This window comes from Pleurodeles waltl, chromosome 4_1, assembly GCF_031143425.1.
Source record: "Pleurodeles waltl isolate 20211129_DDA chromosome 4_1, aPleWal1.hap1.20221129, whole genome shotgun sequence".
Lineage (NCBI taxonomy): Eukaryota > Metazoa > Chordata > Amphibia > Caudata > Salamandridae > Pleurodeles > Pleurodeles waltl.
Genome location: NC_090442.1, coordinates 44,258,631 through 44,402,809, shown reverse-complemented (window position 1 = coordinate 44,402,809; position 144,179 = coordinate 44,258,631).

The following is a 144,179-nucleotide window of genomic DNA, read 5'->3' as shown; positions in this document are numbered from 1 at the left end:
CGTGCCATTGCCAAGGAAGTCCGGGCCCTGGGGGTCCACGTCAGACGGGGCACCCACTGCCGCAAGAGGTGGGAGGACATCCGCCGCGGGACCAGGAAGACCGCTGAGTCACTGCTGGGGATGGCCTCCCAACCTAGGAGGGGTGCCAGTCGTACCCTGACCCCCCTGATGTCCCGGATCCTGGCGGTGGCCTACCCTGATTTGGATGGGCGCTTGAGGACATCACAGCAGACACAAGGGGGTGAGTATCAGCACATTCTGCTATCTCTCTGCGCAGTGGAGGCATCTGGGTGGGGGAGGAGGGTTGTGGGTGACATTAGGCCAGGGCGCTTTCTTTAGTGTAGTCCTCTCCTTTAGGCATGGCCCTGTGCTCCCGGCCCCCACCTCTGTAGGGTGACAAGTACAGCTATCGATGGTCCAGCATCACACATGTGCGCGTTTGTCGTCTCTAGACCTGTTGTCCTAGTCAGAAGTACTGAGTAGTGTACCCCGAATGCGCGGCTTAGTGCATGAGGCTCCTGTGTCTGTCCTCTCCGCCAACGGTGTTGACATTGCATGCACTCAACCTGGTCTTCGTTTTTCTCCCCCCACCCTTCTTCTTCATCTTCTTGTGCATGTGTGCATTAGCATCATCAGGCGGAGGAGAATTGGCATCGGAGCACGAGGGAGCTGCAAGTCACAAGGCCCCGGTGGGCCCAGGAACAGACACCGAGGGCACCAGTGATCCGGAGGGCGAGGGGAGCACCACAACGGGGACCGGTGGTGACACCAGCGACACCGACACGTCCTCGGATGGGAGCTCCCTAGCGGTGGCGGCAACATCCGGGCCCCCCGCCTCTACAGGTACAGCCGCCACCCAGCGCACCAGCCCCGCCCTCCCAGCAGCCCCTCAGCCTACGCTCCGTGCCCGCTCGTCCAGGAAGGCGGGCGTCTCCTTCGCCCCAGGCACCTCAGCCCCTGCCCCTGTCACCCCTGCTGCCCTCAGTGAGGAGGTCATTGACCTCCTTCAGACCATCATTGTTGGGCAGACTACCCTTTTGAATGCCATCCAGGGGGTAGAAAGGGAGGTGCATCGGAGCAATGCCTACCTGGAGGGCATTCATTCGGGTCAGGCTGCCCATCAACGATCGTTCAATGCTCTGGCCTCAGCACTGACGGCAGCCATTGTCCCTGTTTCCAGCCTCCCTCTTCTGACTGCCTCCACCCTGTCTCTGTCTCCTGTTCCTCAGCCTATCCCATCCACACCATCAGACCAGCCTGCACACACCTCAACACCCAAGGGCAGCTCATCCAGACACAAGCACCACAGAACCCACAAGCATTCACGCAAGCAACACCCAGATGCAGACATTCCAACAGTCACTACCACCTCTGTGTCCCCCTCCTCCTCGTCTCCCTCCTCCCTCCCTGTGACGTCTACACTCACACCTGCATGCACACCACCATCAGCCAGTGCTTCCATCACCAGCACACCCTCCAGTACAGTCCGCACACGTGCAGTCACCACCCCACTACCATTTACACGTCCCCTGTGTCCTCTCCCACTGTGTCTGTCACCCCCTCTTCCAAGACACACAAACGCAGGCAGACACCCACCCAACAGCCATCCACCTCACGACAGCCTCCAGCACAAGCACCTGCACCCAAAGACAGCACACCTGACTCTCCTACAACCACATCCTCTTCCTCCACTCCCATCACCAATTCTCCTACCCTTTACCTTGGTCCTAAAAAACTTTTCCTCGCTAATCTTAACCTCTTTCCCTCCCCTGACCCACCCCCTCCATCTGCAAAGAGTCCCAAGAGCACCTCAGCCACCACCAGCCCAGCTTCGAGTGTCACTGTGGTGCATGGGTTCTGGAGTCCACCCTTTGCCAGCAGTGACACTTCAATCAGCAGCAAGGGGACAGCCAGCCCCCCCCAGGCAAGAGGACCAGGAAACTAAAGGGCCGCCGTGAGAGGACTGACACGGCTGCCCCCAAGGAGCAAAGTTCGCCCACTTCACCAGCCACAACATCTAGGGGAGGCAAGGGCCCGAGAGCCCCATCTAAGGAGCGAAAGGGCAGCAGGGCGGAGAAGTCAGCCAGCAGGAGCGCGGAGCAGGAGGGGCCCACAAGCCCCATCCCGGGTGTTAGGGAGGACACCAAAGGGCCCAGGACTCCGTCACCGAAGGGTCCAGCAACAGCACGGTCGGAGGGCGACTGAGCAGGGAGTCCAGGCCAGGTCTGGCTCCCTTGACTTACTGGACGAGCACCGCTGAAGAGGGCCCCGCCGTGCAGAAGAGCCCCGCTGAAGAGGGCCCCGCCGTGCAGAAGAGCACCGCTGAAGAGGGCCCCGCCGTGCAGAAGAGCACCGCTGAAGAGGGCCCGCCGTGCAGAAGAGCACAGCTGAAGAGGGCCCCGCCGTGCAGAAGAGCACCGCTGAACAGGGCCCCGCCGTGCAGAAGAGCACCGCTGAAGAGGGCCCCGCCGTGCAGAAGAGCACCGCTAAACAGGGCCCCGCCGTGCAGAAGAGCACCGCTGAAGAGGGCCCCGCCGTGCAGAAGAGCACCGCTGAAGAGGGCCCCGCCGTGCAGAAGAGCACCGCTGAACAGGGCCCCGCCGTGCAGAAGAGCACCGCTGAAGAGGGCCCCGCCGTGAAGAAGAGCACCGCTGAAGAGGGCCCCGCCGTGCAGAAGAGCACCGCTGAAGAGGGCCCCGCCGTGCAGAAGAGCATCGCTGAACAGGGGCCCTTCCTGTCAAGCACCGCTCCGCTGGGCCCCGCCGTCTCAAGCACCGCTCCGCTGGGCCCTTCCTGTCAAGCACCGCTCCGCTGGGCCCTTCCTGTCAAGCACCGCTCCGCTGGACCCTTCCTGTCAAGCACCGCTCCGCTGGGCCCCGCCGTCTCAGGCACCGCCCCCGCTGGGCCCTTCTTGTCAAGCACCGCTCCGCTGGGCCCTTCCTGTCAAGCACCGCTCCGCTGAGCCCCGCCGTCTCAGGCACCGCTCCGCTGGGCCCCACCGTCTCAAGCACCGCTCCGCTGGGCCCCGCAGTCTCAAGCACCGCTCCGCTGGGCCCTTCCTGTCAAGCACTGCTCCGCTGGGCACCGCCGTCTCAAGCACCGCTCCGCTGGGCCCTTCCTGCATGCACTGTTAACGGTTCACTGTGCCCACCATGCCTCCTCCTTGACCAGTGGAGACTGTAATCCACCTGATGGACTGTGGCTTTGCACTCCCCAGGATGGAACAGTGGGCAACCCACCTACTGTATAGACTTGAGAGACTGTGGCTTTGCACTCCCCAGGATGGCACAGTGGGCAACCCACCAACTGTAGAGACTTGAGAGACTGTGGCTTTGCACTCCCCAGGATGGTACAGTGGGCAAACCAACCACTGTAGAGACTTGAGAGACTGTGGCTTTGCACTCCCCAGGATGGAACAGTGGGCAACCCACCTACTGTTGAGACTTGAGAGACTGTGGCTTTGCACTCCCCAGGATGGCACAGTAGGCATGGTGGCCCCTTCGTGGATCTGGCGTCGTGGACTCATGTGGCTGTGGTGCCCCCCCCTTCCCTTCCCCCTGAGGTGCCTGTAGTTTTTTCATCAGATGCCCCTGCAGTGTTCTCTCCAAAGGACTCAGGTCTCCTGTGTGGGCTTTGCCCTTGTGTTGTTACACTTTGGCCACAGGACACTTCGATTTTCTTTTGATGTGCAGGACTAATTGCCTCGGTTATCCATTGCACTGTATATAGAATTATTTTGATATTGATTTTTTGGCTAGTTGACCAATACTTTTCAGAGCCTATTTTGTACATAAATTTTTAGTCACAATTTAATTATGTCTTTGCATTTTTCAGGGGGGTTTGGGTGGTGTCACTGTGACTTGTTGCTCTGCATTGGTGTGTACATAGTTTGGGGGGGTGGGGGTCGCATATGTGTGTGCCGTAAGCTTTCCTCCTCCCCCCTCCCGTGTGTCGTAGGTGCAGTACTCACCGTTGTCGTCTGCGCCGGCGTTCGTACTCATGGTAGATGAGCAGGTAGACGAGAGCAGGTAGGATGTTTAATTCGGGTTCCATGCTGTCCTCCTTCCTCGTGGAGTGCATAGAGCTGAGCGTTTTCCCGTTCGTAGTCTGTTTCTGCCGTGTTTTTATCGGCGGGGCTCCCGCCCCGGAAAAGGTGGCGGATTGGTGAGTTATGATACTGTGGGCGGTACATTGTCTGCCGCCTGTCTGTTGGCGGTGACCGCCGCGCTGTTTGTCTGTACCGCCGTGGCGGGCGGAGTGTTAATGTGGCGGGCTGTGTTGGCGGTTCCCGCCAGGGTCAGAATTCAATTTTTTGGACCGCCAGCCTGTTGGCGGGTTGGCCGCCGCTTTATCACCGACCGCCAGGGTTAGAATCACCCCCTGTATCTAGAAAAGCATCTGGGAATGTTGAGTTGTTAGGTGGAGGTCTGTAAAGGAGGACAAAGTTACAGGAGGAAGTTGGAGTAGGGTGGCATCTAGTGAGGAGGGCTTCACAACCTTGAATGGAGATGTTGTCTGTTTTACTGAGGTTCATTGCCTGTTTGAATATAATAGCTAGTCCACCTCCTCTCTTGCCTATGCGGTTTTGTGTGATGGTTTGATAGCCCGGAGGAATGGCTTCGTGCAACACTGGGGCCATGTCATCTCCTAACCAGGATTCAATTATGAATAGTAAGTCAGGTTGTGTGCCTGTGAGCAGGTCATAGATGTGGTGCTTGTTTTTTGAGAGTGATCGAGCATTTATGAGCTGGCAGTTTAAAAAAGGTGTGTTAGTGGTAGTGTTGTTTTGTTTAGGAGAAGGGTAAGTAGTATAATATGAGCTTGAAGCAGGAGTATTGCTAGTTGTGATAACTGTTTGAGGCTCACAATAGTCTTGCTTTTCAATATAGTGTTCCTCTTCCAGCAGGTTAAGGAGGCATTTTGTTGGGTCTGTGTGTGTGGGTGGTGGACTTGGTGGCTGAGAGAGACATGAAGAGTGTACTGTTTTTTGTAGGGTAGTCTTATTATGTTATAGACAAGGGGATGCGAGGTTGCTAAGAGTGGCATGTTGTTTATTTTGTTTGTGTCTGTTTAGTGTGGATGGAGTATGGGTTAGGGTTGGTGGAGGAGCATGTGGATCATGATGTAAGACTCTAAATTGTGCAATGGAGGAGAGGCGAGTGAATGAAAGTTGCTGGGTTGTGGTGCTTGTGGTAGGTGTTTGTGAAGAGTGAGAAAGTAGGGGTAAAGATAGGATGGGATTTGTATTCTTTGTTTAGTCCTGAGGGTGGGAGTGGGTGTGACGATAAGTGTAATGAAAGTTTGTGTTGCTTTGATGTGCTGATGTGTGTGGTATGTATTGTTTTTGTGGAATAGTTAGGAGGGATATTGGTGTAGTTGTTTTTGGTGAGGGATTTGTATGTGAGATAGTGCTGGTGAGGGAAATTAGAGTGTTAGATGGGGTGTTGATGTGTTTTGGAGATGAATGCACGAAGTGTGTAAGAGGTGATGGATGTGTGTCAGGGGAGTTAGTGTTAGTTGTGATGACTGGAAGAGGTAATATGTGTGGTGGAGTGAAGTGTGGGGATTGTATGGTTGTGTGTAATTGGTGAAGAGAGGGGAAGGGTGTTTGTAGATGGTGTGTTGGAAGGCTGGGTTTTGGCATTGTTATGATGAAAGGTGGTCTGTGCGGAGCTAACAGTGAATAGTGTTGTTGGTTAGTATGAGCAGAGAGTGTGTATCTGGAAGGCTGAGACTGAGAGAAATGTATACTGTAGTTTTGTGTCGTGTGGGTGATGGTAGGTTATGTTAGTGGGAGTGGACAGAGTAGTCGTTGCTGTGAGAATGAAGGTGTTTGACTGTTGTAGTTGTGGAGGATTTGTGTATATGTGTTGTATAAAGGGGTATTGTGTTGGGTGATGGGGCATTGCAATCTGTCGGCGGTCAGTTTGTGTTGCATGAGTTGGATGTCTTTGCAGATAATGTGTTCGCATTTTGACGGATGTGTAGGGACTGAAAGCATACATGGTTAATTGAGAATTGGGCAGCATTTCTGGCCCTAGTCCCTACCTGTCCCGAACAGGCCAAAACAGGCAACTGCCCTTGTCCTCTCCAAACAGGCAACTGCACTTGTCCTCTCCAAACAGGCAACTGCCCTTGTCCTCTCCAAACAGGCAACTGCCCTTGTCCTCTCTGCCCTTTGCCTCGACGCCCGGGCTGAGTGCCCTGAATCCTAGGCTTAAATAGCCCTACTGGCCAATAGGAACCTGGTCCGAACCCTAACCAATCCAATTTTTAACCCTAATTCAGACAACGAATGGGAGACCCAGCCCAAATCACCAATCATACCCATAATCCTGACCACCAATCACATCCCCAGCCCTAGACCAAGCAACCAATCAGAAACCCAGCCCTATCCACCAATCACAGCCCTTGAAGCAACAGCCAATCAGAATCCCAGCCCTATCCACCAATCACAGCCCTTGAAACAACAGCCAATCAGAATCCCAGCCCTATCCACCAATCACAGCCCTTGAAACAACAGCCAATCAGAATCCCAGCCCTATCCACCAATCAGAGTCCTAGAAACAACAGCCAATCAGAATCCCAGCCCTATCCACCAATCACATCCCTAGAAACAACAGCCAATCAGAATCCCAGCCCTATCCACCAATCACAGCCCTAGAAACAACAGCCAATCAGACATAGCCCTATAACCAACAGCCAATCAGATTCTCAGCCCTATCCACCAGTCATAACCCCAGGCCTGGAGCCAGCAACCAATGGAAAGACCAGCTCCCAACAAACTATCACAACATCATATGCAACAACCAATAGGAACTTATATAAGGAACAAGTTAACTGAAGTTCAGTCCCTGTGGGCAGGGAGGAGGCAGCTGCTGTTCTATTCAGAAACTGCTTGGATACAGACAGGCTGAATACACACTTCCAAGCTAGCAGAGTCTACTTTCCAGGTGAGAGAGAGATAGTTTAAAAAACAAACACTGGAATACTGCTGGTCGTGCACGCTGAAATGTGGCATTTTTAAAGGCAAAAAACAGGGGGCAGACAGTTTCTAAACACAATTTAAATCACAGAAACAGATTAAAACAGTCTCCTAAAAACACACTGTAAGATGTATGTAGCCTTTTTACTTAGAAAAAAGGGGGGGGGAATTGGGGGGTTTATGAAGTCATGTGCCACAAACTAGCAAGGTAATTCACACAGTCACAGCTAAAATGAATTTTAAGAAAAACACCACTTTAAAAAGGCCAGGCTGCCTGAAACACAGAGAGTCCACAGTAAAACAGACACAGTTAGCTGAAATAAACACTTTTGAACAAATAATACTATTTACCCAGAAAATTCTGGGGGCTCCTTACCTTCCTTATGCTTCAACTTATCTGATCGCCCCAAGGCCTTGGAATGGGGGGGACGATGTTGCAGTCTGCAACCAGTCCCGGGGCATTCCTCTTGAACAGGATCTCAAAATGCACAGAGTTGAGCGCCAAGCCACCCTTTCAGCTTTAGGGACCTCCCTCAAAGCCTTCGGCTGCATGGCCCGACACTCGGAGCACAACTTTGGGTGTGGTCGCAAAGACACACGAGAAGAGGATCCGTCACGGCCATCGCCCAATGACATGATCCATAGGGCTTGAACCCCGTCATTCTATGAGACATCCTCGACACAACAGGAGGTAAAACTCGAAAAAGACTTGACAAAAGGTTGAAAAAAACAGGCAAAAATTGACTGAAGGGTAGCTCTGTTCGGATCAGCACTTTACTGGCGCGGAAAGAAAAGAACTGACATCGGCGTGCCTAGGCGGCGGCCATACAGGACCTGTGACATATCCGGCGCAGACAAAGCCAACGGATGCGGAGCCGGTAAACGCCACCTATTGGCACACAGAGGTACTGCTCACGAAAATCCTCAGGATCCAATCTGTAGGAGGCTGGACTGGCTTGTAGTGAGTACCAAGGGGTACTTGCACCTTGCACCAGGCCCAGTTATCCCTTATTAGTGTATAGGGTGTCTAGCAGCTTAGGCTGATAGATAATGGTAGCTTAGCAGAGCAGCTTAGGCTGAACTAGGAGACGTGTGAAGCTACTACAGTACCACTTAGTGTCATATGCACAATATCATAAGAAAACACAATACACAGTTATACTAAAAATAAAGATACTTTATTTTTATGACAATATGCCAAAGTATCTTAGAGTGTACCCTCAGTGAGAGGATAGGAAATATACACAAGATATATATACACAATAGCAAAAATATGCAGTATAGTCTTAGAAAACAGTGCAAACAATGTATAGTTACAATAGGATGCAATGGGGAAACATAGGGATAGGGGCAACACAAACCATATACTCCAGAAGTGGAATGCGAACCACGAATGGACCCCAAACCTATGTGACCTTGTAGAGGGTCGCTGGGACTATTAGAAAATAGTGAGAGTTAGAAAAATAACCCTCCCCAAGACCCTGAAAAGTGAGTGCAAAGTGCACCAAAGTTCCCCTAAGGACAAAATAGTCGTGTTAGAGGGAGAATGCAAGGAAAACACAAATCAGCAATGCAACAACGATGGATTCCTGTCTGAAGGTACCTGTGGAGCAAGGGGACCAAGTCCAAAAGGCACAAGCAGCTCGGAGATGGGCAGATGCCCAAGAAATGCCAGCGGTTGGTGCAAAGAAGCTCTTACTAGGCTGAAGAACTGTGAATACTGCAGGAACGACAAGGGATAGAGACTTCCCCTTTGGAGGATGGATCCCACACGCCTTGGAGAGTCGTGCAGAAGTGTTTTCCCGCCGGATGGACGCCAACAAGCCTTGCTACACGCAAATCGTGCGTTTGGCGTTTTTGGACGCTGCTGGGGCCCAGGAGGGACCAGAAGGTCTCAAATTGGACCTGCAGAGAGAGGGGACGTCGAGCAAGACAAAGAGCCCTCACTGAAGCAGGTAGCACCCGGAGAAGTGCCAGAAACAGGCACTACGGGGATGCGTGAAACGGTGCTCGCCGAAGTTGCACAAAGGAGTCCCACGTCGCCGGAGACCAACTTAGAAAGTCGTGCAATGCAGGTTAGAGTGCCGTGGACCCAGGCTTGGCTGTGCACACAGGATTTCCGCCGGAAGTGCACAGGGGCCGGAGAAGCTTGCAAAGTCGCGGTTCCCAGCAATGCAGCCCAGCGAGGTGAGGCAAGGACTTACCTCCACCAAACTTGGGCTGAAGAGTCACTGGACTGTGGGGGTCACTTGGACGGTGTCGCTGGATTCGAGGGACCTCGCTCGTCGTGCTGAGAGGAGACCCAAGGGACCGGAGATGCAGCTTTTTGGTGCCTGCGGTTGCAGGGGGACGATTCCGTCGACCCACGGGAGATTTCTTCGGAGCTTCTGGTGCAGAGAGGAGGCAGGCTACCCCCACAGCATGCACAAGCAGGAAAACAGTCGAGAAGGCGGCAGGATCAGCGTTACAGAGTTGCAGTAGTCGTCTTTGCTACTATGTTGCAGGTTTGCAGGCTTCCAGCGCGGTCAGCGGTCGATTCCTTATCAGAAGATGAAGAGGGAGATGCAGAGGAACTCGGCTGAGCTCATGCATTCGTTATCTAAAGTTTCCCCAGAGACAGAGACCCTAAATAGCCAGAAAAGAGGGTTTGGCTACCTAGGAGAGAGGAAAGGCTACTAACACCTGAAGGAGCCTATCAGCAGGAGTCTCTGACGTCACCTGGTGGCACTGGCCACTCAGAGCAGTCCAGTGTGCCAGCAGCACCTCTGTTTCCAAGATGGCAGAGGTCTGGAGCACACTGGAGGAGCTCTGGACACCTCCCAGGGGAGGTGCAGGTCAGGGGAGTGGTCACTCCCCTTTCCTTTGTCCAGTTTCGCGCCAGAGCAGGGGCTAAGGGGTCCCTGAACCGGTGTAGACTGGCTTATGCAGAATTGGGCACACCTGTGCCCAACAAAGCATTTCCAGAGGCTGGGGGAGGCTACTCCTCCCCTGCCTTCACACCATTTTCCAAAGGGAGAGGGTGTCACACCCTCTCTCAGAGGAAGTTCTTTGTTCTGCCATCCTGGGCCAGGCCTGGCTGGACCCCAGGAGGGCAGCTGCCTGTCTGAGGGGTTGGCAGCAGCAGCAGCTGCAGAGAAACCCCAGGAAGGGCAGTCTGGCAGTACCAGGGTCTGTGCTACAGACCACTGGGATCATGGAATTGTACCAACAATGCCAGGATGGCATAGAGGGGGCAATTCCATGATCATAGACATGTTACATGGCCATATTCGGAGTTACCATGGTGAAGCTACATATAGGTAGTGACCTATGTGTAGTGCACGCGTGTAATGGTGTCCCCGCACTCACAAAGTTCAGTGAATTGGCTCTGAACAATGTGGGGGCACCTTGGCTAGTGCCAGGGTGCCCTCACACTAAGTAACTTTGCACCTAACCTTTACCAGGTAAAGGTTAGACATATAGGTGACTTATAAGTTACTTAAGTGCAGTGTAAAATGGCTGTGAAATAACGTGGACGTTATTTCACTCAGGCTGCAGTGGCAGGCCTGTGTAAGAATTGTCAGAGCTCCCTATGGGTGGCAAAAGAAATGCTGCAGCCCATAGGGATCTCCTGGAACCCCAATACCCTGGGTACCTCAGTACCATATACTAGGGGATTATAAGGGTGTTCCAGTAAGCCAATGTAAATTGGTAAAAATGGTCACTAGCCTGTCAGTGACAATTTGGAAAGCAATGAGAGAGCATAACCACTGAGGTTCTGATTAGCAGAGCCTCAGTGAGACAGTTAGTCACTACACAGGTAACACATACAGGCACACTTATGAGCACTGGGGCCCTGGGTTACCAGGGTCCCAGTGACACATACAACTAAAACAACATATATACAGTGAAAAATGGGGGTAACATGCCAGGCAAGATGGTACTTTCCTACACAATCCGACGCCCGGGGAGAACTCAAAAGCAAAGAATCTGCAGCTAGAAGTCTCTATCAGATAATATTCATAAGAAGAGTCATACTATTTGAGATATGTTATCAGGGCAGTGATCTCCTGGCACACCCACTATGAAAAGCTGGCAGAAAGACAAGTGGGGTATCTGTTAATCACAAATTAACAATAGTAACATTTTAGATTTCTATTATTTTTATTACAAATTTCACATCGCATAATAATTGTATTCACATTTTTACAGAAACTATAAACCTATCATTACCTACACTACAATAATAGTATTTGCATATAGGCAGTGACTAATGTTAATAGCTCCATTGTTTTCAAAGTAATCTCAAATTGAGATAAATTGATCGACCTTGCAACAAATGCCAATGTTATCTGTCACAATTAGCAGCACAGTACACTGTCATGCTTAAGTTTGATATTTTCATCTCATCAAATTGTAACAAGATTCTCTGGCACTATATTATCAATCTAGGACTGTGGACTCAAATATGGATTATGATCTCCACTCCCTAAGTGTATAACCTACATAAATAATCTTCTCGCTGAACTTCCATGTTCAGGTGCCTTCAGTTTCCTGAGTTATGATAAGCTAAGTTTACATTGCAAGAACATATTGAATTCATCAGGGATGGTATATTTTATATTAATAGTGTGGTTTACCTCAAAGTTATATAGGTTAAATAATTTGACACAATTTATTTTTGACAACATAACAGTATCATGGCCCATGCCAAGGTAATTACTGCTGTCTTAGCCTCCATTGTTTTAAAGCAGGTTTTGAGGAATAGTCCTTTCACAGTATGTTTGCTGAAGCAAATAGTTTTCAATCATCCCTCACACATCCTACAATAATTGCTCACAGGGGAATTGTTGGCCCTAATACTATACCAGTAGCAGCCTTTTCTTAGTGCTGAAAAAAGTATCTAAGGTAGCATAGGACAGATAATAAAAGTGAAATGGGGAGTGGCAGGTGTTAGAAATTGAGTTTCTGGTTGGCTAGGGTATGCACCTAAGCCAGGTAGACCCCACCACTAGTCAGGGCAAGTAAGCTGCACACAAAAGATAACCTGTGCTCACTTTGGAAGCGCAGCACAGAGCAATCAGACTTATCCCCAGAGGCAATGTGTAAAGCATTTGTGTAACACACTCAGACCAGTGACACAATAAATACACCACATAAGAGACTTCACACAAGGTTATATGCAAATATAGTATATTGTATATAGCATAGACCAAAACGACAATGTTCATAAGTTGGAGCAGTACCTTTTGTTGGGCTGGGCACACCCATGCTGCTGCCGCCAGCGACCTCTGGGCCAGGCTTAGAGAGTGACCTCCTTGGCTCGACCTGGCCACTTCAGGAGCCCCGCTTTCAGAGAAGAGCCTCCATCACAGCCGCACAGCTTGCCATGGTGGGGCCCCCTAGGGGAATGCCTGAGGGCTGTGCGGCGCTAATGGAGGCACGAGAAGGGGGCCAAATACCACTGTCAATCTAGGTCGGGTTGCCCATCGATATTCCCTTGCCAGGAACTGCACTGTAGATTAACACGAAGGTTCCTGGCAAATACAGATCAGAGCGGACTGCTCAATCTGGGCTGCAGCACCTGCACTTCATGGGTAGGCTGGGCAGAAGTGATTCATCTGCGCTGAATTCAGCAAGAAGTAGAAGATGAAGAGCTCACCATGTGCTAGCCTTGACAAATGGGGCAGCTGACCACAGTTCCTCAAGTAGCCTGCTGCTGCCGGGCTCCCAAGTGGTAGAGTCCCACGGCAGAGGGGCTCCATTAGGTACCACTAACAATACGCCTCCAATCAATTCTGACCTAGCCTTACATAAACAGATAACAATGAAACAGCATAATTTTCAGCCAACAGTGTGGATTTGTGTACTTTCAATATAGGATGCCAGAGGGAAGGTGCAAACTGTGTAGTTCATTCCAAGCCTAAAGGATCTACACAGCTGCTCTCTTTACCAAGCCTGATATTTTTGCAGAGTGGTACCACTGTGTACCCTCTGTAGGTAGCCATTTAGGGCCAGATGTATCAAACATTTTTGCGATCGCAAACGGCCCAATGGCTGCATATCAAGTCCAATGTGCAATTCGGCAACTTGTTACCGAATCGCAAATTGGATCTGTGACTACAAACCAATTCAGAACTAGGAAGGGGCGTGTCAAGGGTGTCCCTTCCCAATACCGAATCGCAGAGGTATATATGAATGCCTTGTGCCCCGAATGTGGTTGCAAAACATTCACATTTTACCGCCCATTGAAAGTAGGTGGTAACTCATTTGCAGAGGAACCCCTTGCCCCTTTGTGAATGCATGCAAAAACATTTTCAAGAGCAGGCAGTGGTCCCACGGACCATTGCCTACTCTTACAAAATGAAAAGAAAACTTTTCATTTTTAAACGAATCCCGCTTTCCTTTAAGGAATACAGGTTGCATTTATATAAAAAAAAAAAGATTGCTTTATTTAAAAGCAATTACAGACATGGTGGACTGCTGAGCCGAGCAGGCCACCATCCACCCTTGTGATTGTTGCCATTCGCAATGGGTAGCAAATTGCAACCTACCTCATGAATATTAATGAGGTAGGTCCACTTGCGATCCCTTTCGCATCGCTATATGAAACTCCCAGAGTTTCATCCATTCAAATAGCAATTACTCAATTGTGATTCGCAAAAAATCACAATTTGGTAATCACTATTGGTAATAATGATACATCTTGTCCCTAGTGTCTTAAACCTGTGAGAGATCTTGGCAAGTTTTCCCCCATTTAGCAATAGGTTCCAACATGGAAAATAATCTAGATGCTCAACAGTATGGAATCTTGCTGTTTACGCTTTGAAGGAGCAAAATTATTTGTTTATATTGAAAAACATTATGTTTGGCGCATTGTTACTTATTAAGACTCATTCTTACCTATTAATTTTTTAAGAACTCAATCAATCGGTGAACCTATGCACTGCATTCAGTAACCTTTGAAGACTCTACCTTAAAATGGTCCAATCAAATAGGGTTGTTAGCAACTAATATTACAGGAATATGCTACCCTCCCAACATAAGCAGGCAGCCCTTCAACTTTTGTGTTCTCAGAGGCACATTTACAATACAAACGTAAAAAACACATGTACAAGATTATACTGTGAACATCCTCCAGAAGGCAGAAGAGGTTAACTAAGGGAAATGAGCCACTTCCCAATCGGTTGCACAGTGATCATAACATGGCTCTGTGAAAGAGGTAAAGCTTGCCCCCGTCTAACTCCTACACAACTAGGAGGAAGCAGGGAGGAGTTTAGTTGGTTTGCCCACCTCTTCTCTTTAATCCCAGATTGATGAAATAGGCTATAGTTTGCCAATAACAGGCAAAACATATAGGATGTTAGACCAGGTCCATTAGTGTATTAAGACAAAAGTTACATAGATACTGGACATGGGAGTTGGTGAGCGCTAGGTTCTGAGAAAAGACCATTGCTTCACTGACACTGCTGTTCGAAATATCTCATGCAAATGTACAGTTTCATTTAAATGACCATTACCTCATGTTCACGGGTACAGGGGAGATTTCTCCTTAGCAAGGAAAGTTGCATTTTATGAGTACATATAGGTACTATATCATAAGAAACACAATACTCAGGGTTGCTAAAAAATAAAGGTAGTTTATTTTAGTGACAATGTGCCAAAAATATCTCAGAGGATATACTTCCTTAGGAGGTAAATAAAATACACAAAGTATACACACAAACCAAAATCAGGTAAGTAAAACAGTCAGAAAGTAGAGCAAACACTGTAGAACACAATAGGATGCAATAGACCTAGGGGCAACACAAACCATATACTAAGAAAGTGGAATGCGAACCACCAATGGCCCCCTAGGCTAGTGTAGTGAGTAGAGGGTCTCTGGGAGTGCAAGAAAACACTAAGGGTGTCCAAGATGCCCCCCCAAGACCCTGAAAAGTAGGAGTAAAGTGTTACTACTTCCCCAGAAACACACTAAATTTGTGATAGAGGATTCTGCATAGACCACAACAGACTGCAAAGCATGAAGACGGATTCCTGGACCTGAGGACCTGCAAAGGAAGGGGACCAAGCCCAAGAGTCGCAAAAGTGTCCAAGGGGGGCAGGAGCCCACTAAATCCCGGATGAAGGTGCAAAATGGCTGCCTCTGGATGGAAGAAGCTGAAGATTCTGCAACTACAAAAGATTCTAGGAACTTCTCCTTTGTGCAGAAGATGTCCCACGGAGTGCTGGAGGATGCAGAGTTGTTTCCTTGGAGAAAGACCGCAAACCAGCCTTGCTAGCTGCAAAGGTTGCGAGTGAAGAAAAAGGGTGCTGCCTGGGCCCAGGAAGGACCAGAATGTCGCCACTTGGGAGAGGAAACCGAGTGGGCCATCAGCAACACAGAGAGCCCAGACACAAGAAGGCAGCACCCGCAGAAGTCCTTGAACACGGGTTCAAGAAGACTGAGCATGGCGGTCATCTCAACACTACAAAAGATGGTCTCACAAAGCCGGAGGTCAACTCAGCGAGTTGAGCAATACAGGACAGAGTGCTCTGGGACCTGGGATAGGCCGTGCATGAAGGATTCCTTGCAAAAGTGCACAGAAGCCCTAGCAGCTGCAGTTCATGCGGTGCACAGGATTACTGTCTGGAGAGAGGAGGCAAGGAATTACCTCCTCCAAATTTGGACAGTTGGACCACTGGACAGTCTGTGTCACTTGGGACCACCACCTGTGTTCCAGGGGCCATGCTCGACAGGATGAGAGGGGTCCCAGAGTACCGGTGACGCTGAGGTTTGGTGCCTGCTGGAGCAGGGGGAAGATTCTGTCGACCCACCGGAGATTTCTTTGTGGCTTCCAGTGCAGGATGGAGGCAGGCAGCCCCCAAAGCATGCAACACCAGGAAACAGTCGAGAAAACCGGCAGGATTAGGCGCTACAGTGTTGCTGGTAGTCTTCTTGCTACTTTGTTGCAGTTTTGCAGGCGTCCTGGAGCAGTCAGCGGTCAATCCTTGGCAGAAGTCGAAGAGAGAGGTGCAGAGGAACTATGGTGAATTCTTGCAAGTCGTTATCTGTGGAAACCCCCACAGGAGAGACCCTAAATAGCCCTCAGAGGAGGATTGGCCACCTAGTCAGGTAAGCACCTATCAGGAGGGGTCTCTGACGTCACCTGCTGGCACTGGCCACTCAGAGGCCTCCATTGTGCCCTCACACCTCTGTATTCAAGATGGCAGAGGTCTGGGACACACTGGAGGAGCTCAGGGCACCACCCCTGTGGTGGTGATGGACAGAGGAGTGGTCACTTCCCTTTCCTTGGTCCAGTTTCACGCCAGAGCAAGGACTGGGGGTTCCCTGAACCGGTGTAGGCTGGCTTATGCAAGGATGGCACCATCTGTGCCCTTCAAAGCATTTCCAGAGGCTGGGGGAGGCTACTCCTCCCCAGCCTTAATACCTATTTCCAAAGGGAGAGGGTGTAGCACACTCTCGCAGAGGAAATCCTTTGTTCTACATTCCTGGAACTGGGCTGCCCAGACCCCAGGATGGCAGAACCCTGTCTGTGGGGTGGCAGCACCGGTAGCTGCAGAGAAAACCCCAGAGAGCTGTTTGGCAGTACCAGGGGTCCATAGTGGAGCCCTGGGGATGCATGGGATTGGTACCCCAATACCAGCTTTGGCATGGGGGGACAATTCCATGATCTTAGACATGTTACATGGCCATATTCTGAGTTACCATTGTGAATCTACATATAGGTATTGACCTATATGTAGTGCACGCGTGTAATGGTGTCCCCACACTCACAAAGTCCAGGGAAATTGCGCTGAACTATGTGGGGGCATCTTGGCTAGTGCCAGGGTGCCCTCACACTAAGTAACTTTGCACCTAACCTTCACTAAGTGAAGGTTAGACATATAGGTGACTTATAAGTTACTGAAGTGCAGTGTAAAATGGCTGTGAAATAACGTGTGCGTTATTTCACTCAGGCTGCAGTGGCAGTCCTGTGTAAGATTTGTCTGAGTTCCCTATGGGTGGCAAAAGAAATGCTGCAGCCCATAGGAATCTCCTGGAACCCCAATACCCTGGGTACCTAGGTACTATATACTAGGGAATTATAAGGGTGTTCCAGTGTGCCAATTAGAAATGGTAAAAAATGGTCACTAGCCGTTAGTGACAATTTTAAAGTCAAAGAGAGAGCATAAGCACTGAAGTTCTGATTAGAAGAGCCTCAGGGACACAGTTAGGCACTACACAGGTACACACATTCAGGCCACAAACTATGAGCACTGGGGTCCTGGCTAGCAGGATCCCAGTAAGACATATAAAACACACTGACAAATAGGGTTTTCACTATGAGCACTGGGGTCCTGGCTAGCAGGATCCCAGTGACAGTAAAAACACGCTGACATATACTCACAAACAGGCTAAAAGTGGGGGTAACAATGCTAGAAAGAGGCTACCTTCTCACAGCCATGTCTGCCAGCACCCCTGCAATAGTGACCAGGGTGATGTAGATGTCCTTCAGGTCCTCCCTGATCCCCAGGTACTGTCCCTCCTGCAGCCGCTGGGTCTCCTGCAATTTGTCCAGTATCTGGCCCATCGTCCCCTGGGAATGGTGGTATGCTTACAGAATGTTGGTGAGTGCCTCCTGGAGAGTTGGTTCCCTGGATATGTCCTACCCCTGTCATACAGCAGTCCTCCCAGCTTCCCTGTTGTCCTGTGCCTCTGTCCCCTGAACTGTGTGCCTACTGCCACTGACCCCAGGTCCCTGATCGTCCTGTGTTTGTGGGGTGGCCTTGTTCCCTGTACTGGTGGACACACTGCTGATTGTGTCCTGGGGACAGAGGTATGGGCCCGCTGAGTGGGTACTGTGGAGGTGTTTCCTGAGGGGGGAGGCTCTGTGGTGGTATGGGACTGTGCCTGGGTAACCGACTCTCCGGAGATCCCTGATGGGCCACGTTGGTCATCCAGATCCAGGCGTCCAGAGCTGCTGTCATAACTGTGGGCCTCTTCTGTGGGGGGCGACTGGATGTTGCTGGCACCTCCTTTCCAGTGACATTGTGTGGGGGACTGATGGGGATGTAAATGCAGTGTTATTGTTTCTGCATTTGACATCTTGTGCATGGGTGTGTTGCACTGTATGGTTGTGATTGCCCTGTCAGCTTTGCCTTGTGTGAGTAGTGATTTTGTGTGCTAGGTGATTCTCTCTAATGTGCATGCTTTAGTGATGGGTGTCCATGCAGGGCTGTGAGTAATGTCCATGCATTGGTGTTGCATGCATGGCTTGGTATTGGGATGGGTGGTTGTGATGGTGGCGTTTATGTGAGGTGGTGGGGTGATGTGGGTGAGGGTAGGGGTGGACGGGGGTATGCGATGCAATGCAGGTAGGAGGGTGATAGTAATAGAGATTTGACTTACCAGAGTCCAGTCCTCCTGCTACTTCTGCCAGGCCCTCAGGATGCAGTATTTCCAAGACTTGCTCCTCCCATGTTGTTAGTTGTGGGGGAGGAGGTGGGGTCCACCACCAGTCCTCTGTACAGCTATGTTGCAACCACGGAACTTACCTTCCCCCGTAGGTCGTTCCACCTCTTCTTGATGTCATCCCTTGTTCTTGGCTGCTATCTCACAGCATTGACCCTGTCCACGATTCTCCGCCATAGCTCCATCTTCCTAGCAATGGATGTCTGCTGCACCTGTGATCTGAATAGCTGTGGCACTACCCGGATGATTTCCTCCACCATGACCCGTAGCTCCTCCTCTGAGAACCTGGGGTGTCTTTTTGGTGCCATGAGTGTAGTGTGTGTGGTGTGTGTGCAGGTGTGTGGGGTGATGTGTTGTGGTGTGTGCTGTAAGGTGCGTGGATGGTATATGGGTGATGGTGTTATGTGGCTCTGGTTTAGTGGGTGCTCTTGGTGTCTCTCTCTCTCTCTCTTGTCAATTTATTTGAGTCGTAAAGGGATGTGGGTAGAGTGTGTGTGTGTTTTATAGTGTTGAGGGTGTGTGGGTGTGGTGTGTGTATGTGTGTCAGGTGTGTAGTTTGAATTGTCCAATGTGGTGTTGTTTTGTTTGAGTGTGTGTATTTTGAGCACAGCGGTTTACCGTGGTTGAATGTCTGCCACAGTGATTCGTGGGTCATAATGCTGTGGGCGTAGTTCTGGTGGCGTAACGTGTGGATTTTGCTACCGCCAGATTATCACCGACCTTTGGGCTGGCCGACTTGTGCGTGCGGCTGTATAGTTACGGATTGCTATGTGTGTTCATAATATGGGTAGGGGTAAACCGCTGCGGTATGTTGGCGGCAGTCAGCATGGCAGTAGGCGGGACTTACCGCCAATGTCATAATGAAGGCCTAATTTACTTCACCTCCTTGTAATACAGAATAACCTGCAATGGCTCCTCTGAGCTCCTCTCACCTACACTCACACATCAGGCCTCCTTGCTACCCTATACTACAGGCATTGATTAACTACACCTCCTTCTAATACAGAATAACCCGCACTAGTCTCCTCTGAGGTCCTCTCACCTGCACTCATACATCAGGCCTCCTTGTTACTCTGTATTAGAGGCAGCCATTTACTTCCCCTCCTTGTAACACAGAATAACCCACACTGGCCCCCTCTGAGCTCTTCTCACCTATACTCATACATCAGGCCTTCTTGTTACCCCGTTATAACAGGATGTAATTTACTTCACCTTCTTGTAATACAGAATAACCTGCAGTAGGTCCTCTGAGCTCCTCTCACCTACAATCATACATTAGACGGACCCCTGTAATCCTGTATTACTGGCAGAAATTTACTCTACCTCCTTGTAATACAGAATAACCAACACTGGCCTCTCTGAGCTCCTCTCACCTACATTCATACATCAAGCCTACTTCTTACCCCGTATTACAGGCAATAATTTACTTCTCCTCCTTCCAATACAGAATAAGCCACACTAGCCCCCTCTGAGCTCCTTTCACCTACACTCATACATCAGGCCTCCTTGTTACCCTGTTAGACAGGCAGTTATTTACTTCTCCTTTTTGTATTAAAAAACAACCCGTAATAGCCCCTCTGAGCTCCTCTCACCTACACTCATATATCAGAAGGCCTTTGCCTCCTTATTACCTCATATTACAGACAGTAATTTACTTCACCTCCTTGTAATACAGAAAAATCCCCACTTGCTCCTCTGAGCTTCTCTTACCTACACTCATACATAAGGCCTCCTTATTCCTCTGTATTACAGGCAGCAATTTACTCCACCCCCTTGTAATACAGAATAACCCGCACTGGCTCCTCTGAGCTCCTCTCACCTACACTCATATATTAGGCCTCCTTGTTACCCCGTAATAAAGGCAGTAATTTACTCCACCACCTTGTAATACAGAATAACCCACAGTAGCTCCTGTAACCTCCTCTGACCTACACTTATACATCAGAAAGCCTCCTTGTTACCCCGTATTACAGGCAGTAATTTACTTCTCCTGTTTGTAATACAGAACAACCCACAATATCTCCTCTGAACTCCTCCCACCTACACACATACCAGAAGGCCACGTCCTCCTTTTTATCCTGCTTTACAGGCAGTAATTTATTTCACCTCCTTGTAATACAGAATAGCTCCTCTGAGCTCCTCACACATCAGACCTCCATGTTACACTGTATTCCAGGCAATCATTTACTCCACCTCCTTGTGATACAGAATAACCTGCACTAGCTCCTTTGAACTCCTCTCACCTACACTCATACATCAGAAGGCCTTAGGCCTCTATGTTACCCCATATTACAGGCAGTAATTTACTTTACCTCTTTGTAATACATAACAATTTGCACTGCCTCTTCTGAGTTCCCCTACACTCATATATCAGGCCTCTTTGTTACCCTGTATTACAGGCACTAAGGGCCATATTTATACTCCATTTGCGCCGAAATTGCGTCGTTTTTTTTGACGCAATTTCGACGCAAAACTAACGCCAACTAACGCCATATTTATACTATGGCGTTAGAGGCGAATAGCGCCAAAGTTCCCGGAATGTGCGTCATTTTTTAGCGTGAACCCCTTCCTTGCGTTAATGATATGCAAGGGAGGCGTTCCCGTCTAAAAAATGACTCCCAGGCCTTTACGTGGTATTTATACTCCCGGGCAAAAGAGACGCCCGGGAGTTGGCGTGGCAAAAAACGGCGCATTTGCGCCACTTTTTAACGCCTGCTCAGGGCAGGCGTTAAGGGGCCTGTGGGCTCAAAATGAGCCCACAGGTGCCCTCCCATGCCCCCAGGGACCCCCCCTGCCACCCTTGCCCACCCCAGGAGGACACCCAAGGCTGGAGGGACCCACCCCAGGGACATTCAGGTAAGTTCAGGTAAGTTTTTTTTTTTTTTTTTTTAATAATATTTTGTGGCATAGGGGGGCCTGATTTGTGCCCCCCTACATGCCACTATGCCCAATGACCATGCCCAGGGGACAGAAGTCCCCTGGGCATGGCCATTGGGCAAGGGGGCATGACTCCTATCTTTACAATGATAGGAGTCATGTTGATGGGGGATGGGCGTCGAAAATAAATGGCGCAAGTCGGGTTAAGACGATTTTTTCGACGTAACCTGACTTGCCCCATTTTAAGACGCCCATGCGCCATCTTCCCCCTACGCCGGCGCTGTCTGGTCTACGTGGTTTTTTCCCACGCAAACCAGGCAGCGCCGGTCTGATTGCGCCGTCTAACGCCATTCCATAAATACGGCGCCCGCATGGCGCTTCAGAATGGCGTTAGACGGCGCAAAACTTTTTGACGCTAAACTGCGTTAGCGCAGTTTAGCGTCAAAAAGTATAAATATGGGCCTAATTTTCTTCACCTCAATGTAAAACAGAATAACCCGCCTCAGAAACTTTTATTAAGTGCTTGAAGTAGGCAATACATAGGTTTTTAAAAGAGTGGTACCTCTTCCCTTAGGAAGGCAGTGCACTTCCACTTTGTTTGAATTATACTTTTACATTCCAGTTGGTTACATATTAAAGAAGTAAAAAAGGGGTTTGATTTCTTGGGGCCATCTGAGGAGTTCAGTGGGAAAGAGAGGATCAGGGTTTACAGTTCTTCCTTTCAGCCCATACAGCAGGGAGTAATGAATAATGCTTGGGTATGGGATGTGGGTTTCATTTCTTGACTCTGGGCTAAACTGTAGGCCTAAAATAAATAGCAAACAGTTCGCTCTGCAGGGACACTGTGAATGTGGGAACAGGCCCCTGCTGGGCACAAATGACCAAACAGGTTGTCCCCCTTTCACAGCCATCCATGCAACGTCTTTGTGTCTGAGTTTCAGCCTCAGTGAACAACAGAAATATGTACAGAAGCACTTTCAGTTTTAAAGAAATATCTGCTTCTCCCATGGTCATGAGCCGGAAGTGTCCACTGCAGTGGCTTCTGGGTATGTAGATCCCTGTTTGCATCACCATGCGTCAACAGTACACTAGCTGCGGTGACAAGGGAATGGACCTAATGACATCTCCCTGCAGCAGGTTATGCCCCTTCCGGAAGGAGGAGAGGGGGTGTGGCTAGTCTCCTCAGGCCGCAGAGGGTCCGAGCTCTGTGCTTCTCTCACCAGGCGGACACAGCAATGAAAACTGAACCAGCAATGAAAAGTGAACCTCCCATTTCCTTTGTTCGTAATGTTTATAACTTGCTCTCTTTGCCCATTCACAAGTCTTTACTGTTGAAAACTCTCCAAAAATCATGAAATTGTTTCTGTTTATCATCGTCATACGGAGTGCAAATGAACTACAGCAATTCACTCTATTTCCAGTACCGTGAGCATCTGTTCTCAAGCTGATAAAAATATACAAAACCCACCAATTTGGGGGAAACTTTTAAGCGTCTGCATTTAGGGGCATATTTATACTGTTTGCCATGAAATAGCATCTTTTTTTTTTTTTTTTACACTTTTCAGGTCAAACTTAACTCCATATTTATAATTTGACGCTAGACCCATCTAGCGTAAAAATATTGGCGTTAAAGTCATTTTTTGTCTGCGGAAAACTACCTTGCGTCAATTAGATGCAATGTAGGCGTTCCCAGGCAAAAAATTACTCTATGGCCGAGGCGCCTTATTTATCCTCCCGTGCAAAAATGGCGCACAGGAGGGAGGCTGGCCTAAATAATGGTGCTAAGCTTGCTTAGTGCTGTTATTTAACGCCTGGGTAGGGCAGGAGCTAAGGGACCTGTGGGCCTATTTCCATGGTGGACACCATGGAATAAGTCCACAGGTGCCCTCCCCAGGCCCCAAGGACACCCCCACGCACACCAGAGGGACAGTGGAAGATGGGGAAGCCCACCCAGGTAAGTAGAGGTAAGTATTTTGGGATTTTTTTTTAAAAGTGCCATTGGGGGCCCTGGAATGGGTCCCTATACATGGCACTGGGTGCAGTGGCCATGCCCAGGGGACCCAGTTCCCCTGTGCTGGCCATTAGGGTGGTGGGCATGACTCCTGTCTTTTATAAGACATGAGTCATGTGGTATGCATGGTTTTGTCTCAAGAAATGCTAGGCTGGTTACAGTCAATTTTTTTACTCTAACTTGCCTAACATCATTTTTTGGTGCAAAACACCCATCCCTACCCCGCCACCCCAGCGGGCTAGTTAAGTTTTTTTTTTATGCTAGCCCACCCTTTGTGCCAGATTGCACCATTCCATTAATATTGCGCCCGGCTGGCGTCTGGCACTATACTGTTTGATGCAAAACTTCATTAGCACAGTTTTGCGTCAAAAAGTATAAATATTGGGCCTTGGTTCAATATTACAACTGTCTTTGAATGCATAACTACTATTACTTCTTTCAGTATTAAATAAATGTCTGTTTACCCATAGGTCATGAAATGGAAGTGCTTATCGCAGTGGGTTCTGGGTATGCAAATATCTCTTTGCTGCAGCACGCGCTCACAGAACACGGATACATTGAAGAAACAAGCATTTGCAATGCAATGGGTCTCGCGTTTGCTCATGTTAGAGCTGATAGCGTTGTAAACTCCTAACCCGACTTTTCACCTATGGCAAAAGTGCATTTATGTACGTAACCGAAAAAGTGCAATTAACTGTGTAAAGCGCTCGACTTCTGCCAAGCAAAATCGCGCTAGTAAAATAGAGAAAAAGTAGTCCACGAGCCGGACAGAAAACAGCACAGCGCCTCGCATGTTTTCTGTACTTGGTCGATGCGCTCGAGGAGGGCTAGCCACCGGAAAAGGCATGACATGACGTATGCATGCCTTCGACTAATGAAAGCAAGCGGGTTTTAATAGGCAAGCCCATGAACCAATAAAAAACACTGAGGTGATGTCGACAAGGCTAATGCAACGCAGGCTCCATCCTAAAAAGAGTACCCCCTTCTTTCTGAAAACATTTTTCTTCATTGTTAATCTCAACTAAAATCATAATTTATTTTTCACAGATTTATGAGTCTTATTACGACAGACACTCTCCATAAATTGGATTAACTCGATCAACTGATCAACAGCACACGTAGTGCAGATGAACTGACGGACCAATTTTACAAAAATACATCTAAAAGGGTTCTCTGTTCTAAGCATGGGAAAAATTATATAACTCACTTATACTAGGACAGCTTTGAAATTTGGACTTTTAAGTCAATATTATGAATAATTTGGACTACATAACCATAGTTACTCCTTTTGGTATTCAACAAATGCCTGTTGCACCCACGGTCATGAAACTGAAATGTTTATCGCAGAGGCTTCTGGGTATGCAGATATCTTTAGAGCCACGCCCCGACATTCCACCTGCTGCGGTGCCTCGTGCCTCCGGTACTGCACCCTTGGGCCTGTATTTATACTTTTTGACGCTAAACTGCGCTAACGCAGTTTAGCGTCAAAAAGTTTAGCGCCGGCTAACGCCATTCTGAAGCGCCATGCGGTCGCCGTATTTATTGAATGGCGTTAGCCGGCGCTAGCAGACCGGCGCTGCCTGGTGTGCGTGGAAAAAAACCACGTACACCAGGCAGCGCCGGCGTTGGGGAAAATGGCGTTAGGGCGTCTTAAAAATGGTGCAAGTCAGGTTGACGCAAAAAAATCGCCTCCACCCGATTTGCGCCATTTTTAACGACGCCCAGACGCCATTTACATGACTCCTGTCTTAGTAAAGACAGGAGTCATGCCCCCTTGCCCAATGGCCATGCCCAGGGGACTTATGTCCCCTGGGCATGGTCATTGGGCATTGAGGCATGTAGGGGGGCACAAATCAGGCCCCCCTATGGCAAAAAAAATATATAAAAAAAATAAAAATGTATACTTACCTGAACTTACCTGAATGTCCCTGGGATGGGTCCCTCCATCCTTGTGTGTCCTCCTGGGGTGGGCAAGGGTGGCAGGGGTGGTCCCTGGGGGCATGGGAGGGCAGCTGTGGGCTCATTTTGAGCCCACAGGTCCCTTAACGCCTGCCCTGACCCAGGTGTTAAAAAGAGGCGCAAATGCAGGGTTTTTTGCCCCGCCTACTCCCGGGCGTGATTTTTGCCCGGGAGTATAAATACGACGCATTTGTGTCGCAGTCATTTTTTTGGACGGGAACGCCTACCTTGCATCTCATTAACGCAAGGAAGGCGTTCACGCAAAAAAATGACGCTTTTTCCTCATACTTTGGCGCTAGACGCGTCTAACGCCAAAGTATAAATATGGCGTTAGTTTTGCGCCGAATTTGCGTAAAAAAAAACGACGCTAATTCGGCGCAAACGGAGTATAAATATGCCCCTTGGGGTCTTCTGAGCGTGCCGCAGGGGGACGTCACTAGGGGCTTTGCCCCACGGTTGGTGTACTGTGGGCATGTGCCGCTGCAAATATCTGCATACCCAGAAGCCACCGCGATCAACACTTCCGTTTCATGACCAAGGATGAAACAGACATTTATTTAACACTGAAAGAAGTATCTATAGTTATTTATTCAAGAGCATTCATAATATAGAGTTAAACGCAGATATATCAAAGTTGCCCTAGCATTAGTGAATTTGTTTTATCACCAGTAAACAGACAGACTTTCCATTTTCCCCGAAATGTTTTTTTTTTGTTGTTGTTACCGTAGTTGGGTTGTGCTATGATTTTGTTTATGTTCATTTTCATGGGATTTATGTTATATGTTTGTAGATTGCTACTGTTATAAATAGGTGTTTGTTAAATAAGCACTGACCAAAACAAATGATCTGGACGTATTCCCAAATAGGTCACTTTTCTAGTTTTTCTTCTTAGGGGTATAAATTATGTATACTCTCAAGGTATACTTTCCTAATTTGTTAATCACAATTTCAGCTCTACTAGGATTTGTTTAATTTCACAACATAATATTTTTGTTTTTAAATTAGATGGCAACACCTCTAGTTTTGTTTTCCCAGCAGATGAAGGTGGGGCCGTTCTTTCCCATAACATTGATAATTAATCTTGCATTTGGGGTTTGTTACATTCCTGCAAACATATTCCCTCTGCATTAGCCCTCTTGCATTATTCAAAGATGAAAGCTCTGTTCACTGTTTGTTAAACCCTCTAACATTTAGGGCTGCACTTGTGACGGACATTTCTACCATTATTATAAACATTAAAAGTTTGTACTTATTTACCATTTTTGTCTTCTGATTCATACAAATCCTGCGCGTCTTGTGGTTGCATATTTATGTCTATTTCTCTCATTCTGCCCAGAACGGGGGATAACACAAAGAGAATTTCTTCTGCCTGATATTCAGGGAGGAAGTTATTTTTGTTTTTTTGTTTTCATCCTTCAGGGATAGAGTTTCCATCTCTGACAGGTCAGACAGAGGGTCAAAGCGGTGTTTGTTGTTGGTTGGACTTGGGCCCAGATTTATACTTTTTGACGCAAAACTGCATTTGCGCAGTTTTGCATCAAAAAGTATAGCACTGGCTTACGCCATTCCAGGACACCAGCCGGGTGCCAAATTCATGGAATGGCGCAATCCGGCACAAAGGGTGGGCTAGCGTAAAAAAAATGACATTAGCTGGGTGGGGGTGGCGGTATGGGAGAAGGGAGTTTTGCATCAAAAAATGACAGGCTGGTTAGAGAAAAAAAAGATGACTCTAACCAGCCTAGGGTCATTTTTTGACGCAAAACCGTCCATACCACATGACTCCTGTCTTATAAAAGACAGGAAACATGCCCACCACCCCAATGGCCAGCACAGGGGACAAGGGTCTCCTGGGCATGGCCAATGCACCTTGTGCCATGTAGGGGGCCCCATTTCAGGGCTTCCAATGGCACTTAAAAAAAAAGATAAATACTTACCTCTACTTACCTGGGGTGGGATCCCCCATCCTGTGGTGTCTCTCTGGTGTGGGTGTTCCTGGGGCTTGAGGAGGGCACCTGTCGGCTCTTCCCATGGTGATGTACCATGGAAATGGGTCCACAGGTCCCCGAACGCCTGCCCAGACCCAGGCGTTAAATAACGGTGCTAAGCAGGCTTAGCGCCATTATTTAGGCCCGCCTCCCTCCCGTGCACCATTTTTGCACGGGAGGATAAATAAAGCGCTAGGGCCTTAGAGTCATTTTTTAGATGGGAACGCCCACCCTGGTTCTCATTGACACAATGAACTCAAAAAATTACTTAAACTCCAATATTTTGACGATAGATTAGTCTAGCGTCAAAATATAAATATGGAGTTGAGTTTGCACTGAATTAGCGTAAAAATAAATGATGCTAATTCAGCGCAAACAGCAAATATGGGCCTTGATTTCTTCTAGGTTTTGGTGTGTTATGCACCAAAAAGGCAGGAAGGGTTCCAGCTCATGGTATAAATGGATAAATCCTCCACAACAGGCTTAAATAGCAGAAAACCTACATTTCATAGACCTGTATGGGGAAAACAACCCCAAAGGGTCAGGTCTGACATGGAAATTGAATAAAGGTGACACTTCCTCAAGAATAGGTTTCATTTTCGCATTCAAATCCATCTCCTATAGAAGCTCTTGTAGAGAAAAAAACTCACTATCAGAGCACTACCCACTAATAATAGAATGTGTCCTAGACACAGAAAATATCAGAGGTCCAGGTACGTGGAAATAAAGGCCCATATTTAAAAAAAGTTAGCGCCGCCTTTGCACCATTTTTTTTAACACAAAAGCGGTGCTGACCTGGTGCCATATTTATATTTTGTCGATAGACCCGTCTAGCGACAACATTTCTGAGTTAGCGTCCTCTTTTCAGAGCGCCAACGCACCTTGCATCATTATGCAACAATGAAATGCAAGGTAGGAGTTCCCTTCCAAAAAAGTACGCTAGCCGCCCACCGCCATATTTACTGCCTGACGCAAAAACAACACACATGAAAGAACCAGTCCCAAAAAATGATGCAAAGTCCTATTAGCGTCAAATAATAATGCCTGATCAGGCCAGACGTTAAAATGAGGCCCACACACTACTACTTACAGAAAACACACAGAAGGAGCATTGGCAACCTCCTGGACAACATGGAACTGTTAATGCTCAAGCTTGGCACACGCTGCAGACGACAGCGACAACAACAGGTCCGTCCAGCACCAATGCAGCAATCCCAAACACCATCACAACATCCACAAAGGCAGCGCAGAAGGCAGGAGAGAATATTCAGACAGCGCACAACCATCCTTGGACTCAGGGAACAAGATGTCATCAGAACCTACCGTCTGAAGCGGGAGTCAATTGTACGCCTACTGCACCACTTTGCGCCAGACATCACTGCAAGGGTGGAAACTCCAACAACTATTACATCCATGACCAATCTGCTGGCTGTCCTCCATATGCTGGCGTTAGGATCATTCCAGACAATGGGCGCACATGTGGCTGGTATCTCCCAGCAATCCTTCTCGACCTTTCTACCAAACGTTCTGGATGCAATCATCTGCCTCACCCCCACCAAATCTGCTAGCCCAACACCCAGCAACTGCAGCAGGAGACCAGGCAAGGTTTCTACCAAATTGCTGGGTTCCCACATGTGCTGGGTGCAGTGGACTGCACCCATGTCCAACTTGTGCCACCTGCTGCAACGGAACATCTCTACAGGACCTGCAGACACACCCATTCTATAAATGTGAAGGCCATTGTGGACCACCGTGGGCTTATCACAAACATCCTAGCCAAATATCCCGGCAGTGTCCATGATGCCTACATATTCCGTCACTCCACCATCAACAAGCGGTCCCAGGATGGGTATATGGCAATGGGCTACTCGTAGGTAAGCCACCATACCAGTCATTACACAAACAACACACCAACCTTGTAGGACAAATAGTATATACACCACAATAAACACACATGGACAGGCAAACACAGTTGTACAGACAACACATATGCTGTAGGAGGCTGGTCCTCTATGTAGTGTGCAAAGCTAGGAACACTGTGCAGGGGGTCCAGGCAGCCACATCATGTAACTCACATATTCAAAGGAATAACTCGAGATTAATTTATAAAAATACTTCAGATATTTATATAATTTTTAAGACCAAGATTATCAAAATTGGTTAAGTACTTTTTAGAGATATAGATTTTTGAAGTTTAATAAAATCTTTTTGTGCGCAATTATGCACCTAGGAATCAATGGAAAGTCACCTTTAAAAATACATATAAAATTGTACAGTTGAGTTACCAAGTTCTTCTTTTGCAGGTTGGTCGAGGTCATCGGTGGGCTCACTCTGCCAGCTGGAGAAGTTTGGGTGGCTCCCTGTTCTGGCAGGAGCAGCGATGCAAAGTCTCTGGAGCTGGTGAAGGACCACTGCAAGGGACCACTTGGAAAAGCACTGCACCTTTAAGTTTAGAGGTGGTTCCTTGGGGTCCCCGTGGAGTGTTGAGGTCTCAAGGAGTGAGGGACCTTTAGGGCACAGCAGGTTCTTTGTTGCAGGGCACAGGGCGGCTGGTTTCAGAGCGAATCAGTGAATCAGGAGCTATGCGTAAAGATGCCCTTGGATCTGGAGGTAAGTCACTTTAAGGGTTGCTTGCAGGACAACAGGAGCACTCTGGTGGGAGGTCGAGGGTGTTCCTGAAGTCCCATGACTGGGGTTTTCTCCTGGTTCTTTTTCAGCCCTGGGCAGGTTAGTTTTTTTGGTGTCTTATGTCAGCTGACCAGTAGCCAGAGTATTGGTACAGTTCGGCCACTGGCGGGTACGGTGCCACCAAACTTGGCACACTTGCAGAGTTTGTCCTGATCATCATTTGTGTTTCATCAGGTCTGGCTGCAACTTCCAGTTCAGGAGTTAGTGGCCGTTCAGTGAAGTGACCCTCACTGGTTTGCTGGATTCTTTTTTGTTGCAGAGTGGTACTTCTACTCTTGAGAGAGTTTGTGGGTGATTGGTGAAGCCTGGAGGTCCTCTGGTTTCTTGTGCTCAGTCCAGTTGTCCAGCAGCTCCTCAGAGGCGATTGTCGGGTCCTGGGTACAGCAGGCAGGGTTTGGCGCCTTTTCTTTGTGCAGCAGGTCCACAGTTCTAGTGCCTTGGATCTTCTTTGTGCTGGTCTTCTTTGTGTCCTTCGAATCTGCCTACCTGGTCTAGGTTTGCACACTAAATACTATATTTAATGGGTGTTTTAGGGGGAACCTGGTAGTGTCCAACGGAAAACTAACCTTTGGGTGGCTACACCCACTATAGTGACCACTTCCCATGGGAACGGTCACTTCCCTATCCCTGATTGGCTACTTTCCTTATACCAATGATGGAGGAAAATGAAATGGAGTGTCCACCTCGCAGGCAACATGCCAGGGTTGGTGCATGCCAGGTGGGGCTACTCCCCCTACTCTTTGTATGATTTCCCACCTTTGTGCCTGCCAAAAGTAGGGGTTTGCAAAAGGGTTGACCATCTGCTGCTAGCAGCAGGCCTAGCAGCAGGCCTGGGGGTCACGTTTCAAAGGCGGTAAGCCATTTGAAGTTTGCCTCCAAGGCTGTGCATTTTCCTGAGGGAGGGGATGTTACCAACTCCACCCAGGAAGGGCATTGTTCTACAAACCAGAGATACAGGGCTCTCCCCCAAGGTTTGTAGATTGGGTGTCTAGAGGTGGTAGTTTGGATGGAACCAGTCAGCAACTATACCAGGGTAGTTAGCTTTTGCAGGGGGTACCTCTACGGTGACCCCTGGGTACATTTAGGGATAAATCCAATACTGGCACCAATTTGGATTTATTATTCTGAGTTGTTTGATACCAAAGAACCCAGAACTCAGGGGCCTACCCATAATATCCCATTGTGAGAAAGTAGCCTCTTTCTAGCCTTGTTACCCCCACTTTGGGCCTGTTTGTGAGTGTATGTCAGGGTGTTTTCACTGTCTCACTGGTATCCTGCTTGCCAGGGCCCAGTGCTCATAGTGAAGACCCTATGTTTTCAGTATGTTTGTTATGTGTCACTGGGACCCTGATAGTCAGGACCCCAGTGCTCATAAGTTTGTGACCTATAGGTATGTGTTCCCTGTGTGATGCCTAACTGTCTCACTGAGGCTCTGCTAACCAGAACCTCAGTGGTTATGCTCTCTCTTTACAAATTGTCACTAACAGGCTAGTGACCAATTTTACCAATTTACATTGGCTTACTGGAACACCCTTATAATTCCCTAGTATATGGTACTGAGGTACCCAGGGTATTGGGGTTCCAGGAGATCCCTATGGGCTGCAGCATTTCTTTTGCCACCCATAGGGAGCTCTGGCAATTCTTACACAGGCCTGCCACTGCAGCCTGAGTGAAATAACGTCCACGTTATTTCACAGCCATTTTACACTGCACTTAAGTAACTTATAAGTCACCTATATGTCTAACCTTTACCTGGTAAAGGTTGGGTGCTAAGTTACTTAGTGTTAGGGCACCCTGGCACTAGCCAAGGTGCCCCCACATTATTCAGGGCAAATTCCCCGGACTTTGTGAGTGCGGGGACACCATTACACGCGTGCACTACATATAGGTCACTACTTATATGTAGCTTCACAATGGTAACTCCGAATATGGCCATGTAATATGTCTATGATCATGGAATTGCCCCCTCTATGCCATCCTGGCATAGTTGGCACAATCCCATGATCCCAGTGGTCTGTAGCACAGACCCTGGTACTGCCAAACTGCCTTTCCCGGGGTTTCACTGCAGCTGCTGCTGCTGCCAACCCCTCAGACAGGCATCTGCCCTCCTGGGGTCCAGCCAGGCCTGGCCCAGGATGGCAGAACAAAGGACTTCCTCTGAGAGAGGGTGTTACACCCTCTCTCTTTGGAAAATGGTGTGAAGGCAGGGGAGGAGTAGCCTCCCCCAGCCTCTGGAAATGCTTTCATGGGCACACATGGTGCCCATTTCTGCATAAGCCAGTCTACACCGGTTCAGGGACCCCTTAGCCCTGCTCTGGCGCGAAACTGGACAAAGGGAAGGGGAGTGACCACTCTCCTGACCTGTACCTCCCCTGGGAAGTGCCCAGAGCTCCTCCAGTGTGCTCCAGACCTCTGCCATCTTAGAAACAGAGGTGCTGCTGGCACACTGGACTGCTCTGAGTGGCCAGTGCCATCAGGTGACGTCAGAGACTCCTTCTGATAGGCTCCTTCAGGTGTTGCTAGCCTATCCTCTCTCCTAGGTAGCCAAACCCTCTTTTCTGGCTATTTATGGTCTCTGTCTCTTGGGATTCCTTAGATAACGAATGCAAGAGCTCATCCGAGTTCCTCTGCATCTCTCACTTCACCTTCTGCCAAGGAATCGACTGCTGACCGTGCTGGAAGCCTGCAAAACTGCAACATAGTAGCAAAGACGACTACTGCAACTCTGTAACGCTGATCCTGCCGCCTTCTCGACTGTTTTCCTGGTGGTGCATGCTGTGGGGGTAGTCTGCCTCCTCTCTGCACTAGAAGCTCCAAAGAAATCTCCCGTGGGTCGACGGAATCGTCCCCCTGCAACCGCAGGCACCAAAGAACTGCATCACCGGTACCTTGGGTCTCCTCTCAGCACGACGAGCGAGGTCCCTTGAATCCAGCAACTCTGTCCAAGTGACTCCCACAGTCCAGTGACTCTTCAGTCCAAGTTTGGTGGAGGTAAGTTCTTGCCTCCCCACGCCAGACTGCATTGCTGGGAACCGCGACTTTTGCAGCTACTTCGGCCTCCGTGCACTTCCGGCGGAAATCCTTTGTGCACAGTCCAGCCTGGGTCCACGGCACTCTAACCTGCATTGCACGACCTCCTAAGTTGTTCTCCGGCGACGTGGGACTCCTTTGTGCGACTTCGGGTGAGCACCGTTTCACGCATCCTCGTAGTGCCTGTTTTTGGCACTTCTGCGGGTGCAGCCTGCTGCTGAGAGGGCTCCTTGTCTTGCTTGACGCCCCCTCTGTGCCCTGACGCAATTGGCGACATCCTGGTCCCTCCTGGGCCACAGCAGCATCCAAAAACACTAACCGCATGATTTGCAGCTAGCAAGGCTTCTTGGCAGTCTTTCGGCGGGAAAACACTTTTGCACGACTCTCCACGGCGTGAGGGATCCGTCCCCCAAAGGGGAAGTCTCTAGCCCTTGTCGTTCTTGCAGAAACCTACACTTCTACTGTCCAGTAGCAGCATCTTTGCACCCACAGCTGGCATTTCCTGGGCATCTGCCCATCTCCGACTTGCTTGTGACTTTTGGACTTGGTCCCCTTGTTCCACAGGTACCCTCGACTGGAAATCCATCGTTGTTGCATTGCTGGTTTGTGTCTTTCCTGCAGAATTCCCCTATCACGACTTCTATGTCCTTTGGGGAACTTTAGTGCACTTTGCACTCACTTTTCAGGGTCTTGGGGTGGGCTATTTTTCTAACCCTTACTATTTTCTAATAGTCCCAGCGACCCTCTACAAGGTCACATAGGTTTGGGGTCCATTTGTGGTTCGCATTCCACTTTTGGAGTATATGGTTTGTGTTGCCCCTATCCCTATGTGTCTCCATTGCATCCTATTGTAACTATACATTGTTTGCACTGTTTTCTAATACTATTACTGCATATTTTGGTATTGTGTACATATATCTTGTGTATATTTGCTATCCTCATACTGAGGGTACTCACTGAGATACTTTTGGCATATTGTCATAAAAATAAAGGCCCATATTTATACTTTTTGACGCAAAACTGCGCTAACGCAGTTTTACGTCAAAAAAATTAGCGCCGGCTAACGCCATTCTGAAGCACCATGCGGGCGCCGTATTTATTGAATGACGTTAGCCGGCGTTAGCCGCCGACGCCGTCTGGTGTGCGTTAAAAAAAACGACGTACACCAGGCAGCGCCGGCGTAGGGGGATATGGGGCTTGGGCGTCAAGAAATGGGGCACGTCAGGTTGAGGCAATTTTTTAGCCTCAACCCGATTTGCGCCATTTTTTTTCACTCCCAACCCCATAGAAATGACTCCTGTCTTAGCAAAGACAGGAGTCATGCCCCCTTGCCCAATGGCCATGCCCAGGGGACTTCTGTCCCCTGGGCATGGTCATTGGGCATAGTGGCATGTAGGGGGGCACAAATCAGGCCCCCCTGTGCCACAAAAAAAAAAAAAAAAAAAACACTTACCTGAACTTACCTTAATGTCCCTGGGATGGGTCCCTCCAGCCTTGGGTGTCCTCCTGGGGTGGGCATGGGTGACAGGGGGTGTCCCTGGGGGCATGGGGGGGCACCTCTGGGCTCCTTCAGAGCCCACAGGTCCCTTAACGCCTGCCTTTTGCAGGCGCTAAAAAACGGCGCAAAAGCGGCCGTACGTCATTTTTTTTGACCCGCCCACTCCCGGGCGTGAATTTTGCCCGGGAGTATAAATCCGACGCATATGCCTCGGAGTCGTTTTTTTAGACGGGAATGCCTACCTTGCATATAATTAACGCAAAGTAGGTGTCCACGCTAAAAAATGACGTTAACTCCATGGACTTTGGTGCTAGACGCGTCTAACGCCAAAGTATAAATATGGAGTTAGTTTTGCGTCGAAATTGCGTTAAAAAAAAACGACGCAATTCCGGCGCAAACGGAGTATAAATATGCCCCAAAGTACCTTTATTTTTAGTATATCTGTGTATTGTGTTTTCTTATGATATTGTGCATATGACACTAAGTGGTACTGTAGGAGCTTCGCTCGTCTCCTAGTTCAGCCTAAGCTGCTCTGCTAAGCTACCATTATCTATCAGCCTATGCTGCTAGACACCCTATACACTAATAAGGGATAACTGGGCCTGGTGCAAGGTGCAAGTACCCCTAGGTACTCACCACAAGCCAGTCCAGCCTCCTACACCCATGTCCTGGGTATCTAAGTACCCTTTTATTACGGACTGATAGTGGTAATTTTAGAGTATATCCAATTGTGCCAATGCATCACAACAGTTTTAGGGAAAGAGCTCTGGCTCAGGGAACCTGGTTAGCAGGGGCCCTGGACATTACACTGTCTAGGCTACATCACACCTCAGGCAAAAAGTGGGGGCTAACCATGTCAAAAAGAGGCCTTTTCTCACATATGCCACATGCCACACTACACCACATTGATTGCACATCACACACAGATACCCCCTTATTTACATAATAGAGCCACAAACTGACTGGCACACCACGTGAAGGACAGGTGGAGGGTGCAGAAGCTGGGCCCAAACCGCTAAAAGTGTCCACTGGTTGACAACTAAACACAGATCCCACACACATAACACCTAACAATGAATAGCTCAGCTATGTGAATTAATTGCCCATGTCAATGTAAAGAAAGTCACATATAGGCACAGCCCCACATTTGTCATGGTGTCAAAGCCTCCGGCTGCACCAATATCAAATTCCATCCAAGTGTTGCCACCAACTACATATCACCTAAACATACCAGACATCCCCATTGTGTGCATTTTCACCTGTTTGGTGCATTGTGCCGTACATATAGGAATACAGCCATGAAAGACCATGGGGCAGATATATGAAAAGTGGTGCTGCACCTAGTCCAGCGCCACTCTTCTTGCGTCCCTTAGTGGCCCCCTAACGCCACCATGTGTGCGCCAAGTTCAATAAACGGTGCACTCATGGTACAGAGTAGGTGCAGTAGTGTCAAGATCATGGATGGCATAGTAGGACTCTGTAGGAGTATTGTGAACATACCTGACCATTTCATACACAGTACATAGGGACCAATTCACAACTATGGTGTACCCGCCTGCTCTGTGCATGTGTTGAAAGTGTCTGTGATAAATCATGTCTAGGAACCTTGGAGATTCCTCTGCAACAATTTTGCTACTCCTCCTATTGTGTGAATCTCACCATTGTACACATAATGGCTAGCACAGGCATAATCTGCCACAAAGGATCACTAAGTGTCGCACTGCATGCGTACTGCCACATGGTAACATGGAGGCCTGAGTTAGGCCTTGTAGGGCTTTCATAGTGTCAATACAAATGACACTAATGTGGTGCAAGGAGGTGGCAGGTCCCACTAACAATGCCTCAAACAGCCTCAAATATGGACAACACAACACATATTTTGCATGGTTGAACTGCTAGTCCAGATTTAATTTGAGAATCACCAGGTCCCTGAGTCACAATCCATAATAGTATTGTCTACCACCACACACCAATGCAACCAATCAACAAAACACAAACACAAACAATACCAGAAGCATGTCTGAGTCACCACTTCATGTAAAAATAACATCTGCCATGGCACATACAAAACCACTAAAATGCATGACCGACACATGTTCTCTCATTCTTTTGCAGCTGACCAAGGTTACGACATACAGCCATGGGTGAATACTCCTTTTGGCAACCCGACAACGGTGGAAGAGCGGGCATACAATGAAGGGCACAGAAGGACACTAAGGGGGTGATTCTCACCCTGGCGGGCGGCGGAGGCCGCCCGCCAGAGTTCCCCCCTCCAAAATACCGCTCCGCGGTCGAAAGACCGCTGAGGGTATTTTGGGTTTTGCACTGGGCTGGCGGGCGACCGCCAAAAGGCCGCCCGCCAGCCCAGTGCAAAACACCTTCCCACGAGGACGCCGGCTCAGAATTGATGGGAAGGTGCGACGGGTGCAGTGGCACCCGTCACGTATTTCAGTGTCTGCAAAGCAGACACTGAAATACAAAGTGGGGCCCTCTTACGGGGGCCCCTGCAGTGCCCATGCCATTGGCATGGGCACTGCAGGGGCCCCCAGGGGCCCCACGACAACCCATACCGCCATCCTGTTCCTGGCGGGCGAACTGCCAGGAACAGGATGGCGGTATGGGCTGTCAGAATCCCCATGGCGGCGCAGCGAGCTGCGCCGCCATGGAGGATTCTTAAGGGCAGCGGAAAACCGGCGGGAGACCTTCTTGATTTTAATTCTTAAATGAATAACAGATTACTTGTGTGCTGCCATTTTTTGACATTTGTCTGGTGGTTTGCAAATAGGGAGGACGCGCAATTTATTCCATAAAGATTTGACTTCGTTATTACATTGTTGTTCATTGCGCGCTGATATTTCTTGACATTTACATGATGTTTTACGAGTTGGCAAGACGTGCAACTCGTTTCATGAGCATTTAACTTTGTTGTTCATTGCGCTCTACCATTTTCTGGCATTTACATGGTGGCATTCGAATCGGCAACACGCGCGATTCTTTCCTTGAGTGTTTTTTCATGTTATTCATTGTGCGCTACCATTTCTTGGCATTTGCATGGCGGCATTTGAATCGGCAAGACGCGCAATTCTTTCCCTGAGTGCTTTTCATGTTGTTCATTGTGCGCTACCATTTCTTGGCATTTGTATGGTGGCATTTGAATCGGCAAGACGCGCAATTCTTTCCTCGTGTATAAATAATGTAAATCACTGTGCGCTACTATTCTAAGACATTTTCTTGGTAGCATTTCAAGTTGACACCTTGCGTGATTTATTCCTTGAATCTACGTTGTGTGATTTCATGGTGCACAATCCTTTATGGTGTTTAATACTCATATAAAAATCTGCAATGTGCGCAATTCACTTCCCAATGTTTTTTCTGAGATGAACACAACAATACCAGAGTTCTAGATGTAATGCTTTGTGTTCCTGATATATATTCTTAAAAGGAGATTCATATGGTTGTTTAGAAATTGCTCAGAGTGTTTCCTGATTCTCATGCTAAAGAAAGTACTCGAATCTGAAAGTCCTATTTAACTTTTCCTGTTTCATCCTCAGGCATTCGGTCATCTAAAGCCTAGTCAGTTTTAGGACTATTCTAGGGTTGTTCATGTTTTTTGGAAAAGACGAAGCTTAGAGTTGTAGCATGGTACTGATTTCATGAGATGTAATTTTGATGTTGTGTTTTAACCTTTTGCTTCCTACAGGTCTCCTTCCCAGCTGTTCCCGTCCTAATCCCCTTTTCCCCACTTGGACTCTCTTAGACTCTGTGATAAATCTAATCAGAGTATTGGAGCTGTCTTGTGGTGGAAGTGTTGGGAACGTGCACAGACCCCGAGGATCTGGTGACTCTGACAAATACTGACCGTGCAACACAACAGTGCTATTATGTGAGCACCCTACATATGTTCACAGAGGATGTCTAGGACAGTACATAACCCATTCATGTTTGCAACAACAATGTAGTTGCCCATCGCTTACTATTGAGACAGAAGGCAGTGACAGATGACATCATCTGTTCCCTGGGTCAGAAAACATAAACAAGGTACACTAGCCCTAACCAAGCTTCATATGGAAAATACAAACAATGCATAACCACGTGTCAGACCATGCCAAATGATGAGATATGTCCTACACGAACAAGCAGCCAGATCCCTGTACATGGTAGGGCAAGCCTGACACCAAGTAGATCCAAAGGAATCTGAAAATCCCAGGCCATGGGATAACATTTGTGCAAGTGTCTGTCTGCAGAGGACTGTGCATTGCGCTGCTGAAGAGCTATCATGATGAGGGTACATCCCACGCAACATCCCCTAACTCCCATGCTGAGGCTACATTTACTCTGGGCACAGTCAGAGGCCTGATGCATGTGCACAGTGGATTGAGCTGAGTGGAGCACCGCCAACCTGTGTCAAAACAAGCAACCATGGCTCTGTGTGGGCACACAAAGTCCCACAGGAGTAATAATGACTAGGGTGCCATCATTTCCTGACTGCAACCCTGCTGCGCAATTGTATGCCATTGTATGGAACAGTCATATCAAACATGTTCTGGTCGATTGCATGTATCTAGTTTGTGCCTTGCACACATAAGTCTGATTTCCCTGCACACATGTACCACTTCAATGGTACAGGCCTGGTATTGTGTATTGGAGTATGCACAAAAGTCTACTTTCCACTCATGAAAATGTATTTGTATCACATGATCATACGTAGACTTAAATGACCTTCAGATGTGTAACACATACGAAAACATAGGTGGCACTGACATGACTACACAGCCATCATGCAATGTCCAACATGTATACATGCAGGAAGATGGATTTGTGGGGTTTCATATCCCATTAACACACCGCTTTGGCATTCTTTACATATTTTACACAACACGTCTTTCCACGCACACATCACATACCAACCTTCATTGACACACGTGAGTACACCATCTCCTGCATCATAGATGTACGGAGAACCAACTGTTACACATGTAACATAGCATCATTAACCCTAAACCATACAACACACCATAGTGTGCACACACACATGCACTCACATAGCCATGGGTCACATGAAATCGACCCAGCCGTAGTCCACTGCATCCTCTAAGTACAAATTGTCAAGGGTATCACATGCATGAACATGTATTGGACATATCCCTTCATATCTAATGTGTTGTTGTCAAAAGTACATCTGGAAATCAGACATGACAATGTGGTAGACACATGTGTGTTACATCACATATGTATACTCCCAGTACACATGTGTTAATATGTATATGGAGAAAGTCTACCAACACATGCACATATGCAAACGATATCAGTCACTTCATGCATCACACGCACATACAAACATATGGTAACATATTCCGATGTCACCGTTACAATATGAATGCACATGCAGCCATACTATACTGACTAGATACATACATAGCCCTTGTGACATGGTATGTGAATATGGGTGTACTGTCAGCCTATCCAACAAAATCCACGTATTACCGGTATGCGTCAAATTTTTTTACTCAAACTGCAATACTCCATACCATGCTATTCCAAAAAATGAAGCCTGGCCCCTGCACATCAATCGCAAGTCAACAGGCCTTGTCAGCCTTAATGGGAAAAAAGCCATGCATGACCATTGTACGTCAATAAAACTATGCATATCAGAAAACATGACGCACACGCCCAGGAAGCGATGAAACAGGACGTCCTTGCTACATACATGGTGCAGTGATTTCACTTTCACTTTCACTTTTACTTTACAAACTTTTTGTTGTGATTGTGAGAGGGTGTGTGGGGCGGTGCTGGTCGAGGAGTGGTAGTTATTGAGAGTTTTGTACTGTGTCCTGTGCATTTTGTAATTTTACTGAGTCTTGCATAGTGTATTTGTCCTCTTATTGTTGTTGCACTGTGGGGTGTTTGTTTTGGGGTAGCATAGTCTGTTGGGGCATTTGGGATTAGGTGGGGTAGTTTAATATTTTATTTGGGGACTTTTTGATGTGCAGTGAGGGGAAACTATAAAATGTCTGGTAAAGGGTGAGCCCGGAGGATGAGTGCTGATGAACCAGAAGGGTTCATCTGGCAGGTGAGACATTACCTCCCCATGATGTTAACTTTGGGTGGCTGGGTCATACAGGGCTACCCACCAGAGTCATGGAAGCTGCGGTGGGGCAAGGGGCTCCATGGTGTGCTGTATTGTAATTACAGTGCACACATGGTGGCAGTAGGGGGGCGTTAAGGGACACTAGGTGCTTCGCCACTTTTCTTACATCTACCCCTTTGTGTCTTAAGCAAACAGCATTCAAGTGAGCTTAGCTATGCTCCAGGTGCAGACTACTTGCAAATTCCTCTTTCTGTACATTGTGTGTCACAATACACCACCAATTTCAGACACACATGTGCTGAATTAGTAACATAGGGCTGCCCCGTATTACCAAGAGTACGGGGCAGGCCTGTGTCTGTGCCTGCACCGGCACATAACTCAGCAGCCTGCGTCTACGCAGGCATACTTAGACCACAGTGCAAGTGTGTCTGTGTTGAGGGGAGTGTGTATGTACAGATTGGTATCCCTTCCAGGACTTAAATAGTCTACAATGGCTTCCCACATATTAGTGCCAAGACACCTGGTATGTAATTTTGTTAATGTGCAGGAAGGGACACCTACGTGTACGTAAGCAAACATCCTTGACATTTTAGCTCCAATGTGTGTGCCTTCGAGTGGTGCACACGTGTAAGAAGCAAGAAAGCATCAATGCATTTGTCAACACTTTTCTATGCTTACACCACCCCTGGGCAGTTGCTAGTCTTTTGGTGCTGATAATAAGTAAGATGCCTTCAACATCTGGGACAGAGCCAAAATCAATGGGTGTTACAATGGGAGGGCCACTGCAACAACCATTGCATGCCCCTCTGATACAGAATACTTTGTCATGATGCGCCATATGTACATGGAGGTGTAACGCTACAAAAAGCTGCATGACAAAGCCTTGTACATATGGTGCAGTGAAAGACACCACTGGAGCACGAGGGAAAGTGACGCTTTGGTGGTGCCAGGGCCTCTATTATCTGGCCCTTTGTCTTACTGACAGATTTGCAATGTTGGGCAGTTGTTCAGTCCTACCACAAAATTGACTTGCTTACTCAGCTTAAAAAAATGAGGCCCATATTTATACTTTTTGACGCAAAACTGCGCTAACGCAGTTTTGCGCCAAAAAAATTAGCGACGGCTAACGCCATTCTGAAGCGCCATGCGGGCGCCGTATTTATTGAATGACGTTAGCCGGCGTTAGCCGCCGGCGCCGTCTGGCGTGCGTTAAAAAAAACGACGTACACCAGGCAGCGCCGGCGTAGGGAAAAATGGAGCTTGGGCGTCAAGAAATGGGGCAAGTCAGGTTGAGGCAATTTTTTCGCCTCAACCCGATTTGCGCCATTTTTTACGACTCCCAACCCCCATAGAAATGACTCCTGTCTTAGCAAAGACAGGAGTCATGCCCCCTTGCCCAATGGCCATGCCCAGGGGACTTATGTCCCCTGGGCATGGTCATTGGGCATAGTGGCATGTAGGGGGCACAAATCAGCCCCCCCTTTGCCACAAAAAATTTTTTTTAAAAATACTTACCTGAACTTACCTTAATGTCCCTGGGATGGATCCCTCCAGCCTTGGGTGTCCTCCTGGGGTGGGCAAGGGTGACAGGGGGGGTTCCTGGGGGCATGGGAGGGCAACTCTGGGCTCCTTCAGAGCCCCAGGTCCCTTAACGCCTTCCTTTTGCAGGCGCTAAAAAACGGCGCAAAAGCGGCCGTACGTCATTTTTTTTGACCCTCCCACGCCCGGGAGTTTAAATCCGACGCACATGCCTCGGAGTCGATTTTTTAGACGGGAACGCCTACCTTGCATATAATTAACGCAAAGTAGGTGTCCACGCTAAAAAAATGACGCAAACTCCATGGACTTTGGCACTAGACGCGTCTAACGCCAAAGTATAAATATGGAGTTAGTTTTGCGTTGGAATCGCGTCAAAAAAAATGACGCAATTCCGGCGCAAACTGAGTATAAATATGCCCCTGAATGTGTAACAGTTGTCCATGCACATAAATGTTAAAAAATCACTAAGCTAAGGGGCATATTTATACTCTGTTTGCTTGGAGTTTGCGTCATTTTTTTGCGTGGACACCTACCTTGCGTTAATGATATGCAAGGTAGGCATTCCCTTCTAAAAAATGACTCTAAGGCATGTGCGCCTTATTTAAACTCCTGTGCAAAAATGACGCACGGGAGTGGGCGGGCCTTAAAAAATGACGCCCAGCCACTTTTGCGTAATTTTTTAACGCCTGGTCAGGGCAGGCGTTAAGGGACCTGTGGGCTCGGAAGGAGCCCAGAGGTGCCCTCCCATGCCCCAGGGACACCCCCTGCCACCCTTGCCCACCCCAGGAGGACGCCCAAGGATGGAGGGACCCATCCCAGGGAACTTAAGGTAAGTTCAGGTAAGTATTTTTTTCGTTATATTTTTGTGGCATAGGGGGGCCTGATTTGTGGCCCCCTACATGCCACTGTGCCTAATGACCATGCCCAGGGGACAGAAGTCCCCTGGGCATGGTCATTGGGCAAGGGGGCATGACTCCTGTCTGTGCTAAGACAGGAGTCATTTCAATGGGGGTTGGGTGTCAAAAAATATGGCGCAAATTGGGTTGAGGCCAAAATTTTGCCTCAGATCTGACTTGCCCCATTTTTTGACGCCCAAGCTCCATTTTCCCCTACGCCGGCGCTGCCTGGTGTGAGTCATTTTTTTTGACGCACACCAGTCAGCTGCGCCGGCTAACGTCATTCAATAAATAAGGCGCCCGCATGGCGCTTTGGAATGGCATTAGCCGGCGTTAAAATTTTTGACGCACAACTGCGTTGGCGCAGTTGTGCGTCAAAAAGTATAAATATGGCCCTAAGTGTTTCTGTCATGCCTTGCAGGTGGACCTCCACCCTACACAATTGGAGAGGTGTCCCACTTTTGAAGACCCCGATGCAGCCTGTATGTTTCACCTTGTGCGTCACATGTGTCATTCCAGGGTCTTGTATGAGAGGGTGAGAGGGTATGATGGGCCGTATTTATACTCCGTTTGCGCCGAATTTGCGTCGTTTTTTTCGACGCAAATTCGACGCTAAACTAACGCCAACTAACGCCATATTTATACTATGGCGTTAGAGGCGTATAGCGCCAAAGTTCCCGGAATGTGCGTCATTTTTTAGCGTGAACCCCTTCCTTGCGTTAATGATATGCAAGGGAGGCGTTCCCGTCTAAAAAATGACTCCCAGGCCTTTACGTGGTATTTATACTCCCGGGCAAAAGAGACGCCCGGGAGTGGGCGTGGCTAAAAACGGCGCATTTGCGCCGCTTTTTAACGCCTGGGTCAGGCATGGCGTTAAGGGACAAGTGGGCTCAAAATGAGCCCAGAGTGCCCTCCCCTGCCCCCAGGGACCCCCCCTGCCACCCTTGCCCACCCCAGGAGGACACCCAAGGCTGGAGGGACCCACCCCAGGGACATTCAGGTAAGTTCAGGTAAGTATTATTTTTATTTTTTTTAATAATTTTTTTTGGCATAGGGGGGCCTGATTTGTGCCCCCCTACATGCCACTATGCCCAATGACCATGCCCAGGGGACAGAAGTCCCCTGGGCATGGCCATTGGGCAAGGGGGCATGACTCCTATCTTTACAATGATAGGAGTCATGTTGATGGGGGATGGGCGTCGTTAAAAAATGGCGCAAGTCGGGTTAAGACGATTTTTTTGGCTCAACCTGACTTGCCCCATTTTAAGACGCCCTAACGTCATTTTTGCCCAACGCCGGCGCTGCCTGGTCTACGTGGTTTTTTTCCACGCACACCAGGCAGCGCCGGTCTGCTTGCGCCGGCTAACGCCATTCCATAAATACGGCGCCCGCATGGCGCTTCAGAATGGCGTTAGACGGCGCAAAATTTTTTGACGCTAAACTGCGTTAGCGCAATTTAGCGTCAAAAAGTATAAATATGGGCCGATGTGTGCAATGCAATGTTGAAATGTAATGTGTGACCAATGAGATGACATCATCTGAGTTCGGATGTGGACATCATGTCTGATGCAATGTTGAGAATGGAGAATACGTTGATTGTTTCACCAGTGCCAACGTGTGCTGCTATGGAATTGTGGGTGTTACGAAAAGGAAAGCATGGCCACATACACAGTGATGTCAGTCAAGATATGTGTCAGAGGTGCTGTTTATCTGAGCAGCATGCCTGTTTCCAGTATATTTGTCACAGCACTTTTTACAGCACTGTGTGCCACACGTAGCTTTCAGTTACTCACAAAATGGTACAGATGATGTACATGTGTTCAGGTCTCTAGGGGGCTTATGTAGGAGACACTTGCTCCACCAGTGCCTCACTACTCTTCAGATTTTAAGGCCCACATCTATACTCGGTTTGCAATGAATTACCATTATTTTTTTTTACGCTTATTCAGCGCAAACCTGAACTCTGCCCATCTAAGGCGTCTCCACGTGCCATCAGGAAGCCGACATGGCTTTCGTCTTCTGACCTCAGGGTGTTTCTCACGCAGTGACATACAAAGGTTTCCCTCAGGATGGTGGCGATGTCCGGCACTCCTTTGCCTCCCTTGTCGTGGGTTTTGAACATCACCTCCCTCTTCACTCTATCTTGGAGTTCCAGATGAAGTAGAAGATCATTCTTGTGATGGCCATGGCTGTTCGAGGCTGCACTGGCCACACTTGTGCGACGTACTGGAGCACTGGTAGGGTCTCGTTCCGCAGAACAAAAGACTTCCTTTCGATCGTCAGCTTTCGGAGGCTCCAGAATCCCAGCTTCTGCTTCGTCTTCGCCAGTCTTTCTTCCCATGATTTCTCCGCCACGCCTTCTCTGCCGAACCAGACTCCAAGGATCTTCAGGAAGTCCTGCTTGATGAGGAGTGGCAGTGGGTCTCTGGTGGTAGTCCAGTGGCCGAGGAGTAGGGTTTCTGTCTTGGCGCTGTTTATCTTTGCTCCTGACACTTTCCCAAACTCGATACAAGTCTTCACCAGTTCTTTTATGGAGCGCCCGTCTGTGCAGAATACTGAGACGTCGTCCATATAGAGGGAGCGCTTTACTTCGCCCTTGCCTTTGCTTCCTGGCACTGTCACTCCTCTGAGGTCCCTGTCTTGTCTGATGCGTTCGGCGAGGAGCTCTATAACACAAATGAATAGAAGTGTGAGAGTGGACAGGCCGGGGAAGGGGTCGGTTCTCCATCCATTGACCAACGCTGTGCTAGAGGTGTCTCTATCCATTGCGGTCACCACTTCACAGAAGTAGTCGCCCAGTCCCAGCGCTCTGTCGGGTCCATGAACTCATATGAGACATGGTCAGAAACCTTTTCCTGTTCTAGACTGACCAAGTTTGTAGACTGACCAAGGAACCTTTCAATACTCGGAAACAGGACCAAACTTAGGGCCCTATATATACTTTTCGACGCAAACCATCGCCGGCGCTGGTTTGCGTCAAAATTTTTAGCGCCGGCTAACGCCATTCCTATGTGCCATGCGGGCGCCTTATTTAAGGATTGACGTTAGCTGGTGCTGCGGGCTGGTCAGAGTAAAAAAAAAAATGACTCTAACCAGGCAGCGCCGGGGAAAATGGGGGCTGTGCGTCATAAAATGGTGCAAGTCAGGTTTGAGTCAAAATGAATGGCTCAAACCGGACTTTGATGCACAGCCCCCATTGAAATGACTCCTGTTTTAGCAAAGACAGGAGTCATGCCCCCTTGTTCAATGGCTATGCCCAGGGGACTTCTGTCCCCTAACAATGGTCATTGGGCACAGTGGCATGTAGAGGGTCCCAAGTTAGGCCCCACCTGTGCCACTGTAAAAAAATTATGGCCCGTATTTATACTTTTTGACGCTAAACTGCGCTAACGCAGTTTAGCGTCAAAAATTTTTGCGCCAGCAAACGCCATTCTGAAGCGCCATGCGGGCGCCGTATTTATTGAATGGCGTTAGCCGGCGCAAGCAGACCGGCGCTGCCAGGTGTGCGTGGAAAAAAACCACGTACACCAGGCAGCGCCGGCGTAGGGAAAAATGGCGTTAGGGCGTCTTAAAAATGGTGCAAGTCAGGTTGACGCTAAAAAATCGCCTCCACCCGATTTGCGCCATTTTTAACGACGCCCAGACGCCATTTACATGACTCCTGTCTTAGTAAAGACAGGAGTCATGCCCCCTTGCCCAATGACCATGCCCAGGGGACTTATGTCCCCTGGGCATGGTCATTGGGCATTGTGGCATGTAGGGGGGCACAAATCAGGCCCCCCTATGCCACAAAAAAAAAAAAAAAAAATTATATGTATACTTACCTGAATGTCCCTGGGGTGGGTCCCTCCATCCTTGGGTGTCCTCCTGGGGTGGGCATGGGTGGCAGGGGGGGTCCCTGGGGGCATGGGAGGGCAGCTGTGGGCTCATTTTGAGCCCACAGGTCCCTTAACAGGCGTTTTAGGCCAACGGAGTATAAATATGCCCCTATATGTACCCCAACTTACCTGCACCTAAGTAGGGTCCCCCTCATCTATGGGTGAGCGAGAGTGTCCCTAAGCACATCCAAAACAGATGCACCTTGCAGGATGGACTATCTTCTTTTTCACTTTTTTCTCAACCTGTGTTTTGTGTTCAGACTCTCCCATTTACCAGAACGAAGGATATCTATTGCTCTAAGGGTGGTCAAACAAAATAGAACTCACTAATGCTATGGCGACTTTAAACGTCCGTTAATAATTAAATATTACATCTGCCTTTGAATGTTTAATCACAATCACTCCCTGCAGTATTAAACAAATGTCTGTTTCCCCCGTGACCATGAGCCGGAAGGGTTCACCGCGGTGGCTTCTGGGTATGCAGATTTCTATTTCAGCGGCACACGCCCAGAGTACACAGGCTTCACTGCCAGGGGCGAGTGGCTTAATGGCAGCGTCCTTCAAGTGGCTCCGCCCCTCGCGTACTCACCCTTCCAGAAGAAGGGGAGACATCGTGACGGTTTATAAACAGTGGACTATGACAACTTCACGCTCACAATTACCGCTCATAATTATCCAAAACGAGCTTTTAAGCCATTATTTTCTAAATATTTAAATATACTTTATAGCATTAAAGTTTGCAACTTTCTTACTTTACAGATTCACGAGTTTCTTCTTGTAAAAACTCCTCAAAAATTCCATTAATCATATCCGTTTATCATCGCCACACAAAGTGCGCATGAACCACTGATAACAGATAAATATTGTCAAGATGACGAAGTCGTATTTTGTCTTTGCTCATTTTTTTTCTTCATTTTTTTTTTATTTAATGCGTTTTTATATAGCGCGGACTATACCCGAGGGTGTCAGAGCGCTTCACAATAGGCAAAGTAGAGATACAAGAGGAGAAGAATTACAAGTGAGCCTGTTACAAAAACAAACGTTACATTACATGAGGCAATAGTGAAAATTGTGCAAGTATCAAGAGCGAAAAAGTCCACGAGGTAGCAAACGATACGTTACGAAAGGAAAAAGTGACGTGTGCAGGTTACAAGAGCACATAAAGTACGAGTAAAGGTAAAAAAAATTGCAATAAATGGTGGACACTCAAAACACTCAAACAATAGTTCCGTTACATGAGGCAGTGGTGGCCGTTGTGCATGTATCAAAAGTAAACAAGATATAAGAGGTAGCAAATGATACGTTGTAAAAGGAAAGGTGCCGTGTGCAAGATACAAAAGAGTACAAAATACAGGTAGAGGTATAAAACTGCACTAAATGGCAGACACTCAAAACACAAAAACACCCTGGGAAGGCACTTCTATAGGCGTGGAGAACAGAATTTCCTATAATGGAAGGACTTCCTTCAGGAAACAGAGAACTAGAATTAAATTTGGAAGTGTCTTTGAAGGAGGAGAGCTTTGAGGTCAGTTTTGAAGGCCTGGGAAGAGGTGGTGGTCCGAAGCTGAGGCGGAAGTGAGTTCCAGATTCTCACCGCGTTGCCTGAAAAGGATTGGGCCATTGATCTTTCCTTCTTGAAAATGGGAGGTTCAAGCAGTAACTTTTCTGCATTACGTGATGGTCTGGAGCCCCCAGAGAGTTTCAGTTTATTCACCAGGTAGCGAGGGGAGGAGGAGTGCAAGGCTTTGTGGGTGATACATGCAGTTTTGTAGATAGATCTTGCCTCTATGGGAAGCCAACGGAGGGTGGATAAAATGGGTGTCATGTGGTCGCTTCTTTTGGCCCCATATATGAAACGAGCTGCTGAATGGAGAATAGACTTCAGGGGGGAAAGGTGGGATTTGGGAAGGCCAGTAAGAAGAGAGTTGCAGTAGTCCAATCTGGAGAGAACCAGCGATTGGACCAGGGTTTTAAGGTCATACTCCGGGAAGAAGCGACGAATCCCCCAAAGAAGGCGCAGTTGGTGTCGAGCAGACTTTGCAATGGAGTCGATGTGGGAGAGTAGATTGAGTTTTTTGTCGAGAGTGACACCAAGGGATTTTGCGCTCTCGACAATGATGGGCTTATTGTTCATTAGATTGATCTGATCCATCCATGTTTGCACTGGGGGATGAGAAAGTGAGGAGGAGAGGAGGAGGAATTCTGTTTTGGAGGGATTCAGGATCAGTTGATGAGTTACCATCCAGTTTTGAATGGAGTCGAGAGTAGAGCTAAGGAAGGAGAGATCGTGAGTGGAGGCCACCTTGAGGTAGATCTGAGTGTCATCCGCATATAGATGATAGTGGATCCCGGATTTACTCAGGAGATTTCCCAACGGTTCTAAATAGAGATTGAACAGTGTGGGTGCAAGTATGGAGCCTTGAGGAACACCTTGACTGACCGCTAAAGGAGCTGAAAGACTGTTCGCTATTTTGATCATTTGGGATCTATCAGAGAGGAAGGAGGCAAACCATTTGAGCACAGTGCCCTCCATGCCCATTCTCTGTTGAAGAGTGTTAAGGAGAGTGTTGTGATTGACAGTGTCAAAGGCTGCAGAAAGGTCGAGAAGAATTAGAAGACACGACTCCCCTGAATCGAGTATCCGCAGCGCGTCATCAATCACTAGCAGCAGGGCTGTTTCAGTGCTGCAGTTTTGAATGAAGCCGGACTGGAAATTGTCAAGAAGATCATTTTCCTTGATATGGCGAGAGAGTTGTTTCGCTACACATTTTTCTGTGATTTTTGCAAGAAAGGGTAGGTTAGTGATGGGACGGTAGTTGTTGAGGTCGTTCGCATCAGCAGTGGGTTTTTTAAGCAGAGGGGTGACCTGCCCAGTTTTGAAGGAAACAGGAAGGGAGCCTTGACTGAGGGAGAGGTTGACCAGAGTGGTCCAATGGGAAAGAGAATTAGTATAGAAGTCAATGGCAATGGCACTAGGGATGGGGTCAAGAGAGTGGTTAGAGGGCTTTGTATCGAGGATGCATTTAAGGAGAGCATCGTCAGAGATGGGGTCAAAGTTTTGCCAAATGGTTAAGGATTTGCGCTCCTCTGTAGGGGTAGGATGAATGACCTGATCTACAAGTGATTTTACTTTTTCGTCAAAGAATACAGCAAATTCTGCTGCTTTCTTTGTGGAATCTTCCAATTTGGAGGTTGGGTGATAGCTGTTTGGGTTCTTGATGAGATCAAATAGTTTTTTGGGTCTATTTTTGGCTGAGTCAAGGAGGGATTTGTAGTGCGACGCTTTTCCAAGGAAGATGAGCTTGTGGTACTTGGATCTTGCTAAACGAAGAGGGCGCTTGTCTCCATTGTTTCTCAAGGGCTCTTAGGAACTTCCTTTCTTGATAGAGGGATTTGTTGAACCAAGGTGCTGAGGGAGTGGGCCTTTTCTTTTTGCTTTGGAGCGGAGCGACATTATTGATTTCGACTGCAAGGACTGTGAGGCATTGGGAGGTGAGTTCGTTAACATCTAGGTCCGGGTCTAGCCTTGGAAGTGATAGCAAAGCAGAGTCACAGAGGGTGCTGAGGTCAATATTTTTAGTGTCACGGAACCAGGAAGTAGCCCTCTTGGGCTGGCCAAGAGTTATAGAGTGTGATAGGTGAATAGAGAATGGGATGAGGAGGTGGTCTGACCAGTCTACATGGATAGGGGTAGCGATAGTCAGCAAGCCTGCTTTAGAAATAACAAGGTCCAGGATTGAGCCTTTAGAGTGTGTTGTTTCTGTGCAGTGTTGGCTAAGATCGTTTGCAGAGAGGAAGGTGGCCAGCAGATTCGCATAGGTGTCTTGAGGCGAGCCCCAATGGACATTGAAGTCACCCACGAAGATCTGATTGTCACTTTGCGTGTATTGGTCGCTGATGCAGTCCGTGAGTTCCTCCATAAACGAAGGGCTGCTACCAGGTGGGTGGTAAATAACATGGAATCTGAGAGGTGCGCGGTGGTGCAATTGAAGCTCAAGAGATAGGCATTCAAAAGTGTGGAAGGAGCTGTTAGGAAGAGCCTTAAGTTGAAGGGAGTTTCTAAAGATGACTGCAACACCTCCCCCAACTTTGTCAATTCTGTCATTTCTAAGTATAGAATAGCCTGTGGGTACCAGGAGATCAAACATAGAGTGAGAGGTATCGTTGAACCAGGTCTCTGTGAGGAAGAGCATGTCAATATTGTGCAAGTTGATGGTATCGGAGATTTCAAGTTTGTGTTTTATTGCAGATCTGCAGTTGTGGAGCAAACAGCGCAGCTCTGACACAACTGTTTTGGTGATGGGGGCACTTGGGCTATGAGGGGTGATAGGGATATTGTACTTATATGAGGGCGCTCGGGATTTAGGTGGGCGAGTGGTTCTGACAGAGGAGATGGTCGGAATAGAGTAGATAACAGGGTTACTGGGAAGTGAAAGTGAAGGAAGGGTGGCATTCGAGTGCTTGTGTGGATTTGCAGATGACAGGCTATGCTTAGCTATAATGGGATGTGGGGGTGAGGTGCATCTCGTGGAAGGGTGAGTGGTTGTCAAAGGAATTGAGGTGTGTGGGAAAGTCGAGATCTTGGAGCTTAAAACTAAAATGGTTGCTTCAAGTTGGGAGATGGCGGTGATTAGAGAGCCTAGCTTATTTTCCAGAGAGAGTGAGGGAGAGCACGGCATGTTGGGTGGCTCGAAGGAAACAGGAGGGGGTGCACTAGGCAGTGTACGGCAGGGAGAGGTGGGGGAACGGGAGGGGAGTAGGGGTATAGGGTTCAGAGGTGGGGAAAGGTTTTGGATGAGAGCAGGAGTTGGTGCATCAGGGGTGAGAGGAGAGTTGTCGTTGTTGGCATTGCAAGAAGGATAGGAATTAAGGGCAAAATTAGGGGGCGATAGGAGAGGAGTGGGGCGGTGGGGCGGAAGGAGAGGAGTGGGGCGGTGGGGCGGAAGGAGAGGGGAGGAGTGTGAGGAGTCATAGGGATTAGGGAGTTTTGGAAGGAAGGGAGGGGAGGGGGTTGGATAGGTCCTGGTCGCTAAGTGAGGTGGCTGTGAGGGAGCGGGTATCAGGCAGAGAGGGGGGGACTGGGAGAAAGGGAAGTTGAAGAAAGGAGGTGATTCTGCTCGGACCGAGGGAGGGAAGGGGTTACCCGGGGAGGAAAGGGGGTAGTACAGCATTGCTGAAGGAGAGTGGGGAGGGAGAGAGATGGAATGTAGTTGTGGAGAAATCGGGGAACAAAGTGAGGGGAGGAGTGGGTGGAAAAGCAGAGAGGAGGAGGGAACAAGGGGAACGTAGGGAACATAGACAAGGGGAGAGGGCTGGAGGAGAGGTGGTCTATGGAGGGGGGTGGCCGAAAGGGATAGGGGGGAGGAGATGAGAATGGAGTGCCGGGACGGTGCAGAATGGACGAGGAGCGTGTTAGCTAGAGGTAATGCTGAAGTGAAGAGGGGAGGGGCAAACTGTGAGGGGGGAAGAATAGGAGGGGAGGTCCGAGGGGAGAGAAGAGGGTCGGCCTGTGCCTCCCTAGGGTGCAGCCTGTTGGAGAGTGGGGGGGTCAAGGGAGGAGAAAGGGAGTAATTGGTGGAGCTGGATGGAGAGTCAAGGGATAGCCCGGTCGCAGGGGAGGGGAGTAGGGAAGGGAAGAGGCGGTCAAAGAGAGAGAGATAGGTGTCTTTGGCTTGTATCATAACAGTGCCGTTGTTATAGAGTGAGATAGTGAGGGAGCCGTTAAAGCCCGCAGAGGGGGACATTTTTAGCTGTTTCCCATGAGGGATAGAGGAGGAGGAGGTGACTTTAAAGGAATTGTAAAAGCTGGTAGACCAAGAGGGTATGTCGTGCGTGAAGAAAATTAGATCGTTTTTGAGCCCCCCATACCGACCATTGTAAAACTGATCGACAAAAAGGGAATCGGGGAAACATTCAATGGTGTTATGCTTGAAACGTTTTGCTGCAGTTTTGGTCAGGTTAGGAGGGTAGATGATTTTGTAGCAATTAATTCCAGACTTAATTCGAGCGGTTGCCATGTTGGGAAATTGTGGAGGAGGCGGGCGGTGGGGATGAGGGAAGGGTGTTACTAGGACGGTGGTGGTGAGGAGAAGAATGAGTGCAAGAGGGGGGCACAAAATCCAGGCGTCGGGTGACGGATCCTGAGTTATTGAGGAGACGGGAAAGTGAGGCGATTAGGGATAGATTGATACTTCAGAACAAGGCTGATTCAACAAGATAGGACTGCAGATGGAGTGGTGTAAGAGGTAAATCACTGTACTTATCATCCTGAGATATAAACCATATAAAGCACAGCATCACAATAGGTGTCAAACGCATTATACGCCCAAAATCTCAACAGTCTAATATTAGCCACCCACCTCCTACGTATCACCTGCATTATGGGCAAAAAGCACAGGGTGGAACATAATTTCTCTAGCATAACCCCAAGTATGCACGACAACCTCAAAATCATCACAGTTTAGAGGTGGCCAGAACAGGGTCTGAAAATCAAACTACAAGAAATACATTTCCTAACACCACAAATACACAATGGGGCCTGGCGCCCTATACACCACCAGGACCCCCTGGTCCAATGGCCAAGTCAAAGGGGCTCAAATGCCCTGTGTCCAGAATGTCAGGGCTGCTGCCAATGCAGCGAAAGACCAGCACGTTGCAACTGGCACTAAGTGCTGCACAGTTGTGAAGAAATGGTGCAAGGAGTGCATCTCACTCCTAACTCAGACAGACCTACCTCCAAAAGCCCAAAGAGTCTTGAGGAAGGTAATTTTCAGTAAGACTCCCTATGGAATCCGGTTGGTGCAGTGCTCGTTCTTGTCGCTAGAGTTCAGTCTACGGTCTTGGCTCCAGCTTCGGACAGTCTGTGGGGAGGAGAAGGCCACCATGTTGCTTTGGTTTCTTCACATCCGCTTCGCTCAGGAAGGTGCCATCACAGGTCGGTAACACTGAGTCAATCAATCAGCGGATTTGCAGAACACGACTATTCACCCGCTAGGGTCTCAATGCGCTTGGTGGGGGGCAGCAAGGAAACAGTTGTTGATGATCAGTTGGGGTCAGTCGAAGAACCAGGTTTTGAGGTCTTTTCTGGATTGCGATAGAGTGGGAGATCTTCTGAGGTGGATGGGGGGGAGTTCCAGGTCTTGGCGACGTGTTGTGAGAAAGATCTTTCTCCGGCTGTGGTCTTCCGGATGCGTGGGATGGCAGCGAGGGCTTGGTCGGCGGAACGGAGCTGTCTGGTGGGCGTGTAGAAGTGGAGTCTGCAGTTGAGGTATTCTGATCTGGTGTTCTGAAGTGGCTTTGTAGGTGTGTGTGAGAAGCTTGAATGTTATTCTCTTGTCTATTGGGAGCCTGTGCAGGTCTCTCAGTAGGGCGGAGGTGTGGTTGTGTCTGGGGGCGTGCTTGATGAGACGGGCAGAGGCGTTCTGGAAGCGTTGCAGTATTTTCTGTACCTGGTGGTGGTTCCGGCGTAGAGTGCGTTGCCGTAGTCTAGGTGGCTGCTGACAAGGGCCTGGGTGAATGTTCTTTTGGATTCGGTTGGGATGCATTTGAAGATCTTCCGAAGCAAACGCATGGTGTTGAAGCAGGCGGGGGAGACTGCACTGACTTGACGGTTCATCGAGAGTGCTGAGTCCAGTATGAAGCCGAGGTTGCGTGCGTGGTCGGTAGGTACCGAAGTGCTTCCGAGGGCAGTGGGCCACCGCAAGTCGTCCAAGGTGAAGTGGTTGTTGCCGATGACGAGGACTTCTGTTTTGTTGGGATTTAGCTTGAGGCACCTAGGCCCATATTTATACTTTTTTAGCGCTTCATTTACGTAGTTGTTTTGACGCAAAAGCGGCGCAAACTTACAAAATACAATTGTATTTTGTACGTTTGCGCCGCTTTTGCGTTAAAAAGCGGCGCTAAAAAAATGTATAAATATGGGCCCTAGTCTTCATCCAGGCGGCGACTGCCTTCATTCCGTTGTGGAGGTTGGCTTTGGCTGTGTGCGGGTTGTTGGTGAGGGAAATGATTAGCTGTGTGTCGTCAGTGTATGAGACAATGTTGAGCGCGTGGTGTCTGGCGATGGTTGCTAGTTTGGCCATGTAGAGGTTGAAGAGAGTGGGGCTCAGAGAGGAGCCTTGCGGGATGCCGCAGTTGATCTTGGTGGCCTCTGAGTAGAAGGGGGGAGTCAGACTTTTTGGGTCCTGTCGCTGAGGAATGAGGTGCAGTGATTTCACTTTCACTTTACTTTACAAACTTTTTGTTGTGATTGTGAGAGGGTGTGTGGGGCTGGTGCTGGTGCTGGTCGAGGAGTGGTAGTTATTGAGAGTTTTGTGCTGTGTCCTGTGCATTTTGTTATTTTACTGAGTCTTGCATGGAGTATTTGTTACTGTGAGGTGTTTGTCTTGGGGTAGCATAGTCTGTTGGGGCATTTGGGGTTAGGTGGAGTAGTTTAATATTTTATTTGGGGACTTTTTGATGTGCAGTGAGGGGAAACTATAAAATGTCTGGTAAAGGGTGAGCCCAGAGGATGAGTGCTGATGAACCAGAAGGGTTCATCTGGCTGGTGAGACATTACCTCCCCATGATGTTAACTTTGGGTGGCTGGGTCATACAGGGATACCCACCAGAGTCACGGAAGCTGCGGTGGGGCAAGGGGCTCCACAGTGCGCTGTATTGTAATTACAGTGCACACATGGTGGCGGTAGGGGGGCGCTAAGGGACACTAAGGGCCATATTTATACTTTTTGACGCAAAACTGGGCCGGCGCAGTTTTGCGTCAAAAATATTACCGCCGGCTAGCGCCATTTTTGTGCGCCGTGCAGGCGTCAAATTTATACTTTGACGCACGGCGACACAAACCACAGATGGGAGTCATTATTTTTGACACACACCGCAGCGTCAAGTCGTAAAGCAAAACGATGTTAACGCGGCGGAAATGACTGTGGGTCGATTTACGACCCCGCAAAACGGATATGTGCCGTTTTTTTACGCAATAGCGTAAACAAAAAAACGCGAACACTGCCATTTACCAAAGGAGAGCCAAAATGGATCCCAGATGCCACTACAGACCCCAGGAAGATGACAACAGACCAGGAACCAGCCAGGAGGACCCACACAAGAACCAGGACACTTATACGAAGAAAAGAAAGTGTCGCTTCAGTGCAGAGGAGCAGCAAATTTTGGTTAAAGAGGTGACAGAACACCAGCACCAACTGTTTGTCACCTCAAAGTTGCCAATTAGTAGGAGAGAGGCTATATGGCAACAAATTGTCGACAAGATTAACAGTGTGGCAGAAGTACGCAAAACAGTCATCGAGTGCAAGAAACGCTGGCATGAATGCAAGCGCAGGACCAAGGAAAAGATGGCCAGGAACAGGAAGGCAGCACTGCAGACTGGAGGTGGGAGTCCAGCACACCAGGAGGCCCTGGACCACATGGAGGAGATGGTCGCAGCCGTCATCCCTGAGGAGATCGTCACAGGGATTCAAGGACAGGACAGCGCAGACTACCAGGAGACAACGCACATGAAGGGTAAGTCGCATGGGGAATTATAATGCAATAATGTCAACTGTGAGCGGGGGGGATACCAACCACAAAATGCATATAAGTCATCATATACATGGAGGGGCACGGCATGGGGGCATGGCCTGCACAAACAGAAGCTGGGGCACACCATTACACTACACCAACAACAGTCCCATGGGGGCATGCTGTCAGGCCAACGATGGAGCAAAGGGAAAGCCACGCCAGGAGGGAAGGGCACAACGTCAAATTGACATCCCGGCACACGTCAGCCACCATACCCCTTACATTAACTAGGGCCCTCTTAACAACCTCCAGCCATACCGACAACTGGAATTTAACTGCGACAACAATTGCCACTACCACCTCCGCTGTGTGTGCAGCTCAAGTAGCCAATGGCAGTAACCTCCCCATGAATCATATACACCTAAATTAGGGGGTGAGGATGACAACTTTAACAATCCCCTGAAACAAGACAAAGGCCCCAGTACTGTCAAATGTCAATGCCCATAGTTGTCGCAAACATCAGCCAATGTAAACATCAATAGGAGCTACATAGCACTAAGGACACACCCATGCTGCATATGTCAGGGTCCATCCTGTGCCTGGGTAACAATGCAACATCCCAAATGTCATACTGCTCAGACAACAGCATTGAGGGGGGGACACATGTAACTGGTCACTGAAATACATCTACACAGCCAGAGGAGGAAATAGGACACTGATCCGATTATCAGGGCAATCCAATGTAACACACATTCCCCAACATCAGCAGTACACATTACCAATGCCAACATCCATATTGTGTCACAACATTGCTATGCATAGGATATGCCACATGTCAAATACATTTAAGTGGATGTGAAAGATCAGAGATTGGGGCAGGTCCAGATTGTTAAGTGTGCTGCCAGGGCCATCAGAGCACCCACAGCCAGTGAAAGGCCACACCATGAGAATGGATGTGGACGGAGGGTTGAGTAGGACAAGAAGGTGGCAATTCACTATTTGGCCTAAACCAACACCTAGAGGCGATGATGCTGACAAGTCTAATAACTCAATAACATACATGTGACATGCAGGTGGGCCATAGGCCTGGAAGAATGCTCATCTGAAGGACTGGAGCAATGAACACAAAACAAGATCACAAAGTGAATTCATCACAAGGCAGGCATGTCACATCAAAATTGCCACAACACAGACACACTAATTGTACCCTGTTTCATTGCAGAGGAAGATGGATCTCCTCTGGATATGCCAGTCCCAGATTACCCTGATGACATGGATGACGAGCCAATAAACATTCCCCAGGAGACTATCCAAAAGGTCCTTGAAACCCTCCAGACCCCACATTCCGTCACAAGGATGAGCACAGAACAAGCAGCCATCACAGAGGATCCACCCACCACCCCAATTGTAAGGCCTGCCAGCTCCAATACAGCTGAGGACTCAGACGACACTGGCACCAGCTTTGAGAGAACTGTAGTTGGAGTACAGCGGGAGCTGGCCAAGGAGGTGCGGATGGGGATGCAAACTATGGCAGCCAGCGTAGAGGGGGTGCGTTCGTGCATGATGTCATCTGCAGATCAGGCAGCAGCTATGCAAGCCCTAACATCTATCTTGCAGGAACTGAAGAAAATCCAGAAGGAAATCAGCACAGCTGTAATACAGTTGACCCAACACCCACAACAGCAATCCTGTCAACGCGTGCACGAATGCAACATTGAACCCTTCAGGGCCGACCTGGCTGCCCACCATCGTGATGTGGCTGCTATTCTCAAGAACCAGCAGATACTCCTTGCTGCAGTACTGCCCTTAAGACCTTCACAGGGAGCAGCGACCGGGATGTCTGACTCCACGTCTTCTAACACTGAGGTGTGTGTTGCCCCTTCACAACCAACAACAACAAGGACAGAGGAGGCAACACACACATCAGAAGAAGAAGACATGGAATAGATCACATTCACAAGAAAAATGACCCGGAAGCACTAGTCCCTGCCACATGGCCAACTATTACCAAGGTCCTGCGCTTTGTAACTTGCCAGTCTTGAAACAACTGTACTCAAGCACTGTTCTGCAAACCATTGTATATCTTGTCACCCAGCCCAGTGATTGTCTCTCTCCTACTCATTGGCAAATTCTGTCCCTCTGCACTGTCTGAAACATCAACCCCAGCACGTCAAAAGCATTTTGGTAAACCCTTGTGTAGGATCACAAAGTAAGATGTCACTATAATGGACTCACAATCATGGACAATGTACAGATAGCACTACAACACTTTTCAATAAATAGCACTTACACAACAAATCTGTCTCTGGGTAATGTGACATATCAACTGTGCAGTAGATAACTGAAATGTGCCTACTGTCAAATTACGTAGCTTGTCAATACAACTGTCCTGATATTATGTAGTCAGAGAAATCTGCACAGTGCCCATGATTGCATCATACTCTGCCCTTCCTGAGGGTAAGATCTGATGAAGTGAGAAACCGTACACCATCATGCTGTGTTGGACAGAATAATGCTTCCTCAAGGGATATCTAAATCATCAAATAGTGGCCGCAAAATGTTGTCAACATGCAATAATAACACATATAACAGTGCACACTAATCTATGCAAACACTACAAAAACTGCATAAATGAAGGTGTCTGAGTTTACATACAAATAGGTAATCATGCTGAACTGTGTCACAAATGACGTATGAAAGTCATGAAGACAAGAATACAAGAGTGCCAATGAAAACTCATCTTATAAGGGTGTCCTTGATCATCACACTGCAGTCAGACCTAAAACTGTTCCCCCAATACCAAGTCTGGAAGCACTGTTTGTGACTTTGAAAACACACTTATCAACAGAAACACATTGTCATCCATATTAACTGTGATTGGTGGTTGCAACAAAGGGTGGACACTTTGCAAGGTAGCTCTGGGCTAGCTGCCAATCGTACAGCTCAGTTGGGATTTGTTTGTAGCATAGGACACAAATGTAATAGTACAAAATTGATGTACACTGAATCCAAACCCAGGATCAAGTACCATTTAACACATACTGTTAAGGGCTAACCAAATATTTATTAAATGCTAATCACAGAAGAGGTACCTGAGGGAAAAATCTTACCTACCCTAATCTACCCTGACTACTCATTACCCACAACTGTCCCTAACTAACCTAAGCTACACTTACTTATCACATGTAACGAAACGTTCTCAACATCTACCACCCAACCCCCTTATGAGACGGGACACCTGGAGGACAACACATACTAACCTAAACACATACTATACTATCCTAAACAAATATATACTTTTTTGTATTTTTTTATTAAATTTTTTCTTTTTTAAACACACAAGAACCCCAACATAGCCCACCACCCACCCACCCACACACTTAATAAGTAAAAATAGAAAGAATCAGGACCCCCCACCCACTAACACTAACTAAACTAACAGCCTATACTAACCTAACACTAAGCCCCCTAAGCCCACTAACTATAAGAACAAGGAAAGAGGAGGGAATCAGTTCCATATAAAATACAGTCTAGAGGTTGGCCCTGCGGAGGGTCCTCTTGATTGACTTAACACGCCGGTTAATGTGGCGCAGATCCCGGGTCAGATGGCTTAACTTGCGCAGCACATGGTCCATCTTCCGTTCCATGTTGTGGAAGGCTGCAGGGTCAACAGATGGAGCTGTGGCAGTCTGTGTACCGGTGGAGGAGGTCTGTGTGTGTGTGGTGCCAGGCCCAGTGGGCTGTCCTCCACCTGCAGCAATGCTGGGGCCTGGAAGTCCAGCAGATGTAGGCACGACAGTCCCAGCTGTGGGTGGGGCCACCTGGCTTGAAGTGGTGGTTGTGCTGGTGGTGGCTGTGGGGGGCAAAGTAGGCCCACCCTGTGGGAAGGCTCTCCATGCCTCGGAGGCCTGTTCATGGCGATATGGCCGGGCCATCCTCCTGAACCCCAACTCCACCAGCAGGATGTGCTGGTATCTCATGACCCGGCGCTGGAATTCACGGACCTGGTCTGGAGTCATGTTTGCAGCTGTGAAGACAAATGCAAATATTCTACATTAGTAACTGCATTGTGTGAAATGGCACAAGAAGTTAATCAGACAATACATCTACAGTACTTGTAACAGCTCATATCACAATACAGATCATTGAATGTCCCTGAGGAAGTACATGGCAGGCCAGCCTACAAAGGTCACATCACACATAGCACATCCATAACCTACAAGATGGGTAACAACTGGCTTTGACTTGCCATCTGAGGTCTGCCTGTTATCAGCTAAGATGCTGCATATCCTCCGCCAAGACCTGGGCTACAAATGTCAGTGTACGGAATGCAAAACTAAAGCCACATGGTCTGCAAGTTGTAACTGGACTTGCCAGTATAGTACCAAGTGCCATACCTAAGTGTGTATACTAGGTTCCAACCAAACAGTCACTTATTCACGTGTATGTGTAACATACTGGTAGCATCAGTACTAGGTACCCCATTCACAAACCCATGCCCGTGTTTGAGGGTGGGGGGGTGGATAAACAACTATCACTTTCCAACAACATGTACACCGAGGAGTGTATAGAAAACTCCACACATGTTTGGCTCTACACACACACCACAGGTAAGGTCTATCTACAATTAGGAATCAGCAACCCCTAGACCAATCATATGGCCACACATGTCAGGAAATGCAGAACTTGGTACACAACGTATACTTCCAGTAAGGCCTGACTTACATCAGACACAGAGTTGCAAGAACACCCATGATCATGATTTGCATGCACACCTAGGCCATTGCACTCAAGTTCCACATACTTGTAGCACTACATGTGGAAGTACATGCTGCTAGGAGGTTCTACCTACAGTTTCGTAAGTACGTTGGTAAATAGGGAAGCAGAAGTCTATTGGAAAGCAATTTGCTGTACCAATCTTGGAGAATGTGGGTCTGACAGGCTGACTAAGTCGGAGCTGACTTCCAGTGCGACTCTTGTTGATACAAGTGTCATCCACATGACTAACCCCAGTACTCACAGTGGGGCCTGCAAGAATGGCCTACAATCCGTAGATAATACCATTAGATACGCATTGGCCAACTCAAAACATATGAGAAACTGAAATCCCACTCATGGAACAAGAGAACTGATTGCCCAACGCATCACACCTTGCTATGCGTTCAACACACACGAGTCCATAAACAGCAAACACAACGCATAACAGACATATCAACACTTACTGGAGTGGTGGGGGTCCTCAAATGTCGCCACCGCTCCCACAGTGTAGTGTGCCGGTCCACCTGTAAGGCATGGAAGGAAGAAATGTGCTCAAAATCTGTGCACAGAGCAACAATTTCATAAACATATACAATGTGTAGGCTGAATAAGGAAATGGCAGCCATTCAGACATGATGACACTGCATCTGATATTTCACGGCCAACTTGTACATAGCATGGGTCTCCTGTGACAGTTATACACATATCTGCACACATACATTGGCCCTAACTATCATGTGGTTGCAAACATGCCCCGTAATTGGTGACCTGAAAAAAAATATGGAGTGTAATCGTCTCATAATGTGCATCCAAGAGAGAAATCCAAAGCCTGGTTACTTGAGGACTGCATTACCACTCAAACATGTCTTGTGGCCATGACACATTTATTACACATAGGTATAATGTACAGAGGGAGGGGCAGGGACTGGTTTTGGGCAATTTTTCTGTTTTATTGTTATGTTACATTTGGGACACATCAGAGATAGGCTGATTGAACACACTATAGTGTTGATGGTGTATGTTCACATGAGTGACATCATACTGCAGCGGACCATGATCCGCTACTCCCTTTACAGTATTTTTACGGTTGGCTGATGCAATAGATGGTCATAAGTGTGGCCTACATATATGTGTTGCACAAATTGGGCATGTTTGGCATAAGGAGAGGATAGCAATGTGACGCACATATGTACAATACCTAAATGCCTTTGGCTCAAAGTGTGTGCTTTGGCAACTAATGTATTTGTTGACCAAGTGTGTGTGTATCACATGAAGCATTATTGCACATATGCTTGTATGAATGTGACGTCCATGTGTCCCATCCTTAGATGCAAGTCATTGTGGAAATAAGAGAGGGTATGTGTTAGTCATACATGTAGCTACATCCGTAATGTGGACTTCCAAGATTTAGGGTAACGTAGACACCACATGTGACAAAGCATGCACCAGATAGATGGCAGACGCTTGTTCATGTCAATGGTCCACATTTTCAACATCCTATGTCCTAGAGTTTTGGTAACTGCTTCCTAGGCACTAGTTGGTGAATCCCACAGTAAGTCATACACATGCATTGAGGAAGTGGGTACCATGTTGTTTGCACAGACAGACAAGGGTGAATCTCAAATGTATGATGACATCACAGTTGAGGCCATAGAAGTGAGCCCCAACTAACAAGTGTCTGTGGTGGACCAGCATACAAGACAGCACGTGTCCACATATTTCCAGTGATCAATTGTACATAGGTGTCTTGTTCATGTGTGTGGTCTAATGATGATCCTGTATATAGTTTGGGGTGTAATTTGTCACAGTTAGGTCCAGGACTCATCATGAATCAGTGGCAGCTATTCCTGTATCTACTGAGTATCCTTGGTTGATCAATGTGAGTAAAGTGGATGAGGACATGTGAACCTACATGGGGATGGTCCCACCCAGTCACTGAAGACGTGTAATGAGAGAGTCAACAGGGCAACCTTGGTGTGCTGAGTGAGATAATGTCTCAGGTGTCATGTTCCGGCAGGTGTGATTACAACATTTGTACACAGGTTAGCCTCTGCAATTCCCACTGCATCTGGGAACATCATAGCCTCTGTGCTGATTATTCTTGCAGCTCTTAACCACACACGGCCTATCAATATGTTGTGAGCACTGTGATTCTGTGTTTGAACTGTCATGGTCCTGACATGTGTGTATTTTTCCTGCGCATTATCAGAGGTTGCTGGTTCTGCTGAAGGCCCCATACCCAATCCCTGCCTACGGCCCTGGGACACTGTCACACTTTGTCATTCATGCATAAATGAGACCCAGACAAGGGATGGGCCATGAATTTTGCTTTTCCCAGAGGATTTTACTCAAATGGTACAGTTAAAAGGCAGATGATGCTATACAATGTATTTGGGTATGCATTGAAGAAGCCCATGCCCAATTCCCCCTGATGAATGAGAGGTTTGCTAACGCAAGTGTGGTACATATGTAGACACAGGGATACTTTAGTGTGACGCACAGACAGATGCCAGTCAGGCTGACAGAATGCAGGGTGATTCAGGATCCAGCAATTTGACAAGTTACATAATCAGTGGTCTGACTCAGACTGGAGGACAAACTAGACAGTTGACATGTCAAACTGTGTATGTCCTGTGTTTTTGAAGGTGACAAATGAACCCAAGGGCTGTGTTTCACAGCTTAATTAGTATCAATGCTTAACAGTGTATTTGACAAAATGGCAACTCATATGCTGTTCCAGGCATCAGCAGGGGCAGTGCGTTTTGAAATGGGTGGTGTGCATGGAGGTGATCACAGGTGTGGACTGCATCTGTTTCTCACCAGTCCTGTAGGTGAGATTTGCATTCTAAGGGCCAACAGACATTTTCACACTGGAAGTAATCTACAGGTGCTAACAGGGCTGTGAAACTAGAAGACAGTGTATAAATTAACCTGACGTCCATGCAGTCAGATGTTCTATGACAATGGCATACCATAGGAAAGGGTGTAGCACACTGGATTGCTATTGTTAGTCTGTGTGTGTAGAGGAGGTAATATCAGGGTACACATCTTAGTATTCCAGGGACTTCTTCAGACAGGTGGGTTGTGACCAGGTGCATGGGTGTGTCAGGAGTTAGGAAATGGGCTGACATGTACATGGAATGTCATGTGTGCAATGCTGCTCATATGTGGGGCACTTGCGCTGTCTATGTTCTGCTTCTATGGAACTCTGGTCACAAATAGTCCTTGCAAATATTGGATGCAGTTGGACTTACTGCTGTCAAGGGTCTGGTCAGACATTCCTGTTACTGATGCAAAAGCACATCAACTGCCTCATGTATGAGGCTTGTTTTCCCCTTATTGAGTGATGGTGTCTTAGTTATGTGCCATATGCTGCGTTGGACCTTGATTTCAACATGTATGTGTGAAATAGTTGTGGTCCTCTGCTATTGGCCTTCAAAGGAGAAATGTACATGATAGATGTCATTTACAGTGTGTGTGTATGTGACCATTGTATGTTAGGCATCAAATTAGTTCTGGGATTTTCAGTGTCCTAATCAGTATCTCAGCAATGCTCCATGAGGCAACACTCTTATTCTGATAAGTAGCGATGAAGGTGTGCAAAAATGAATAGCCAGACCATGATATGGTGATTATTATAGGTGTTTATTTAAATTAGTTAACTAAAGTGGTGAAGGTGATTATATTTAAAAGAAATTGTTGACAATATGTTGCTGCCTGCGTATACCAGCTGCCGTGTTCTGTAGTTCCCCCTCATGTTGCAGGCCAGCATCCTCCTCTTCCTCCTCTTCAGGCATGTGTGGCTCTGGTTCCAGGAGGGGAATGTTCCTTTTGATGCAAATGTTGTGCAATATTGCACATGTTAGGATGATCTTACAGACCATCTCCGGGGAATATAGGAGGCTACCACCAGTGATGTTGAGGCACCAGAACCTTGACTTGAGGATGCCGAAGGGCCTCTCGACTATGCTGCATGTCCTCCTATGTGCGTCGTTGTAGGCACGCTCTGCAGCAGTACTCTGGTTGCCAATAGGTGTCATAATCCATGGCTGGATGCCGTACCCCTGATCAGCTGCAAGAGAAAATGAATGGGATCATGTTGATGTAGCTGGCCCTATTGAAATGACCTTGCATGGCAGTAGTTGTCTTGTGTTGTCTGTGACTCTTTTGTGTTATAATGTAGCATCCTAAGCTTGTAGAATGTACCATCTGCATTGTGTTGTTTCCTTGGCTGAACGAGTGTTTGGCTGCTGACCGGTTGTCAGCAGTATGTTTTGGGATTTGCAGTGCAGTGTGCCCTCCCTAGCATTGTGACTTGTGATACAGGTGTCCCTGTGTCTTCACTGGGGGTGAGATGATAGTTCCATACACAGGTTAAAATTGACAGTTTTCCATACACAGGTTAAAATTGACAGTGTTGTTAACAAGTTCTAATCAATGTACCCTGGACATCCCATACCTTTAGACTTATACAATGGATTCATGTAAATGTCATTGAGACACTTATATTTTGCAAGGTGACCTAGGCAACCCACTCCACACGTTGTGATCTTTGACATCTTAACATTAGGCTGTACAGTAATTTCAGATGTGTGACAGGTTCACTGCAGACGTAAGAAACACGGCTAGCGATGTCACGACCTCAGTGTGTTCCTGTTCACATGTTGCTGTTGTGGTGTATGTGTTGTGTGCCCTAGAGGGTTGCTGTGCAGTGTGTATATAAGTAGGTTTTTGTACTTACCAACAAGTAGTCCATTGCCATACCGTCCATCCTGGAAGTGTTCATTGATGGTGCAGTGTCGGAAGATGAAGGAGTCATTTACACTCCCAGGATATTTAGCCACGATGTTAGTGATCAATCCCTGGTGATCGACAATGGCCTGCACGTTGATGGAATGTGTGTGCTTCCTGTTGCGGTAAAGGTGTTCAGTTGCAGCAGGTGGCACAAGGCGTACATGTGTGCAATCGATTGCACCAAATACATGTGGGAAGCCACTGATGAGGTAGAACCCCCTGTTTTGTTTCCTGCTGCTTCTGCAGTATGTTAGGGAAACAGATGTGGCGGGGTGTAAGTCCAATGCTGCCATCCAGTACTTTGGGCAAAAAGGCAGAGAATGATGGTTGTGATATGCCGGCAACCAGGGCACCAGTTGTTTGAAAAGAGCCACTTGCCAGCATATGAAGTACGGCAAGCAGCTTGGTTTCTGTTGGGATGTTGCGGGGTGTCAGCAAAGTGGGGGCCAACTGCGGTTCAATGTTGCGCAGCAGCTGTTGAACGGCCTGCCAGTTCAACCTGTACCTCTGGATGATGTTGTGTTCCCTGCGGCCATGAAGGGTTGTTCTGGGGCGGAATATCCTCTCCTGCCTTCTGTGCTGCCTTTGGGGTCCCTGCTGGTGTTGTTGTAGCTGCTGTTGTTGCTGCTGGGCTCTGCGTCTGCATGCACGCTGGATTAGAATCACCTCCATGTCTCCCTGTTGCTGCTCTACTGCTCTGCTGTTGCTTCTGTGTGTTCTGATTAAATACAGGTGTGTTTGCCCCATTTTAACGCCTGCCCTGACCCAGGCGTTAATTTTTTACGCAAATCGGGCTGTGCGTCATTTTCCGGCTCCGCCTCCCGGCCGTGCGTAATTTTTGCCCGAAAGCATAAATACGATGCATGGCTGTTTAAGTCATTTTTTGGACGGGAACGCCTACCTTGCATATGATTAACGCAAGGCGGGTTGCCGCATCCCAAAAATGACGCACACGGCAGAATTTTGTTGTCCGTGGGCTCGGGCGTCAAAGATTAAATACGGGGCAACGTTTGCGCACATTCGGCGCAGATGGAGTATAAATATGCTCCTAAGTGCTTCGCCAATTTTCTTAAAGCTACCCCTTTGTGTCTTAAGCAAACAGCATTCAAGTGAGCTTAGCTATGCACCGGGTGCAGACTACTTGCAAATTCCTCTTTGTGTACATTGTGTGTCACAATGCACCACCAATTTCAGACACACGTGCTGAATTAGTAACATAGGCCTGCCCCGTATTACCAAGAGTACGGGGCAGGCCTGTGTCTGTGCCTGCACCGGCACATAACTCAGCAGCCTGCTCCAACGCAGGCATACTTAGACCACAGTGCAAGTGTGTCTGTGTTGAGGGGAGTGTGTATGTGCAGATTGGTATCCCTTCCAGGACTTAAATAGTCTACAATGGCTTTCCACATATTAGTGCCAAGACACCTGGTATGTAATTTTGTTAATGTGCAGGAAGGGACACCTACGTGTACGTAAGCAAACATCCTTGACATTTTAGCTCCACTGTGTGTGCCTTCAAATGGTGCACACGTGTAAGAAGCAAGAAGCAAGAAAGCATCAATGCATTTGTCAACACTTTTCTATGCTTACACCACCCAGGGCAGTTGCTAGTCTTTTGGTGCTGATAATAAGTAAGATGCCTTCAACATCTGGGACAGAGCCAAAATCAATGGGTGTTACAATGGGAGGGCCACTGCAACAACCATACTGTGTCATGATGCGCCATATGTACATGGAGGTGTAATGCTACAAAAAGCTGCATGACAAATCCTTGTACATTTGGTGCAGTGAAAGACACCACTGGAGCACGAGGGAGAGTGACGCTTTGGTGGTGCCAGGGCCTCTATTATCTGGCCCTTTGTCTTACTGACAGGTTTGCAATGTTGGGCAGTTGTTCAGTCCTACCACAAAATTGACTTGCTTACTCAGCTTTAAAAAAATGAATGTGTAACAGTTGTCCATGCACATAAATGTTAAAAAATCACTAAGCTAAGTGTTTCTGTCATGCCTTGCAGGTGGACCTCCACCCTACACAATTGGAGAGGTGTCCCACTTTTGAAGACCCCGATGCCGCCTGTACGTTTCACCTTGTGCGTCACATGTGTCATTCCAGGGTCTTGTATGAGAGGGTGAGAGGGTATGATGTGTGCAATGCAATGTTGAAATGTAATGTGTGACCAATGAGATGACATCATCTGAGTTCGGATGCGGACATCATGTCTGATGCAATGTTGAGAATGGAGAATAAGTTGATTGTTTCACCAGTGCCAACGTGTGCTGCTATGGAATTGTGGGTGTTACGAAAAGGAAAGCATGGCCACATACACAGTGATGTCAGTCAAGATATGTGTCAGAGGTGTTGTTTATCTGAGCAGCATGCCTGTTTCCAGTATATTTGTCACAGCACTTTTTACAGCACTGTGTGCCACACGTAGCTTTCAGTTACTCAGAAAATGGTATAGATGATGTACATGTGTTCAGGTCTCTAGGGGGCTTATGTAGGAGACACTTGCTCCACCAGTGCCTCACTACTCTTCATATTTTAATCCCCATATCTATACTCGGTTTGCAATGAATTAGCGTTATTTTTTTTTACGCTTATTCTGCGCAAACTTGAACTCTGCCCATCTAAGGCGTCTCCACGTGCCATCAGGAAGCCGACATGGCTTTCGTCTTCTGACCTCAGGGTGTTTCTCACGCAGTGACATACAAAGGTTTCCCTCAGGATGGTGGCGATGTCCGGCACTCCTTTGCCTCCCTTGTCGTGGGTTTTGAACATCACCTCCCTCTTCACTCTATCTTGGAGTTCCAGATGAAGTAGAAGATCATTCTTGTGATGGCCTTGGCTGTTCGAGGCTGCACTGGCCACACTTGTGCGACGTACTGGAGCACTGGTAGGGTCTCGTTCCGCAGAACGAAAGACTTCCTTTTGATCGTCAGCTTTCGGAGGCTCCAGAATCCCAGCTTCTGCTTCGTCTTCGCCAGTCTTTCTTCCCATGATTTCTCCGCCACGCCTTCTCTGCCGAACCAGACTCCAAGGATCTTCAGGAAGTCCTGCTTGATGAGGAGTGGCAGTGGGTCTCTGGTGGTAGTCCAGTGGCCGAGGAGTAGGGTTTCCTTCTTGGCACTGTTTATCTTTGCTCCTGACACTTTCCCAAACTCGATACAAGTCTTCTCCAGTTCTTTTATGGAGCGCCCGTCCGTGCAGAATACTGAGACGTCATCCAAATAGAGGGAGCGCTTTACTTCGCCCTTGCCTTTGCTTCCTGGCACTGTCTCTCCTCTGATGTCCCTGTTTTGCCTGATGCGTTCGGCCAGGAGCTCTATAACACAAAAGAACAGAAGGGTGAGAGTGGACAGGACGGGGAAGGGGTCGGTTCTCCATCCATTGACCAACGCTGTGCTAGAGGTGTCTCTATCCATTGCGGTCACCACTTCACAGAAGTAGTCGCCCAGTCCCAGCGCTCTGAGTGTCGGGTCCATGAACTCATATGAGACATGGTCAGAAACCTTTTCCTGTTCTAGACTGACCAAGTTTGTAGACTGACCAAGGAACCTTTCAATACTCTGAAACAGGACCAAACTTAGGGCCCTATATATACTTTTTGACGCAAACTATCGCCGGCGCTGGTTTGCGTCAACATTTTTTGCGCCGGCTAACGCCATTCCTATGTGGCATGCGGGCACCTTTTTTAAGGATTGATGTTAGCTGACGCTGCGGACTAGTCAGAGTAAAAAAAAATGACTCTAACCAGGCAGCTCCGGCGTAGGGGAAAATGGGGGTTGTGCGTCATAAAATGGTTCAAGTCAGGTTTGAGTCAAAGTGAATGGCTCAAACCGGACTTGCGCCATTTTTTGCCACACAGCCCCCATTGAAATGACTCCTGTCTTAGTAAAGACAGGAGTCATGCCCCCTTGTCCAATGGCTATGCCCAGGGGACTTCTGTCCCCTAAGCATGGCCATTGGGCACAGTGGCATGTAGAGGCGCCCAGGTTAGGCCCCCCCATGCCACTTTAAAAACATTATATGTACCCCAACTTTCCTGCACCTACCTAGGATGGGTCCCCCTCATCCATGGGTGTTCTCCAGGGGTGGGCGAGGGTGTCCCTAGGGGCAGAGAAGAGCATCTGTGAGCCCAGAGATCCCTTTTAAAAACCCCATCCAAAAAAGATTGCACATTGCAAGGTGGAATGTCTTCTTTTTCACTTTTTTCACAGATAACATTTTGTGCTCAGACACTCCCATTTACCAGGAACACGAACAGGTAGTGCTCTAAGGGAGGTCAAAAAATAGAACTCACTAATGCTACGGCGACTTTAAACGTCCATTAATAATTAAATATCACATCTGCCTTTGAATGTTTAATCACAATTACTCCCTGCAGCATTAAACAAATGTCTGTTTCCCCCGTGACCATGTGCCGGAAGGGTTCACTGCGGTGGCTTCTGGGTATGCAGATTTCTATTTCAGCTTAATGACAGCTAATGACAGCTTCCTGCAACTGGCTCCGCCCCTCGCGTACTCAGCCTTCCGGAAGAAGGGGAGACATCGTGACGGTTTATAAACAGTGGACTACGACAACTTCACCCAAAAGACGCTCACAATTCTGTCAGGACCGGAGGCTCCGATTATGCTTCCCTTTCTTTACTACATAAAAACAGCAGCCAATCAGATACAATGAAAGAAAAAGCAATAAACTACAAATCCCATGAACCCCAGATCATAAGTCACATGGGCCAATCCCCAACCATTTAGCCCTTCAATAGTCCTTGCCACCATCTTAATCTCCTCTTTCTATGCTGCTCGGCAGCCAGTTAAGTCAAATATTTTTTTCCTCCTATGATGCATGCTTAGCTGAGTGATTCTGTGTGTGTACGGCTCTGTTCCGTCCTGTTGCCAAGGACGCCGGTTGGCGGGCTGTCAGCACTGCATTGTTTTCCCGTTGCTTGTTTCCGTGGCAACGATGTTGCTGACGACGCCGGCTCCCGGGCCGTCAGCAACGCGGGTTGCCAGGATCTCGCACCGCGCTCTGGCTCATTTATTATTTTTTCTTGTCAAGGGAGCGCTCCGGCCTCCCGAGGCTGCGACAGCTGTCGCGTGCCTCTCAGCCTGTGGAGTGGGAGCAGGAGCAGTGAGCGGCCGCCATTTTAGGTCGGCCGCTAAGTCCCATTCTAGTCCTTCGGAACTCTGGCACTCGTGCGCATGCGCTTTTCAAACCGCGCGTCTTTTTAATGCGAATTCTGAAGGGAAGACTACGATCCCTCATCTCGTAGTGGCTGGCAGCATTGTTATGGGTGTAATTATACCCTTATAATATATTTTCCAGTGTGCTACTGAGCTCCCTACGCCCTGGGGCATCAGAGTGTGTCCAGGGTCATATAAATATTGCATAGGCTCTGCCTAGAGTGTTTGCAGGCGCCTCCCTCCACGCTTTATTTCGTTTTGCGCCTGCTGCGGTTGCACTCCCCCCTTTATACAGTTCACAGACTGTTGCCCTGTTGAAGGGTTGCCATATAGTCTGCGCTATGGCGAATTATGATGCCTATGAGGAAGAGTTTGGACAGGAGAACCCCTCTTCCTTGGAGGAGAGTCTGGTGGAGGCGTTGGACTCCAATGTCCAGCTCTCGATAAACAAGGCGGTAGCCAAAGCCCTCGGCCCTCTGACGTCTCACCTTAAGGGTTTTGCGCGCCAGCAGGGCTGGTTGCCATCTATAGCAGCTCCGGTAGAGAACCCCTCGCAGCCGGCTAAGCCTTCAAAAGCGAAAGCTAAAACCAAGAAGTGGCCGCACTCGGAGGCCTTTGAACGGCTGTCAGCCACAGTTTTGGAGGAACATGGCTACAGCAACTCCCGCGCCCAAGAAGCTACTTCTGATAACTCAGAATGGGCTGGTTCCGACTCCTCTCAAGAGGTTTCGGATAGTGATTGGGAGGATAAACCCGGCCCCAGCAAAAGGAAGCGTTCAGACCATGGTTCTTCCCACCAGGCGCCTCTCAAATTACTAACATTCGACCCAACGGAGATAGTGCACCCCCGTTCCACCAACTGGATGCCCCTCCCAGAAGTGGCTAGTTATGTCCAGTCACACCTCCGTCAAAGTTTTGACAAGGACGTCAGATTGAGGCTGAGGTCGGAGTGCCCTAGACCTGACCTGGAGGGCAAGGTCTCCGACACACCAGAGGTGGACCCCACCATGGTGAATTTCTTGAAGAAGTGGGCCAAGGACCCCAAGAAAGGTCTGGACAGGGCCTGGCGGTCCTGTCAGGATAGATTATTGGATATTTCGGGCCCTTTGACCAAGATCCTGGAGATGGGAGTCCAGGCTAAGGAGGCCGGGGTGACAGTGGACCCGGATGTCCTCATTGGATGGGCGCAGCGTGCCGTCTGTCAGCTAGGCAACGCCAATGTGGCGATTTATACAGAGAGAAGGCGCTCCATCCTCATGCGGATCGACCCTAAGCTCAATGACCTTGCATCTTCTGAGGCGGGTCCGGTGGCACAGGGTCTCCTTTTTGGTGGGCCGTTTGTAAAGGACTTGTTTGCGGCGACGTACACCACCTTAGACAAGGCTCACTTGTCTCTAAAGAAGGTTTTCCGTAACCACCTTTTTGGCAGGGCCGGACGATATAGAGCCCGTTCGTCAGGCCGCCGAGTATACCAGGGCTCCCAAAGGGACAGTTTTAATCAGCCCTGAGGAGGTTGGCAAGAGCAAGAAGCCGATCGAACCTTCTATCCCACCAGGAATCGTGGGGTTCGCCAACGATTCCGCAGAGGTTACGGCAGGGGACAGCAACGGAACAACCCTGAATCAGGATATTCCGGTGAGTCTCATTCCTTTATCAGAGGTGATTTTGGGGGGCAGGATCGGAAGGTTTATTCAGAACTGGAAGTTGCTGACTCAGGACTCTTGGGTTCTCGAGTCAGTCAGGGCGTACAAGTTGGAGTTCTACAGCTCCCCTATTCAGACATCCCCTCCTCAAGAGCTATTTTTTTCCCAACAAGATCAAAACCGCATATCAGAGGACATTTCCGTTCTCAAGCAAAAAGGCGCCATTTGTGTGTCTTCTCCTCACCCCGGGGGATTCATCAGTTCTATCTTTCTTGTCAACAAAAGAGGAGGAGGTTCTCGCATTGTGCTCAACCAAAAGACCTTCAATTCTTGGATTGTCTATCGGCATTTCAAGATGGAAGGCATTCATCTTCTTCGAGACCTATTGCAGGAGGGGGACTGGATGGTCCGACTGGATCTGAAGGACGCATACCTTTCAGTCCCTATCTTCGCTCCCCACCAGCGGTTCCTTCAGTTTTACTGGCTCGGTCAATGTTACGAGTACAAGGTCCTTCCTTTCGGTCTCTCCTCGGCTCCGTGGTGTTTCACCAATCTGATAAGACCAGTGGTAGAGACTCTTCGAGCTCGCAGCGTCAGGCTGATCATCTATCTCGACGATATCCTCATTTTGGCCCAGGATCCTCAGACTGTCTCCATCCACTTTTCCTGGACGATTCATCTTCTGCAGGATCTGGGTTTCATCATCAACCAACCGAAATCCTGCCTGGTTCCCTCCCAACAGATGGAATTTTTGGGGTTCCGGATAGATTCGGTGTTGTGCCAATTGATTCTTCTGCCGCAAAAAGTTCACTCGATAAAGAAGGAGTTGAGAGCGGCACTGCAAAGCCAGACAATATCATTGAGATCAGTAGCTCGGATTGTGGGCCTTCTAGCCTCTTCCATCCAGGCCATTTTTCCGGGTCCCCTCCACTACAGGGCCCTCCAACGCCTCAAAATACAACACCTCCAGAGGGGGTTGGGTTACTCGGATCTGACCCACCTCTCATCGGAAGCCAGGCTAGAGATGAATTGGTGGTTAGCCCACATGGAAGCCTGGAACGGCAGGGCGATTTTTGGCAACGCCCCCGATATTATCTTGGAATCGGGTGCCAGCAGGTGGGGTTGGAGGGCCAGATGCGGGTCCCTCTCGACAGGCGGCCGTTGGTCGGAGCAGGAGCTTCAGCTCCACATCAACTGCCTGGAGCTTCTAGCGGGCTCCTTTGCGGTCAAGAGCCTATCCCCTTCCAAGACGGACTGCTGCATTTTACTGCGGATGGACAACATCTCAGCAGTCAGGTATGTCAACAAGCTGGGAGGTACGAGGTCCCGGATGTTGGCAGAGATTGCGAAAGACTTTTGGCACTTTTGTCTGCAGCTCCGGATTTCGCTAGTAGCAGAGTATCTGCTGGGCTCGAAAAACGCGGTGGCGGATTGGTACTCTCGTCACCTTCAGGATTTCAGCGATTGGAGATTACACCCGCGGGTGTTCTCCTTCCTCAATCGCAGATGGGGCCCCTGTTCAGTAGACCTCTTTGCATCGTGGCTCAATCGTCAGCTTCCAAAGTTTTTCAGCTGGCGTCCGGATCCGGAGGCTCTGGCTACGGATGCGTTCCTGCAGGACTGGTCGACTCTCCTGGGCTATGCCTTTCCCCCTTTCAGCATGATCCCCAGGGTTCTGGCTCAGTCAAGATGCCAGTTGGCCGAGATTGTTCTAGTCACTCCGCTATGGATGGCTCAGCCTTGGTTCCCCATGGCGTTAAGAATGTCATATGAGATTCCGCTCTTAATTCCAGGCAAGCACAATCTTCTTCTCGACCCGGCGAATCTTGCACATCCCTTGATCACATCAGGCCAAATGAGGTTAGTAGCTTGGAGGGTTTCCGGGAACGTTGGAATTTGCCAGGCATTTCGGCACAGGCTTCGAATTACATTGAACAGTCCTGGTCGCCTAGCACTCACAAGCGATATGCCTCCGCAAGGCGGAAGTGGGTTTCTTGGTGCAACGAACAGGATGCAAATCCCTCTCGAGCAGATGTCTCTCTGGTAGTCAATTTTCTAGCCTCTTTGGCAGATTCCGGTTTGGCGTACAGGTCAGTAAATAACTACAGATCAGCGATTTCAGCGGGCCATTTGCAGGTTAGTGGTAAAGCGATTGGGGAAGACCCCTTGGTGTGCAAGTTAATGAGAGGCATTAGGTTTTCCAGACCTCCCCTGGCCAGGTATTCGTCCTTGTGGGACGTGAACATTGTGCTTCGTCTCTTGCTCTCTTGGCCTCATAATGAGTACCTATCCCGTAAGCAATTGGCTAAACTAACCATGCTTTTATGCCTCATTTCTTGTAAAAGGGTATCGGATGTTCGAGTTCTAGAGGTCAGAGGTAGAACTTTTTCTCCTGAAGGAGTTAGGGCCATATTTATACTTTTTGACGCACAACTGCGCCAACGCAGTTGTGCGTCAAAAATTTTAACGCCGGCTAACGCCATTCCAAAGCGCCATGCGGGCGCCTTATTTATTGAATGACGTTAGCCGGCGATGCGGACTGGTGTGCGTCAAAAAAAACTATTCACACCAGGCAGCGCCGGCGTAGGGGAAAATGGAGGTTGGGTGTCAAAAAATGGGGCAAGTCGGTCTGAGGCAAAATTTTGGCCTCAACCCGATTTGCGCCATTTTTTTTTACTCCCAACCCCCATGAAATGACTCCTGTCTTAGCACAGACAGGAGTCATGCCCCCTTGCCCAATGGCCATGCTGTAGGAAAGTACCATCTTGCCTGGCATGTTACCCCCATTTTTCACTGTATATATGTTGTTTTAGTTGTATGTGTCACTGGGACCCTGCCAGCCAGGGCCCCAGTGCTCATAAGTGTGCCTGAATGTGTTACCTGTGTTATGACTAACTGTCTCACTGAGGCTTTGCTATCCAGAACCTCAGTGGTTATGCTCTCTCATTTCTTTCCAAATTGTCACTAACAGGCTAGTGACCAATTTCACCAATTCACATTGGCATACGGTTTGCGGCGGTCTACTGGCGTGGCGCTGCTTCTGGCAACAGCGCCACCTTACCACCATCCGCCGGCATGGCCACAGCCAGATTTCCGCCATCCTTCTGACGGAAATGTGGCTGTCGTCATAATCCGGTGGACGGCTGGTAGCCGCGGCAACAGTCTTTTGGCGGCCATCTCCGCAGCGGTAGGCAGTTTTTACCACCGGAATCAAAATGACCCACTAAACCTCCTACCAGTTGTTGGAAAGTACCATCTTGCCTGGCATGTTACCCCGATTTTTTACTTATATGTATGTTTGTTTTTCCCTGTGTCACTGGGATCCTGCTAGCCAGGATCCCAGTGTTCATAAAGTGTGCCCCGTATGTGTTCCCTGTGTGGTGCCTAACTGTATCACTGAGGCTCTGCTAACCAGAACCTTAGTGTTTATGCTCTCTCTGCTTTTAAAATTGTCACTGCAGGCTAGTGACTAATTTTACCAATTCTGATTGGCACACTGGAACACCCTTATAATTCCCTAGTATACGGTACTGAGGTACCCAGGGTATTGGGGTTCCAGGAGATCCCTATGGGCTGCAGCATTTCTTTTGCCACCCATAGGGAGCTCTGACAATTCTTACACAGGCCTGCCACTGCAGCCTGAGTGAAATAACGTCCACGTTATTTCACAGCCATTTACCACTGCACTTAAGTAACTTATAAGTCACCTATATGTCTAACCTTTACCTGGTAAAGGTTAGGTGCAAAGTTTCTTAGTGTGTGGGCACCCTGGCACTAGCCAAGGTGCCCCCACATTGTTCAGGGCAAATTCCCCGGACTTTGTGAGTGCGGGGACACCATTACACGCGTGCACTACACATAGGTCACTACCTATGTGTAGCTTCACAATGGTAACTCAGAATATGGCCATGTAACATGTCTAAGATCATGGACTTGCCCCCTCTATGCCATCCTGGCATTGTTGGCACAATCCCATGATCCCACGGGTCTCTAGCACAGACCCTGGTACTGCCAAACTGCCTTTTCAGGGGTTTCACTGCAGCTGCTGCTGCTGCCAACCCCTCAGACAGGTTTCTGCCCTCCTGGGGTCCAGCCAGGATTGGCCCAGGATGGCAGAACAAAGGACTTCCTCAGAGAGAGGGTGTTACACCCTCTCCCTTTGGAAAAAGGTTTTTCAGGCAGGGGAGGAGTAGCCTCCTCCAGCCTCTGGAAATGCTTTCATGGGCACAGATGGTGCCCATTTCTGCATAAGCCAGTCTACACCGGTTCAGGGACCCCTCAGCCCTGCTCTGGTGTGAAACTGGACAAAGGAAAGGGGAGTGACCACTCCCCTGACCTGCACCTCCCCTGGGATGTAACCAGAGCTCCTCCAGTGTGCTCCAGACCTCTGCCATCTTGGAAACAGAGGTGCTGCTGGCACACTGGACTGCTCTGAGTGGCCAGGGCCAGCAGGTGACGTCAGAGACTCCTTCTGATAGGCTCCTTCAGGTGTTGCTAGCCTATCCTCTCTCCTAAGTAGCCAAACCCTCTTTTCTGGCTATTTAGGGTCTCTGCTTTGGGGAATTCCTTAGATAACGAATGCAAGAGCTCATCAGAGTTCCTCTGCATCTCTCTCTTCACCTTCTGCCAAGGAATTGACTGCTGACCGCGCTGGAAGCCTGCAAAACTGCAACAAAGTAGCAAAGATGACTACTGCAACTCTGTAACGCTGATCCTGCCGCCTTCTCGACTGTTTTCCTGGTGGTGCATGCTGTAGGGGTAGTCTGCCTCCTCTCTGCACTAGAAGCTCCGAAGAAATCTCCCGTGGGTCGACGGAATCGTCCCCCTGCAACCGCAGGCACCAAAGAACTGCATCACCAGTCCCCTGGGTCTCCTCTCAGCACGACGAGCGAGGTCCCTTGAATCCAGCAACTCTGTCCAAGTGACTCCCACAGTCCAGTGACTCTTCAGTCCACGTTTGGTGGAGGTAAGTCCTTGCCTCCCCACGCCAGACTGCATTGCTGGGAACGGTGTCTTTTGCAGCTACTCCGGCCTCTGTGCACTTTCGGCGGAAATCCTTTGTGCACAGCCAAGCCTGGGTCCACGGCACTCTAACCTGCATTGCACGACTTTCTAAGTTGTCCTCCCGCGGCGTGGGACTCCTTTGTGCAACTTCGGGTGAGCACCGTTTCACTCCTCTTTGTAGTGCCTGTTCCGGCACTTCTGCGGGTGCTGCCTGCTTCTGAGAGGGCTCCTTGTCTTGCTGGGCGCCCCTCTGTCCCGTGACGCAATTGGCGACATCCTGGTCTCTCCGTGGCCACAGCAACATCCAAAAACCCTAACCGCACGATTTGCAGCTAGCAAGGCTTGTTGGTGGTCTTTCGGCGGGAAAACACTTCTGCACGACTCTTCACGAAGTGGGACATCCATCCTCCAAAGGGGAAGTCTCTAGCCCTTGTCGTTCCTGCAGAATCCTCAGCTTCTACTGCCTAGTAGCAGCTTCTTTGCACCCACAGCTGGCATTTCCTGGGCATCTGCCCATCTCCGACTTGCTTGTGACTTTTGGACTTGGTCCCCTTGTTCCACAGGTACCCTCGTTTGGAAATCCATCGTTGTTGCATTGCTGGTTTGTGTCTTTCCTGCAGAATTCCCCTATCACGACTTCTGTGCTCTTTGGGGAACTTTAGTGCACTTTGCACTCACTTTTCAGGGTCTTGGGGTGGGCTATTTTTCTAACCCTCACTGCTTTCTTACAGTCCCAGCGACCCTCTACAAGGTCACATAGGTTTGGGGTCCATTCGTGGTTCGCATTCCACTTTTGGAGTATATGGTTTGTGTTGCCCCTATCCCTATGTGTCCCCGTTGCATCCTATTGTAATTATACATTGTTTGCACTGTTTTCTAAGACTATACTGCATATTTTTGGTATTGTGTACATATATCTTGTGTATATTTGCTATCCTCATACTGAGGGTACTCACTGAGATACTTTGGCATATTGTCATAAAAATAAAGTACCTTTATTTTTAGTATATCTGTGTATTGTGTTTTCTTATGATATTGTGCAAGTGACACTAGTGGTACTGTAGGAGCTTCACTCGTCTCCTAGTTCAGCCTAAGCTGCTCTGCTAAGCTACCATTATCTATCAGCCTAAGCTGCTAGACACCCTATACACTAATAAGGGATACCTGGGCCTGGTGCAAGGTGTAAGTACCCCTTGGTACTCACTACAAGCCAGTCCAGCCTCCTACATTGGTGGCAGCGGTGGGATAAGTACTTTGCAACTACTTACCACTTTTGTCACTGTACTTTTCATAAGAGAAAAATATACAAAACAAGTTCAGTGTATGTACACCTAGCCAAAAAGTTTTGCATTTCCTCTTTTCACTTCTTTTCTAAGTGCTGAAAAGTACCTCTAAACTTTCTAAAAGTTCTTAAAAAGTTTTTAAAGTTTTTTTTCTGTCTTTCCAAAAGTTCTGAATTTTTTTTTTCTCACTTTTCTATCACTTGAACACTTTCTAAAATGTCTGGCACAGGCCAAACTGTTGATCTGTCCAAACTTGCTTATGATCACCTTAGCTGGAAAGGAGCAAGGAGTCTCTGCATAGAAAGAGGTTTAAGTGTAGGGAAGAATCCCCCTAGAGAACTGTTGGTTAACATGCTTGTAGAACAGGGTAAGGCCAGAGGTGCCACTTCTGTTGAAAAAGTAGCTAATGGTTCCCAATCTGACCCTGGGACACCCCTAGAAAAAGATTCAGAAAAGAAACTTCCTAGCCTGCCCATTATCAGACAACCTAGCATAGCCTGGTACTGATGTAGAGTCACACCATACTGATAGTGTTGTCTCACATCATAGCAAGAGTATTCCTTCTCATCATAGTAGAAGTGATGTTTCTGTTAACCAAGCTGTTAGGATGCCTTCTGTTAGGGACAGGTCTCCTTCTGTTCATTCTCACCATACTTCTGTTTCAAGGCATGTCCCTCCCACCCACCCTGATGACAGAGTGTTAGAAAGGGAGCTCAATAGATTGAGAGTGGAGGAATCCAGGCTGAAGCTCAAGAAGCAACAGCTGGATTTAGATAGGCAGTCCTTAGAGATAGAAAGAGAAAGACAGAAAATTGGGTTGGAAACCCATGGTGGCAGCAGCAGTATTCCCAATAGTCATCCTGCAAGAGAGCATGATTCTAGGAATCTGCATAAGATAGTTCCCCCTTATAAGGAGGGGGATGACATTAACAAGTGGTTTGCTGCACTTGAGAGGGCCTGTGTTGTACAGGATGTCCCTCAAAGGCAGTGGGATGCTATCCTATGGCTATCATTTAGTGGAAAGGGTAGGGATAGGCTCTTTACTGTGAAAGAAAGTGATGCCAATAATTTTACAGTTCTTAAGAATGCACTCCTGGATGGTTATGGCTTAACCACTGAACAGTACAGGATGAAGTTCAGAGAGACCAAAAAGGAGTCTTCACAAGACTGGGTTGATTTTGTTGACCATTCAGTGAAGGTCTTGGAGGGGTGGTTACATGGCAGTAAAGTTACTGATTATGAAAGCCTGTATAACTTGATCCTGAGAGAGCATATTCTTAATAATTGTGTGTCTGATTTGTTGCACCAGTACTTGGTGGACTCTGATCTGACCTCTCCCCAAGAACTGGGAAAGAAGGCAGACAAATGGGTCAGAACAAGGGTGAACAGAAAAGTTCATACAGGGGGTGACAAAGATGGCAATAAGAAGAAGGATGGTAAGTCTTCTGACAAGGGTGGGGACAAATCTAAAAATGAGTCTTCATCAGGCCCACAAAAACACCCTGGTGGGGGTGGTGGGCCCAAATCCTCTTCTAATCAAAACAAAGAAAAGAAACCATGGTGCTATTTATGTAAAATAAAAGGCCATTGGACAACAGATCCCATTTGTCCAAAGAAAAGCACCAAGCCTCCTACCACTACAACCCCTACTGCTACACCTAGTGTCCCTACTAATAGCAGTGGTGGTGGGAGCAAACCTACTAATAGCCAATCCAAGGGAGTAACTGGGCTCACTATTGGTAACTTAGTTGGGGTTGGTCTGATTAGGGAGACCACAGAGGCTGTGTTAGTCTCTGAGGGGGCTATTGATTTAGCCACCTTGGTTGCTTGTCCCCTTAACATGGATAAGTACAAGCAACTACCCCTAATAAATGGTGTTGAGGTTCAGGCCTACAGGGACACAGGCGCCAGTGTTACAACGGTAATAGAGAAACTGGTCCACCATGAACAACACCTACTTGGTCACCAGTACCAAGTAACCAATGCTCATAATAACACCCTTAGCCACCCCATGGCTGTTGTAAATCTCAAATGGGGGGGGGGTTACTGGCCCAAAGAAAGTTGTGGTTGCCTCAGATTTACCTGTAGACTGTCTATTAGGAAATGACTTAGAGACATCAGCTTGGGCAGAAGTGGAGTTGGAGGCTCATGCAGCAATGCTGGGCATTCCAGGGCATATTTTTGCTTTGACCAGGGCTCAGGCCAAAATGCAAAAAGGACAGGGTGACTTGGATCCTGGAAGAATGGACCAAGTGCTCCCTAAAGCTAGGGCTAGTAGAAGTAAAGCACTACCTACTATCCCTCCCTCTACAGTGGATTCTACTTCTGAGGAAGAAGAATTTCCACCCTGTGCAGAACCTACACCAGAGGAGCTGGAAGCAGACACTGCTGAGCTTTTGGGTGAAGGGGGGCCTGCCAGGGAGGAGCTGAGTGTGGCACAGCAGACCTGTCCCACACTAGAGGGTCTAAGACAGCAAGCTGTCAAACAAGCAAATGGGGATGTCAGTGACTCTCACAGAGTTTACTGGGAGGACAACCTCTTGTACACTGGAGCAAGGGATCCAAAACCTGGAGCTGCCAGGAGATTGGTGATTCCTCAGGAGTACAGAAAGTTCCTCCTAACTCTTGCTCACGACATTCCCTTAGCTGGACATTTGGGGCAAATGAAAACTTGGGACAGGCTTGTTCCCTTGTTTCATTGGCCTAGAATGTCAGAGGACACAAAATAATTTTGTAAGTCCTGTGAAACCTGTCAAGCCAGTGGCAAAACAGGTGGCACTCCAAAGGCACCCCTTATTCCACTGCCTGTGGTTGGGGTTCCCTTTGAAAGGGTAGGGGTTGACATAGTTGGCCCCCTTGACCCTCCTACTGCTTCAGGCAATAGGTTTATCTTGGTGGTAGTGGACCATGCCACCAGATATCCTAAAGCAATTCCTCTAAGGACCACTACAGCTCCTGCAGTGGCAAAGGCCCTCCTGGGAATCTTCTTCAGGGTGGGCTTCCCAAAAGAGGTATTATCAGACAGGGGAAGCAATTTCATGTCTGCTTACTTAAAGGCCATGTGGAAGGAGTGTGGTGTGACATACAAGTTCACCACACCCTATCATCCACAAACAAATGGACTGGTGGAGAGATTTAACAAAACTCTCAAAGGCATGATTATGGGACTCCCTGAAAAACTCCGCAGGAGATGGGATATCCTTTTACCATGCCTCCTTTTTGCTTACAGAGAGGTACCCCAGAAAGGAGTGGGCTTCAGCCCCTTTGAACTCCTATTTGGTCACCCTGTGAGAGGTCCTCTAACACTTGTTAAGGAGGGTTGGGAACAACCTTTAAAAGCTCCAAAGCAAAACATAGTGGACTATGTACTTGGCCTCAGATCAAGGATGGCTGAGTACATGAAAAAGGCCAGTAAAAACCTTCAGGCCAGCCAAGAGCTCCAAAAGCAATGGCATGACCAGAAGGCTGTTTTGGTTCAGTACCAACCAGGGCAGAAAGTGTGGGTCTTGGATCCTGTGGCCCCAAGAGCACTCCAAGACAAATGGAGTGGACCCCACACAATTGTTGAGAAAAAGGGTGAAGTCACCTATTTAGTTGACTTAGGCACTGCCAGGAGTCCCCTTAGAGTGCTCCATGTCAATCGCCTGAAACCCTACTATGACAGGGCTGATCTCACCCTGCTCATGGCAACTGATGAGGGACAGGAAGAAGAGAGTGACCCTCTCCCTGATCTCTTCTCTTCCACAGAACAAGATGCTCTAGTGGAAGGTGTTGTACTGGCAGATTGTCTTACTGCTGAGCAGAAAGACCACTGCATAAATCTCCTGGGTCAGTTTTCTGAACTCTTCTCTACTGTGCCAGGTACCACTTCTTGGTGTGAGCACACTATAGATACTGGAGACAGCTTGCCTGTCAAAAGTAAAATCTATAGGCAGCCTGACCATGTCAGAGACTGCATAAAGCAAGAGGTGCAGAAAATGTTAGAACTGGGAGTGGTTGAGCACTCTGAACGTCCATGGGCTTCTCCTGTGGTACTTGTACCAAAACCTCATTCCAAGGATGGAAAGAAGGAAATGCGGTTTTGTGTTGACTACAGAGGTCTCAAACAGGTAACCAAAACTGATGCTCACCCTATACCCAGGGCAGATGAGCTAATAGATACACTGGCATCTGCCAAGTATCTAAGCACTTTTGATTTGACTGCAGGGTATTGGCAGATCAAATTATCAGAAGATGCAAAAGCAAAAACTGCTTTTTCAACCATTGGAGGCCATTACCAATTCACAGTAATGCCTTTTGGATTGAAAAATGCACCTGCCACTTTTCAGAGGTTGGTGAACACAGTCCTGCAAGAGCTGGAAGCTTTTAGTGCAGCATATCTGGACGATATAGCTGTCTTTAGCTCCAGCTGGGATGATCACCTGGTCCACCTATGGAAAGTTTTAGAGGCCCTGCAAAAGGAAGGCCTCACTATCAAGGCTTCAAAGTGCCAGATAGGGCAGGGGAAGGTGGTTTATCTGGGGCACCTGGTTGGTGGAGAACAGATTGCACCACTACAGGGGAAAATCCAAACTATTTTAGATTGGGTTCCCCCTACTACTCAGACTCAAGTGAGAGCCTTTTTAGGCCTCACTGGGTACTGTAGGAGGTTCATAAAGAACTATGGTTCCATTGTAGCCAAGGTGCCTCCACATTGTTCAGGGCAAATTCCCCGGACTTTGTGAGTGCGGGGACACCATTACACGCGTGCACTACACATAGGTCACTACCGATGTGTAGCTTCACAATGGTAACTCCGAATATGGCCATGTAACATGTCTAAGATCATGGAATTGCCCCCTCTATGCCATCCTGGCATTGTTGGCACAATCCCATGATCCCACAGGTCTGTAGCACAAAGCCTGGTACTGCCGAACTACCTTTTCAGGGGTTTCACTGCAGCTGCTGCTGCTGCCAACCCCTCAGACAGGTTTCTGCCCTCCTGGGGTCCAGCCAGGCTTGGCCCAGGATGGCAGAACAAAGGACTTCCTCAGAGAGAGGGTGTTACACCCTCTCCCTTTGGAAAAAGGTGTTCAGGCAGGGGAGGAGTAGCCTCCCCCAGCCTCTGGAAATGCTTTCATGGGCACAGATGGTGCCCATTTCTGCATAAGCCAGTCTACACCGGTTCAGGGACCCCTCAGCCCTGCTCTGGCATGAAACTGGACAAAGGAAAGGGGAGTGACCACTCCCCTGACCTGCACCTCCCCTGGGAGGTGCCCAGAGCTCCTCCAGTGTGCTCCAGACCTCTGCCATCTTGGAAACAGAGGTGCTGCTGGCACACTGGACTGCTCTGAGTGGCCAGGGCCAGCAGGTGACGTCAGAGACTCCTTCTGATAGGCTCCTTCAGGTGTTGCTAGCCTATCCTCTCTCCTAAGTAGCCAAACCCTCTTTTCTGGCTATTTAGGGTCTCTGCTTTGGGGAATTCCTTAGATAACGAATGCAAGAGCTCATCAGAGTTCCTCTGTATCTCTCTCTTCACCTTCTGCCAAGGAATCGACTGCTGACCGCGCTGGAAGCCTGCAAAACTGCAACAAAGTAGCAAAGACGACTACTGCAACTCTGTAACGCTGATCCTGCCGCCTTCTCAACTGTTTTCCTGGTGGTGCATGCTGTAGGGGTAGTCTGCCTCCTCTCTGCACTAGAAGCTCCGAAGAAATCTCCCGTGAGTCGACGGAATCGTCCCCCTGCAACCGCAGGCACCAAAGAACTGCATCACCAGTCCCCTGGGTCTCCTCTCAGCACGACGAGCGAGGTCCCTTGAATCCAGCAACTCTGTCCAAGTGACTCCCACAGTCCAGTGACTCTTCAGTCCACGTTTGGTGGAGGTAAGTCCTTGCCTCCCCACGCCAGACTGCATTGCTGGGAACCGCGTCTTTTGCAGCTACTCCGGCCTCTGTGCACTTTCGGTGGAAATCCTTTGTGCACAGCCAAGCTTGGGTCCACGGCACTCTAATTTGCATTGCACGACTTTCTAAGTTGTCCTCCGGCGGCGTGGGACTCTTTTGTGCAACTTCAGGTGAGCACCGTTTCACTCCTCTTTGTAGTGCCTGTTCTGGCACTTCTGCGGGTGCTGCCTGCTTCTGAAAGAGCTCCTTGTCTTGCTGGGCGCCCCTTTGTCTCCTGACGCAATTGGCGACATCCTGGTCCCTCCTGGGCCACAGCAACATCCAAAAACCCTAACTGCACGATTTGCAGCTAGCAAGGCTTGTTGGCGGTCTTTCAGCGGGAAAACACTTCTGCACGACTCCTCATGACGTGGGACAGCCATCCTCCAAAGGGGAAGTCTCTAGCCCTTGTCGTTCCTGCAGAATCCTCAGCTTCTACTGCCTAGTAGCAGCTTCTTTGCACCCACAGCTGGCATTTCCTGGGCATCTGCCCATCTCTGACTTGCTTGTGACTTTTGGACTTGATCCCCTTGTTCCACAGGTACCCTCGTTTGGAAATCCATCGTTGTTGCATTGCTGGTTTGTGTCTTTCCTGCAGAATTCCCCTATCACGTCTTCTGTGCTCTTTGGGGAACTTTAGTGCACTTTGCACTCACTTTTCAGGGTCTTGGGGTGGGCTATTTTTCTAACCCTCACTGTTTTCTTACAGTCCCAGCGACCCTCTACTAGGTCACATAGGTTTGGGGTCCATTCGTGGTTCGCATTCCACTTTTGGAGTATATGGTTTGTGTTGCCCCTATCCCTATGTGTCCCCATTGCATCCTATTGTAACTATACATTGTTTGCACTGTTTTCTAAGACTATACTGCATATTTTTGGTATTGTGTACATATATCTTGTGTATATTTGCTATCCTCATACTGAGGGTACTCACTGAGATACTTTGGCATATTGTCATAAAAATAAAGGGGCATATTTATACTCCGTTTGCGCCGGATTTCCGTCGTTTTTTTTGACGCAATTCCGACGCAAAACTAACTCCATATTTATACTTTGGCGTTAGACGCGTCTAGCACCAAAGTCCATGGAGTTAGCGTAATTTTTTTGCGTGGACACCTACTTTGCGTTAATTATATGCAAGGTAGGCGTTCCCGTCTAAAAAATCGACTCCGAGGCATGTGCGTCGGATTTATACTCCCGGGCAAAATTCACGCCCGGGAGCGGGCAGGTCAAAAAAAATTACGTACGGCCGCTTTTGCGCCGTTTTTTAGCGCCTGCAAAAGGCAGGCGTTAAGGGACCTGTGGGCTCTGATGGAGCCCAGAGGTGCCCTCCCATGCCCCCAGGGACACCCCCTGTCACCCTTGCCCACCCCAGGAGGACACCCAAGGCTGGAGGGACCCATCCCAGGGACATTAAGGTAAGTTCAGGTAAGTGTTTTTTTTTTTTTTTTTTTTGTGGCACAGGGGGGCCTGATTTGTGCCCCCCTACATGCCACTATGCCCAATGACCATGCCCAGGGGACAGAAGTCCCCTGGGCAAGGGGGCATGACTCCTGTCTTTGCTAAGACAGGAGTCATTTCTATGGGGGTTGGGAGTGAAAAAAAATTGCGCAAATCGGGTTGAGGCGAAAAAATTGCCTCAACCTAACTTGCCCCATTTCTTGACGCCCAAGCCCGATATCCCCCTACGCCGGCGCTGCCTGGTGTACGTCGTTTTTTTTAACGCACACCAGACGGCTCCGGCGGCTAACGCCGGCTAACGTCATTCAATAAATACGGCGCCCGCATGGTGCTTCAGAATGGCGTTAGCCGGCGCTAATTTTTTTGACGCAAAACTGCGTCAGCGCAGTTTTGCGTCAAAAAGTATAAATATGGGCCTTTGTGTGGTAGAGTGTGTCAAAGCATATGACGCAGCTACCAGTGAATTCCGAGTGGAACCTGAGGGACAATTGCTCATCGCTCTCCGTAAACCTTTTGGGCCGGTGTCATCGGCAACCCTGGCTAGATGGATGCGATGGTTGCTATCTGAGGCAGGAATTGACACCTCAATTTTTGGTGCTCATTCAGTGAGAGGTTCTATGGCGTCAAAATCATTTGATTTGGGATCTCGCCTGGAGGATATCATGAAGGCAGCGGACTGGTCTTCGGAGTCCACATTCAAGTCCTTTTATTACAAACCGATTGTAGATGTAGCGTCGGTTGTGGTGGCACAGCTTTGAACAAGCATAATTGGAGCCTCCGGTCCTGACATAGAATTAAAAAAATTCTAGCTAATGCAATAAGAATTTTCAATTCTATTAAGGACACGGAGGCGAGGATTATCCCACCCTGAGTATGGCATTGCTGCGTAAGTTATAAGTACGCTGTTGTCAATAATTTTATTGTGTCAAGACTAATTCCCATCCCGTATAGTTTGCCTTTTTTCTCATGTTATGGATACAGATTTTATGGCTATGGTTCTTCTCCTAGGTAACGACCAGAAGCAAGCTTGAATTGGAGGTTTTAGTTCCACTGGTTTGCCATCTTGCAAAGCCTTCTTCCCAAGAGCTTCGTCCTGTCCAGGGAAGTTTTCGCATTGTTGTTGTCCGATCAGTTGGATTTATGAACTTTTGATTTTGACTTTTACTTCAACCTCTGCAAAGAAAGAGGAGATTAAGATGGTGGCAAGGACTATTGAAGGGCTTAAACGGTTGGGGATTGGCCCATGTGATTTATGATCCGGGGTTCATGGGATTTGTAATTAATTGCTTTTTCTTTCATTGTATCTGATTGGCTGCTGTTTTTATGTAGCAGAAAAAGGAAAGCATCACCCCTCGCCTTAACTATAAAAAAAAATATTGTCCAAAGCAAGCTTTTACACCATTATTTTTTAGGTATTCAATTATATTTCATGACACTACAGTTTATGACTTTCTTACTCTACAGATTGTCGAGTTTTTTCTATAAAAAAAAACTCTTCAAAAATTTTGTTAGTCACATCCGTTTATCATCGCCACACAAAGTGCGCATGAACCACAGATAATGGCTAGATATTATCATGGTAATGAAGATTGTATTTTGTCGTTGCTCATGAAAATATAACCTTCTAATTTTAGGGCAACCTTTGAATGTCCAAAATTAGAATTATAAATTCCTCACAAAACAAAAGTAAGCTACTGCTTTCATTATTAAATAAAAGACGATTTCAACCCCGATGAAGAGAGGAAAGTGCTCGCCGCCATGGCTCCTGGGTATGCACTTTGCTATTTGCATCACCACGCCTAAAAGTACACAGTACACGTCCCCTTGCTACAAGCTCCGCCCCTTTGGCTTAGCCTCCTGCAGTAGGCCCCGCCTCTTCCCAGTGACGTTTCTGCAGTAGACCGCGCCCATTCCTCATGATTAGAAAGAGGCTGCTTCAGGACGTCACGAGGAAAGGAGGGTGCCTGCAGCAGCAGGAGCTCAGGAGGAAGGGGCAGAGCCTTAAGCAGGAGACGTCACTATGCCCTGCCCCCAGGCACCAGTTCTACGGCGGCGTGACGCTAATTAACACATATCTGCATACCCAGAAGCCACCGCGGTGAACACTTCCGTTTGATGATGACGAGTGAAACAGACATTTATTTATTACTAAAAGAAGTGACTATTATTATGGATTCGAAAGCATTTATAGTATTGAGTAAAGCTGGGCCATTATGAAGTCGCACTAGGATTCGTGGGTTATACTTTTATCACCAATTAACCAGCAGTCATTTCTTCACAGTATAATATTCAAGCTCTTTCTTTGTAGTTCATTTGCACTGTGTGTGGCGATGATACACGGAGGAAGCATTGGAATTTTTGTAGAGTTTCTATAACAATGGAACTCGTTAATTTGTGTAAATAACTGCTTAAAGTGCTTATAAAATACATTAAAATGTGCAATAGAAATGGTGCTCTGTTTTTAGTTTTGTAAAAGACAAGATTTTAGTCATTAGTATCCGTTGTTGTTTTCACCTTGGAAGATTTGCCGTGGTTATTTTGTGGTGTGGAGAAGGCTGTGTTGCTTTGTTTTTTTTCACATTTTCTCTGTTCAGGAATGCGCCATCACAGGTCGGGTAACACTTAAGTGACGTTTGTGAGCGGGTGGTGCAGTGCTCCTTGTCGCTAGAGTTCAGTCTATGGTCTTGGCTCCAGCTTCGGACAGTCTGTGGGGAGGAGAAGGCCACCATGTTGCTTTGGTTTCTTCACATCCGCTTCGCTCAGGAAGGTGCCATCACAGGTCGGTAACACTGAGTCAATCAATCAGCGGATTTGCAGAACACGACTACTCACCCGCTAGGGTCTCAATGCGCTTGGGGGGGGGGGGGGGGGCAGCAGGGAAACAGTTGTCGATGATCAGTTGGGGTCAGTCGAAGAACCAGGTTGTGAGGTCTTTTCTGGATTGCGATAGAGTGGGAGATCTTCTGAGGTGGATGGGGGGGAGTTCCAGGTCTTGGCGACGTGTTGTGAGAAAGATCTTCCTCTGGCTGTGGTCTTCCGGATGCGTGGGATGGCAGCGAGGGCTTGGTCGGCGGAACGGAGCTGTCTGGTGGGCGTGTAGAAGTGGAGTCTGCAGTTGAGGTATTCTGATCTGGTGTTCTGACGTGGCTTTGTAGGTGTGTGAGAAGCTTGAATGTTATTCTCTTGTCTATTGGGAGCCTGTGCAGGTCCCTCAGTAGGGCGGAGGTGTGGTTGTGTCTGGGGGCGTGCTTGATGAGACGGGCGGAGGCGTTCTGGAAGCGTTGCAGTATTTTCTGTACCTGGTGGTGGTTCCGGCGTAGAGTGCGTTGCCTTAGTCTAGGCGGCTGCTGACAAGGGCCTGGGCGAATGTCCTTTTGGATTCGGTTGGGATGCATTTGAAGATCTTCCGGAGCATGCGCATGGTGTTGAAGCAGGCAGAGGAGACTATGATTAGCTGTGTGTCGTCGGTGTATGAGACGATGTTGAGCCCATGGTGTCTGGCGATGGTTGCTAGTTGGGCCATGTAGAGGTTCAAGAGAGTGGGGCTCAGAGAGGAGCCTTGCGGGATGCCGCAGTTGATCTTGGTGGCCTCTGAGTAGAAGGGGGGAGTCAGACTTTTTGCGTCCTGTCGGTGAGGAATGAGGTGATCCATTCTAGTGCCCTGCCGCGGATGCTGGCGTCATGGACACGAGTCTGTAGAGTGTGGTGGAAGATGGTGTCGAAGGCGGCGGACAGGTCGAGGAGGATGAGAGCTGCGGTCTCACCCCTCTCCAAAAGGATGCGAATGTCATCTGTGGCACCGAGAAGTGCAATCTCGGTGCTGTGGTTGCTCCGGAAGCCTGACTGTGAAGGGTTCAGAATGTTGTTGTTTTTGATGTGTTTGGTGAGTTGTCTGTTGACAGCTTTTTTGATACTTTCACTGGGAAGGGGAGCAGAGAGATGGGCCGGAAGTTCTTGAGGTCATCTGGGTCTGCAGTGGGTTTCTTCAGTAAGGGGTTAATTTTGGCATATTTCCAGAATTCTGGAAGGGTGGCGGTTTCAAAGGAACAGTTGATGATGTCCCGGAGTTTGAGAGCGATGGTGCTGCCTGCTTTGTTGAAGATGTGGTGGGGTCAGGGGTAGGAGGGTGAGCCGGAGTGGATGGTGTTCATGACGTTGAGGGTTTCTTCGTCGGAGATGTTAGACCAACACAGTAGGTGGCGGAGGTTTGGAAGAGCTTCAGTGGTGGTTATGACGGTGGCAGGTTTGGGGTGGTCCTGAGCCTGGAAGCTGTCGTAGATGTCTGACATCTTGCTGTGAAAGTAGGTTGCGAGGTTGTTGCAGAGTTCTTGGGAGGGGGGATGTCCGTGGAGTTCAATCCGGGGGAGTAGGAAGTTGGCTCTGTATGTACTATCTCAAAGTAAGAGATAGTGTGCACAGAATCCAAGGGTCCCCCCTAGAGGTAAGATAGTGGCAAAACTAGATAATTCTAATACTCTATTTTGTGGTAGTGTGGTCGAGTAGTAGGCTTATCAGAGGGTAGTGTTAAGCATTTGTTGTACACTCACAGGCAAGTCAGTTGCTGTCTCTGTTGTCTCTGCGGGGCTTTCAGGTGAGCAGTCTTTCTTCTTGATTCAGGTAATCAGGAATCTGTTTTCCTGGGATCAGGGTCACCCCTAAATACTAATTTTAGGGATGTTTTTAGGGCTGGAGGGCAGTAGGCAATGGCTACTGTCCCTATGGGTGGCTTCACCCTCCTTGTGCCTCCTCACTTTGGGGAGGGGGGCACATCCCTAATGTTAAGGGGGGAAGTCCTCCAAAGCAAGATGGAGGATTTTCCAAGGAGGGGGTCACTTCAACTCTGTTCACCTTAGGGGTGGACCTGGCTGAGGGGATGACTCTTCCTTGTTTTTCTCATTATCTCCCCAGCCTTGCAGCCAAAAGTGGGGGCTGTGTCTAGGGGGGGGCAGGCATCTCCACTATCTGGGATGCCCTGGGGTGCTGTAACAAAAGGCATGAGCCTTTGAGGCTCACCGACAGTTGTTACAGTACCTACAGGGGGAGGTGTGAAGCCCCTCCACCCATTCCAGGCTTCGTTTCTGACCTCCTGGGGTGAGAGCGTTTATGCTCTCTGAGGCCAGAAACGAGCATAAACGCTGTCACCCCAGGAGGTCAGAAACTCGTCCCTCCGTGGCAGGCTGGCAAAGACCAGTCAGTCCTGCACTGAAGGATTGGGTAAAATACAGGGATGCCCTCTGTCTGCATTTTGTAATAAATCCAGCACTGGCATCCGTGTGGGTTTATTATTCTGTGAAGTTTGATACCAAACTTCCCAGTATTCAGTGTAGCCTTTATGGAGCTGTGAAGTTCGTTTTGACAAACTCCCAGACCATATACCTAGTATGGCCACACTGTACTTGCAATGTCTAAGAATGGACTTAGACACTGTAGGGCATATTGGTCATGCAGCTATGCCCTTACCTGTGGTATAGTGCACCCTGCCTTAGGGCTGTAAGGCCTGCTAGAGCGGTGACTTACCTATGCCACAGGCAATATTTTGTGTGCATGGAATTCTGAGGGCAATGCCATGTCGTCTTTGCCTTCTTCTCCACACCAACACACACAATCTGCAATGGCAGTGTGCATGTGTTAGGTGAGCGGTCCCTTAGGGTGGCACAACACATGCTGCACCTCTTAGAGAAAATAATATCTTTCTATATAAAAACCTATTGGCCTTGAGTTAAGTCTTTGAATGTGTGTTTTCATTTATTGCCTGTGTGTGTACAACAAATGCTTAACACTACCCTCTGATAAGCCTACTGCTCGACCACACTACCTCAAATAGAGCATTAGTATTATCTATTATTGCCGCCTTCAACCTCTAAGGGGAACCCCTGGACTCAGTGCATACTATCTCTCACTTTGAGATAGTATATACAAAGCCAGCTTCCTACAGGGGTGGATTTAAGAAAAGTGCAACCCCACATTCTTTGTTCCCCTTAGGACCCCCCTACCACCACGTGTGCTGTGTTTAAAATACGGTGCACCATGGCGCAGGATAGGGGGCAATACTGTCATTTTTAAGACACTATTGATGCACTCTGCCGGAGTAGTGCCAACACTGTGGTGCTACTCCTGCAGAGTACATAGGGGCCCATTATGACCAATGGTATGCCCCCTTTTGACACCAGCTCTGAGCAGGTGTTAATAGTGCCAAAAAATGGCGCAAGGAAATCTCCCAAGTTATAATAAACCTTTTACGTTGTACTGTCATAAACCAAACAGATGTGTTCTTTGTGTGTGCTCTTCAAAGTCATTGGGCTCAGAAAAAGTCCACAGCCTCTTATCCCCCAACCCTTGATTCTGCAGTAGCCTGGCTTTTGCTTTATTTGTGCTCTATGGGTCCGTCATTGGGTCTGGCCTGTTGCTTTTGTCCATTACTCTGTTCATCTGGTTGGTGGTAGCTGCTTCATCACCAGAGGAGAGAAACTGGAAACCACAATTGCACTGAGCCCGTACTGCTGCTTTGTCTATGTGAAGAACTCCTATGTGCTTCTGCTGAAAGACAACTAATGTTCCTGTTGCTGGATCTGCACTTAGGGCCTGATTTATTCTTTTTTAGAGCCGCATTCGCGTCATTAATTCAGCACCAACCTAACTCCATATTCATACTTTGGCGCTAGACACGTCTAGCACCAAAGTTATGGAGTTAATGTCATTTCCTGGACGTGAAAACCTACCTTGCATCAATGAGATGCAAGGTAGGCATTCCCGTCCAGAAAAGGACGATATGGCCTTTGCATCATTTTTATCCCACTGTGCTAAAATCCAGCACAGGGGGATGGGGGCCTTAAATAATGGCACTAAGCCTGCTTAACGCCATTATTCAACACCTGGATATGGGGAGTCTTATGGTGACCTGTAGGCATATTTCCATGGTCAGAGACCATGGAAAGTGCCCACAGGTGCCCTTCCCTGGCCCCAGGGACACCCCACACACCCCCACCCCACAGGGGCACCACAGGATGGGGGACCCATCCCAGGAAAGTCCTGGTAAGTATTTCCCCCCTCCCCTCGGGGGCCCTGACATGGGGCCCCCTGCACAGATAAGTTTAGATTAGGATAGATAGCTGTAGGGGTAAGTTCAGATAAGTTAGTATAGGTTAGTTTAGTGTAGGGTAGTGTCTAGGTTAGGTTTTAATAAGGTATTCTTTTAATGTTAAAATAAATTCAGTTATTTTGTGTCCATGTTGATTGAGTGTCTGGGTGAACGTTTTAGGATTTAAATCAAAAATACAGTTCCTGGAAGTCGATAGCTCCACCTGGGGCTATCACAGTGTCATGATCAACAAAACCAACAGATCAGGCCGGCCGTGGCGTTGCGGGCCAGCTATGGTACTGGGGAGACCGGCAAACAATACCTTTGTCCACAGGCCACGGTGCAGGCAGTGGTGCTGGCATCAGCAGGAGTGTCGTTGTCGGGATGCCCAGGCTCCTTTGTGAGCAAGGTGATGCCAGAGTGTGGGGCCCACAGGTCGTGGTGCGAGCAGCGGCTCGGTGAAGTAATCCAATGAAGGCCTTTGTGAGACCAGGGTCGCAGTGCATGCGTAATCTGTAGACCCACTGTTCGCAGATCCCAGCCCTAACATTGCAGGTGGTCATCCCAACGTAGTGTAGGTTACAGGGGAAAGCGATCAGATACACTACTAATTGAGCATTGCAGTTAGTAAAATCTATGATGTCCCATTTCATATTGTTGTTGAAATTAACTGTTTTGGTGACTTTTGTCAGGTGGCATTCACTACAATCACCACATGGATAGTGTCCTGTAGGTGGTGGCAAGTGATTAGCGCCATATGGTTTATTGTGCGTATGTCGTGGACTGGTGTGCACAAGCATATCTCTAAGAATTTTTCTTCGTTTATGTGAGAACATAGGTTTAGGAATATTAAATGAACAACTATTGAGGATACACCCGTCTTTATTAACAATTTTGCTCACTTGGTTGGAAGCCATATTGAATGTTCTAATGCATATCGGTCTCTCCTATCTTTCTTTTTGAGGAGGGGTATCTAGTAGAGCTTCTCTATTGTTGTTGCAAGCTTGTTTCATGGCTCAATTGATTATCCTGGGGGGGAGGGGTATTTCCTTGCCTCCAGCTTGGATGCTAACCTTTGAGCTTGTTCCTTGCAGTCAACTATTTCTGAACAGTTTCTTCTCAATCTTAGGAACTCTCAGACGGGAAGATCCTCCATTAAGTGACAGGGTGGGCACAATCGTAGAAGAGTAAACAGTTCTTGGCTGTTGGTTTTCTGTGAGCAGAAATGGCAGTGGACAGTAAAGATTGGGATGAACTAAACACCCTAAAAACGAATCACATCAAGACTATGACCATGAGGACGGAGTACCTCAGAACAAATGCAGCCCCACAGGGTCTCATAGTAAGAAATGTATCCTTTATTTTCCAACATGATAAAACGTTTAAAAAGATTGGTCACTTGTCTCCTGGCTCTGCATCCGGGACTAGTTGATTCTCATTATCGAAACCGCAACACGAGTATCGGAGGAACTCCAGATATCTGCATTCCCAGAAGCCACTGCAGTGAGAACTTCAGGCTCATGACCACTGGGAAAACAGGCATTTGTTTAATACTGAAGGGAGTAACTATCATTATATGCATTCATAATATTGAATGAAAAGCGGATGTTTAGAAGTTGCCCCAGCATTATATTTTTTATCATCCTTAAAGGCTGCAGCTGCAGAAAGTGTTAATAAAAATAGATTCTCTGAAACTAGTTAGTTTAATTTATTGAAAACTGTGAAAATGATAAGTGGAAACTTCATAAAAAGATTTAGAATAAAAATAAATCAGTGAAAGCATGGTATCACAAAGCACCTCACACTGTCTGTGTAAGCTCTCAGCAGGTTGTGTACCATCCTGCGTCACGCTTCCCTGCTCACCACCTCCCAGTTGGTCACCAGTCCGGTCCTGGCATACAGGAGGATGTCCTTAATGCAGCAGAGGATTCTCCAGCATCCTTGGATAGCCTCCACTGAGTGTGTCTTTGGAAACAGCCCATACAGCACGGAGTGGTGAGTGATGTTTGGGTATGGGAAGTGGGCTTCCATTTCCTGTCTTAAGGCTGCCCGCAGTTTCTGGGCAAAAGGGCAGGCCCAGCACAAATGGTGTGCAGTTTCCTCCGTGTGGCATCCCCTTGGACATTCTCTGTGTGGGCACAGGCCCCTGCTGTGCATGAATGACTGAACTGGCAGTCCCCCTTTCACGGCCATCCATGCAATGTCTTTGTGTCTGTTGGTCAGGAATGGGGAGGATACATTTTCCCACACCCGTGTTGCTGTAGCAGGTCGCTCTCTGGTTCTGTAGTGTCCCTGGACCCGATTCGTCTGTGGATTTTCCTGGGCTTACATTGGCTTGATGTGACAAAGTTCAGCCCAAATTCCACCACAAACTTTTCAATCTCCTTGCAGTACCAGGGGAGGTCCAAGTTGAACATTGTTGCATTCTCCCACGTATCCCACCCCAGTCTTCTCCATACCGGGAGAAGGAAGAAGCGGAAGACCCTGTAGGCTGAGTGGTCCTTGTTCTCGTTTAGCAAGGTTATTCAGATGCAGCCACACACAAAGATGGCTCTGAGGATTGTCGGGATGTCAGGGACTGTCTTCCCTCCCTTGCAATGCTCCTTGTGCATGACTGTCCTTTTCACCCTGTCCATCTTTGAGTGCCAAACAAAGTTGAAAACCATGCTGTTCACAGCCCGTGCTACATTGGCCAGGAGTGGCCAGTCCTGTGTCACATACTGCAGCGCCGGCAGTGCGTCGTTCCTGAGCACCAGAGCCTTTCCTCCAATGCTCAGATGTCTCAAGCTCCAGAATCCCAGTTTCTGCTTGACTTTGGCCAGGCGTTCGTTCGCCGCTGCTCCTGGTTCCCCAAACCAGATACAGAGGATCTTTACCAATCTTGCCTCAATGGGGAAAGGGAGAGGCTCGTTACATAGGTCCCAGCGGCCGAGGAGCTTTGCCTGTGATTTGTCCATGTTGATCTTTGCGCCTGATGCTTTGCCAAAGTCCTTGCATGCCTCCAGCAGGGACTGGACCAATTTCTCATCCGTGCAGAAGAGGGTGACGTCGTCCATGTACAGCGTGCACCTGACTTCTTTCTTTGCGTCTCCTCTGATGTTCGGGTTCTTCGAGATGTACTCCGAGAGTAGCTCTATATCCACAAAAAACAGAGAGGGCGAAAGCGGGCAGCCTTGTCTTAGAAAGGCGTCTGTTTTCCAAACATTTACCATGACTGAACTAAAGGTGTCTGTATACCTTATCCTAACATAATTGCAGAACTGCTCCCCCTGCCCAAAGGCCTGCAGTACCCTCTCCGTGATCTCATGGGAGACATGGTCAAAGACCTTTTCCTGATCGGGACAGACCAGCGCAGCATGGATACTCGGGTCCGTGATGTACTGGATCGTGTTCCTGATCAGTGCTAGGCTGTCCATGACCCTGAGTCCTGGAACCCCGCAGGTCTGGTCTAGGTGAACTATCTCTCCCACAGCGCCCTTGAGCCTATTCACAATTGTCTTTGCCAGGATCATGTAGCCCACATTCAGTAGAGAGATGGGATGCCAGTTCTTGAGATCACATCTCTCCCCCTTATGTTTATACAGGAGCGCGATCATTCCTTCCCTTAATGTGTGGGGCATGACTCCCTCCTGCTCCATCTCCTCATACAGCTCCAGAAGGTCTGGTCCCACTAGGTTCCACAGTGAAATGTAGAAATCAATTAGTAGACCGTCACTACTTGGTGTCTTTCCTGACTTGAAGTATTTAACTGTAAGGTGCAGCTCCACCAAAGTGAGTGGTGCGTTCAGGACTTCCCTTGCTGGTGTGGAAACCTTTCTTGGGATACCTGACAAAAACTTTTCTGCCTGATCCCCATCTGACCTCTTCTCTGAGTATAGGTCCCCAAAGAAGTCTGCCACAACCTTCGTAATGTCTTGTAGCACAGTTGAACCAGAGGGGTGTGCGCGGAGTGGATTTTCCTAACGAAGAAGGAGTTGCATTTCTCCCCCTTTTCCAGGTTCTTCACCTTAGAACGGAAGATGATCCTCCTGGATTTGTCATGAAAGTGCTCGTTCAGCTCTTTCTTGACTGCCTCCAGAGGCTTCATGACGTCCCATCCCCAGAGTTGGAGGTCGTGCAGTTCCTGCAGCTGTTGCTGCAGTCTACTGAACTCCTTCCTTTCCCCCCTTGCTGCTTTCCTGCCCACATTCTTAAATTAGTCCTGAATCCTGCCTTTCACCCACTCCCACTATTCCCCTATGGACTGGAAGGTGTCTTTCATGTCTTGCCACTCACTGTAAGTCCTCCTCAGCTCCTCCTGTACATCCTCTCTCCCCAGCAGAGACCTATTCAGCTTCCAGATGCCTGGACCTGCCAGGAACTTGCCTGTCAGTTCCCCCTGGAACCTAAGAGCCCTGTGATCAGAGAAATGCACTGTTACCATGGAGTGTAGCCTGATCCTCACTGATTTAGAGGTGAAAACGAAGTGTATCCTGGAGCGCAAAGATCAATCAGGGCGGCTCCAGGTGAAGCTCCTGGCATCCGGCCCCATGGATCCAATGACATCTTTCAGGGAGGCCTCACGTACCATCCCCGCCAGGAGTTTTGCACCATCATCCATCCATCCTTTCCCAGCCATGGTCCCACATCGACCACCACTTTCTAGGATACAGTTGAAATCTCCACCCTTCATGATTGCTCTTGAGGTGACCAGCTGTGGTCTGAGGCGCTGGAACAGCTCCTGTTCCTCACCTACATCAGAAGGCGCATACACATTAATCAGTCTAACTGGTTCTCCTGCCCACGAGCCGTCAACGACAAGACCCCTGGGGCCTTCTAGCTCGGTGATCGAGTCCATTGCGAAGCACCTCCCCCTGACTAAGGTAGCGACTCCTACAGACCTACTGCTGTTCCCCCCAGACCAAAAGGAAGGCCCAAATGTCCACTGCTGTTTGAGGTGTGTGTATGAAGCTGCATAGGGGATGGAGCATTCCTGAATAATGTACACATCACATTCCTGGCTGGCAAGAAAGTTCAAGGTGCTAGCACATCTGCGCTTGTCTCTGATACTTCTCACATTTATGGAAAACAATGAAAAAGCCATCTTAATTAGTGTTTAAGAGTTAAACTTAGGCTTAAATACTAACTAACAAGTCAGCTGTTTATACACAGTGACAAGGCTACTTACAGGGCTGGTTAGGCTCCTGGCGGGCCTCCGGTGCGGGGACTGTTGTCTTGGCCACCGTTGCTTGGTGCTTCTCGGGGGCTGGCTTGCACTTCTGGCTGGTCTCGGGCTCTTCCTCCTCCAGGTTGGTGGGTCAGCTTTGCTCTTCCTCCTCCATGGAGGCCTCTTCCTGCTCGACTGTTGCTGGCGATGGTGGTGGGGACGCCTCCATGACGCTGGCTAGCGCCCTCATCTCCTGCAGCACTTTGGTCACTTGGTCCAGTTGGTCGCCTGGCTCCTCATTCTCTGGTTGCTCCTTGTAGGAAAATGGCTCCCTGTGCAGTTACCCCCAACTTTTTGCCTGATATTGATGTTGACTTGACTGAGAAGTGTGCTGGGACCCTGCTAACCATGCCCCAGCACCAGTGTTCTTTCACTTAAAAATGTACCATTGTTCCACAATTGGCACATCCCTGGCACACAGATAAGTCCCTTGTAAAAGGTACCAGTGGTACCAAGGGCCCTGTAACCAAGGAAGGTCCCTAAGGGCTGCAGCATATGTTGTGCCACCCTAAGGGACCGCTCACCTAACACATGCACACTGCCATATTAAGTATATGGTCTGGGAGGTGTAATTTACCCAATCCTTCAGTGCAGGACTGACTGGTCAGTGCCAACCTGGTACTGAGACGAGTTTCTGCCCCCCTGAGGTGAGAGCCTTTGTGCTCTCTGAGGACAGAAACAAAGCCTGCACTGGGTGGAGGTGCTTCTCACCTCCCCCTGCAGGAACTGTAACACCTGGCGGTGAGCCTCAAAGGCTCATGCCTTTTGATACAGCACGCCAGGGCATCCCAGCTAGTAGCGATGCCCTCCCCTCCGGCCACTGCTCCCATTTTTGGCAGCAAGGCTGGAGGAGATAATGAGAAAAACAAGGAGGAGTCACCCACCAGTCAGGACTGCCCCTAAGGTGCCCTGAGCTGAGGTTACCCCTGCCTTGAGAAATCCTCCATCTTGAGTTTGGACGATTCCCCCAATAGGGGAGGCACAAGAGGGTGTAGCCACCCTCTAGGACAGTAGCCATTGGCTACTGCCTTCCAGACCTAAATACACCCCTAAATTTAGTATTTAGGGGCGACCAAGAACCCAGGAAACCAGATTCCTGCAACCTACAACAACAAGAAGAACTGCTGACCTGAAAGCCCTGCAGAGACAACAGAGACGACAACTGACTTGGCCCCAGCCCTACCAACCTGTCTCCAGACTCAAAGAACCTGCACAGTGACACATCCAACAGGGACCAGCGATCTCTGAAGCCTCAGAGGACTGCCCTGAACCCAAAGGACCAAGAAACTCCCGAGAACAGCAGCTCAGTTTGAAAACAGCAACAACTTTGCAACTTTCTTGCAACTTTCAAAGACTTCACTCTTCCCACCGGAAGCGTGAGACTTCACACTTTGCACCCGACACCCCCGGCTTGAGCTCCAGAGAACCAACACTGCAGGGAGGACTCCTAGGCGACTGTGGCCTCGTGAGTAACCTGAGATGACCCCCCCGGACCTCCACAGCCCCCAGGACCAGAAGGAACCGAACTCCAGTGCAGGAGTGACCATCAGGCAACCCTCTGCCTAGCCCAGTTGGTGGCTGGCCCGAGAAGCCCCCCCTGTGCCCTGCCTGCACCGCTGGAGTGACCCCCGGACCCCTCCATTGATTCCTATTGAAAACATGAAGCCTGCTTTGTACACTTCACCTGGCCGCCCCTGTGCCGCTGAGGGTGTGTTTTGTGTGCTTACTTGGTCCCCCCCAGTGCCCCACCCAGTGCTCTACAACCCCCCCTGGTCTGCCTTCCGAAGGCCCAGGTACTCACCTGTTGGCAGATTGGAACCGAAGCACCCCTGTTCTCCATAGGCGCCTATGTGTTTTGGGCCCTCCTTTGACCTCTGCACCTGACCGGCCCTGTGTTGCTGGTGCAGTGACTTTAGGGTTGCCTTGAACCCCCAACGGTGGGCTGCCTATGCCCAGGAACTTGTACTTGTAAGTGCCTTACTTACCTGAAAAATTAACCAATACTTACCTCCCCCAGGAACTGTTGATTTTTGCACTGTGTCTACTTTTAAAATAGCTTATTGCCATTTTAACTAAAACTGTGTATGTTACTGCTCTAATTCAAAGTTCCCTACTTACCTATGTGGAGTACCGTGCATTTTCTGTATTTACTTCAAATCTTGAATCTTGTGGTTCTAAAATAAATTAAGAAACTATGGCCCTCATTACAACATTGGAGGTAAAAGCCGCTTACCGCCGTGCAGAAGACCGCCAACACACCGCCGCGGAATTCCGCTACTCCGCCACTGCACAGAAACCACCAAAATCTAGACACCCACACAAGTCCGTCACACCAAAGGTCAGTGATAAACTGGCGATAACAAAACCTCAACCGTCATGGCAACAGGAATACACCCACACTATCACGACCCACAAATCCATGCGGCGGTCTTTCAACCGCGGTATTCCATTGGCGGTACACACTGCCGCGCTCAAAATACACACACATATACAAAACACAACCACATTGGACAAATCGAAATACACACACCTGATACACATACACACACCACTCCCACACTCCCAATACAATATAAAACACACACCCACATTACCCACAAACCCTTACTACCCAAAATTCCGAAGAAGGTCAGAGAGACAGCAAAGCAAAGACAACACCAGCATACACAGGCACACAACACCATCACTCATACATATCCACGCACAAAACACCACACACACCCCTAAACATCACCCCACACATCACAAAACACACCACCTCACACATCACCCACTCCACCCCATGGCACCGCAAAGACACCCCAGGTTTTCTGAGGAGGAGCTCAGGGTCATGGTGGAGGAAATCATCCGGGTAGAGCCACAGCTATTCGGATCACAGGTGCAGCACACCACCATAGCTAGGAAGATGGAGCTATGGTGCAGAATCGTGGACAGGGTCAACGCAGTGGGACAGCACCCAAGAACACGGGATGACATCAGGAAGAGGTGGAACGACCTATGGGGGAAGGTGCGTTCTGTGGTCTCAAGACACCACATTGCGGTTCAGAGGACTGGCGGCGGACCCCCACCTCCTCCCCCACAACTAACAACATGGGAGGAGCAGGTCTTGGCTATCCTGCATCCTGAGGGCCTCGCTGGAGTAGCTGGAGGAATGGACTCTGGTAAGTCAAATCTTTCACTACTTCATCCCCCGCCCTACCTGCATGCTATCACATACCCCCATCCTCGCCGTCACCCCCATCACTCCAACTCCTCACATATGTCCCACTAGCACAAACCACACATCCCAATACCAAGCCCTGCATGCAACAACAAAGCATGGACACCCATCACTAATGCATGTCCGCTACACATACCCACACAGACCCCTAAACAATTATCACACAAGCTCCGACACAGGAATGAAAACACTGGGGTACAGGGTCACCCACCCATTGCACACCATGGCACACACAGATGCTAAAACTATGCCTTTACACCCCAGCAGGACCCCTATCCAACGTCCCTGGACAGGGGGTTCCAGACATGTCCACTACCCCCACAGAAGAGGCCCACAGTGATGACAGCAGCTCTGTCCAACTGGATCTAGATGACCAGCCCGGCCCATCTGGGACCTCGGGACAGTCGGTTCCCCTTACACTGGCACAGGCTGCTACAGAGCTTCCCCCCTCAGGAAACACCAGCACAGCACCCACCCAGTGGGCCCATACCTCTGTCCCCAGGACACGTGAAGCAGCAGTGTGTCCACCACTACAGGGAACCCAGGCTAACCCACCACCCCAAGAACAGCAGGGACCTGGGGGCAGTGGTAGTGGGCACATGGTTCAGAGGACAGAGGCCCAGGAACACAGGGGAACTGGGAGGGCTGCTGTGCGACAGGGGGAAGACAGGCCCAGGGAACCCAGGCTGCTGTGCGACAGGGGGAGGACAGGCCCAGGGAACCCACTCTCCGCGAGGCCCTCTCCAACATCATGGGAGCCTACCATCATTCCCAGAAGACGATGGCAACGGTACTGGCCAAGTTTCAGGAGACCCAGCGGCTGCAGGAGAAACAGTATTTGGGGTTCAAGGATGAACTCAAATCCATCAATACCACCCTGGGCACCATTGTAGGGGTGCTGAAGGACCTCGTCAACAACAGGAGGGACACTGTGGCACAACAAGGGGCCTCTGACACTAGCCTGGATGATGAACTGCCCTCCACCTCCGCCGGCGCTAGTGGACAGGAGGCACCGCCACAGGACCAGGACACCAGCACTCCACCCCCTGCAGATGGAGAACCACCCTGCAAACGGTTCCTGAGATCCAGGACAAAGACAGAGAACAATGCCAAGACCCCCGCCAAGAAATGAAACCACCCTGATTGTCATCCTTCTGTCCCACTTTGTCACCATGTCCATCCTTAAACTGCCCTAGCTCCACTTCCTATGCCCCTTTGGACAATGCACCTGTGAGGCAAATAGACTGAACTCTGCCATGGACATTCCTCCACTATCACCCCTGACCATTTTACAACCCCCTCCACTATTTAGCACTTAAATAAACATCCTTGAATCACAAAACAATCTGGATTCAGTCTGCGCTTTCACAAATGTGTATTAGCTATAACGAAGGAAAATACCAATGTCCATTGTATTGTCAACATACCTATGTCACACAGCTCTAGTCCATAAGGTTACATACCAGAGGTCACACAGTGGGACCCACATCTGTGAAATTGAAAGGGAAAGTGACAAATCAGGGTCCATACACTGGGTGAACATGACAGACAGATGAGAGGTCGAACAATATTATCAGATGTAGGAGGCTGTGATGTCTTCTTACCTGTGTCTCACTGGAAGTATTGATGGATCACGGTGTTTCTGTTGTCTATGTCCTCTTCTTCTGGCTCCTCTTCTTCACTGTCCACAGGCTCCACAGCTGCCACAAGATCTCTATCTGGACCATCCTCCTGCAGAAAAGGCACCTGTCGTCTCAAAGCCAAGTTGTGCAGCATACAGCAGGCCACGACGAACAGGCACACCTTCTTTGGTGAGTAGTAGAGGGAACCACCTGTCATATGGAGGCTCCGGAACCTGGCCTTCAGGACACCAAAGGTCCTCTCTATAACCCTCCTAGTTCGCCCATGTGCCTTATTGTAGCGTTCCTCTGCCCTTGTCCTGGGATTCCTCACTGGAGTCAGTAGCCATGACAGGTTGGGGTACCCAGAGTCACCTGCAAATGTTGAGGGACAACTGTTAGACATACACTAACCCTTAGGGACAACCCCAGACCCAGACAACTATTCATGCTCTGTAGGGTCCATGTCCTCACCTAATAGCCACACACGGTGCCTCTGGAGTTGCCCCATCACATAAGGGATGCTGCTATTCCTTAGAATGTAAGTGTCATGCACTGAGCCTGGAAACTTGGCATTCACATGGGAGATGTACTGGTCGGCCAAACACACCATCTGCACATTCATTGAATGGTAACTCTTCCGGTTTCTGTACACCTGTTCACTCCTGCGGGGGGACCAAGGATACATGTGTCTTATCAATGGCACCTATGATGTTGGGGATATGTCCCAAAGCATAGAAGTCATTTTTCACTGTAGGCAAATCCTCCACCTGAGGGAACACTGTAGGAAAGTACCATCTTGCCTGGCATGTTACCCCCATATTGCACTGTATATATGTTGTTTTAGTGTATGTGTCACTGGGACCCTGCCAGCCAGGGCCCCAGTGCTCATAAGTGTGCCCTGTATGTGTTCCCTGTGTGATGACTAACTTTCTCACTGAGGCTCTGCTAACCAGAACCTCAGTGGTTATGCTCTCTCTGCTTTCCAAATTGTCACTAACAGGCTAGTGACCAATTTCACCAATTCACATTGGCATACTGGAACACCCTTATAATTCCCTAGTATATGGTACTGAGGTACCCAGGGTATTGGGGTTCCAGGAGATCCCTATGGGCTGCAGCATTTCTTTTGCCACCCAAAGGGAGCTCTGACAATTCTTACACAGGCCTGTCACTGCAGCCTGAGTGAAATAACGTCCACGTTATTTCACAGCCATTTACCACTGCACTTAAGTAACTTATAAGTCACCTATATGTCTAACCTTCACCTGGTGAAGGTTGGGTGCAAAGTTACCTAGTGTGTGGGCACCCTGGCACTAGCCAAGGTGCCCCCACATTGTTCAGGTCAAATTCCCTGGACTTTGTGAGTGCGGGGACACCATTTCACGCGTGCACTATACATAGGTCACTACCTATGTATAGCGTCACAATGGTAACTCTGAACATGGCCATGTAACATGTCTAAGATCATGGAATCGGTGCTAGAGACTCGGGGGATCATGGAATTGTCTCCCCAATGCCAGAATGGCATTGGGGTGACAATTCCATGATCTTAGACATGTTACATGGCCATGTTCAGAGTTACCATTGTACTGCCAAACTACCTTCCCCGGGGTTTCACTGCAGCTACTGCTGTTGCCAACCCCTCAGACAGGTTTCTGCCCTCCTGGGGTCCAGCCAGGCCTGGCCCAGGAAGGCAGAACAAAGGACTTCCTCAGAGAGAGGGTGTTACACCCTCTCCCTTTGGAAAAAGGTGTCAGGGCTGGGGAGGACTAGCCTCCCCCAGCCTCTGGAAATGCTTTGATGGGCACAGATGCTGCCCATCTCTGCATAAGCCAGTCTACACCAGTTTAGGGATCCCCCAGCCCTGCTCTGGCGCGAAACTGGACAAAGGAAAAGGGAGTGACCACTCCCCTGACCTGCACCTCCCAAGGAAGGTGCTCACAGCTCCTTCAGTGTGCTCCAGACCTCTGCCATCTTGGAAACAGAGGTGTTGCTGGCACACTGGACTGCTCTGAGTGGCCAGTGCCAGCAGGTGACATCAGAGACTCCTTCTGATAGGCTCTTACCTTTCTTACTAGCCTATCCTCCTTCCTAGGTAGCCAAACCTCCTTTTCTGGCTATTTAGGGTCTCTGCTTTGGGGAATTCTTCAGATACCGAATGCAAGAGCTCACCAGAGTTCCTCTGCATCTCCCTCTTCACCTTCTGCCAAAGGATCGACCGTTGACTGCTCAGGACGCCTGCAAAACCGCAACAAAGTAGCAAAGACGACTACTGCAACCTTATATCGCTTCATCCTGGCGGCTTTCTCGCCTGTTTCCCGGTGGTGCATGCTCTGGGAGTAGCCTGCCTCCTTCTTGCACCAGGAGCTCTGAAGAAATCTCCTGTGGGTCAACGGACTCTTCCCCCTGCAACTGCAGGCAACAAAAGACTGCATCACCGGTCCTCTGGGTCCCCTCTCAGCACGACGAGCGTGGTCCCTGGAACTCAGCAACTCTGTTCAAGTGACTCCCACAGTCCAGTGACACTTCAGTCCAAGTTTGGTGGAGGTACGTTCTTGCCTCCCCACGCTAGACTGCATTGCTGGGTACCAAGTGATTTGCAGGTGCTCCGGCTCCTGTGCACTCTTCCAGCATTTCCTTCATGCACAGCCGAGCCTGGGTCCCCGACATTCTAACCTGCAGTGCACAACCTTCTGAGTTGTCCTCCGGCATCGTGGGACTCCCTTTTCTGGCTTCGGGTGGACTCCAGTTCACTCCTCTTCCAAGTGCCTGTTCTAGTACTTCTGCAGGTGCTGCCTGCTTCTGCGAGGGCTCACTGAGTTGCTGGGCGCTCCCTCTGTCTCCTCATCCAAGTGGTGACATCCTGGTCCCTCCTGGGCCACAGCAGCATCCAAAAACCCTAGCCGCGACCCTTGCAGCTAGCAAGGCTTGTTTGCGGTCTTTCTGTGTGGGAACACATCTGCAAGCTTCTTCACGACGTGGGACATCCATCCTCCAAAGGGGAAGTTCCTAGTCCTCTTCGTTCTTGCAGAACACCAAGCTGCTTCCACCCGGTGGCAGCTTCCTTGCATCCTCAGCTGGCATTTCCTGGGCATCTGCCCACTCTCGACACTGTCGCAACTCTTGGACTTGGTCTCCTTGTCTTACAGGTACTCAGGTCCGGAAATCCACTGTTGTTGCTTTGCTGGTGTTGGTCTTCCTTGCAGGACCCCCCTATCACGACTTCTGTGCTCACTGGGGGTTGTAGGTGCACTTTACACCTACCTTTCAGGGTCTTGGGGTGGGCTATTTTTCTAACCCTCACTGTTTCCTTACAGTCCCAGCGACCCTCTACAAGCTCACATAGGTTTGGGGTCCATTCGTGGTTCGCATTCCACCTTTGGAGTATATGGTTTGTGTTGCCCCTATACCTATGTGCTCCTATTGCAATCTACTGTAACTTTACATTGCTTGCATTACTTCCTTTTGCTATTACTGCATATTTTTGGTATTGTGTGTACATATATCTTGTGTATATTTGGCATCCTCATACTGAGGGTACTCACTGAGATACTTTTGGCATATTGGGGGTCATTCTGCCACGGATGACTGAAGCACCGGCAACAGGCTGGCGGTGCTTCATAGCCCATTCCGACCGCGGCTGTAAAGCCGCGGTCGGAAAACCGGGTCTGGCGGTTTCCCGCCGGATTTCCCCCGGCTGGGCGAATTCTCCATGGCGGCGCTGCAGCGCCGCCATGGGGATTCTGACCCCCTTCCCGCCAGCCTGTTTCTGGTGGTTTTTACCGCCAGGAACAGGCTGGCGGGAACGGGTGTCCTAGGGCCCCTGGGGGCCCCTGCACTGCCCATGCCACTGGCAAGGGCAGTGCAGGGACCCCCTAACAGGGCCCCAGCCTGCTTTTCACTGTCTGCCTAGCAGACAGTGAAAAGCGCGACAGGTGCAACTGCACCCGTCGCACACCTGCAACACCGCCGGCTCCATTCGGAGCCGGCTTCTGTGTTCAGGCCCCTTTCCCGCTGGGCCGGCGGGCGCTATATTGGCTAGCGCCCGCCGGCCCAGCGGGAAAGTCAGAATGGCCCCAGCGGTCTTTCGACCGCGGAGCGGCCATATGGCGGTTCCCGCCAGGCGGGCGGCGACCGCTGCCCGCCGGGGTCGGAATGACCCCCATTGTCATAAAAAGAAAGTACCTTTATTTTTAGTATATCTGTGTATTGTGTTTTCTTATGATATTATGCATATGACACCGGTGGTATAGTAGGAGCTTTGCATGTCTCCTAGTTCAGCCTACGCTGCTCTGCTATAGCTACCTTCTATCAGCCTAAGCTACTAGAAACACCTCTTCTACACTAATAAGGGATAACTGGACCTGGTACAGAGTGTAAGTACCCCTTGGTACCCACTACAAGCCAGGCCAGCCTCCTACATTGGTTGTGCAGCGGTGGGATAAGTACTTGCAACTACTTACCACTTTGTCATTGTGTACGTTTCATAAGAGAATAATATACAAAACAAGTTCAGTGTATGTACACCTAACCAAAACGTTTTGCTTTTCTTCTCTTACACTATCTGCTAAGTGCTGAAAAGTACCTCTAAACTTTCAAAAAGTTTGGAAAAGTTTTTTTTTCCTGTTCTTTAAAAAGTCCTGAAACTTTTTCTCTCTTTTATCTGTCTCTAAACCTTCTTCTATCATGTCTGGTGTAGGAACTCCTCTTAAATTGGTCAACACAACATATGACAATCTTAACTTTAAGAGCCTAAGGAGTCTCTGCATTGATAGAGGTTTAGTGGTAGGAAAGAACCCTTCTAGAGAATTTCTATCTAACATGCTCATTGAGAATGATCAGGCCCAGGGTGGGACTTCATCAGAAAGGTTAGTAGATAGCTCACACTCTGACCCAGAGGAGACCCTTGTGGGAGGTGTACAGGGTTCTCTTCCAAACCTGCCCCTAGCAGACCTCATAGCAATGCTGGTAGTAATAGAAGCTCCCACCATAGTAGGGATGTTTTTGTTCCTGAAGGCCAGGTTGTTAGAGTGCCAGCTGTTAGGGACAGGTCTCCCTCTGTTCATTCCAATATTTCTTCTGTGTCAAAACATTACCAACCCACCCACCCTGATGACAAAATGTTAGAAAGGGAACTCAACAAGTTGAGAGTGGAAGAGACCAGGCTGAAGCTTAAACAGCAACAGCTGGCTCTAGACAGGGAATCCCTAGACTTAGAGAAGGAGAGGCAGAGGTTGGGGTTAGGACCCCTTGGTGGCAGCAGCAGTATTCCTGATAGAAATCCTGTGAGAGAGTATGATTCCAGGAATCTGCATAAGATAGTTCCCCCTTACAAAGAGGGGGATGACATTAACAAGTGGTTTGCTGCACTTGAGAGGGCCTGTATGGTATAGGGGGTCCTTCAAAGGCAGTGGGCTGCTATCCTTTGGCTATCTTTCAATGGAAAGGGTAGGGATAGGCTCCTTACTGTGAGAGAAAGTGATGCCAATAACTTTGCAGTTTTGAAGGATGCACTCTTGGATGGATTTGGCTTAACCACTGAACAACACAGGATTAAGTTAAGAGAAACCAGAAAAGAGTCCTCACAAGACTGGGTAGACTTTGTTGACTATTCAGTGAAGGCATTGGAGGGGTGGTTACATGGCAGTAACGTTTCTGACTATGAAAGCCTGTACAATCTAATCCTGAGAGAACATATTCTGAATAACTGTGTGTCTGATGTGTTACACCAATATCTAGTGGACTCAGATCTGACCTCTCCCCAAGAATTGGGAAAGAAGGCAGACAAATGGGTCAGAACAAGAGTGAACAGAAAAGTTCATACAGGGGGTGACAAGGATGGCAAGAAGAAGGATGGTAAGTCTTCAGACAAGGGTGGGGACAAATCTAAAAATGAGTCTTCATCAGGCCGACAAAAACACTCTGGTGGGGGTGGTGGGTCCAAATCCTCTTCTAATCAACTAAAAAAACCTTGGTGCTATTTATGTAAAGTAAAAGGCCATTGGACAACTGATGCCAGTTGTCCAAAGAAAAGCACCAAACCTCCCACTACAACAACCCCTACTGCAATCCCTAGTGCCCCTAGTAATAGCAGTGGGGGTGGGAGCAAACCTACTAATAGCCAATCCAAGGGAGTAGCTGGGCTCACTTTTGGTAATTTAGTTGGGGTTGGTCTTGTTAGGGAGACCACAGAGGCTGTGCTAGTCTCTGAAGGTGCCATTGATTTGGCCACCTTGGTTGCTTGTCCCCTTAATATGGATAAGTGCAAGCAACTTCCCCTAATAAATGGTGTTGAGGTTCAGGCCTACAGGGACACAGGTGCCAGTGTTACCATGGTAATAGAGAAACTGGTACACCTTGAACAACACCTACTTGGTCACCTGTACAAGTGATAGACGCTCATAACAACACTCTTAGCCACCCCATGGCTGTTGTGAATCTCAACTGGGGGGGGGGGGGGGGTGGGGGTTACTGGTCCAAAGAAAGTTGTGGTTGCCTCAGATTTACCGATAGACTGTCTACTAGGAAATGATTTAGAGACATCAGCTTGGGCAGAAGTGGAGTTGGAGGCTCATGCAGCAATGCTGGGCATTCCTGGGCATATTTTTGCTTTGACAAGGGCTCAGGCCAAAAAGCAAAAAGGACAGGGTGACTTGGATCCTGGAACAATGGACCAAGTGCTCCCTAAAGCTTGGGTTATTAAGGGTAAATCCTTACCCACTATCCCTCCCTCTACAGATGATTCTACTTCTGATGAAGAAGAATTTCCCCCCTGTGCAGAACCTTCACCAGATGAGCTGGCAGCAGACACTGCTGAGCTTTTGGGTGGAGGGGGGCCTGCCAGGGAAGAACTGAGTGTGGCACAGCAACACTGTCCCACATTAGAGGGTCTCAGACAGCAAGCTGTCAAACAGAAAAATGGGGATGTCAGTGACTCACATAGAGTTTACTGGGAGGACAACCTCTTGTACACAGAGGCAAGGGATCCAAAACCTGGAGCAGCCAGGAGATTGGTCATTGCCCTGCAGTACAGAGAGTTCCTCCTAACTCTGGCACATGACATTCCTTTGGCTGGACATTTGGGTCAGATTAAAACATGGGAAAGGCTTGTCCCCCTGTTTCACTGGCCTAGGATGTCAGAGGACACAAAAGACTTTTGCAAATCTTGCGTGACCTGCCAAGCCAGTGGCAAGACTGGTGGCACTCCAAAGGCTCCCCTTATTCCACTGCCTGTGGTTGGGGTTCCCTTTGAAAGGGTAGGGGTTGACATAGTTGGCCCCCTTGACCCTCCTACTGCTTCAGGCAATAGGTTTATCTTGGTGGTAGTGGACCATTCCACAAGATATCCTGAAGCAATTCCTCTCAGGACCACTACAGCACCTGCAGTGGCAAAAGCCTCCCTGGGAATCTTTTCCAGGGTGGGTTTCCCAAAAGAGATTGTATCAGACAGGGGTAACAACTTTATCTTTGCATACTTGAAGGCCATGTGGAAGAAATGTGGTGTAACATACAAATTCACCACACCTTATCATCCACAACAAATGGACTGGTAGAGAGGTTTAATAAAACTCTCAAAGGAATGATAATGGGACTCCCTGAAAAACTCAGGAGGAGATGGGATGTCCTGTTACCTTGCCTCCTTTTTGCTTACAGGGAGGTACCCCAGAAAGTAGTGGGCTTCAGCACCTTTGAACTCCTCTTTGGGCACCCTGTAAGAGGTCACCTAACACTTGTAAAGGAGGGTTGGGAACAACCTTTAAAAGCTCCTAAGCAAGACATAGTGGACTATGTACTCGGCCTAAGATCCAGAATGGCTGAGTACATGAAAAAGGCCAGTAAAAACCTTCAGGACAGCCAAGAGCTCCAAAAGCAATGGCATGACCAGAAGGCTGTTCTGATTCAGTACCAACCAGGACAGAAGGTGTGGGTATTGGAGCCTGTGGCCCCAAGAGCACTCTAAGACAAATGGAGTGGACCCCATCTAATTGTTATAAAAAAGGGCGAGGTCACCTACTTGGTTGACCTGGGCACTGGCAGGAGTCCCCTTAGGGTGCTCCATGTCAATCGCCTGAAACACTACTATGACAGGGCTGATCTCACCCTGCTCATGGCAACAGATGAGGGACAGGAAGAAGAGAGTGACCCTCTCCCTGATCTCTTCTCTTCCACAGAAGAGGATTCTCTAGTGGAAGGTGTAGTTTTGGCAGACTGTCTTACTGCTGAGCAGAAAGACAACTGCATAAATCTCCTAGGTCAACTTTCTGAACTCTTTTCAACTATGCCCAGGCACCACACCTTGATGTGAACACACAATTGATACTGGAGACAGCTTGCCTGTCAAAAGTAAAATCTATAAGCAGCCTGACCATGTCAGGGACTGCATAAAGCAAGAAGTTCAGAATATGCTTGAACTAGGAGTGGTTGAACACTCTGAAAGCCCATGGGCCTCTCCTGTGGTGCTTGTACCAAAGCCTCACTCAAAAGATGGAACAAGGGAGATGAGGTTTTGTGTAGATTACAGAGGTCTCAACCAGGTAACAAAAACTGATGCTCACCCTATACCCAGGGCAGATGAGCTCATAGATACACTGCTATCTGCCAAGTATCTAAGCACCTTTGATTTGACTGCAGGGTATTGGCAGATCAAGTTATCAGAGGATGCTAAAGCAAAAACTGCATTTTCGACTATTGGAGGGCACTACCAATTCACAGTAATGCCCTTTGGTTTGAAAAATGCACCTGCCACTTTTCAGAGGTTGGTGAATACAGTCCTGCAAGGTTTGGAAGCTTTTAGTGCAGCATATCTGGACGATATAGCTGTCTTTAGCTCCACGTGGGATGATCACCTGGTCCACCTGTGGAAGGTTTTGGAGGCCCTGCAAAAGGCAGGCCTCACTATCAAGGCTTCAAAGTGCCAGATAGGGCAGGGGAAAGTGGTTTATCTGGGACACCTGGTAGGTGGGGAACAGATTGCACCACTTCAGGGGAAAATCCAAACTATCATAGATTGGGTTCCCCCTACAACACAGACCCAGGTTAGAGCCTTCCTAGGCCTCACTAGGTATTACAGGAGATTCATTAAAAATTATGGCTCCATTGCTGCCCCACTTAATGATCTCACTTCCAAGAAGATGCCTAAAAAGGTATTGTGGACAGCTAACTGTCAGAAAGCTTTTGAGGAGCTGAAACAGGCCATGTGCTCTGCACCTGTCCTAAAAAGCCCATGTTACTCCAAGAAATTCATTGTTCAAACTGATGCATCTGAATTAGGGGTAGGGGCAGTCTTATCACAACTCAATTCTGAGGGCCAGGATCAACCTGTTGCTTTTATCAGCAGGAGGTTGACCCCTAGAGAAAAGCGTTGGTCTGCCATAGAGAGGGAGGCCTTTGCTGTGGTCTGGGCACTGAAGAAGTTGAGGCCATACCTGTTTGGCACTCACTTCATTGTTCAGACAGACCACAAACCTCTACTTTGGCTAAAACAAATGAAAGGTGAAAACCCTAAATTGTTGAGGTGGTCCATATCTCTACAGGGAATGGACTATACAGTGGAACATAGACCTGGGAGTACCCACTCCAATGCAGATGGACTCTCCAGATATTTCCACTTAGACAATGAAGACTCATCAGGTCATGGCTAGTCTTATTGTCCTTCGTTTGGGGGTGGGGGGGTTGTGTAGGAAAGTACCATCTTGCCTGGCATGTTACCCCCATATTTCACTGTATATATGTTGTTTTAGTGTATGTGCCACTGGGACCCTGCAAGCCAGGGCCCCAGTGCTCATATGTGTGCCCTGTATGTGTTCCCTGTGTAATGACTAACTGTCTCACTGAGGCTCTGCTAACCAGAACCTCAGTGGTTATGCTCTCTGTGCTTTCCAAATTGTCAGTAACAGGCTAGTGACCAATTTCACCAATTCACATTGGCATACTGGAACACCCTTATAATTCCCTAGTATATGGTACTGAGGTACCCAGGGTATTGGGGTTCCAGGAGATCCCTATGGGCTGAAGCATTTCTTTTGCCACCCATAGGGAGCTCTGACAATTCTTACACAGGCCTGCCACTGCAGCCTGAGTGAAATAACGTCCACGTTATTTCATAGCCATTTACCACTGCACTTAAGTAACTTATAAGTCACCTATATGTCTAACCTTCACCTGGTGAAGGTTGGGTGCAAAGTTACTTAGTGTGTGGGCACCCTGGCACTAGCCAAGGTGCCCCCACATCGTTCAGGACAAATTCCCCGGAATTTGTGAGTGCGGGGACACCATTTCACGCGTGCACTATACATAGGTCACTACCTATGTATAGCGTCACAATGGTAACTCCAAACTTGCCCATGTAACATGTCTAAGATCATGGAATTGTCACCCCAATGCCATTCTGGCATTGGGGAGACAATTCCATGATCCCCGAGTCTCTAGCACAGACCTGGGTACTGCCAAACTATCTTCCCTGGGGTTTCACTGCAGCTGCTGCCAACCCCTCAGGCAGGTTTCTGCACTCCTGGGGTCCAGCCAGGCCTGGCCCAGGAAGGCAGAACAAAGGACTTCCTCAGAGAGAGGGTGTTACACCCTCTCCCTTTGGAAAAAGGTGTCAGGGCTGGGGAGGAGTAGCCTCCCCCAGCCTCTGGAAATGCTTTGATGGGCACAGATGCTGCCCATCTCTGTATAAGACAGTCTACACCAGTTTAGGGATCCCCCAGTCCTGCTCTGGCACGAAACTGGACAAAGAAGAGGGGAGTGACCACTCCCCTGACTCCTCTGACCTGCACCTCCCAGGGGAGGTGCTCAGAGCTCCTCCAGTGTGCTCCAGACCTCTGCCATCTTGGAAACAGAGGTGTTGCTGGCACACTGGACTGCTCTGAGTGACCAGTGCCAGCAGTTGACGTCAGAGACTTCTTCTGATAGGCTCTTACCTTTCTTACTAGCCTATCCTCCTTCCTAGGTAGCCAAACCTCCTTTTCTGGCTATTTAGGGTCTCTGCTTTAGAGAATTCTTCAGATACCGAATGCAAGAGCTCACCAGAGTTCCTCTGCATCTCCCTCTTCACCTTCTGCCAAAGGATCGACCGCTGACTGCTCAGGACGCCTGCAAAACCGCAACAAAGTAGCAAAGACGACTACTGCAACCTTATATCACTTCATCCTGCCGGCTTTCTCGCCTGTCTCCTGGTGGTGCATGCTCTGGGGGTAGCCTGCCTCCTTCTTGCACCAGGAGCTCTGAAGAAATCTCCCGTGGGTCGACGGAATCTTCCCCCTACAACCTCAGGCAATAAAAGACTGCATTACCGGTCCTCTGGGTCCCCTCTCAGCACGACGAGCGTGGTCCCTGGAACTCAGCAACTCTGTCCAAGTGACTCCCCCAGTCCAGTGACTCTTCAGTCCAAGTTTGGTGGAGGTAAGTCCTTGCCTCCCCACGCTAGACTGCATTGCTGGGTACCGCGTGATTTGCAGCTGCTCCGGCTCCTGTGCACTCTTCCAGGATTTCCTTCGTGCACAGCCAAGCCTCGGTCCCCGACATTCTAACCTGCAGTGCACAACCTTCTGAGTTGTCCTCCGGCGTCGTGGGACTCCCTTTTCTGACTTCGGGTGGACTCCAGTTCACTCCTCTTCCAAGTGCCTGTTCTGGTACTTCTGCGGGTGCTGCCTGCTTCTGTGAGGGTCCCTGACTTGCTGGGCGCCCCCTCTGTCTCCTCATCCAAGTGGCGACATCCTGGTCCCTCCTGGGCCACAGCAGCATCCAAAAACCCTAACCGCGACCTTTGCAGCTAGCAAGGCTTGTTTGCAGTCTTTCTGTGTGGGAACACCTCTGCAAGCTTCTTCACGACGTGGGACATCCATTCTACAAAGGGGAAGTTCCTAGTCCTCTTCGTTCTTGCAGAACACCAAGCTGCTTCCACCCAGTGGCAGCTTCCTTGCATCCTCAGCTGGCATTTCCTGGGCATCTGCCCACTCTCGACACTGTCGCGACTCTTGGACTTGGTCCCCTTGTCTTACAGGTACTCAGGTCCGGAAATCCACTGTTGTTGATTTGCGGGTGTTGGTCTTCCTTGCAGAATCCCCCTATCACCACTTCTGTGCTCTCTGGGGGTTGTAGGTGCACTTTCAGGGTCTTGGGGTGGGCTATTTTTCTAACCCTCACTGTTTCCTTACAGTCCCAGCGACCCTCTACAAGCTCACATAGGTTTGGGGTCCATTCGTGGTTCGCATTCCACTTTTGGAGTATATGGTTTGTGTTGCCCCTATACCTATGTGCTCCTATTGCAATCTACTGTAACTTTACAATGCTTGCATTACTTCCTTTTGCTATTACTGCATATTTTTGGTATTGTGTACATATATCTTGTGTATATTTGGCATCCTCATACTGAGGGTACTCACTGAGATACTTTTGGCATATTGTCATAAAAATTAAGGCCCATATTTATACTTTTTGACGCACAACTGCGCCAACGCAGCTGTGCGTCAAATAGTTTACCGCCATGCGGGCGCCTTATTAATGGAATGACGTTAGCCGGCGCTGCGGACTGGTGTGCGTAAAAAAAAATGACTCACACCAGGCAGCGCCGGCGTATGGGGAAATGGGGGTTGTGCGTCAAAAAATGGTGCAAGTCAGGTCTGAGGCAAAATTCAGGCCTCAAACCGGATTTGCGCCATTTTTTCTGATGCCCAACCTCCATTGACATGACTCCTGTCTTAGCAAAGACAGGAGTCATGCCCCCTTGCCCAATGGCCATGCCCAGGGGACTTATGTCCCCTGGGCATGGTCATTGGGCATAGTGACATGTAGGGGGGCCCAAATCAGGCCCCCGTATGCCACAAACAAAATCGGAAAAAAATACCTACCCGAACTTACCTTTACTTCCCTGGGATGGGTCCCTCCATCCTTGGGTGTCCTCCTGGGGTGGGCAAGGGTGGCAGGGGGTGTCCATGGGGGCAGGGGAGGGCACCTCTGGGCTCCTTCCGAGCCCACAGGTCCCTTAACGCCTGCCCTGACCCAGGCGTTAAAAACGGCGCACATCAGGCTGTGCGCCGTTTTTTAAGGCCCGCCCCCTCCTGTGCGTCAAAATGACGCCAAAGTTTAAATAAGGGGCACAGGCCTTAAAGTCATTTTTTGGAAGGGAACGCCTACCTTGCATATAATTAACGCAAGGCTGGTTCCCCCTTCCAAAAAATGACGCACACGGTGGCGTCAAAGTATAAATATGGGGCAGGGTTTGCGCCGATTATGCGTCAAACTTTTTGACGCACATTTGGCGCAAACAGAGTATAAATATGCCCCTAAGTACCTTTACTTTTAGTATATCTGTGTATTGTGTTTTCTTATGATATTGTGCATATGACACCAGTGGTATAGTAGGAGCTTTGCATGTCTCCTAGTTCAGCCTAAGCTGCTCTGCTATAGCTACCTTCTATCAGCCTAAGCTGCTAGAAACACCTCTTCTACACTAATAAGGGATAACTGGACCTGGTACAGAGTGTAAGTACCCCTTGGTACCCACTACAAGCCAGGCCAGCCTCCTACAAACACGATGTAGCTGCGCATGTGTTTCAACAGGGCAGACAACACTCTGGACAGCACGTTAGAGAACATAGGCTGGGACATCCCTGATGCTATGGTCACGGTAGTTTGAAAAGACCCACTTGCCAGGAAATGGAGTACTGGCAGGACCTGCACTAGAGGGGGTATCCCTGTGGGATGGCAGATAGCTGACATCAGGTCTGGCTCCAACTGGGCGCACAGTTCATGGATTGTGGCACGATCAAGTCTGTAGGCCACTATTACATGTCGCTCTTCCATTGTCGACAGATCCACCAGCGGTCTGTACACAGGAGGATGCCGCCATCTCCTCACCTGCCCCAGCGGACGTGCTCCATGGATGAGAACAGCGAGCAGAGGGTCAGCTAACACTGAGGTACGAAAACACAACTTTATTGCACACATTTGTCAACCCGCTATGTGCCTGTCTCAGTGTTTATGCAAGGCCTAGATATGTGTGACGCATTTAAAATTAATGCCATGTGGCCCCCTGAAATGGCGGCTGCCTGACCTGTAATGTGGGACAATGGGATATGAGGTAACTGCGCTGGTGTTGTACACCGTCGCGGTAGGCGGCCGAAGACCACGGCACAATCCTGCATTGGTTAACATTGGACTCCATGGGTCCCAGGAGCCAATGACGATGTACGCCAGCGGTGACAGTACGCACCGCCGCGGACGTAACCACCATTTTCTGTCTGTTCACTCACTTGATACCTGATCTTCGACAGGATAGGACCTACACTGCAAGTGCTGCTGTGACCTCGGTCTGGAAGCAACAATGGCTCAAGTGTCTGGGGAAAGGGCCCCAGCCTTCACATCACAGGAGTTGGACAAACTAGTGGATGGGGTCCTCCCCCAGTACACACTACTCTACGGTCCTCCAGACAAACAGGTGAGTACACTGTGAGCATGCTGTATGGGCAATGCCTGTTTGGAGTGGTGTGGATGGGAGATAGGGGTGGTGAATGAGGCGTGCATGAAACAACGTGAGTGGATGTGTCTCAGGGCAAGGGTGGGAACGTGGGCCAATGACTGTGATGGTCCGGACAGTTATAGTTTTTCCTTTTCCCCTGTACTATTCCTGTAGGTCAGCGCCCACCAGAAGAAGGATCCACCACAGACGGAGCACCCACTGCCGTAAAAGATGGGAGGACATTCGCCGCTGGAGCAAGAAGACGGCGGAGGCCCAGCTGGGGATGGCCTCCTAATGTGGGAGGGGTGCCCGTCGCACCATGACCCCCTGAGGTTCCAGATCCTGGCGGTGGCGTATCCGGAGTTGGATGGGCGCTTGAGGGCATCACAGCAGCCACAAGGGGGTGAGTACAGTCACATTCATCTTATTCAGCGTGCATGGGAGGTGTCTGGGTGGGGGAGGTGGGCAGTGGGTTCCCCTAGGCCAGGGCGAGTTTTGCAGGCAAGGTCCCTTCGTGAGGCAGGCTATGTGGCACCCCACCCCACCAGTGTTAAGAGCCATCTACCCCTAGTCAGGCTCCTGTGACTTCCATGTGTGCAGCAATCGGGCATAGGCCTTGTACCCCATGGCCCTGTGATTAATTAGGGAACTCTAATTACATGGCATAATGCAGAGGGCTGCTGTGTCTGTAGTGTCCGCCAACGGTATTGGTATTGCATGCACTGAACATGTCTTTCTACTTTCTTTCCCCCCCTTTTTGTGCTCTCCCTGTTGTTGTGTGCATCAGCATCATCACGCGGAGGAGCAGTGCCACTGGAGCAGGAGGGAGCTGCATACCACATGGCCCTGGAGAGCGAGACTACGGACTCCAAATTCACCAGTGGGACGGAGGGTGAGGGGAGCTCCACAGCAGGGACAGGAGCTGAGGCCAGCGACACCGACTCCTCCTCTGATGGGAGCTCCCTTGCGGTGGCAGGCCCCTCTGTGCCCACTGCATCTACAGGTACAGCCGCCACACCCCCCCCCCACCAGCACTGCCCTCCCAGCAGCCCATCAGCGTGTGCCCCGTGGCCGCTCACCTAGGAGGGTGGACATTTCCTTCGTCCCAGGCACCTCAGCCCCTGGCCCTGTCAGCCCTGCTGCCCTCAGTGAGGAGGCCATTGACCTCCTCATATCCCTCACTGTTGGGCAGTCTACCATTCTGAATGCCATCCAGGTGTAGAAAGGCAGTTGCAACAGATAAACGCATACCTGGAGGGCATTCATTCTGGTCAGGCAGCCCAACAGCGAGCTTTTCAGACTCTGGCCTCAGCACTGATGGCAGCCATTGTTCCCCCTACAACTTCCTCCACCCAGACCCAATCCCCAGTACCTCAGCATTTCCCAAGCACACCATCAGATCAGCATAAACACACCTCAACACACAAGGGTAGCTCTGGCAAACATAAGCACCACATATCCCATAGGCACTCACACAAGCATCAAACCCATGCAGACATACCAACATCCACTGCCTCCACTGTGTCCCCCTCCTCCACGTCTCCCTCCTCCCTACCTGTCACGTCTCCACTCACACCTGCATGTACTACATCTTCAGCCACTACGTCCATCACCAGCACGCCCATCACCACACACCGCTCACGTGCACTCACCACCCCACTACCATTCACACATCCCCTGTGTCCTCTACCAGTGTGTCTGTGAGCCCACCTTCCAAACTACACAAATGCAGTCACACACCCACCCAACAGCCATCCACCTCACGACAACCTCCAGCCCATGCACCTTCACTGAAAGTCAGCAAACGTACACCTCATACAACCACTATCTCTTCCTCCACTCCCAAACCCCCTCCATCTACCCGTCCCAGTGTGTCTAAAAAACTTTTCCTGGCAAACCTTGACCTCTTCCCTACATCTCCCCCACCCCTTCCACCCCCTAGGGCCCACGTCTCCAGGTCCAAACCCAGCACCTGAGCCACCACATCACCGGGAACAGTGGTGCCAGCAGTCACCGGCTTCTGGAGTGCGCCAAGCAACAGGGCAGCCAGTGTGGCAAGCAGCCAGACCAAGGACATTCCCCCACCTCATAAACAAAAGAAGTTGGCCACAGCCCGGAGGGAGAAGGCCAAAACACCTGCCACCAAGGGCTCTCCCAGGACTACAGTTGGGAGTGGCAAGACAGCTGCACCACCATCGAAGGTGGGGAAGGGCCAGAGACAGAAAGGGAAGTCGCCGCCAACCTGCACGGCGGACAAGACCACCACCGGCACCGCTACATGCACCACCGCCACGGGCACCGCCGCTCATGACCCCACCGCCAGCAGCACGCTCACTGAGCCACCCACCAGCACCGCTGCCCAGGACACCGCCACCAGCAGCACGCTCACTGAGCCACCCACCAGCACCGCTGCCCAGGACACCGCCTCCAGCACCACGCTCACTGAGCCACCCACCAGCACCGCTGCCCAATGAGCGCCACAAGCACCGCCGCTACTGAGGCCGCCGCCAGCACCGCCAGCGGCCACGCCACACCCGGTGCCAGTGGCACCACCGCAGACATGGCTGACATCCCCAGGAATCAGACGTACGAGGCTGGTGGTCAGTTCCAGGGGCCTGGACAGCTTCGATGTAGGCCCACCGTAAGTGGAGTATCACATCCACTACCTCAGTCCTTGGCAGGATGAAGCACTCTGGGCACCAAGCCCCCTCCAGAACCAGTGGAGAAAGGCATCCACTACCTCAGTCCTTGGCAGGGTGAAGCACTCTGGGCACAAAGCCCCCTCCAGAACCAGTGGAGGAAGGCATCCACTACCTCAGTCCTTGGCAGGATGAAGCACTCTGGGCACCAAGCCCCCCCTCCAGAACCAGTGGAGTATCACATCCACTAACCTCAGTCCTTGGCAGCATGAAGCACTCTGGGCACAAAGCCCCCTCCAGAACCAGTGGAGAAAGGGTATACCTCAGTCCTTGGCAGGATGAAGCACTCTGGGCACAAAGCCCCCTTCAGAACCAGTGGAGTATAACATCCACTACCTCAGTCCTTGGCAGGATGAAGCACTCTGGGCACAATGCCCCCTCCAGAACCAGTGGAGAAAGGGTATACCTCAGTCCTTGGCAGGATGAAGCACTCTGGGCACAAAGCCCCCGATGAAGCACTCTGGGCACAAAGCCCCCTCCAGAAACAGTGGAGAAAGGCATCCACTACCTCAGTCTTTGGCAGGATGAAGCACTCTGGGCACCAAGCCCCCTCCAGAACCAGTGGAGTATCACATCCACTACCTCAGTCCTTGGCAGGATGAAGCACTCTGGGCACAATGCCCCCTCCAGAACCAGTGGAGAAAGGGTATACCTCAGTCCTTGGCAGGATGAAGCACTCTGGGCACAAAGCCCCCTCCAGAACCAGTGGAGAAAGGCATCCATTACCTCAGTCCTTGGCAGGATGAAGCACTCTGGGCACCAAGCCCCCTCCAGAACCAGTGGAGTATCACATCCACTACCTCAGTCCTTGGCAGGATGAAGCACTCTGGGCACAAAGCCCCCTCCAGAACCAGTGGAGAAAGGCATCCACTACCCCAGTCCTTGGCAGGATGAAGCACTCTGGGCACCAAGCCCCATCTAGAACCAGTGGAGTATAACATCCACTACCTCAGTCCTTGGCAGGATGAAGCACTCTGGGCACAAAGCCCCCTCCAGAAACAGTGGAGAAAGGCATCCACTACCTCAGACTTTAGCAGGATGAAGCACTCTGGGCACCAAGCCCCCTCCAGAACCAGTGGAGTATCACATCCACTACCTCAGTCCTTGGCAGGATGAAGCACTCTGGGCACAATGCCCCCTCCAGAACCAGTGGAGAAAGGGCATACCTCAGTCCTTGGCAGGATGAAGCACTCTGGGCACAAAGCCCCCTCCAGAACCAGTGGAGAAAGGCATCCATTACCTCAGTCCGTGGCAGGATGAAGCACTCTGGGCACAAAACCCCCTCCAGAACCAGTGGAGTATCACATCCACTACCTCAGTCCTTGGCAGGATGAAGCACTCTGGGCACAAAGCCCCCTCCAGAACCAGTGGAGAAAGGCATCCACTACCTCAGTCCTTGGCAGGATGAAGCACTCTGGGCACCAAGCCCCCTCCAGAACCAGTGGAGTATCACATCCACTACCTCAGTCCTTGGCAGGATGAAGCACTCTGGGCACAAAGCCCTCTCCAGAACCAGTGGAGAAAGGGTATACCTCAGTCCTTGGCAGGATGAAGCACTCTGGGCACAAAGCCCCCTCCAGAACCAGTGGAGAAAGGCATCCACTACCTTAGTCCTTGGCAGGATGAAGCACTCTGGGCACCAAGCCCCCTCCAGAACCAGTGGAGTATCACATCCACTACCTTAGTCCTTGGCAGGATGAAGCACTCTGGGCACAAAGCCCCCTCCAGAACCAGTGGAGAAAGGCATCCACTACCTCAGTCCTTGGCAGGATGAAGCAGTCTGGGCACCAAGCCCGCTCCAGAACCAGTGGAGTATCACATCCACGACCTCAGTCCTTGGCAGGATGAAGCACTCTGTGCACCAAGCCCCCTCCAGAACCAGTGGAGAAAGGCATCCACTACCTCAGTCCTTGGCAGGATGAAGCACTCTGGGCACAAAGACCCCTCCAGAACCAGTGGAGACTATTATCCACTTGAGAGACTGTGGCTTTGCCCACCCCAGGATAAAGCAGTTGGCAAACCACCCACTGCAGAGACTTGAGAGACTGTGGCTTTGCACTCCCCAGGATAAAGCAGTGGGTAAACCACCTACTGGAGAGACTTGAGAGACTGTGGCTTTGCACTCCCGAGGATAAAGCAGTGGGCAAACCACCCACTGTAAAGACTTGAGAGACTGTGGCTTTGCACTACCCAGGATAAAGCAGTGGGCAAAGCACCCACTGGAGAGACTTGAGAGACTGTGGCTTTGCACTCCCCAGGATTAAGCAGTGGGCAAACCACCCACTGTAAAGACTTGTGAGACTGTGACTTTGCACTCCCCAGGATACATCAATGGGCATGGAGCCCCCTCGTGGAGCTGGCGCCGTGCACTCATCCGGCTGAGGTGCCCCCCTTCCCTTCCCCCGGAGGTGCCTGTTTTATTTTGATCTGATACCCCTGCAGTGTTCTCTCCGTTTGGATCGGGTATTGAGTGTGGGCCTCGCCCATGCATTTTGGGCCCAGTGGTCCACGGACTATGTAGGTGCAGTACATGGACTTGGAATCTTGTTGTACATATTTGTTGATAGTGTATATATATTGTTGACTAATGGATTTTTCCTGATTACAATTGTTTAACTCATTTCCTTTTGTCTTGCGTTCTTGAAGCGGGGTTGGGGGATGTAAATGTAATGTTTCGACATGTATTGGTGTGTGTGTTGTGGGTGAGGGTGGGGGTGGGCGTGTTGCGTGTTGTTTGTGTGTGTCACTCTCTTTTCCCTCCCCCCTCCCCTGTGTTGTAGGTGCAGTACTCACCGTGGTCGTCGCCGCCGTCGGTCGTGCTCCTGGAAGAGGAGCAGGAAGACAAGGGCAAGTAGAATTTGGATTTACGGCTCCATGGCGTCCTGGTTCCTCGTGGGGTGTGCAGAGGTGAGCGTTTTCCCTTCCAAGTCCTGTTTCCGCCGTGTTTTTGTTCGCGTTGAACCCACCCCGGAAAAGGTGGCGGATTGGTGTGTCATAATGGTGTGGGCGGTACATTGTCTTCCGCTTGTCTGTTGGCGGTGACCGCCATGCTGTTTGTTTGTACCGCCGTGGCGGTCGGAGTGTTAAAGTGGCTGCCTATGTTGGCGGTTCCCACTGTGGTCGTGATTCCATTTTTTTTTTCCGCCGGCCTGTTGGCGGTCTTACCGCCGCTTTAACACCGACCGCCAGGGTTGTAATGAGGGCCTATATTTTTCTATATAAAAACTATTGGCCTGGAGTTAAGTCTTTGAGTGTGTGTTCCTCATATATTGCCTGTGTGTGTACAACAAATGCTTAACACTACCCTCTGATAAGCCTACTGCTCAACCACACTACCACAAAATAGAGCATTAGAATTATCTAATTTTGCCACTATCAACCTCTAAGGGGAACCCTTGGTCTCTGTGCACACTATCTCTTACTTTGAGATAGTATATACAGAGCCAACTTCCTACACTCCTCTTTCTCTGACACCTCAGGATCGGAGTAGGGGTTGTGGATGCTCAGGTGTTTCTTCCTCATCTTTTTTGTTGCTTGTGGGGGACTGTACCTCCATTTCCTGTGCTCCTGTTTCATCCAGGGACCTTCTTCCTGGATCTCAGAGGCAGGTTGGGGAGCGTTGTCTGTTGGCCCACAGGGCCTGCCGCTCTTGGGGATGGCAGGTATTTCTTCTTATGTGCTCTGTGGCTCCAGGGCCTGGGTGAAGCCCTGGTCAGGTCTGGCTTGCTCCTGCCTGGGGCCTTTGCTCCTCCCAGTTTCCTTGGTCTTTCTGGGTGCTGGGACTGGAAGGCTGGTCGCGGCAGCCTCCTCTTGTGTCGCTTTCCAAGGAGGTTTAGACGCCTAGGCGTAGGACTTGGCTCTTTGTGGGCAGTCCTTGAAACGGTGGCCCACAGCCACATTGAGGTTGCAGGCGGCTTCCTCTTTTCATGCTCTGGCTGTGTGTCCTTCCCTTTTACAGTTCTTGCACACTTATACTATGCAATCTTTGGTGGTGTGGCCCAGTTTGCTGCACTTGTTGCACAGTTTTGGCTGCCTGGGGTAGTAGAGGGTGATGGATTCCATTCGGGGCTGCTGGGTCCTCTTTCAGCTTCACCATGACTGTCCATTTACCGTCCCATATGCCATCTCTGCCCAGATTGCAGGAGGGTTCTTTCGCCACTGTGCAGTGGCAGCTTAGGAAGGTGGTGAGGTCCTGGATGTTGACGTGTGGGTTATAGACGTGCACAGTCATTCTCTTGACCTCCATCACGAGTTGGCACTCCAGGTGGAAGTCGGAGAAGGGTTTCTCATCCCGTCTTGACCAGCCCATCTGCCAGTATCTCCTGCAGATTTTTTCCGACATGAACGTCAGCAGGTATGTGCCTTTGGGTGCATCCGACATTATGCACAAGATCTCTGCTGCTGTGAACCCCATCTTGGTCATCAGCAGCTCTGTGAAGGTCTTCCTGCTGAGCTGCGGTGTGGAGCCGTCACATTCCACCTTCCTCTGCAGCTTCACTGTGTTGTGGAACCAGGGGTTCAGTGGTCTGCTTATTGTGTCTGTGTTGTTGCGGCGTGCCTTGGGAAGGGTCCTTCAGGGAGCTGCAGCAGGTAGGTACTCCTCAGGCCTGTCCCTGGTGGCTGGCAGTGGTTCCCTTCAGGCAGGCGAAGTCCACAGCAGGCAGGTATCTTCAGCAGGCAGCAACTCCAGGCAGTGTTGCCAGATTTTAAAAGCCTTCTAAAGCCCAAAGCTGTTGAACGACCAGCCCAAAGTAAGCCCAAAATGAACCGTTCCCAGCCTAAAAAGTAGCCCAAAATTTTAACACTGAAATAATGCAATAGTAGGCTGAAGCGAACATTTTAAAGCATAAATCAAATTTCTATTTTAAGAAAATATGTGGGACTCACAGTGCCTAAAGTATTCATTGTATTACACACTAAAAATGGAAATAAACATGGAAAAATAGTCACTCACTTCTTATGATGAGCAGCAAATTGGAACAAGTAGTAAATCTGGACTTGATGAGACACGTAAATCTTTGGCCAGAATACAGTGACCCGAACTCTGTGAACTTAAACTTAAATTATTGATAAAGGCTGGTGTTTGTGTCAAATGCAAGCAATGGCTACATTGGGCAGAGTATGACAAGTGATGTGAATAATTTAGCCACGGACTGAGATCACAAACAGAACCATGCAGTGAGGCTGAGCACTGACCATGTACCCTCATTTCGCTTAGCTCAGCCAATGAGACCACATTTGTGTTTGCACTGCCTGCAACTGGGCTGAAATAAATGAATAAATCAGCTGAGCACACAGCTCAAAGTGCATTAAAATATTTATGGGAACAGTGATGCTACATGCAATGGGGCGGGGTTAAATGTTTGGCTAAGAAAAAACAAAATATTCTCTGTCAGGTAGCTACAGACATAATAACTCATGCCTTAAACGAAAAAATAGAAAAGTTAAGTCCATCACTATATATTATGAAGGTCTTAGTTAATGCACTGAAAGGTGTGTGTATAACCAAAAAGCCACAGAATGAAATCTCGGTTGGTGCAATTGAGAATTGTGGCTTGTGTATTGTGCAAATGTAAGTCATTAGGTTAAACCTGCATTACAGGTAGTATAAGATATACTGCTACCAAAAGTGCAAAAAGGTTTCAGATAAAATGGTTTAAATACCTAAAAAAGTAAAATGAAGAGCGGAAAGCTGAAGGAGAAAGTTGAAGTGGCAGGGGGTGGCTTTAAATGGATTAAAGAGGCCCGAGATGGCTTCAGGATTATGCTGCCTCAGTATTACATGTTTGCACATTTAATTGCAGCAGCCGCATGCTTAAGAGAAGAGCTTTGGGCACTGGCATGTTTTTATTTACAAATTAAGCACTGGCCATGCCACCCTGGATGACACTCACTCTAGTGCCCACCTAAAGCTCAACATGTCCTTGTGTGCCAGGCTAGATGACACAAGATGTGCCCTTGTCTGCCACTCCAGCCTGGTTACTTCTGTAGCTGGGAGAAAGGCTGAAAGGGAATTCTGTGAGCTGTCGTTTTTTTTTCTGTAGGCTGGCCACTAGTCTAAGGTGCTTAAAAGTGCAGCTTCTGTTCACTTTTGCAATTAATTCTTCGTGCACAGCACAGCCCAGGTCCCCTACACTCAGTCCTGCATTGCTCAACTCACTGAGTTGACCACCGGCTTCGTGGGACCCTCCTTTGTAGTGTTGAGATGATGGCTGTCCTCAGCTTTCTTGAACCCGTGTTCAAGTACTTCTGTGGGTGCTGCCTTTGTCTGCATGAGCTTCCTGTGTTGTTGAGGGCCCTCTTTGTCTCCTTTTCCAAGTAGCGACCTCCTGGTCCTTCCTGGGCCCGAGCAGCACCCATTTCCTTCAACCGCGACCTTTACAGCTAGCAAGGCTTGTTTGCAGTCTTTCTGCATAGAAACAACTCTGCATCCTCCAACATTCCGTGGGATATCTTCTGTGCAAAGGAGAAGTTCCTGGCATCTTCCGTTGTTGCAGAATCTTCAACCTCTTCCACCAAGAGGCAGCCATTTTGCACCTTCATCCGGGGTTTAGTGGGCTCCTGCGGACCCAATCCGGACTTGCACCATTTTTTGACGTACAACCCCCATTGAAATGACTCCTGTCTTAGCAAAGACAGGAGTCATGCCCCCTTGCCTAATGGCCATGCCCAGGGGACTTCTGTCCCCTGGACATGGCCATTGGGTGCAGTAGCATGTAGGGGGGCCCAAGTTAGGCCCCCCATGCAACTTCAAAAAAATAAAAAAAATTATACTTACCCCAACTTACCTGTACTTACCTGGGATGGGTCCCCCCATCCATGGGTGTCCTCCTGGGGTGGGCGAGGGTGGCAGGGGGTGTCCTTGGAGGCAGGGGAGGGCACCTGTGGACTGCTTCCATGGTCAGAGACCATGGAAGTGGGCCCACATGTCCCTTAAAGCCTGCCCTCACCCAGGCATTAAAAAACGGTGCACATCAGGCTGTGCGCTGTTTTTTAAGGCCTGCCCCCTCCTGTGCGTCAAAGTGATGCAGGAGTATAAATAAGGCGCACAGGCCTTAAAGTCATTTTTTGGATGGGAACGCCTACCTTGCATGTCATTGACGCAAGGCAGTTTCCCGCATCCAGAAAATGACGCACACGGGGGGATTTTGACATTCGCGGGGTCAGGCGTGTAGGAAGGTAGCCTTGTTACCCCCACTTATGGCCTGTTTGTGAGTATATGTCAGGGTGCTTTTATTGTCCCACTCAGATCCTGCTAGCCAGGGTCCAGTGCTCATAGTGAAGATCCTATGTTGTCAGCACGTTTGATATGTGTCACTGGGATCCTGCTAGCCAGGACCCTAGTGCTCATACGTTTGTGGCCTATATGTGTTCCATGTGTGGTGCCTGACTGTATCGCTCAGGCTCTGCTAACCAGAACCTCAGTGTTTATGCTCTCTCTGCTTTTAAAATTGTCACTGCAGGCTAGTGACTAAGTTCACCAATTCTGATTGGCACACTGGAACATCCTCATAATTCCCTAGTAGGTTCCAGGAGATCCCTATGGGCTGCAGCATTTCTTTTGCCACCCATAGGGAGCTCAGACAATTCTTACACAGGACTGCCACTGCAGTCTGAGTAAAATAACGTCCACCTTATTTCACAGCCATTTTACACTGCACTTAACTAACTTATAAGTCACCTATATGTCTAACCCTCACTTAGTGAAGGTTAGGTGCAAAGTTACTTAGTGTGTGGGCACCCTGGCACTAGCCAAGGTGCCCCCACATAGTTCAGGGCAATTTCCCTGGACTTTGTGAGTGCGGGGACACCATTACACGCGTGCACTACATATAGGTCAATACCTATATGTAGCTTCACAATGGTAACTCTGAATATGGCCATGTAACATGTCTAAGATCATGGAATTGTCCCCCATGCCAAATATGGTATTGGGGTGCCAATCCCATGCATCCTCGGGGCTCCAGCATGGACCCCGGGTACTGCCAAACCAGCTCTCTGGGGTCTCCTCTGCAGCTACTGCTGCTGCCAACCCCTCAGACAGGTTTCTGCCCCCCTGGGGCCTGGGCAGCCCAGTCCCAGGAAGGCAGGACAAAGGATTTCCTCCGAGAGAGGGTGTTACACCCTCTCCCTTTGGTAATAGGTGTAAAGGGCCTGGGAGGAGTAGCCTCTCCTGGCCTCTGGAAATGCTTTGAAGGGCACAGATGGTGCCCTCCTTGCATAAGCCAGTCTACACCGGTTCAGAGATCCCTTCAGCCCTGCTCTGGCACAAAACTGGACAGAGGAAAGGGGAGTGACCACTCCCCTGACCAGCACCTCCGAGGGGAGGTGCCCAGAGCTCCTCCAGTGTATCCCATCCTCTGCCATCTTGGATGCAGAGGTGTGAGGGCACAATGGACAGCTCTGAGTGGCCAGTGCCAGCAGGTGACGTCAGAGACCCCTCCTGATAGGTGCTTACCTTTCTCTGTAGCCAGTCCTCCTCTGTGGGCTATTTAGGGTCTCTCCTGTGGGTATCTCACCAGATAACAAATGCAAGAGCTCACCAGAGTTCCTCTGCACTTCCCTCTTCAACTTCTGCCAAGGATCGACCGCTGACTGCTCCAGGACGCCTGCATAACCGCAAAACAAAGTAGCAAGACTACCAGCAACATTGTAGCACCTCATCCTGCCGGCTTTCTCAACTGTTTCCTGGTGGTGCATGATCTGAGAGCTGTCTGCCTTCACCCTGCACTGGAAGCCAAGAAGAAATCTCCTGTGGGTCGACGGAATCTTCCCCCTGCTAACGCAGGCGCCAAACTTCTGCATCACCGGTCGTCTGGGTCCCCTCTCATCCTGACGAGCGTGGTCCCTGGAACACAGGAGCTGGGTCCAAGTGTCTTTGACAGTCCAGTGGCCCTTCTGCCCAAATTTGGTGGAGGTAAGTCATCGCCTCCCCACACCAGACAGTAATCCTGTGTACTGCGTGAACTGCAGCTGCTCGGGCTTCTATGCACTTTTGCAAGACTTCTTTCGTGCACAGCCTCGTCCAGGTCCCTCGCTGAGTTGGACTCTGACATCGTGGGACCCTCTTTTGTGACTCTGAGTCGACCGCTGTCCTCAGATCTTCTAAGTGCTTGTTCAGGTACTCCTGCGGGTGCTGCCTGCTTCTGCATGGGCTCTCTGTGTTGCTGAGCACCCCCTCTGTCTCCTCCTCCAAGGGGCCACTTCCTGTTCCTTCGTGGGCCCTAGCAGCACCCAAAATCCTCAACCGCGACTCTTGCAGCTAGCAAGGCTTGTTTGCGGTCTTTCTGCATGAAAACAACTCTGCATCCTCCAGCATGCCGTGGGACATTTTCTGACCAAAGGAGAAGTTCCTGGCCGTTGTTGGAGAACCTTTGGCTTCTTCCACCCAGAGGCAGCCCTTTTGCACCTTCATCAGGGGTTTAGTGGGCTCCTGCCCCCCCCTGGACACTTGCGTGACTCTTGGACTTGGTCCCCTTCCTTTACAGGTCCTCAGGTCCAGGAATCCTTCTTCAGTGTTTTGCAGTAAGTTGTTGTCCTTACAGAATCCCCTATCTCGACTTTACTGTCTTTCTGGGATAGTAGGGTAACTTTACTCCTACTTTTCAGGGTCTTGGGGTGGGGTATCTTGGACACCCTTAGGGGCATATTTATACTCTGTTTGCGCCGGATTTGCGTCGTTTTTTTTTACGCACATTCGGCGCAAACACTGCCCCATATTTATACTTTGACGTCCGACGCAGTGGACTTAAGGACTTCATCAGGGCTTAATTTCAATTAAAACGTTAAGTAGAAAAATTCTCAAATGCTCGATGAAATGCCTTTATGCCATATATTCAATACGTACGGAGACTACCTCGATGCAATATTGTTTTGGATTGAATATATGGCATAAAGGCATTTCATTTCATTTAATTTCATCGAGCATTTGAGAATTTTTCTACTTAACGTTTTAATTGAAATTAAGCCCTGATGAAGTCCTTAAGAGAGCAACTTCTCATAGGATGAAGCACGTGTTGGCTGTACTTATGGAGGATATTAGAACATTATGAATAAAACTGGACTCTGAGATAAACACAAGTTTACTGTCGATTTACAAAGAAGACTGGAAACATTAGTAACTTCTAATTATGATATCATGAGTGCTCTGACATCTGTTCCTTTTCGTAGGTTATACTTTTTTCACCATTTAACTAGCAGACGTTTATTGAATGGAATTTTATGCAAGGTCTTTCTGTGTAGTTTAATCGTATTCTGCATTGACCTTTTGTGATTGGTTTATATGTTATCAGAAATCCACGAATTTTGAAAATAGCTGATTGAAATATTCATTGAAAAGTACTTCATGTCCCCTATGCTGCCAGGCCTTTTCCTCCTCCTGTGCCGAGCCTTTTTTGGGGTATTTGGGTTAGTTCGCAATTTGCGTCCTTTTTTCCCAACTTTCTAGGGATTCTAGAGGTCCCCATACTTTGTGGGTTCCCCTGAAGGAGACCAAGAAATTAGCCAAAATACAGTGAAAATTTTGTTTTTTTTTTTAAAAAAAGGGAAAAAAGGGCTGCAGAAGGCAGCTCGTGGTTTTTCCCCTGAAAATGGCATCAACAAAGTGTTTGCAGTGGCAAGATCACCATCCTCCCAGCTTTCAGGAACAGGCAGACTTGAATTGGAAAACCCAATTTTTCAAAAAATTGTGCTTTCAGCCTCCTTCCAGTTAGTGACCAAAATGGGTGCGAAACCAATGTTGGATCCCAGAAAGCTAAACATTTCTGAAAAGTAGACAAAATTCTGAAATCAGCAAGGGGTCATTTGTGTAGATCCTACAAGGGTTTCCTACAGAAAATAACAGCTGAAATAAAAAAAAAATTGAAATTGAGGTGAAATAAAACAGCCATTCTTCTCCACGTTTTACTCTGTAACTTTTTCCTGCTATGTCAGGTTTTTAAAAGCAATATACCGTTATGTCTGCTGGACTCCTCTGGTTGCGGGGATATATAGGGCTTGTAGGTTCATCAAGAACTCCAGGTACCCAGAGCCAATAAATGAGCTGCACCTTGCAATGGGTTTTTATTCTATACCAGGTATACAGCAATTCATTTGCTGAAATATAAAAAGTGAAAAATAGGTATCAAGAAAACCTTTGTATTTCCAAAATGGCCACAAGATAAGGTGTTGAGAAGCAGTGGTTTTTTGCACATCTCTGAATTCCGGGGAGCCCATACTAGCATGTGAATTACAGGGCATTTCTCAAATAGACGTCTTTTTTACACACTGCCTTACATTTGGAAGTAAAAAATATAGAGAAAGACAAGGGGCAATAACACTTGTTTTGCTATTCCGTGTTCCCCCAAGTCTCCCGATAAAAATGGTACCTCACTTGTGTGGGTAGGCCTAGCGCCCACGAAAGGAAATGGCTCAAAACACAATGTGGACACATCACATTTTTTCACAGAAAAAAGAGGTGTTTTTTGCAAAGTGGCTACCTGTGGATTTTGGCCTCTGGCTCAGCCGGCACCTGGGGAAACCTAGCAAACCAGCGCATTTTTGAAAACTAGACACCTAGGGGAATCCAAGATGGGGTGACTTGTGGGGCTCTGACCAGGTTCTGTTACCCAGAATCCTTTGCAAACCTCAACATTTGACCAAAAAAACACATTTTCCTCTCATTTCGGTGACAGAAAGTTCTGGGATCTGAGAGGAGCCACAAATTTCCTTCCACCCAGCGTTCCCCCGAGTCTCCCGATAAAAATGGTACCTCGCTGGTGTGGGTAGACCTAGCGCCCACGAAAGGAAATGGCCCAAAACACAACGTGGACACATCACATTTTTTCACAGAAAATAGAGGTGTTTTTTACAAAGTGCCTACCTGTGGATTTTGGCCTCTAGCTCAGCCGGCACCTGGGGAAACCTAGCAAACCAGTGCATTTTTGAAAACTAGACACCTAGGGGAATCCAAGATCGGATGACTTGTGGGGCTCTGACCAGGTTCTGTTACCCAGAATCCTTTGCACACCTCAATATTTGGCCCAAAAAACACTTTTTCCTCTCATTTCGGTGACAGAAAGTTCTGGAATCTGAGACGAGCCACAAATTTGCTTCCATTCAGCGTTCCCCCGAGTCTCCCGATAAAAATTGTACCTCACTTGTGTGAGTAGGCCTAGCGCCTACAAAAGGAAATGGCCCAAAACACAACGTGGACACATCACATTTTTTCACAGAAAATAGAGGTGTTTTTTACAAATGCCTACCTGTGGATTTTGGCCTCTAGCTCATCCGGCACCTAGGGAAACCTAGCAAACCAGCGCATTTCTGAAAACTAGACACCTAGGGGAATCCAAAATGGGGTGACTTGTGGGGCTCTGACCAGGTTCTGTTACCCAGAATCCTTTGCAAACCTCAACATTTGACAAAAAAAACACCTTTTCCTCTCGTTTCGGTGACAGAAAGTTCTGGAATCTGAGAGGAGCCACAAATTTCCTTCCACTCAGCGTTCCCCCAAGTCTCCCGATAAAAATGGTACCTCACTGGTGTGGGTACACCTAGCGCCTACAAAAGGAAATGGCCCAAAACACAATGTGGACACATCACATTTTTTCACAGAAAATAGAGGTGTTTTTTACAAAGTGCCTACCTGTGGATTTTGGCCTCTAGCTCAGCCGGCACCTGGGGAAACCTAGCAAACCAGCACATTTTTGAAAACTAGACGCCTAGGGGAATCCAAGATGGGGTGACTTGTGGGGCTCTGACCAGGTTCTGTTACCCAGAATCCTTTGCAAACCTCAAAATTTGGCCCAAAAAACACTTTTTCCTCTCATTTCGGTGACAGAAAGTTCTGGAATCTGAGACGAGCCCCAAATTTCCTTCCACTCAGTGTTCCCCGAGTGTCCCGATAAAAATTGTACCTCACTGGTGTGAGTAGGCCTAGCGCCTACGAAAGGAAATGGCCCAAAACACAACGTGGACACATCACATTTTTCACAGAAAATAGAGGTGTTTTTTACAAAATGCCTACCTGTGGATTTTGGCCTCTAGCTCAGCCGGCACCTGGGGAAACCTAGCAAACCAGCGCATTTTTGAAAACTAGACGCCTAGGGGAATCCAAGATGGGGTGACTTGTGGGGCTCTGACCAGGTTCTGTTACCCAGAATCCTTTGCAAACCTCAAAAGTTGGCTCAAAAAACACTTTTTCCTCTCATTTCGGTGACAGAAAGTTCTGGAATCTGAGAGGAGCCACAAATTTCCTTCCATCCAGCGTTCCCCCAAGTCTCCCAATAGAAATGGTACCTCACTTGTGTGGGTAGGCCTAGCGCCCACAAAAGGAAATGGCCCAAAACACAACGTGGACACATCACATTTTTTCACAGAAAACAGAGGTGTTTCTTGGAAAGTGCCTACCTGTGGATTTTGGCCTCTAGCTCAGCCGGCCCCGGGGGGGGGGGCAGAAATGATATAAATACAATTTGCTCCCCAGGGGAGTGACCCTTGCCTAATGGGACGCTCCCCATCTCTAAAAAAGCAAACAAACAAAAAAAAAAAAAAATTAGCACTGGCGCCTAGAGGTTTCTGCCCCCCCTGGGGGCAGATTGGTCTAATAACAATAGGCCAATCTGCCCCCAGGGGGGGCAGAAGTGGCCTAAAATAAATTTGCCCCCCAGGGGAACGACCCTTGCCTAAGGAGTCACTTCCCGGAAAAAAAAAACTCACTGGTGTCTAGTGGTTTCTGTCCCCCTTGGGGGCAGATTGGCCTCATAAAAATAGGCCTATCTGCCCCCAAGGGGGACAGAAATGGCCTAAATATAATTTGCCCCCTAGGGGAGTGACCCTTGCCTAAGTGGTCGCTCCCAACCTCAAAAAAAACAAAAAAAACAAAAACAAAACAAACAAATAAAATGATATCTGCCCCCATGGGGGGCAGAAAAGGCCTTTAAAAAAATGCCCTCCCGGGAGCGACCCTTGCCCAATTGGTCGCTCCCTTATGCCAATTACAAACATTAAATCCCTGGTGTCTAGTGGGCATTTTAGCAGCCGGATTGCTTGCAATCCGGCTGCTAAAACGCTTCGAGAGACTTCAAAGGGAAGGAAATTAATTTCCTTCCCTTTGAAGCTTCTCTGGCCTCCTCCACGTGATCGGAGAGCGATGGGAGGAGGCCTTGTGACAATCAGCGCGCGATCACGCGCTGAGGTCACAGGGAGGGTTGGGGGGTCAGGGGTGGAAGGGGAAGGGCTTCTCCTTCCATCCCTGCCTTTGGGGGTGGGGGGGAACCCCACAGAGGGAGTGCTAGCGCTCCCTCTGGGCTCTGTACCCAGGACGTAATGGTTACGTCCTGGGCACACGAGCACTGTGCCTCAGGACGTAACCATTACGCCCTGGGCACAGAAGGGGATAACGTACATTAGTAATAATGTTCTGTTCTTAGTTTTGTGTAAAAAGTCAGGGGCTTAGTCATTAGTTTCTATTGTTGTTTTCAGCTTCGGAAACTCCGTGGTGGCGGTTTTGTGGTGTGGAGGAGACTGTCCTGTTGCTTTGTTTTTTTCACATCTGTTCTGTTCAGGAATGCGCCATCACAGGTCGGGTAACACTTAAGTGACGTTTGTGAGCGTGTGGTGCAGTGCTCGTTCTTGTCGCTAGAGCTCAATCTCACGGTGACAGGTGCTTAGCAGCAGCACCTCCCACCTGGTCACCCACTCGGATCCCACAAACTCAGACCACCCCAATTTTGCTTTTATGGAAGAATTGAGACCGCAGTTTATTATGGGCTGTGTAACCATTCAATTGCATTCAGGGCAATCGCCTGCTTCCAGCCCCAAATGGAACAAGCCTTTGCCCTCCTTGTCACGGCCCCAAGCACTGTGCCCTCTACATTCAGTGCTTGCCAGTCTGACCCAGGTGCCCTATCACCTTGAGTGTAACCATTACTTTGTGTTCCGGGCAAGCGTCTGCTTCCAGCCCCGACCGGCTGACCTTTCACTTCCGGTGCATCCACTCAGTTTCTTCCGGGTAAGCGTCTGCTTCCAACCCAGCTGGGTGACCTTTCACTTCTGGCACCACCACACCTTCTTTTCGGGCAAGCGTCTGCTTCCAGCCCACCGGGTGATTATTCACTTCCCGTATCACTATTCATTTCATTCAGGGCAATCGTCAGCTTCCAGCCCAAGAATGAATTGATATCCTAGGTGAACGTTTTCAACCCTTCTTTGCCAGTTGATCTAGTTACCTCTACACCGACTTCTTCCGGGCCACAGGCTCTGCCGTTGATTTTTTCCTTCCGGCTCAACACACAGGGCCATTGTGGTAGCCTGCCAGTACCAGCCTGGGTCCTGACTGTCACCTGTTTGTGGCCTGTTCCCCTCCTGCAACTTGCCGTATTTTTTTAGGATCGCATTGTAAGTACTGCCATGCCTTGCTGGGAGTTTTCGCTGCCAACAAGGCCCCCCCCCCAGCGCCATAGGTGCGCCTCAATTCTTCCGCTCTATGAATAACCTTTTTGCATTCAATGCTGCCTGTCTGACATGTGCAGCCCATTCAGACAATGATAGTCTGGCTGCCACAAATTATCTTTTGTTATGCCTCTTGGTAGCACACTGATCTGCCCAAGTTAGTGTTTAGGTATTACCAGTCAGAAAATTCCCTATCGTGACTTCTCTATGGCCTTTGAATGTGCACTCCAGTTGGGGGGGGAAATAGGTTCTCGCCTCCAGGCCATGGCCAGCAACCTACTACTGTTGGCTTATGTTGATGTTGCAAATGAGGCATAACACTCCTCAGAAGTTCTCCAGCCTGGTAGTTCACATCCTGGATCACCCCTACCAGGACCTGCCTCGTCTTCTGAGGCCAGACCTAAATCAACGCTGTGGGGCACACCCTCCTCAGGACTCGTCTGATCCACATCCCTTTTGCAGCTGACCTAAGATAAAATAGGCATTAGCATAACGAAAGGTATCAGTGTTATTGGTGTGCAAGTATTGGCACCTTCGTAAATGCAGATGGACCTGACTCAATGGGGGAGAAATAAGAAGATCTGTCCTACTTCCTTTCCCGGACTCGGATCCGCTAATCCAACACTTTACTTAAACCCCTCCACCTTGCCATTGGGCCTTAATTATGAGAATGGAATAAGGGGGTCTGTGGGGCACGTATTGTATAGTGAAAAGGTGAATTCTAAAAATAGTGAAGTGAGATGGAGGGTTGGGGATTATAATTACTTGGAAATACAGGTGGGCTCAGTCTATCCATAGTAGCACCAGAGATAGTTACAAGAGGAGAGAAAACATCTCAGCCCCCACTGTCTTCTTTTTACTGTGCCTCCCATTCCTGCATTGATCCACCCAGTTGCTTCGACTTACCTTGTGTAACTTACCTTGTATTTTTGTCCCCAGCCATTTATATTTCTTCCTGTTTCCATTTACTACATTTGTGATGACCGATTTTGCCCAAGTCGTGTCACCACCTTTACTCCAGGTAACCCTACCCACATTGCCACAACACTCGACTATCTCCTTCCTTATAACCTCTAATAGAAAACAACTTGTTAACAATCTTGTTCAGAGGGCCCCGTGCCAGGGATCCATTTGAAGATCTTCCAGAGCATGCGCATGGTGTTGAAGCAGGCGGAGGAGACGGCGCTGACTTGACGGTTCATCAAGAGTGCTGAGTCCAGTATGAAGCCGAGGTTGCGGGCGTGGTCGGTAGGTGCCGGAGTGCTTCCGAGGGCAGTGGGTCACCACAGGTCGTCCCAAGTGAAGTGGTTGTTGCCGATGACGAGGACTTCTGTTTTGTTGGGATTTAGCTTGAGCATACTTGGTAAGGCTGTGTGTCATCAGCGTATGAGACGATGTTGAGCTTGTGGTGTCTGGCGATGGTTGCTAGTTGGGCCATGTAGAGGTTGAAGAGAGTGGGGCTCAGAGAGGAGCCTTGCAGGACGCCGCAGTTGATCTTGGTGGCCTCTGAGTAGAAGGGGGGAGTCAGACTTTTTGGGTCCTGTCTGTGAGGAATGAGGTGCCCTGTCGCGGATGCTGGCGTCATGGAGACGAGTCCCCAGAGTGTGGTGGGAGATGGTGTTGAAGGCGGCGGACAGGTTGAGGAGGATGAGAGCCACGGTTTCACCCCTCTCCAAGAGGATGCGAATGTCATCTGTGGCGGCGAGGAGGGCGGTCTCGGTGCTGTCATTGCTCCGAAGCCTGACTGTGAAGGGTTCAGGATGTTGTTGTTTTTTATATGTTTGGTGAGTTGTCTGTTGACAGCTTTTTCGATGATTTTCGCTGGGAAGAGGAGCAGAGAGATGGGCTGGAAGTTCTTGAGGTCTTCTGGTTCTGCAGTGGGTTTCTTCAATAAGGGGTTGATTTCGGTGTGTTTCCAGATTTCTAGAAGGGTGGCGGTTTCAAAGGAACAGTTGATGATGTGCCGGTGTTTGGGAGCCATGGTGCTGTCTGCTTTGTTGAAGATGTGGTGCGGGCAGAGGTAGAAGGGTGAGCCAGAGTGGATGGTGTTCAGGATTTTGAGGGTTCCTTCTTCAGAGATGTTGGATCAACACAGTAGGTGGCAGGGGTTTGGAGGAGCTTTGGTGGTGGTTATGACGGTGGTGGGTGTGGGTTGGTCCTGAGCCTGGAAGCTGTCATAGATGTCTGACATCTTGCGGTGGAAGTAGGTTGAGAGGTTGTTGCAGAGTTCTTGGGAGGGGGGATGTCCGTGGAGTTCTTGTTGGTGCGTTCCTGAAAGGTGTCACAGTGTCCTTTCCACGGGATCTGCACGTTGCTGAACAAAAGGCCCACCAACTCAGAAAGCTATTATAGCACAGAGTTATGATGAAGCCAGTAGGGAGGGAATTACAGTAGGGAACAGCAGGGAGAGAGATCTGAAAAGAAAAGATTAGAACAAATATGCACTTACTCATTCATAGAAATATAACTCATCAATAGACTCTTGACTAAATGCGTCTCCGATATCAGATGGAGACCCCTTTTGAAAATGAGGGCAAAGCCCTTTCTTTGAATCATGGAACAAGAATAAACTACGACCTCAGAACCAAGAGATGGCAAGAGCTTTGGACTATGATCATCATGGAACAAGAATAAACTACGACCTCTGAACCAAGAGATGGCAAGAGCTTTGGACTATGATCATACTCAGAATATCAATCATGTAACATCTATGCATTCATAACATAAACCTTTGCTCATGACCTAGAAAATCTCAAAGAATTACATATGCTTTTCACATATTATGCTTTCCAAAAAACAATGAAAGCTATGATTTGCTTATCTCCAAAAATACTTTCACATTCACAACTATAAAAGCCGAAATGTTTTTACTCATTGAACTTGGAGCGCTTTACTTATAATACCAGGAAGCACTTTTACTTGTCTTGCCTGAAGCGCTATGCTCGTTATGCTAAGGGGCGCTTTATTCATGTGGCCTGAATCACTTTGATTGTTGTGCCAAGAGCCTTTTACTCCTGTGGATTGAAGCGATTTGATTGCCGTACCAAGAGCGCTTTTCATCTGTGGACTGAAGTGCTTGAATTGCCGTGCAAAGAGCGCTTTACACCTGTGGACTGAAGTGCTTGAATTGCCGTGCCAAGAGAGCTTTACATCTGTGGACTGAAGCGCTTGAATTGCTGCGCCAAGAGCGCTTTATACCTGTGGACTGAAGTGCTTGAATTGCCGTGCCAAGAGCGCTTTACACCTGTGGACTGAAGCGCTTGATTTCCCGTGGCAAGAGTGCTTTACATCTGTGGACTGAAGCGCTTGAATTGCCGTGCCAAGAGAGTTTTACATCTGTGGACTGAAGTGCTTGAATTGCCGTGCCAAGAGCACTTTACACCTGTGGACTGAAGTGCTTGAATTGCTGTGCCTAGAGCGTTTTACATCTGTGAACTGAAACACTTGAATTGTTGTGCTTAGGGGTGCTTTACTTCTGGAAGTAATGACTTCCTCCAAAATTGGTTTCATCAAGGCTTTACCGCTACGAGTACGACCTACTCGTTTTTGAATTCACCATGGAAACAAGGATACTTCGATTGGATGTTACTCTGCCATGCAGGAACTCTGCTCTTCTTCAGAGAACCCCCCATGAGGTCTGACTGCATCGAAGTCTTCAAAATAGTGAGCAACGTGCTTGGGTGTGGCTGGGCTTTATAGGCCTGCCACACCCCAAAATGGCCGCTGCCTCTAAAAACATGGGAATTGTAGTACCTTCATGGAATAGCACTGATAAGTGCATCTTCTCCACCAATGTCCTGAACCTGCAGCTCTATGAGCTTTGCCATAGGGCAGACGACGCTGATGGCCACCTTTGGAACAAGAGGGGATGACAAGTGGTGCGCATAAAGTGCCAGAGCCGCGCAGCGGAGTTTCGGGCTTGACCTGGACCGCGCATGGCTTTATTCCTGACATTACACCCCTCTCCCAAGCGCGGTCCAGGGCCCGGTTTACCTGGAGGAGGTGAAACTGTCGCACCAAATGTGGTGCATGAACATGTCTTGCAGGTTCCCAAGAGTCATTTTCCGGTCCGTATCCTTTCCAGGACACCAAGTACCAAAGGGAAGACCCCTATATTTAGAGTCTAAAATAGATCCAACCTCATACTCCCAATGACCTTGGACTAATAGAGGTACAGGTTGTGTGACGCTTGAGGGCGAAGCAGGTTTAAGAAGCGAAGTGTGAAACACCGGATGAATTTTCAAAGACGTTGGTAATTTTAGCTTATATGTTACTGGGTTTACTTGTCGTAGTACTTCATAGGGCCCCATGAATTTTGGATGAAACGTATTTTTATTTTTTAATACAACGTTTTTCGTGGATAACCAAACTCTATCTTTACTAGTATACTGAGGACCAGGCTGGTGTTTTTTGTCATATTGCATTTTATATTTTTTCTTTGCTTGATGAAGATTTGCTTGCAATTATGAATGAACTTTTTTCATGTGTGTTAGCATGTCCATGACCGGTGGAGTGGTTTGAGTAGAGGCAGGTAACGTAACTGGCAAAATGTGCGGATGGCGCCCATATAAACCATAGAAAGGAGTTGAGTTTATTGAAGAGTGGTGAGAGTTATTATAAGCCAGTTCTGCAAGCCACAAAAGATCCAGCCAGGTTTTAGGAGACTTTGTTGCGTAACATCGTAAATATTGTTTCAGAGTTTGGTTTAGTCTCTCTGTTTGACCATCCGTTTGTGGATGATAACTAGTAGATAAAGTCGAATCAATTCATAAAGCCTTGCACCATTGTTGCCAAAAACGTGCAGAAAATTGTGTTACTCTATCAGACAGGATAACTCTTGGAAGTCCGTGAAGACGAACTATATTTTCTAAGATGATAGTCGCTAAGGTGTCGGAAGTTGGGAGCCCTTTACAGGCAATGAAGTGAGCATACTTGGTAAGGCTGTCTACTACCACTAGACTGGTTGTAAATTGTTTTATTTGAGGAAGACCAGTAATAAAATCCATAGAGATATGTTCCCATGGATGACTGGGAACGGGGAGAGGTATCAGTAGACCTTTGGGCTTGCTATGTTCACTTTTGCATCTTGCACATACTTCACATGATTGTAGCATAAAAGCATTACGAATTGCTAGTAATTCTTTTTCTGCTATGGTGTAATTCTGTTCTGCTTCATTCAATTTTCTTGACGTATATGCTATTGGGTGTAATTGTCCAGTTTCTCGATGACGTTGAGACAGGATGGCCCCAACAGCAACATCAGATGCATCGGCTTCCATGATGAATGGTTCCTCCACATTGGGGTGCGCTAGAATGGGAGCGGTAGTAAAGGCCTTTTTTAAATCTTGAAATGCTTCCTCTGTCTCTAGGGACCAGTGGAATACGGCCCTTTTCCTTAGCAATTTGGTGATTGGTGCCACCTCTTGGGAGAAGTGATGGATGAAGCGCCGATAAAAATTCGCAAAACCCAAAAAGCAGTGAATATTACGTACTAATTTTGGTGTGGGCCTTTCGGATACAGCTTGAATTTTTCTTTCAGTCATTTGCATGCCCTCAGGTGTTAAAATGACTCCTAGAAATTAAACTTCTTTGGTATGGAATTTGCATTTACTTAGCTTGAAAAAAACGAATTATGTTTTTATAGAGTTTTTAATACTTTTTTAACATGTTCTTCATGTATATCTTCAGAGTTTGAATAAATCAATATATCATCAATATAAACGATGACAAAGATGTCTAGATATTCTCTCAGAACATCGTTAAGGAAATATTGAAAGGCTGCTGGGGCATTACATAGACCGAACGGCATCACTAAGGGGCATATTTATAGTCCGTTTGCGCCGGAATTGCGTCATTTTTTTTGACGCAATTCCGACGCAAAACTAACTCCATATTTATACTTTGGCGTTAGACGCGTCTAGCGCCAAAGTCCATGGAGTTAGCGTCATTTTTTTGCGCGGACACCTACTTTGCGTTAATTATATGCAAGGTAGGCGTTCCCGTCTAAAAAATCGACTCCGAGGCATGTGCGTCGGATTTATACTCCCGGGCAAAATTCACGCCCGGGAGTGGGCGGGTCCAAAAAAATGATGGACGGCCGCTTTTGCGCCGTTTTTTAGCGCCTGCAAAAGGCAGGCGTTAAGGGACCTGTGGGCTCTGAAGGAGCCCAGAGGTGCCCTCCCAGGCCCCCAGGGACACCCCCTGTCACCCTTGCCCACCCCAGGAGGACACCCAAGGCTGGAGGGACCCATCCCAGGGACATTAAGGTAAGTTCAGGTAAGTGTTTTTTTTTTTTTTTTTGTGGCATAGGGGGGCCTGATTTGTGCCCCCCTACATGCCACTATGCCCAATGACCATGCCCAGGGGACAGAAGTCCCCTGGGCATGGCCATTGGGCAAGGGGGCATGACTCCTGTCTTTGCTAAGACAGGAGCATTTCTATGGGGGTTGGGAGTGAAAACAAATGGCGCAAATCGGGTTGAGGCGAAAAAAATTGCCTCAACCTGACTTGCCCCATTTCTTGACGCCCAAGCCCCATATCCCCCTACGCCGGCGCTGCCTGGTGTACGTCGTTTTTTTTAACGCACACCAGACGGCGCCGGCGGCTAACGCCGGCTAACGTCATTCGATAAATACGGCGCCCGCATGGCGCTTCAGAATGGCGTTAGCCGTCGCTAATTTTTTTGACGCAAAACTGCGTTAGCGCAGTTTTGCGTCAAAAAGTATAAATATGGGCCTAAATACTCAAAGAGGCCATAACGGGTCTTAAAAGCCGTTTTCCACTCATCTCCCTCTCAAATTCGAACTAGGTGATGAGCACCTTGTATGTCAAGTTTGGTATTGTAAACGGCGGATTTTACCTGGTCTAACAAGACTGGTATGAGAGGTAGTGGATATTTATTTTTAACTGTGATCTTATTTATCGCTCTAAAGTCAATACAAGGCCTCAATTCGCCATTAGCTTTAGGTACTATAAACAGTGGAGAAGCCGCTGGAGATTCTGATGGCCGAATTAGTTTGTTCACTAAACATTGATCAAGGTATTCTTGTAGGACTTGATTTTCTTTCTCTGATAGTGCATAGATTCTACAATTTGGTATATTGGCGCCAGGTACAAGGTCGATCTGACAATTGTACGGCCTGTGAGGTGGTAATGAGCTTGCTTTCTTTTCACTGAAAACATCGGTATATTCTGAATACTGTGATGGCAGATCAATTTCCTTCTCAACTGCAGTAGCAATAAAATGTTGAAGATTTCCTTCTTTGTTTCGTCTTGATTGAAAACATTTCTTTGCCCAAGAAGAAGAAAAATGCAAAACCTGGTTGCGCCAGTCTATGCATGGATTATGTAACATTAACCATGGCATTCCCAAGATAAAACCATATTGAGGTGCTTGGATTATATCAAAGCAAATTATCTCACAGTGGTTCTGATTCTCATCATCTTTGCAAATCATTTGTATTCGTGAGGTTTGTTTAGTAATAGGACCGCCTGCCAACTCACCACCATCAACTGCATACACAACTTCTGGAACCTTTTTCTTGACACTAGGTATATGCAAGTCTAGTGCAGTTTGTTGGTCCACAAAATTTCCTGTTGCCCCTGAATCAATTAGAACTTGTACATTATGGGCCTGATTACAACTTTGGAGGAGGTGTTAATCCGTCCCAAAAGTGACCGTAAAGTGACGGATTTACCACCAGCCGTATTACGAGTCCATTATATTCTATGGAACTCGTAATACGGCTGGTGGTATATCCGTCACATTTGGGGCAGATTAACACCTCCTCCAAAGTTGTAATCAGGCCCTATGTCTTTTTCCCCGCACAGTCATTTGTACTAAAATTCGAAAATGTTTGACATAACGATTTGTGCAAGAGCACACTGAAGAGATTGTCCATTTGCCCGAGAGGTCCCCTTCGTTTTTTCTTTGTCACAAATGTTGGATCAATTTTACCTTTGGGTTTCTTTTGACATTCTTTTACGAAATTACCCTTTTTTCCACAATACAGACACTGACCATTTTTTCAT